The sequence below is a fragment of the Engystomops pustulosus genome, chromosome 3 (assembly GCF_040894005.1).
Source record: "Engystomops pustulosus chromosome 3, aEngPut4.maternal, whole genome shotgun sequence".
NCBI classification, from domain to species: Eukaryota; Metazoa; Chordata; class Amphibia; order Anura; family Leptodactylidae; genus Engystomops; species Engystomops pustulosus.
In genome coordinates this window covers 17,689,416-17,830,679 of record NC_092413.1, presented here as the reverse complement: position 1 = coordinate 17,830,679, position 141,264 = coordinate 17,689,416, and the positions used below count along the sequence as shown (strand labels likewise).

At 42.8% G+C, this 141,264-nt stretch overlaps 1 protein-coding gene across 4 annotated transcripts; it reads left to right on the top strand.

Annotated features, from left to right (window-relative positions):
• Positions 1–56,893: 56,893 nt before the first annotated feature.
• ATF3 (activating transcription factor 3) lies at positions 56,894–126,126 on the top strand. 4 transcript variants are annotated; one of them, XM_072140159.1, is made up of 6 exons: positions 56,894–57,058; positions 63,221–63,301; positions 109,798–109,955; positions 123,889–124,133; positions 124,410–124,517; positions 125,832–126,126. In XM_072140159.1, exons 3-6 carry the CDS (start codon positions 109,928–109,930, stop codon positions 126,048–126,050), a joined length of 600 nt encoding a protein of 199 aa, XP_071996260.1. In that variant the 5' UTR covers positions 56,894–57,058; positions 63,221–63,301; positions 109,798–109,927; the 3' UTR covers positions 126,051–126,126. The 4 variants fall into 4 exon arrangements, with proteins under 4 accessions (XP_071996260.1, XP_071996261.1, XP_071996262.1 ...); XM_072140160.1 differs by lacking the exon at positions 63,221–63,301; XM_072140161.1 differs by lacking the exons at positions 56,894–57,058; positions 63,221–63,301 and adding an exon at positions 97,745–97,943.
• The last annotated feature ends 15,138 nt before the right edge of the window (positions 126,127–141,264 follow it).

The window sequence follows — 141,264 nt, the reverse complement described above, 5'->3', positions numbered from 1 at the left end:
AGCGCAGCTGTGCCACAATTTAATCGTGTGCGACACAATCCCCAGTTAAATACCTGTCACAGCAGAGCAAATCCTGATAACTTTGAAAATCCGACGAAAATCCGATCCACAGACTCTTAGTAAATAAGCCCCATAGAGTCTAAGTGAAAGCCCTGCCGCAGGTGTGAACTGAGCTTAACACAAGAAAGATAGAAAGAGAAGGAAGCAAAATACACAGGAAATAGAGAAAAGGAACAATAGGGAAAGAAATAACTAAATTGGTAAAAAAAGAAGTAAAGGAAAAAAAGAGGCAAAAGAAAAAAAATTGTAATAAAGGTAGCAAGGAAAACAAATGAAAAGAATAAGAGGAGAAAGGAGGAAGGAAGGAGAAGGGAAGTGGCAGCGAGAGGGTTGTACTCTATGAATATCTTTCCACAATAAGACGACACTTCTGACATCACAGATTATACGAACCTCATGGAAACTTTAGTTTGTCGCGCTGCCAGGTATGTGATGGCGCTGGTGGATGTGATGACAGAGATGCCACTGTCACACTGTAACAGAAGTCGCTGCTTTGCTGAGTTTGCAGAGACTTGTGCAAGAGTTAGAAAACCACAAGTTACATCACTGGGTGACAATGACTGTGGTTGCTATATGTGACCGCTGTGTTTTACACAACCTGTTCTGCAGATTCATTAAAAAAAAAAAAAAAGTTTGCTTTGATTATAAGTTGATCACAAAGTGTTCGCCATCTGGGTCCTTCAGTGATTGGATGTGAACTGTGGGAGACCTGGCAGTAGGTGTGCAGCGCCTCCACAGGAGAAATAAAACATTACACTGTGTTCAGATTCCTGCAGCGCCTCCACAGGAGAAATAAAGCATTACACTGGGGCAGATTTACTTACCCGGTCCCATCGCGATCCCTCGGTGCGCTGTCCTACGAGGATTCGGGTCCGGCGTGATTCAGTAAGATCGTGCTCCTGAGTTCCTGTACGTGTCGCTTCTGCGCCGAGGTCCACCCGGAGTTCACCTTCTTCTTCCCGATGCATGCGAGTGCTTGATTTTGCGTCACAATTCCTTTTTTAAATTCCGCGATTTATCCGAATCCGTCGGGATTGTCTTACGGCCACGGCCCCCGATTTCTGTCGCATACAAGCCGATGCGCCACAATCTGATCACGTGCGCCAAAAACCCGGGGCAATTCGGCGCAAAATGGAAATAATCGCGGAACCCAGCTCTGAATATGTCCAAGTCACCGCCCCTTGTTAACCCCTTCAAAGGGAACCTGTCACCATAACACTGTTTTTAGGTTCTCCCACATTCCCACAGTCAATACCAAGCCTAGTCATCCCCTGGACGTGGTCATTGTTGCTCAAAGTAAGTGCCCCCCTCCACAAACAGCTCGTCTTCCTCCTTGATTTTGAATTTAAAAAAAACCCTCCCACGGCTACATTGCTTCTTGGCTCCGCCTCCCTGCGGACCGAGCAAGCGATTCTAGCACTTGCGCTGTCAGCATCAGATTGCGGTGCCGGGTTCAGCACAGGGTTGGTAGTCGCTGCAACCGTGTGCTCAACACGTTGAATGAACAGGTCCACGAGAGCATGCAGGGAGGCAAAGGCAATAAGCAATATAGCGGAGGGATGGGTTTTTAAATTCAAAATCGAGGAAGACGAGTTTTTTGTGGAGGGAGGCACTTACTTTGAGCAACGATGACCGCGCCCAGGGGACGACCAGACAGGGAGCCAGGATAAAGTTTTATAAAAGTTATTGTTTGAAAGAAACAAGCCAGAAATTTGCTGAAAACTGTTTTTGGATATTGGGGCAGATTTACTTACCCGGTCCATTCACGATCCAGCGGCGCGTTCTCTGCGGTGGATTCGGGTCCGGTCGGGATTCATTAAGGCAGTTCCTCCGACGTCCATCAGGTGGCGCTGCTGCGCTGAAGAGCATCGGAACGCACTCAAGTTCACCGGCCTATTCCTGGTGAAGGTAAGTGCAAGCTCCGCAACACTTTTTTTTTTTTAAATGCGGCGGTTTTTCCGAATCCGTCGGGTTTTCGTTCAGCCACGCCCCTCGATTTCCGTCGCGTGCATGCCAGCGCTGATGCGCCACAATCCGATTGCGTGCGCCAAAATCCCGGGGCAATTCAGGGGAAATCAGCGCAAATCGGAAATATTCGGGTAACATGTCAGGAAAACACGAATCGGGCCCTTAGTAAATGACCCCCATTGACTGTGGGTTATATGTAAATGGTTATTTTAAGAAGGACGACCCAGTTCACCCTAACCCTAAGGGGGGGGGGGGGGCGTTTGTTAGGCGCAGCTCTTCAATCCCGAAACTTTTCCTGCATTTCTCGATTCCAGACAAACATTTTGGTGCATAATTAGACCAACATAAATCAAGTCTATGTACAGACTTCTAAGCCCCTTCATGAATTTGGGTTGTCATTTCTGACGCTCATTAGTTCTTCAACATTACACAAGATGCCTGGTTCTAGGTGCTATAGATAGAGGTGTCTAAAGTGACTCTCCCCCTGCAGCCTCTAAACTTGACTCATATCTGGCAAAAGTGACTCTTCCCACATGACTTATAGGTAAACGGGTGAGATTTCACATAAAAGAGGGAATTCTAGAAAGGACATTAAATCCCCGACCTCAGGGGGCTAATAATTCAGTGGTGAAAATGCTAGGGGCGAGTTCCCTTTAATTAACCCCATTTGTCTTGACTACAATTGTACATTTTTCTCATGGCTGCATATAATAATAATAATACATCTTACAAATTACTGATCTATTGTGTTTCGCTTTCCATTTACCCGCTCTGTGACTTGTGAAAGAATGGAATTTCATATTGGCAGAAATAAAAGGAAAAGAAATGTGAATAATGATAACAATTATGATTGTGAAATCTCCCGCTGCTTTCTCATAGAACAATTTATTATAAGAGACACACACTGGGCCTCAGCAATGGAGGACAAATTAGAAGGTGCCCTAGCGACCAATCAGAGTTCAGCTTCTGTTTTGGTAACTGCAGTGCAAATATGAAACATGGATTTTGAGTGGTCAATTGGAGCCTTCTATATTCCCATACACTTTATTGGCAAATGCTTGTGAATCATTTATAGACACGATAGGAGTTTTAATTCTTAAAATGCAACAGGAATTTTAAAAGTAATTAATATTTGCATAAAATTATGCCACTTATAAAAAAAATGTATATATATTCAAAGGAATACTAATGTTGAATTCCACCATGATAAACCAGGAACACTTACTCATAGATCCAGGCACCGTGACTGTGGTAATCTTCTTATATTTGTTATCCATGGCCTCCTCCCTTCTAAAATCAACTTAAAAAATTATGCTAATGAGTCAGAAGGATTCTAGGGGGTGTTGTCAGAGCCCCTCTGTGCTGTTACAAGGTGCAGGAGAACTTCCCCCTCCCACTGTGTGCGATTACAGCAGCAAAAGCCTGTGAAGCTACAGCATGGAGGGGCTTTGGTAACAACCCCCATAGCCCTTTTGGTTCATTAGCATAATTCTAAAAGTTGATTTTAGAAGGAAGGAGGCCATGCACAATAATTATGAGAAAATTATCACAGTCATGGTGCCTGGATCTAAGAGTAATGTCTCTGGTTTATCAGGAGGGATTTTCATGGTACCTTTCCTCTAATTATAATCTACTTGTACACAAATATCATTCTAAAGAAGTTCTACAGAAACAAAGCTAAAATTAGAAAATGTAGAAATTTTTTTTTTTAAATCTTGATATAAAATATCAACGCTAATGTTGCCTCAGACCTTAAAGGGCATCTACCACCAGGATGAAAGACTGTATGCAAATGAACCTGAGGGGCTCCAGGCTCCATAGGTGTTAATGGAGGCGGGAGCCCCTCAGGCCATTATCCTGGCGGTAGATGTCCTTTAAGGTGTTAGGAAAGTCTCACTTACAGTAGGGGATACTGAGTATTTCTTGAAAACTTCATGGGATTTTCCCCCTTTGTACTTACAACTCTTTGACTCTTAGTAAATGCTGTGTTTTCCTTCTTGACTTCCTTGTGTGATACAATCCCTTCCTATGTATCAGTCTCGTTCCTTTGCCCCAGATTATGCGAGAGGTAAGGTGAGGATCATGTGTGACATTGACGAGCGGCTAAAACATTCACATTTTAAAGACAAACTTTCCGAAGAAAAAAGTTAAGCGATTCCAGACACCGCCATTCTCCCTGCAGGATGTCCCCAGGCCTATGGACTATGCTACTACTAACGGGGGATGTTCACAGCAGTTTCATGGTAGAACTGTCTGACTAAGCCATTAACAATGTGCAACTTTTTGTGGTTTTCTTCTGCTCCCTCCTTTAGAGCATTTAGAATTCTGGGTCATCTTATAACTTATGTAGAGGTGACTATAATTTTGGCATCTCACGTAGCATTAAAGGGGTTTTCCCATGAAACAAGTTAGGTGATCATTGTGGGTCTCAGTGATGAGACCTCACAGATCACAAGAACAGGGAGTCCGATGTACCCCCATCGTACGTACCCATTGTCGCTTCCCAAGAAGAGCGGAGCAGCCGTTTCCGGACTGGCAATTTTCGTAAGCTCCGTAGAGATGAACAGAGCATCCCGGCCATGCACAACCAGCTGCTCCGCTCATGTCAGGGAGCGACGAGGGGTCACAACGGAGGTACATCTGACCCCATTGGACCCCACATTCACTTCAGCTGTGGGGGTCTCATCACGAGCCCCCCACCGATCAGCAGGTTAGGCCTTATCCTGTGGAAAAACCTCTTTAACTTTCTATGAATTCTTTTTGTTTTCTACGGGTGCAAACATTGACGGAACGTAACTTACCTGCCCCTGGTACCTATATCGCTCCGGTACTTCCCATTTTCGAGCCTGTGTCTTCCCAAAAATTCCAGGGGACCACGGATCATTCAGCCAATATGCCAATATACACGAGCGGTAACTTTCGTTTTCCTTGGGACTTCACTTCTTTTTTTGTCCTCTGGTCCATGGAGGCCACTGATTGGCTGAAATGGGTCCTGTGACCCACCTGAACTTTTTGCTGGGTACAGACCTAAAAAAAACAGGAGTACCGATTTAGACCCGGGAACCAGCATTCAAGAATTTTTTTTTTTACTTACCTCACCCCACAATTTCCTGGAAAACCCCTTCAATGTTTGGACCCATAGAAAAATAATAAAATGAAGTTTCCATTGTGTTTCCGGGCAAAAAGTCTCGCTTTGCTATGTGAGATCCCAAAAATATAGTTATATAATCTGTTATGGACTGAATTGGAGCTGAATAAAACCACAAAAAGTTGCACATTTTTTTAGTAATGTGGCATAGTCTAAGATTTGTACCAGGAAACTGTTGTGAATTTTCCGTATTAGCCATGGCCTCTTAGGTTATCACTGACCGATATTTTCCCCTCCCCGGTCGCTCCACTTTTAAAACAATGGTTAGAGGGACCAGGAAGCAGCGTCTTTACACTATAGCACAATGAGGTATTGGTGGCTCCAAGTTGCATAGTCTCCCGATCCTGAGTGGGAGCATCATTGCTTCATCAACTGGCTAGATCCAAGCAACTGTACTGAAGAGATCCTGCCCCCTCAGTCACAGCAGGGCAGACACTTCTCTGTATGTGACTGAGGGGTCTCTGAATGCTTTAGTGTTACTTTACACATCATTAGATACAGTTCCATGTTTTGGCTTTTGCCCCAGAAGTAACAAGTCACAGTGAGTATTATGTATGTATACATCCTCAGTATTTGTAGCTGCTTCCTCCTTCGCATGATGTCAGCCGTCTCTGCTGTGCTTGCATTTCTCGCTCAGCGAGGAGTCCTGTTTACATACATAGTTCTCCATGGTTACCCGTATAATCCCAGTGATGTGTATGTGGCGAGCCCTGTGCACAGGAATGTCAGGCTCGCTTGGGTTTCGTCACACTTTGCCCTGTTGTTGAAAATATTGGTAAAAACAAGTAAACATTGTATCCAGCGCACAGGTAACGATATGAGAAAACCAACGAGTCTTTGGCGATTGTGGATCGCTGTTGTTTTGTAAGGGCGAGTGCCCATTAAATTATTGAAGGGGTGGTGCCGTTATCAACAATAGGAGGCAAGAGAGTGGAGGACTAAAAGTCTAATTAACTTTTCCATATGATGCAGGGTCAACCAGTGCCCCATTCACTTCTACCAAGAAGTCCCACAGAAGAGAATGGAGTGCACCTGCGTACCATTCAATGGTGAACTTAAGGGAACTTTTATCCTCCCCCCTTTCTTGTGGATTGAACCCCCATCCCAAGTGGTTAAAGGAAATCTACCATCAAAATCCATCCTGATAAACCAGGGACATTACTTCTAGATCCAGGCACCGTGACTGTGATAATCTTCTTATATTTGTTATCCATGGCCTCATGCCCTCTAAAATCAACTTCATAAAATTATATACTGCGGGGTTACCAGAGCCCCTCCGTGCTGTAGCTTCACAGGCTGTTACATTGTGCCGGAGCACTTCTCCCTTCCACTGCGCACAAAAAACTTCCTCTGCTGCAGTGAGATTAAACCAGGCAGAGGAAAGGGGGAAGTGCTGAGGGAGCAAGGGGAGGGGAGACAGTGTAACAGCCAGTGAATCTGTGGCATACAGGATTTCTGGTAACGCCCCCAGAGCCCTACACGCTCATTAGCTTAATTTTAAAGTTGATTTTAAAAGGAGGAGGCCATGGATAACATATGTACGAAGATTATCACAGTCACGGTACCTGGATCTATGAATAAGGGCTTGATATTTGATGGTAGATTTCCTTTAATACATCAGATTTTCCTTGGTAAATGTCAGGATGGAAATAATGAATAGTTCCGATAATATTTTCTAACCCGGTTCCTTTCCATGACTTATGGATATTAGAGTATCCCTTCAGTGTGGGCATAGGATTTCACTAGAGTTACCCTAATGCAAGGATCTATCTACAGGCATCTACAAGGCAAATATCAGCAATCAATCATTCCATGCGAAGCTGTTATATTATCCTGCGCGATCAATACAACCAGGAGGCTGCGGCGTCCTCATATTACTACTGCAGAGACCGTGTACAGGGATTGGCTGATGCCTCTTATCACTGTGCCCCTGGGGGTATTTATGTAATATGCACCCCTTGTGCCCATATTCTGCTCATGCCATCTGCAGGGCAGAGCCAATGTTTCATCTCTCACTGTCCATCACTTTTGGGTCACGGCTCCGGCTAAAAAGTCATTGGTGATATAAAAGTACAGTATATGAGTGCGGTATCACTTTAATTAAAAACCATGTATACATTTCTTCCACAAGAGGGCGCTAGAACACAGACGTTTGGTCGTAAAATCAAAATCGATCTATATGGAGTGTAGCTTGGTATCAGGAGGGGATTCCACTCACTGACTGCCGGCAGAGATTTTGGAATCAGTAAATAAGTGATTACATTTTAAAAAGTGAAAAAAAAAAATGTTCCAAATTCTTATTCTGGATATGTCTGTGTCGTCTTTGTTAATTAATCATCTACTATCAAAGGTGTAAGGCACAGCTGATCAAGTCTAGGTGTCAGATCCTTACTGATCCCATGGGATCGAGATGTAGAGATGAGAGGACCCGAAGTCCAGGTTCTGTTCAGTGTTTGGGTTCAGCCCCCGGATTCATTGCTGGAGTGGCTGCCGAATATCCAATCACTCAGATCAATGCCCCTAGCTTCTAGCCAATCCTAGTCATGGCTAGTTTTTAGGATTGGCTCTTCGGCTGCGTCCGGGTCGGGCAATCAAACCCAAATGTCAAACCCGAACTTTGGGTCCACTCGTAAAGTAATGAGACAAGATAAACTCCTTAAGGGGGTTGTCCCAATAGGTCATGTGATCTTTTCATCTTTAAAGGGATCAGATTCCTACTTATAATGAGAGCGGGTGCTGCTACCCCTAATAATGAAGGGGCATGTCTTTTTTTGGGGGGGAAATTTTATTTATTTACAAACTGTTAACTTACTAACATAAAACTATATCCCAGCATTACGGTTACTAAAATATGGACTTTTAAAGTGAACCTTTCACCACCTCCATCAACTCAACTTTGCCCTCTGTAATAGGTGTCGCCCCACTAATTCCGGGGTATTTGGAATTTTCTCTCTAGTCCCTACTGTTCCGGAATAAACTGTTTCATTATTTTTGAATCTTAACTGTCATATAGGCGGAGCCAGACTAACTGCAAGAGTCCAGGACCACCCATCAGACAGTAGAGCATCTAGTTAGCCTACTGGATACTGGAAATACGCTAAAACTATGTTAATTATTATATTATATTGTCAGATGGGTGGTCCTGTGCAGTGACAGTAAGCCTGGCTCCACCCATTTGACAGTAGAGATCCTAAAATATTGACATTTACTGCCCAGGAATGGTAAAGACTGTAAAAATAACTCCAAATGTGCCAGAATCAGTGAAACCATGATTTTTTTGATATAGTAAAAACTGGGTTTGGGGAAAGGTCCCCTTTAAGCGCATATTTGGACCTTCTATGAACCTGCCCCACCCCTTCAATGATTATCACTGCCCATTTTGGGTGGCCCTTGTAAGTCCCGCCCCCTTTACTGAACTATGACATTGCCAAATTGTACTGTTTCTGAAAGTGGGGGATCGTCCAGGCAAATTGAGAACCGATATGGTAATAAGTGATTGATTAAAAAAAATTATGAAAAACTGCAATTATGGTGATTATTTAGACCCAGAATTCAATTTCTCATTGATATTGTTTCCACTTTATTAAGAAACGTTATTGATGACGCAGGTGGGTCAGATGTTAAGTCCCCCTGACTGCACACATCGCGCCTGCCCTTTTTTTGGGTTTTCCCATTGTAACAATATTGTTTTTCCGGTTTGTCATTTATAAAGGCAAAAAAGTACAGGGAATTTTCTCCCACTGAAACCTGAGAAGTCGTTGATCAAAAATGATATAATTATCACATAAAAGAATGTAAATTGTTACCATAACAAATCACAATTGGTATAATCCCTTTAAATGAACCGGACCAGCTTAAAGGGGTTGTCTAAGGAATAAAAAAACACGTCTTCTTCCTTCTTTAGAAAACAATGAAAAAATAAAATGGCAAAATCGATGCCTCCATTACACCCCAACTTAAAGCCGCTGCGCTATTGTGGGGCAAATATAAGGTTCTTAAAGAAAGTCACGTCCAAAGTGCCTTTTAAAGGAAATCTACCACCAGGATAAAGAATTGTAAACCAAGCTGACATACTGGTAAGTGCCACCTCTGGCAGGTTCAACTTGTTTTTACAAGAAAAAGGTTTCACAAATTATGCAAATGAGCCTCTGGGGCTCCAGGCTCTATAGATGTCAATGGAGCTTGGAGCCCCGAAGGCTCATCTGCATAATTTTTTAAACCTCTTAAAAACAAAGGCATATGAAGTTACAAGAAGAGAAGATCCTGCCAGAGGGGTCATACACCAGTATGTCAGTGTGTTTGATTTACAATCCTTCATCCTGGTGGTTGATTTCCTTTAAAGCAAAAAATGTTGACATGCAGGGGCCGGGAAAAGTAATTGGTTTTAAGACTATATTGATGTATCGATATGCAAATCAGCTTGCAAGTGCATTAGGGGCGGAGCCTAATGCTGGCAAAGAGCACTGGTTAGTTAAGTCTAACCCCAAGTAAGTTTCTGGTGGTTAGTGCCATGGTATATGTGCTGCACCTCCCTTCCTTACAGATGTAGCAGAGCTGAGTGTATTTACATCTGAGCTTTCCTGTATTATCTCTCCTGTGATGTAGATTTGTTAATTATCTGTTTCTTCCATGTAAAGCGATGAGTCGGGAGGTTTTACCGTCAGTCCTATGGAGAACCACAGATAACACCGTACAAAGGTAAGTGCTCGCTCCAGATATAAATACACTGCAGGAAGATTGACAAATAGTTTTATGACCGGGGAAAGGTCATATACACCAAGATGATGTAAAAAAGAAGAAAATGTCACCTATTGCTCCATAAACCATGTGATATAGTGTCACCCACTGCCTGGAACATGTCCCATCAGCTCCTGGGGGGGGGAGGGGGTAAATGAAAGTGAAAATCCCCGAATATGTAAATATCATCATGACGCAGTGATATATTATTGTATTATTTTGCTTATTACCACAATAATTGACTAAGAAATAAATCAAATTCCCGCAGAATTTTTTCCCCCTAATTCTACACTCACCGGCCACTTTATTAGGTACACCATGCTAGTAACGGGTTGGACCCCCTTTTGCCTTCAGAACTGCCTCAATTCTTCGTGGCATAGATACAACAAGGTGCTGGAAGCTCCTCAGAGATTTTGGTCCATATTGACATGATGGCATCACACAGTTGCCGCAGATTTGTCGGCTGCACATCCATGATGCGAATCTCCCGTTCCACCACATCCCAAAGATGCTCTATTGGATTGAGATCTGGTGACTGTGGAGGCCATTTGTGTCCAGTGACCTCATTGTCATGTTCAAGAAACCAGTCTGAGATGATTCCAGCTTTATGACATGGCGCATTATCCTGCTGAAAGTAGCCATCAGATGTTACAGGGTACATTGTGGTCATAAAGGGATGGACATGGTCAGCAACAATACTCAGGTAGGCTGTGGCGTTGTACCAAGGGGCCCAAAGAGTGCCAAGAAAATATTCCCCACACCATGACACCAGCACCACCAGCCTGACCCGTTGATACAAGGCAGGATGGATCCATGCATTCATGTTGTTGACGCCAAATTCTGACCCTACCATCCGAATGTCGCAGCAGAAATCGAGACTCATCAGACCAGGCAACGTTTTTCCAATCTTCTACTGTCCAATTTCGATGAGCTTGTGCAAATTGTAGCCTCAGTTTCCTGTTCTTAGCTGAAAGGAGTGGCACCCGGTGTGGTCTTCTGCTGCTGTAGCCCATCTGCCTCAAAGTTGGACGTACTGTGCGTTCAGAGATGCTCTTCTGCCTACCTTGGTTGTAGCGGGTGGCGATTTGAGTCACTGTTGCCTTTCTATCAGCTCGAACCAGTCTGCCCATTCTCCTCTGACCTCTGGCATCAACAAGGCATTTCCGCCCACAGAACTGCCGCTCACTGGATGGTTTTTCTTTTTCGGACCATTCTCTGTAAACCCTAGAGATGGTTGTGCGTGAAAATCCCAGTAGATCAGCAGTTTCTGAAATACTCAGACCAGCCCTTCTGGCACCAACAACCATGCCACGTTCAAAGGCCCCAAATCACCTTTCTTCCCCATACTGATGCTCGGGAGAACTGCAGGAGATTGTCTTGACCATGTCTACATGCCTAAATGCACTGAGTTGCCGCCATGTGATTGGCTGATTAGAAATTAAGTGTTAACGAGCAGTTGGACAGGTGTACCTAATAAAGTGGCCGGTGAGTGTATGTTAGTATAGTGTTTTCTCAGCAAATGTTTTATTATTCTTTTATTATTTCATTGTTTGAGCTTGGATCAGTAATCAAAATATATATGTGTTGAGAGCTATGTCATATTCACCTAAATTTTTGTTTAAGTCCCACCATACTGAGAAAGCTCCCAAATTGGATGGGAGTTGTCTGCTCAGCTCCTCCTGCTCTATAACATGCTGCCTGCAGATAAGACACTATGTACAATCTGCTCAGCTCCTCCTGCTCTGTAACATGCTGCCTGCAGATAGGACACTATGTACAATCTGCTCAGCTTCTCCTGCTCTATAACATGCTGCCTGCAGATAGGACGCTATGTACAATCTGCTCAGCTCCTCCTGCTCTATAACATGCTGCTTGCAGATAGGACACTATGTACAATCTGCTCAGCTCCTCCTGCTCTATAACATGCTGCCTGCAGATAGGACACTATGTACAATCTGCTCAGCTCCTCCTGCTCGATAACATGCTGCCTGCAGATAGGACACTATGTACAATCTGCTCACCTCTTCTTGCTATATAACATGCTGCCGGCAGATAGGACACTATGTACAATCTGCTCACCTCTTCTTGCTATATAACATGCTGCCGGCAGATAGGACACTATCTGCTCTATACAGCACAAATGTTTGATAACATGTTTATTGCATGTTGCAATCAGATGTACAAGAAATAGCGACAAGATTGTAGAACTAGACGTTTCCCTTTAAGATTTCTGGAAAACCTGTTACTGTATCTTCCAGTTCTACGTGTCGGTAATTAACCTGCGCAAAATAAACAAACTGTAAACTCAATGACAGAAGAAAAATACCTGAGCAGGAAGTTGGACTAGAACTAGCACAGACATGTCCCAAAAAAGTTGGACTTATGCAACCTGCCTGCAATCAGCATGGTGTAACATGCAGGACATGTCACCTAATGGAGACGAGCCTTTAAGAGCCGCTAGATATGTCACATAGAAATTTCCAGGTTACCAGATTGAAGAATATCCTTTCTCTAGATTTAGATGGCTGATAACAGAGAACAATAGACTACAATCAACTGCAGGACTAATACAGACAGAATGGCTTAACTTTAAAGGGGTTTTCCCAACATGAATACTTATGGTATATCCACAGGATACCCACAAATGTCTAAAAAGTGGGACCAACATTTACCCAAGGACAGCGATCCCCAGACCCCCGTGTCACCGCTCCATTGTGTGGCGAATCGGCTGCATCATTCTATGGAATATATACATGGCCCTGCAGTAACAAAGCTCCACCACTACACAGAGAATGGAGCTGTTCTTCCGACTCCATTCTCTATGTAGATTTCGGCATTCAAGTCATCCTATTTTAGGTTATCAATAGGGGACCCCGGTGTCATAGGGAGGATTGGTTTGTGGTATTATATGTGGTATTATATGTATGTGTGTATTTGCTGTATGTAAGTGTGTGTGTGGTGTGTATATACTGTACTGTATTTGTATGTGTGTGTATACTCTGTCTATCGGTATATGGTATTATATGTATGTGTGTATTTGCTGTATGTGTGAGTGTGTGGTGAGTATATACTGTATTTGTATGTGTGTGTATACTCTGTCTATCGGTATATGGTATTATATGTATGTGTGTATTTGCTGTATGTGTGAGTGTGTGGTGAATATATACTGTATTTGTATGTGTGTGTATACTCTGTCTATCGGTATATGGTATTATATGTATGTGTGTATTTGCTGTATGTGTGAGTGTGTGGGTGTGGTGTGTATATACTGTATTTGTATCTGTCTCACTGTATATGGTATTATGTGTATGAGTGTATTTGCTGTATGTGTGTGTGTGGTGTGTATATACTGTATTTGTATGTGTGTGTGTGTACTCTTTCTATTGGTATATGGTATTATATGTAAGTGTGTATTTGCTGTATTTGCTGTATGTGTGTATATGTTATGTGTATATGCTGTATATATGATGCTTGGGTGTATATGGTACTCTATATATGTGTGTGTATGTGCTGTGTGTGTGTATATATGGTGTGTATATACTGTCTGTGATTGTAACTCATAAGTGTGAGTATACACATATGTATATTTTTTAAGATGGGAGGGAGGCCCCATTCAGAAGTCTGCTATGGGCCCCTTCCTCTCCTAGTTACCCCTGACTCCCTTCAATGTCTATGAGAGTTCCAGAAACACCCAAGCTCTCTTAGTAGACATAAATAGGTGTGGACAAATGTTCAACATGTTGTTTCATCAATTAGGGGGAATGGGATCCCGTTGTCATGATCAGACGGGGTTCCAGGGGTTGAGATCACCATAAAACAGACTGTAATCCTTTAACTCCTTAAATGCAGCAGCCAGAAGTAACCTTGGCATCTGTGAGGTACACCTTACTTTTTAAAGAAGGTACCACTAGACCGGGGGCATTGATGTTATTAGATGCAAAAGGGTTAAATTTTGGGTACTTTTGCACTAAAATAGGGTTGGTGATATGTGCCCCACCCCTGTTGCTCACCTCATGACGTCCTCCCCTCCTAAGGGTTATATGGCTGATCACTCATATATGTTGTCTTCCTCTTTGAGGCGACACTCAAGCTGTCCCTCCCTCTCTCCCTATGTTATTGAGATATTATGGGGGTTTTTTGGTAATGTTTTACCTTTGTATTTTATAGTTAATTTTAAGTCACAGCAGGCGGAATGGTGGAAGATTTGAGATGGTGGTTGCTCGGTTGGCTGACTTGCCAGCTGGGAGTCCAGCTTCCAAAGCTCAAAAATGTGTGATTCTATCCCAAGTGCCTGATTTTTGGATATTATGGGTTGATATATAAAAAAATAAAGATAAATAGATAAATGACGCCAATACTATGCCTTGTCCCACAAAAAAACAAGCCCCCACGCAGTTACATGAATTAAAAAAATAGAAAATGAGACAGAAAACCACATAAAATCACCACATTAAGGGATAAAACAGGCCGGTCATGAAGTGGTTAAGCATCAAGTATAGAATTATCTAGACATTCCGCTCCATCCGTCACTGTCTGGAATAGAAAATTCTTATCCAGGGACGTCATCTAAAAATTTTTCTAAAAAAAAATACTCTAAAGTGTTTTTACAATTATTCGTCATCACCAGTGTAAGGGGATAACATCCAGGTAAGAAATGTAATGATCAGCGCAGCCAAAACAATCAGGAAGTGGGGATTTCAGTCCGAAATACCTGAGTATTTATAGCACCGGGGCAGAACGCAGCCCCAGGAAACACCGCCATCAAGTCACAGAAATAGCAGATTTCCTTCTATCCCTATATTAGGGCTAAAAGAGGAGGATATAGAACTAAAAAACACCAAAATGTCAACTTGGAATTTCCTATAATACCGCACAGATACAGGTTATTTAATATTCTGGATTATTGGATTGTCACATAAAGTAGCTACAGTAATCAAAAAAGAGGGGGTCAGGATGAGACAACCCTTAAAGGGGTGTGGCCGGAGAGGCAAATGCACTGGGATCTGGACGGGAGGGTGCGCATGCGCAGGGAGTCTATCTCTTATATTTAGCTTCATGTAGGACATTTTATAAGATTTTTACGAGTACCCAGCTATGCGCCGTGATAGAGAAATCTCCGTTTTTATCATGATGCAGATTAGATTTAATGTAAACCAGGGGCGGGGTTATAATTGCCGCTGCAGCGATACTCCACATCTTATGTCTACAGGGGATATTAAACACTGTCCTGGGCAGCATAAAAAAAGCAAAAAACTGGTGCATCCGAAGTTGTGACCACGCCCCTTAATGCACTTGGGAGCTCATTTACATAAAGATTAAAAAGAGTAATTTTCTTGAAAATTACAGATCACTAGGAAGAATTATTCCGATGTTCAGAGCATGCGCCCGATGTTCAGAGCATGCGCCCCATGTTCAGAGGATGCGCTCCATGTTCAGAACATGCACCCTATGTTCAGAGCATGCGCCCCATGTTCAGAGCATGCTCCAGATGTTCAGAGCATGCGCCCCATGTTCAGAGAATGCACCCAATGTTCAATACATGCGCCCAATGTTCCTTGCATGCGCCCCATGTTTAGAGCATGTGCCCCATGTTCAGAGCATGCTCAAGATGTTCAGAGCATTCTCCCCATGTTCAGAGCATGCGCCCGATGTTTAGAGCATGTGCCCCATGTTCAGAGCATGCGTCCGATGTTCAGTGCCTGCTCCAGATGTTCAGAGCATGCGCCCCATGTTCAGAGGATGCTCATGATGTTCAGAGCATGCGCCCCATGTTCAGAGGATGCACCCAATGTTCAATACATGCGCCCAATGTTCCTTGCATGCGCCCCATATTCAGAGCATGCGCCCGATGTTCAGAGCATGCGCCCGATGTTCAGAGCATGCACCCCATGTTTAGAGCATGCACCCCATGTTCAGAGCATGTGCCCCATGTTCAGAGCATGCGCCCCATGATCATAGCATGGTCCCATGTTCAGAGCATGTGCCTGATGTTCAGGGTATGCGCCCAAGTTCAGAGCATGCTCCAGATGTTCAGTGCCTGCTCCAGATATTCAGAGCATGCGCCCCATGTTCAGAGGATGCACCCAATGTTCAGTACATGCGCCCAATGTTCCCTGCATGCACCCCATGTTCAGAGCATGCTCCCGATGTTCAGAGCATGCGCCCCATATTCATAGCATGGCCCCATGTTCAGAGCATGTACCTGATGTTCAGAGCATGCGCCCCATGTTCAGTGCATGTACTTCATGTTCCAGATGTGCAGGGCATGCGCATGTACTAACCGTGGCTTCACTATCCTCAGTGTGCATAAGCGAGGGTCCACTGTGGACCTCTGGTACCTTTATCACCTGAGATTCTGTGCAGCCAGCGCCACCCTTGAGACTTTAGACCCTAAACTCTTGCTGCATGAAGACATCGCTGGTATTTTAGGGGCCCTAAACCTACAGACAGGTTCCTCTTAATGTGACACCTGCCCATCTTGTGCCCATGTCAGGAGGGGGGTTTAACACCTTGTGGTCCTGTCACTATTAATGCCCCTTTAAGTGAAGGATCTCCTTGCATGTTAAATAATTGTGGAAAATCTTCATCATGTTCTTAGAGGAGAAGATGAAGACACTTGTATATGTGATGATGGATCATCTGGGAGCAATGTGCCGGTTCTCTCCTGGATGATAAGATACACAGGTGAGTAATCCACATGGATCGTATGTGATGAGCGCGTCCCAGGATGAGATCAGGTTCTGAGAAAAGATATCCATGAACCTGTGAGTCAACATCTCATATCAGCATCTGTCCTCAGCTTCTCCCGCTCTGTGCTGTCCCCGTAATCTACTGAGGCTTCAACCTGCCCATCTCTGTGCCCATGCCTCTGCCCATCTCTGTGCCCATGCCTCTGCCCATCTCTGTGCCCATGTCTCTGCCCATCTCTGTGCCCATCTCTGTTCTCATGTCTGCCAACATACCAAAAAATCCAAGAATTATTATTTCTTGTTTATCTATCTATCTATCTATCTATCTATCTATCTATCTATCTCATATCTATCTATCCATCCCATATCTATCTATCTATCTATCTATCTATCTATCTATCTATCTATCTATCTCATATCTATCTATCTATCTATCTATCTATCCATCCCATATCTATCTATCTATCTATCTATCCATCCCATATCTATCTATCTATCTATCTATCTATCTATCTATCTATCTATCTATCTATCTATCTATCCATCCCATATCTATCTATCTATCTCATATCTATCTATCTATCTATGCGTCTCATATCTATCTATTTGTCAGTCTATATATCTGTCAAGTTTCTGTTGATTGTATCTCTCTCTTTAATTTCTATTAATTACTATTAATTGTCCATTGCATCCCTCTACTATCTATCTATCTATCTTCTATCTATCTATCTATCTATCTCATATCTATCTATCTCATATCTATCTATCTATCTATCTATCTATCTATCTCCTATCTATCTTATATCTATCTCATATCTATCTATCTATCTTCTATCTATCTATCTATCTATCTATCTATCTATCTATCTATCTATCTATCTATCTCATATCTATCTATATCTATCTCCTATCTATTTGTCTATCTATCTCATATCTATCTATCTCCTATCTATTTGTCTATCTATCTATCTCATATCTATCTATCTACGTGTAGAAAGTTCAAGCGGCACTATCTTAGATAGAATATGGATGGGTGCAAGCTTCCCAGGACTGGGCTTCAGGTCCTCCCGTGTATATTTCGAAGAAATGTGCAGCACTCCAATTTCGTAAAAAAGTGGTAAAATCTTTTATTCCATAGTGAGTAACATACAGCGACGTTTCGGCTCAAGAGAGCCTTCCTCAATCTATCTATCTATCTATCTATCTATCTCATATCTATCTATCTATCTATCTATCTCATATCTATCTATCTCATATCTATCTATCTCATATCTATCTATCTCATATCTATCTATCTATCTCATATCTATCTATCTCCTATCTATCTATCTATCTATCTCATATCTATCTATCTATCTATCTATCTCATATCTATCTATCTATCTATCTATCTCATATCTATCTATCTATCTCTCTATCTATCTCTCTATCTATCTCTCTATCTATCTCATATCTATCTCATATCTATCTCATATCTATCTCATATCTATCTCATATCTATCTATCTATCTATCTATCTATCTATCTATCTATCTATCTATCTCATATCTATCTATCTATCTATCTATCCATCCATCTCCAGAACATGGAGCTCAGGTAGATGATGGTGGTGATGGTTCATGTAATCTCATGCTGTGTTATGTAATATGTCATGTGCTGGGGATTTCCCGTCAGCTCCATGTAAACAATGACAATGGGAAAACAGCACAACATAAAGATGTGATCTGAGTCCTGGAATTGATGTAAGATGGTGATATTCCTGTGTGTGATACCATGAAGAGAGAAGGCTAAAACCTCATTCACCCCAATAGTAAAAAGTACCGTCCCTTTAAATGTCTTCCTCTTCCTTGTCAGTCAGATCTGTTTCAGGGAAAGCTGGGTGGTATTTACTGGGACTACAATTATAACTTCCCTGTGATTTGTCACACCATTTTTTCATCATTAGTGAATATAATTATATCTCCCTGTGGACAAGTGTCATGGAAAAGGAGTCCAGACTGTGGCTCCTTGTTGGGCCAGGAAAATACATGTGCCGGGATTGTTTCGGCAAATTTGGGATTGTTAGGGAATATTCTTGGTATTGGTGGTACTATGGGGGCACAATTACCAATGAGGGTTGGCTAAAGAGCATCATCACTATTAAGGGAACGATAAGTGAATTATTAGTATTGGGTGAACTCTAACTATTGGGGGCTCTATTGGTAATAGGGGCATGTGGGAGAAGTATTATTACAACATGGGACCCCATTGATAATGTTGGGCACAGCCGGCACATATTCCTACTTTTTGGGGTGCTATAAGGGTACATTAGAGGAGTGTTATTATGGGTTACTGTAGGGGCACCATTGCTAATGTGGGAACAATAATTATGTATTCCTACTGTTGATGGCGCTATGGGGGAACTATAACTAATGTGGTATACTGATGTATCATTATAACAATTGAGGTAATATAGGGTAATATGGGGGGCATTCTGTAGGAGAATTGTTATAATTGGGTTGGTATAGGGGCACTATTAGTAATGGGGGCATGCTGGGGGAGAATTATTTCATATAGGATAGTACAGGGGCTCTATTAGTGGGTCATACGGGGGTAGCATGATTACTATAAGGGTACTATAGGAAGACCTATTATTAAGGGGGGCAAGCTGGGGTTGCATTATTATTACTAATGGGGGCATGGAAGGGGAAGTATAACTATAGTGTTGTACTATGGGGGGACAGTATTAAGAGCACAAAGAACAGGTACATGAGGGGGCACTATTACTAATGAGGCACATTATTATTGGGGGCACTATCACTTATAGGACAGCACTAGTACTTATGTACAACACTAGGGGGCATTATTATCATGGGGGTATGGCATTATTACTATTATGGACACTATTTGCTGAGAATTATAAGTATTGTAGTCACTGGGTACAAAATACAAAGGATTATGGAAAAGACAGAAACCCAACATGTCTGTGTAGTAGATACAGTAAATACTGGAAGAAGTGTTCATGGTGGTCTGGGCCGAATGGAGATGTTGAGGAACAAGAACATTTAATGAACAAGAATCCAAAATAGGGACTACACAGTGGGGCTTATTTACTAAGGGTCCGTGGATCGCATTTACGGCTGTGACAGGGATTTAGAAGGGGATTGTGTCGCATGCGATCAGATTTTTTCGCAGCTGGTGCTGGCTTTGATGCGACAGAAATTGGGGAAGCGGGCCGTCGGACGATCCGACTGATTCGGACTGAGCGTGGAATTTTAGATTAAAATTATGTTGCAACCAATGCACTTACATGCACCAGGAAGAAGAAGGTAATCTCCGGCGGACCTGAGTGGGGAAGTGACACATGCAGGATATCGGGCGCACGATCTTAGTGAATCGCGGCACAGTGTATTGTCGTTAGACAATGTACTTTCGGAAACTGCTCTGGACTAGTAAGTAAATGTGCCCCAGTATGTCAATACACCCTAAATTTCAGATGCTATTCAACAAAAAATAGCAATAAATCTGATATACAAAAAGCTGGAAGAAGTGTTCATGGTGCATGGTGCGATACGGGGGCACATTTACTTACCCGTCCGGAGCAGTTTCCGAAAGTGCATTGTCCGACTACAATGCACTGTGCCGCGATTCACTAAGATCGTGCGCCCGATATCCTGCATGTGTCGCTTCCCCGCTCAGGTCTGGGCTGAATGGAGAAGATGAGGGAAGAGAACAATTTCTATGAGAGGAGACTGATCCCCTATAAGCTGCAGGATGTTATTGGTAGAAATGCTTCCCTTGTACCCCAGACTAATACTGTTATCTTGGGTTCCGGAGTTGCGTGTTCTCACTTAGAAGCAACGTCTTCCTTACACAGTCTCCACGTCTCATCCTGGGAAAACATCTATTCCATACAGTAACAATCATCCTTTTACAGAACATGTTTTCCGTGCCAAAGAATTTGGTTTCTCCTCCTAGAAGAAATGAGGAAAAACAATTCCAAGGTCAAGTGATCGCCACGTTTCATCAACATTCTTGTTATTACACTTAAAGAATTTTTGTCTTGAAGTTACCCACAAATAAGAAATCCTTCTTCACCATCTGCCCGGACAGTCATGTGTTTGGTAATACCAGCATTTTTCATGTTACTTAACTCCCTTAGGTTCCCAGCATAGAATAACACTATATATATATATAGTAATTATTACTTATTAACTTATTACTGTATATATTATTTCTGTGTTTATATCTACGTGCAGTAGATAGATAGATAGATAGATAGATAGATAGATAGATAGATAGATAGATAGATAGATATGAGATAGATAGATAGATATGAGATAGATAGATAGATAGATAGATAGATATGAGATAGATAGATAGATATGAGATAGATAGATAGATAGATAGATAGATAGATAGATAGGTAGATAGATAGGAGATAGATAGATAGATGATAGATAGATAGATAGATAGATAGATAGATAGATAGATAGATATGAGATAGATAGATAGATAGATAGATAGATAGATATGAGATAGATAGATAGATAGATATGAGATAGATAGATAGATAGATAGATAGATAGATATGAGATAGATAGATAGATATGAGATAGATAGATAGATAGATAGATATGAGATAGATATGAGATAGATAGATAGATAGATAGATAGATAGATAGATAGATAGATAGATAGATAGACAGACAGACAGATAGATAGATAGATACAATTTTGGAGGAATTTATCCAGTGTTCTGCAAAAATATTTTATTGAACTATTTTACACAGTTTTTGGCAGCATTTTCGCTTTATTTTTTGCAAAAGCAAAAACGGCTGTGTTAAAGTGTAAATGTAAAGTTATAATGATTTTAGCAAATTATATGTGGTTCCCCCTTTGAAAACAAACAGATCGATGGCTACTTTGTGCTGCTCGTCCTTCCAAAGTTATGGTTATTTTCTGTTCTAAAAGTGTTTGACAAAAATATTTCTCACTAGAAGTGAAGTGGGCAGAGACTAATGTCTGTCTGTCTACGCCCTCAAGCTGAGGCCAGTTAGTTTGCCCACAGATGCCTTGTGTTCTCTCTCAAAGTATTTTAGCATTAAATTCATTTAGTTTCCCACAAGGATGTATTTGGTGAAAGCCTGGCAGATTCCATCACATGGAGGAGCCGGAGACATGTAATAAGTGGTAGAAATCATAAGTAACCTAGTTACATGCAGTCTATAGTCTGTGCTGTGTGAGCACTAAGGGTTAATAACTTATCAGCACAAAGCTAATGACAAGGTGGTGAAGGGGAGCCGTGAGAAGAGCAGAGACAAACAGATAAAGTTCTGTAGAATCACAGAGTGGGATGGAGGGACTGATAAGGAACAGGGAGATCTTGTACCTCACTATTCTGTGCAGGAGACATCTGCATTCACTGTTCTGCACATTTCCAGTGCTGCTACATTCACTGAAACATGACCTTCTCCTCTGTGAGCAGGGAGCAGCAGCTGCTCCCCTCCCATGAATCCGTAGTTTGTTTACACTTTGTTTCTCTGTCGGATTCCAGGGCTTATCAGCATATAGAGAGGAGGCAGCCATTGCAGCTATGAGGTAATCTGAGGGGGTAGCAAGGAAACTGCTGCATATAGTTAATAAATATAATAGGCAAAGTTGTTTTACATCCTAAGAGCTATTGATATGTGGAAAACAAAAATTTAGTGAAATGGTAGAGATTTATCCAGCTGCCAGCATCACAATTAAGGAGTCATTTGCACCAAAAAAAGTATCTGAAATGCCCCAGGCCACATTTATTAATAGGTTTTAGGCAGTTTTTTTGACTAGGGCAAAAACAAGGGCTGACACCTCTGAAAAGGGAATGTGGCTTCATTTATAAAAGTCAGTTTGCCAAAAAACTAAAAGAAATCTACCATCAAAATCCATCATGATAAACCAGGGACATTAATCATAGATCCAGGAATCGGGACTGTGGAATCTTCTTATATGTGTTATCCATGGCCCCCTTCCCTCTAAAATCAATGTTTATAATTATGCTAAAGAGCCCAAACGGTTCTAAGGGTGTTACCAGAGCCTCTCTGTGCTGTAGCTTCACAGGCTGTTATACTGTCTCCACCACCTCTGTTCCCTCAGCACTTCCCCCTCTCTGCCTGATGTAATCTCACACAGTGTTGCACGTTTTAATAGTCCAGTGCAGTCTCTACAAGGGTTTCATGGCTGGTAAAGAATGAAGCAAATCAGACCCTGCCGGAGACAATAGTGTTGCAGTATATTGTATCAGTGATCAGACACCTGGGTTCACACGCCATAAAGGGCTTGAAAAAATAGTAAAAAAACTTTTTGGAAAACTTTTAAATGCAAAATATGAAAACGTAAAAGTTTAATTATCCCCTAGAACAGAGATGTATAAATAAAGAAACATAATAATAAACGTGAAAATAGAAAAACGATTATTCCATGCAGTGAACACAGCAGATAATAATAATAATTCTTTATTTATATAGCACCCAGATTCCGCAGCGCTGCACAGCGCTTGTCAAATCAGTCCTCGTCCTCAATGGGGCTCACAATCTAATCAACCTACCAGTATGTTTTGGAGTGTGGGAGGAAACCGGAGGACCCGGAGAGAATATACAAACTCTTTGCAGATGTTGACCCTGGGACTTGAACCCAGGTCCCCAGCGCTGCAAGGCTGTAGTGCTAACCCTTATACGGTATGTCTCATGAAATAAACTAAGAAGTTTAGGGATAAATTAGGGAGTAAAAAACTGAAACCCGAAAACAAAAAAGCGTCCAGTCCTTAAGGGGTTAACAAGCTAATGTTGAAATCAAAATTATTAGCAGTACACAATGACAATGTATAAATTGGGCAGGTCTGGTGACCGTCATATGCCGGGTCATACTGCTGTTCTCCAGTGTAAAATGTCAGATATTCTAAGATGGGAAAATAGGCCTCATCAGTGATGACTTGTAAGGAACTACTATTATTACTATGGAGAACAAAGATCAGATGTGACAGAGGACGTCCATACATCTGCTGTCCTCTTACACGGGCAACACTGATTGGACAGTGACACACCTCCAACTGGTAACGCCCACTTGGCAATTCATGGTTGTAATAACAGAGGATTGGTACAATGTAGAGCTGTAACAAAATAGAATTATTTCAAGTACAGGCAGTACAAGATAGGTTCCATAGGTTTGTTCTTAAGTCGAATTTGTATGTAAGTCGAAACTGTATATTTTATAATTGTAGATCCAGACAAAATTTTTTTTATTTTAAGAAAGGAGGTGTGAGATCCCCTTACTGTCTACATTCTATAGATTTGCGGTAAAACTTCTCTGTAATTTCTTATTAATCTGGATGTAGATTAGTGACACAAGGGGCATTTGTAGAATTTATTTCCTGGCATCTCGGAACAGATAAGGAACTGAGGAACAATTGCACTTCAAGGGATTTCCCAGTTTCTTAGACTGTGTATCAAGATCTACTAGAACTTTCTAATATACAATGGGGGTCATTTACTAAAGGCCTGAATCGCTATTTTTCGTCGGGTTTCCAGAATTTTACCGATTTGCGCCGTTTTTCCCTGAATTGCCCCGGGTTTTTGGCGCACACGATCAGTTTGTCTCGCATCGGCGCCGGCATGCATGCGACGGAAATCGGGGGACGTGGCCGTCGGATTCGGAAAAAAACGCGGAATTTAAAAAAAAATGTGCTTGACATGCGCTTACCTGCACCAGGAAGAGGATGGTGAACTCCGGCGGACCTCGGCGCAGCAGCGACACCTGGTGGACATCGGGCGTACGACCTTAGTGAATCCCCGGAAGACCCGAATCCTCGACGGAGAACGTGCCGCTGGATCGCGACAGGACCGGGTAAGTACATGTGCCCCGTTGTATCTCACTATTTTCAGAGATCCATACAGATAGAAGATAAGTAACATGGATCAAGAAGGATTATCCAGAGTGGATACAATTGTCTCTGCTGTGAAGTTGCACTTATTTATCACAAAATGCTGACACAGCAATATAATTAGATACTTCTAGCTCTCTGCTCTGACACAGCTTTCTATCGTTTTGGCCTCTTGAGGACATCAATACGGTTAAAAGTAGGAGGGAACATTCGGGATTATCATTGTAGCTCCCCTCCAGGGAAGAAATGTGGGGCAGGAGATCCAATGATAATAAAGCCCTGTCCACACACACCACGTTTACTACAATGCTGGTGCTCCACTTTCCCCCAAATGGAAGCGGCAGGTAGAGCATGCATCCTGCCTCTCCATTCAATACCATGGAGATACCAGAGCGATGTGTTCAGCAATTTCTGCTGCTCTCTTAGTTTTGAATGGAGAATCTTTGACCTGCTGATCCATCAATTAGTGAGGACAGACCCAGGTTCTCTTGAGTGGTGGAGGTGAGTTTTCTTGATTGTTGTCCCAGGAGTTGTGGATAAGGGAAACCTGCACACTTGGTTCAAGTCATGCACCTAACTCTGCTCCCTCATCCTGCCTAATACTAACACTTGCACAGTACCTCCTTAGTGGCGCCTGTAGTATTATTTCTTAAGTGGACTCTCCGCACGAGTTACATGCCACATGAACGGTCCCTCAAGTTTAAAGCTCCCTTAGTGTCCCCCAAAAGTATAAAAGCAGCCCCCAGACATTTAGGTAGAGTTAAAATTAGAACAGGCAGATGCTCCCTGTTGCCATAGGGCCTGGCACAGATGTACCATGGTTAAAGGTGCACTTGTAAAGGAATCCTGGGAAAGCTGGGTGATCAAAGGAAATCTACCAAGAAAATCCATCCTGATAAACCAGGGATATTACTCATAGATCCAGGCACTGTGACTGTAGTAATCTTATTATATTTATTATCCATGGCCTCCTCCCTTCTGAAATCAACTTTTAATTTTATGCTAATTAGCCAGAACGCTCCCCTGGGAGTTTCCAGAGCCCCCTTGTGCTGCAGTTTCATAGGCTGCTACACTGTGCTGGAACACTTCTCCTCTCCCACTTCCACTGCTGCAATGAGATTACATCGAGCAGGGGAAGGGGAAAGTGCTGAGTTAGCAGGGGGAGGGTGAGACAGTGTAACAGCCCGTGAAGCTGCAGCAAGGAAGGGCTCTGGTAATGCTCCCAGAGCCCTTATACCTCTTTAGCATACTTTAAAAAGTTGATTTTTAGAAGGAAGGAATGTAAAAAGATAACACAGTCACGGTACCTGGATCTATGAGTAAGTGTCCCTGGTTTATCAGGATGGATTGTGATGGTAGATTTCCTTTAAGCAGAGTTCCATAGACAGGCAATAAATCATTATCCTGCAAATAGTGAATAGCCTATCACTAAGTTGCGTTAATTTTTAATATGCAACAATTTAAATCGCGCTCCTCTAATGCTGCTCTCTAAGTCATGGTCTTTTCATGGATCTGTGCCTAAGTGTGTGTGTGTGTGGGGGGGGTCACAAATCATAAGCCGGCATGACTCACGATGCAGATATAACAGAGGGCGAGGGCACGTAGTGGATGTGTACGCTGACATATTGTACTACAAGTTAAAGGTGTCACCATGACTCACGCACCCCGTGTCAATACAATTCTATCATCACCCAGCCGCTCGCTCTAAGCCTTGAGGTGCACACTGTACATCGCAGTTGTCTGCTCATTATCTCTATGCCTGTCCATGGTGTTCCTGCGCCCATGCTGCCCGGGCACCTTGGCAGGAGTGTGGTGACACGTCACATGGCTGTGCCACCTTCCTATCAGGCTAAATTATAAGAGAAGGAGAAGACGCTGGAGACTTCCTCTAGCCTTGAACTTGCTGAACTCCTCTTCTTAGTCTTCCAGTTTTACAGGCAGTCCCTGGGTTACATACAAGATAGGGTCCGTAGGTTTGTTCTTAAGTCGGATCTGTATGTAAGTCAAAACTGTATATTTTTTTAATTGTAGTTCCAGACAAAAAATTTTTTTGCCCCAGTGACAATTGGTGTTTTCATTTTTTTTGCTGTAATGGGACCAATGATTATCAATAAAGCTTCATTACAGACACCTTACAGCTGATCATTGCAGCCTGGGACTATAGTAACATCCAGAGAGGTCACCAGAGGTCACAGTGGGCAGAGGGGTGTCTTTAACTAGGGGTTGTCTGTAAGTCGGGTGTCCTTAAGTAGGGGACCGCCTGTATAGGGTTGGTTGAATATTATATATGGGGGGTAGCCTCCTACCACATACAACGAGCCATAGATATAACATAAAACTGACAGAGAAGAGGTCGTCTTATAGTACAAGACTAATGCTACATAGAAAACAGATATTTCTATGCCTAGTGCCCAGTCTGATAATGGGGGGCAGGGCTCCTATCTTTGGGTCCTGTAAGTGGCATAATATGGAATCGCATTGTGATCTTACAGAGACTATTTTAGGGATCATTCCCCCAGTGTTGAGGACCCAAATATCCTCTTTTTCTTACTGTGTATTAGTTGTCTGTGCTTTATTATTTCTCCATACTTCTCGGGTGTCAAAAGATGGACACAAATACAAGGCGGTCCCCAACTTAAGAACACCTGACTTACAGGCGACCCCTAGTTAGAAACGGACCTCTGGATGTTGGTAATTACTGTACTTTAGCCTTAGGCTACAATGATCAGCTGTAACAGTTATCACAGGCGTCTGTAAGATTTATTGTTACTCCTGGTTCTTATGACAACCCAACATTTATAACATCCAATTGTCACAGAGACTAAAAAAGTTCTGGCTGGGGTTACAATGATAAAGTATCCAGTTCCGACTTACGTACAAATTCAACTTAAGAACAAACCTACAGAACCTATCCAGTACATAACCCCAGGACTGCCTGTACTGCAGAAAATTTTGAGGCCCCTAGCCGCACCTCTAAACAAACTCACTTGTGTTCCTACAAAGTATACTAGCCCCCTTTATAAGCTCCACGCTGTATAATATGTTCCTTAGTGTCCCCCTATATATTATATTGCCTATGACTCACCAACACTATATAATATGCCTTCTTATGGCTCCCAAATAGAACAATGCTGCCTTCCTATGACCCAAGCACACTGTATAATGCCCCCTATGGTCCCCCCTATAATGTAAACCACCAGCTATTTATGTCTCCATTTCTTTAGCAGTCCCCTTACTTAAAAAGCCCCCAATAAGTGTAATACTCCCATTTCTTTCCTTTATGTTATGAAGAAATGTCATATACTCACCTTTCCACATCCCCTGCAGCGGCTCCCCTGTGCCATCACTGTATGCAGATCTAAAGTTGATGGCATCATCACGTCACATCTGTTGGCAAAGGCTCAATGGTGGAGCAGATAGCTGGCAGCCAGGGGTAGCAGCCATAGAAGCCGCTATGGGGCCCACAGTGTCAGGGGGTCCCGGCATCTGACCTGACACTAAAGAATGGAGGATGTGCACCATTATATAACATATATTTGATGTATAAATGCTGTATATGTGTGTGTATCTGTGATGTGTTTATGTACTGTATGTGTATACTGTATGTGTGTATATGTTCTGTATGTCTGTATATGGCACTGTATGTGTGTATATGTGATTTGTATATGCTTTATATGTGTACATATATGTGTAAGAGTGTATAAATGTGTGTGTATGAGTGAAGAACTGTATGTTTATGTATATAGGTATAGAAATGTATGTGTATATATGTGTGTAATATGTATATTTTTAAGCGGGAAGGGGGCCCCATTCAGATGTCTGCTATGGGGCCCTGTCTCTCCTAGTTAAGCCCCTGCTGGCAGCTCCCGGCTTCCCCATTGCACTCAACTGTATCTGAAAGTATTGTTTAAAGAGAACCTGAGAGGGCGATTTGGGACACTAAACCACCCACAGGTCCTTATGGAGCGGTGGTTTAGTGTCCCAAATCACCCTGTAGGTATTTTTATATGGTTGCCTAAAAAAAAAAAAAAGTTATACTCATCCTGTCCCTCATTCTGCTCGGCGCCTGCTTGGTTTGGCAAGTGAATCCAGTTTAGTACCCCCCAGCGTCACTGCACAAGCGCCGTAGATAAAGCGCATGTGCCTCGAAGCCAGATTAGATTATATTACCGTATATACTCGAGTATAAGCCGACCTGAGTATAAGCCGAGGCCCCTAATTTTAACACAAAATACAGGGAAAGCCTATTGACTCGAGTATAAGCCGAGGGTGGGAAATGCATTGGTCACAGCCTCCCCAGTATATAGCCAGCCAGCCCTTCCCCAGTGTATATAGCCAGCCAGCCCCTGCCCCAGTGTATATAGCCTGCCAGACCCTGCCCCCGTGTATATAGCCTGCCAGACCCTGCCCCCGTGTATATAGCCTGCCAGACCCTGCCCCAGTGTATATAGCCAGATAGCCCCTGCCCTAGTGTATATAGCCAGATAGCCCCTGCCCTAGTGTATATGGCCTGCCAGACCCTGCCCCAGTGTATATAGCCTGCTGCAGCTGGCGGACAGATCGCACAGAAGATATGCAGGGGTATTTATTTTTTTGACTCGAGTATAAGCCGAGTTTGGGTTTTTCAGCACATTTTTTGTGCTGAAAAACTAGGCTTATACTCGAGTATATAAGGTATGTCTTTGTCTATGGCTTCACTTGCTGTATCTTGAGCGGAGGTGCCGGATCTGGAGATGAGAGTCCTATGTGCCTCATTGGACTCACATCCTTAGTTCAAAAGTTTATTTTTTTAAGTTTTGAAGACCCACGGCCTTCAAACAGGTCAATTTCAGACCCTAAACCTGTACCTGTATTTGGTTTAAGGACTCAAATTGACCTGTCATGGATTACAGGAAAGATCCAAAAAATCTTGGGCAGATGAGAAGTTTGACTTTATTACCATAACGCCCTTTCACCTCTGCATGCACTGACTGCTGACAAAGAGCAGCCAATCAGAGGAGACAAAGTCACAATGGGGAGGGTAAGGGGAACCGACTCAACCAATGATGAGACAGGGGGTGTGTCACAGACTACCCTAGGCTCCCTGTAGGCACAGTAATTAAATTGTAGTCACAGATTACGGCACCACCAACAGAAGACACAAATAGTAGCTCCTTATTGGCCTTATAATAGTGACCCTAACAAGTCATAACAAGCCCATGTCTAGACATCATTTCTGAGCAAGGGAAGTGTCTCTGTTAGGGATAGAGTAGGGGGGATTCTGTAAGATGAATATAATGGGCTTTATTTTTACACAGATGGATTATATTCAATATACTGTAATGTTATTTCATTGGAAAATCCCTTTAAGCAGAACTGCAGATAGTTGTCGGTAATGTTACCCAGTTCCCAGATTTTCTGACTACTAATGTATCTACTTGCACAAACTTTCACTGAAATTCTATGGAATTCTTTCCTAAGGATTATTGCCCAATGATGGACTGTAATGCCTTCCAGCTGAACCAGTCACTGTTATCTGGGGATATGTACATTACATGTCCTGTCTCCATCGTAGCAACACAAAACCTGGTTAATAATAATAATTTCATTTAGAGAAGGCGAAGAGAAGATGTCACAACCAATTCCCAAAATTTTTATTGAAATTACGTTTTACATATTACTATACCAGTGATGTGATCAGACCCATTTTTAAGGGGTTGTCCGCTTTGCACAATCCCTATTGCTGGACGTACCCAATAATCGGGTGGTCTCCAGGTCTCCTACGGGTAAAGAATTGGGTTGGTAAGTTTGGAAGAAGTAAAGATACAAGAAATGTGAGAATTGTGGTGGATCTGTCTTATAATAAAGCAATGTTACTTCTGAGTCTGGTGTGTAAATTGTTCAATGGACCTTCAAGAATGGACAGACAAGGTCCATTGTGACCCCAGGGATTTGGGAAGACATCACCATATTAGCCCTAATGAAACCCTTTCTCCAACCTACCAATAAGTCAACCCACAACTCCAGCAAGTGACACTCAGACAAACCCTCTGGCTCTCCAGATGTCCATGTAAGGAACACACTATCCATATACCCATGTAGTCCATTACTCATGGCATCTGGGTCATTACTTTACCAGCGCTATGTTATAAGGCTTATGCCAAAAAACTCTAAAGCACCAGAACTTCTACATGGCAACTTGTGATAAGATAAGGTTCTATATATATATATAAGTTGGCCGTTATAGGCAACATTAGCAGCACCTCTAGTGGTTTCCCATATTTGTGATACTAATGACCTGGTAATAGAATAAGTAATCAATATCAGATCAGAGGGGGGCTAACACTTCGGACCCCTCCAATCAGCTGATTTCAGCTGCAGCCAGCACATGTTCTGTTTGTAGATACAACAGATCCTATCAACGGTAGGTCATCAATATCAGTAAGTATAAGTGGAAAGCCCCTTTATCACCTGAGTACTCCATATTGAAATCTCACATTGACCAACCCCTTTTAAGGGCTTAAAGCACTTAATGTCCACAATTTCAACAAACCTGGAGGGGTCACTATACATGTTACAATGTGGACCAGGGGTAGTGGACTCACTGGGCCACCCCGGATAACATGAGCCGACACATGGGAGCAGAGTCTAAGGGGTACCCGGTTTTCCCCAAAGTTTGCCGGAAAGCGGGTTGGACTTACTGCAGCGTGGTACCACCAGGTCGCTCCACAGGTGCCACTTTGTCCGTGTTGGCGGCCAAGGCAAAGTACAGAGTCGTAGAGCAGAATCGAAGTCGGGAACAGTCAGGAGGTTAGGACAGGCAGCATGGGATCAGAGTCAGGGACGTAGCGGAAGGTCTGGGCAGGCAGCAAAGAATCAAGGTCAGGAACGTGGCCAAGGGTCACAATGGAAGTCACACGGGCAGTAGGACACAGCTTTCTCAGAGGCATAGAGCACAAAGATCCGGCAGGGAATGTGGGAAGAGGCTGGATATTTAATGGATACCAGATGGCCAGCGCCAGTTAGCCGGCAGACCGGATTGCCGGAGCCATCGCTGGAACGCGACCAGGTGAGACAGTCAGCCGCGGGGGTCCTGGGGAGCGGAGAGGGGCAAGGGTGTGCCTATGACCCGGGACATGGGTAGTAGGAGCACCCGTGACACAATGTCAATTCCAATTTAATGTATGTTACGTCCTCCAGATAAGGAGCCGCTCTTTATAACTACTCTATTTGCAATGTCCCTAATGAGAGTCCCCCAAACACTCCATCCCAGCCCTCAGCAGAATGGTGATCTTGCCCAGGCACCTTCAGGAGACTTTTTAGCCCCTATTCTCCTAATGTGTACAATGTTTGGACCCCGTCATTCCTGTGGATAGAGGATAAGTGTCTTTCATGAGACAACCCCTCCTACTCTGAATATCCTAATAGGGTCCTTCACAATTGGCTAAACCCTGTATCATCAGTTTTTTTGCAGAAACCAATGAAACCAGTGTAAGAGAGAAGATCTGGGAGGCACATCCTGAAAAATTGTGAAATTAACCGTAAATGACAATGACAAAGTACAATAATCGGCACCACATAAAGGTTATAAAAAAGAGTGAAAATTTACATTTTACTAATTACAGGAAAGAGCGGCCGTGAAATGGGGAACAAGGATAGGAAGTGGGCACGGGGGGTGTGAGAGGGAAATGCTTCATAGTTTCAAGGAAAGAGATGGATTAATAGTGAGGGTCATCGGCCATATATGTCACTCTGTCTTACATAACTCGCTTAGTTGGAAGTAGAAAAATTTGGAATCCATTCACCACAAGGAGGGCTGTGCCCTGGGTTTGAAGTCATCAACTTGTGGGCGATCATATACTTCTGTATTAAAATAAATCCTTTTTTTGATCAAGAAATTATTTGCAGCCTTCCTGTCAGCAGAAATCTGCTGGCTACCAAAACGAGAGTCCTAGGAGGGAAATGGAAGAGACCTGACACTGCACAACCCAAACTTTTGGTCTACTTTAGAGAAAAGCAGACCCGATGGTCGGGATCCCATATTCCCGTATAGGCGGCTGAACAGTCAAACCAGAACACTGACACGCCAAGCAACTAGCCATGGTTATGATGGTCCAGGGGTTGTCCAATCAAAGTCATGACTAGTTCCTAGGGGGGTCAATTTTCCGTATTGGTTGTTAGGCTGTCAATCCGGCAAAATGTCCTCGTGAGGCGGCTGAATCCAAATGTTGAATCTGACCAACGACAGTGCTAATTTCTACTATATTGTACACATAAGATATCTGTTGACCCAATGGGGCAACCAGCAATTGACAAATGGGTTGTGTGAAGGTGTCCTGATCCTCTCTGGAATGTCAGTAGCAGATGTGTAGGGAAAGATGGATTGGGCATGTTGAATTTGACATGCCCAAGCCTTCAGTTCTTAGTGGAGGTTAGCCACTTAAAGTTCATATTTCGCAATTAAAGAGGCCAGAATACTTGTACAAAACAGTCCCCCCATCCCTTAGACCAGTGATGGCAAACCTTTTAGACACCAAGTGCCCAAACTACAGCCAAAGCTCACGTATTTTTCGCAAAGTACCGATGCGACAATTTAAGCAGTAACTTATTACTCCCTACTCACAGGTTTAAATCGTATAGGCACCTGAGGACACCAATACAGTAGAAAGAAGGAGTAGAAGTTTGGATCATCATTGTAGTTTCCTTCTAGGGTCCTGGGCTGCCTGGGACTGCAAGAGGCCTTGAGTCCTGACTGGCGAACCCTGCCCTGGGGTGATGGTGCGGGTGCCCATATAGAGGGCTTTGAGTGCCACCTCTGGCACCTGTGCCATACGTTCGCCACCACTGCCTTAGACGGAACAAGTAGCCTACTTAGGACACTCTACTACCAGTAATCTGGTGATAGATGTCCTTTAAGATGTCTAGTAGTTACGTTTGTTCTGCTCTACTACTGGAATCGGTTGCTTAAAGAGAACCTGTCACCAGGTTTTATCCCACTAAACTTTTTTTGTAGGTAAACTGATGAGATTTCACATAAAAGAGGGAATTATAGAAAAGACATTTCATCCCCTACCTGGGCTGGGAGTTTAGTGGAGTAAAAGCTGGTGACAGGTTCCCTATAACCTATCATTAGTCACACAAATTGGGGTCTTTACCCCATATACTTTGTAGAACAGGATGAACGTTGATCCTGTATATCATTCCAATCAAAGACTGATGGAGTTTAGTCAACATTAACGTTTTTTTTATTGGGAATTTGATATAGAAGACATATCCTTAGTCATCAGATACCCCACGATCAGTGGTCCAGTCCTGCCTGTAGACACTGAAGACCCAATCATGGAGCGTTCTGCGGGTCGCTTTGTATACATGAGACAGCCAAGGTCATCTGATAGGTGCCACAGCTGGGTGTCAGACCCCACCAATCTGATACTCAAGATAAATCATAATCACCAATATCAACCCCTTTAAATATGTTGATGCACCATGAAGGGCCACAGCTCCAACTCCAAGGTTCGGAACAGGAATATGAGTATTTCCTGCATTTGATACCCAGGTCCAGTGACCCTTAAATTTTCTTTTAGTAATATCAGTCCTCAGATACTATTGGCAGTGTCATGGGTGCTCCAGCGATCCCTGTCTTGGATCGCGGTAGCACCCGTGCCGCGATCAGGGTCTGGTGGCCGGCTTCTCTCACCTCCCCCGGCTCCAGCGGCGTCCTCCGCAGCTTCCGAGGCTCGGCGCTCGTGTCCCCGTCTCCTATGGCGCGCGCGCTGGCTCGCTAAGATTTAAATGGCCAGCGCGCCAATAATTGCCGCTGGTCAGATTTAAATTCCAGCCCCTTCCTATTGTTCTTGCCGGATCTTCAAACTTCCGTTATTCCTGCGTTCCTGTGATTCCTGCGTACCTGTGTGCCAGTCCGTTCCTGTGTGCCAGTCCGTTCCTGTGTGCCAGTCCATTCCTGCGTTCCTGTGTGCCAGTCCGTTCCTGCGGTCCTATGTTCCTATGCGCCAGCCCGTCCCTGTGGTCCTGCGTTCCTGTGTGCCAGCTCCTGCGATCCCTGACGTGAGTCTCTCTGGGTACAGACAGTCTCCTGTGTTACTACCTTGGCTGCCACTGCGGGCTAGTCGCACCTGTGGAACGACCTGGTGGTTACTCGCCGCAGCAAGTCCATCCTGCTTTGCGGCGGGCTCTGGTGAACACCGGGTTCCACTTAGGCTCCGGTCCCAGGTCGGCTAGTACCACCTCCCGCGGTGGTCCAGAGGGTCCACAGACTCCCAGTCGTGACAGGCAGGGGTGCACTTACCATGAGGCGGGTTGAGACACTCACCTCAGGTGGTGCTGTCTGCTGGATGAAGTGGGGCATTATCTTGGGAGCAGGTACTGAAACCCCCTGGGCTAGTTTTATTGTGTTTTCACAGTGATTTGTGGCAACAAAGCTGTGAGCATAGTTCATTTCACCTTGCCGAACCTTATGTGGGAGCATTTGGTAATGATTCTAGAGGGGGACCCACAGCACCTGTATCTGTCTGCAGGCAAACTGAACCCGCCCCTATTGCACTTACTGGCTGCTTTTCATATCTGTAAAAAGATGAATATCTCTGCATTGCCTGGTCAGGTAATTGTTACATAACTATGTCCTGTCTCCTATTAAAGACATCTACAGTACATATCACGGTTATTGGTTTAAGAACCATTTTGACACACTAATAAATTTCTAAATTATTTAGCAAGGGGTATAACAATCTGTCCATATACTTTCTAGGCTTGTGTAATGTTTTATCTACATTAAGCATATCTTTTAAGAAATCAGATAAAATAATCTTTAGAAGCCTTCAACCTGTATTGATGGATACATTGTTGCGGCTGCATTAATTCATTAATTAATATTTCATTGTATTATATAATGCAGTCATGTATAGAGGTGAGTCACTGCCATCCAGAAGCCTGTGCGACCTCTCATTGTCATCCCACCACCGGCTTACGCCGCGTTACATAATAGTCATCGGGATCGGATTCACGGGATCATCAATAATTCCTGGGCATGTGATGTGTGCAGCGCAGCCCCAGGACCTCGTGTCTGACTCATACAATATTATTGGATCTACCCTCATGTGCAGCTCTGAATATAAAGTGGATTCATGAGAGAAATGTCACAATCCATTAGATTTTCATGCATGAAGTGCGGCTATGTGCTACAGGGGGGGGGGGGGGGGGTTGATGGGATCACCACTGCTCCCTAGAACAGGGTCCTGTTACCTCTTTATGACCAGAGCAGTAGGTCACGAATGTGCCTTGCCGAATCGGTAATTCTCACTCCTATAGAAAATGAATGGAGCAGAAAATACATATACATAATTTTCCATTCTGTACATACGGTAGCCACAGGAATGGGATCGCACAATAATTGGGGGGTCCCAGTGTTAAGACCCTCACTGAACAACAAGTTATAACCTATACCAGTGATGGCGAACCTATGACACGCGGCCGCCCAGCGCCCGCGGTCCGCCCCCCTCCCTGTGTAATGTGCTGCCCCTGGGTAATGTCCCGCCCCCGTCCCTGTGTTTCTGACCCTTGCTTACCTGTCCGGCGCCTCGTTGGTCCGCCCACCGTCTGCAACTCCTCCGGCTCCTCCAGGCTGTAGCGCGCGCTGCTCGTCACGTGACTGATGCGACCTGACGTCAGGTCACGTGAGTCACGTGACCCGAGGTGCGCGGTGCAACCTGGAGGAGCCGAGCCGCCATTATCGTCAGACCTGCCAGTAAAGCTACAGGGAAGAAGACATCACTGGGTAAGTATATAAGTTTATTATTATATTATATTTAAAGGGAGGCGGTTAGGTGTATTTTAGTAGTAAAAGTAGGCGGCTAGGGGTATTTTAATAGTAAAGGGAGGCGGCTAGGGGTATTTTAGTAGTAAAAGTAGGCGGCTAGGGGTATTTTAATAGTAAAGGGAGGCGGCTAGGGGTATTTTAGTAGTAAAAGTAGGCGGCTAGGGGTATTTTAATAGTAAAGGGAGGCGGCTAGGGGTATTTTAGTAGTAAAGGGAGGCCGCTAGGGGTATTTTAATAGTAAAGGGAGGCGGCTAGGGGTATTTTAGTAGTAAAGGGAGGCCGCTAGGGGTATTTTATTAGTAAAGGGAGGCGGCTAGGGGTATTTTAGTAGTAAAGGGAGGCCGCTAGGGGTATTTTATTAGTAAAGGGAGGCCGCTAGGGGTATTTTAGTAGTAAAGGGAGGCGGCTAGGGGTATTTTAGTAGTAAGGGGAGGCTGCTAGGGGTATTTTAGTAGTAAAGGGAGGCCTCTAGGGTTATTTTAATAGTAAAGGGAGGCGGCTAGGGGTATTTTAGTAGTAAAGGGAGGCGGCTAGGGGTATTTTATTAGTAAAGGGAGGCGGCTAGGAGTATTTTAGTAGTAAAGGGAGGCGGCTAGGGGTATTTTATTAGTAAAGGGAGGCGGCTAGGGGTAATTTATTAGTAAAGGGAGGCGGCTAGGGGTATTTCAGTAGTAAAGGGAGGCGGCTAGGGGGGTATTTTAGTAGTAAAGGGAGGCCGCTAGGGGGGTATTTTAGTAGTAAAGGGAGGCCGCTAGGGGGGTATTTTAGTAGTAAAGGGAGGCCGCTAGGGGTATTTTATTAGGGAAGGAAGGCCGCTGCTGGACATGTTCTTAAGGGGAGGCCGCTGCTGGACATGTTCTTAATAAGGGGAGGCCACTGCTGGATTTGTTCTTAATAAGGGGAGGCCGCTGCTGGATATGTTCTTAATAAGGGGAGGCCGCTGCTGGACATGTTCTTAATAAGGGGAGGCCGCTGCTGGACATGTTCTTAATAAGGGGAGGCCGCTGCTGGACATGTTCTTAATAAGGGGAGGCCGCTGCTGGACATGTTCTTAATAAGGGGAGGCCGCTGCTGGACATGTTCTTAATAAGGGGAGGCCGCTGCTGGACATGTTCTTAATAAGGGGAGGCCGCTGCTGGACATGTTCTTAATAAGGGGAGGCCACTGCTGGACATGTTATTAATAAGGGGAGGCCGCTGCTGGACATGTTATTACAAAATTAGTTTTTTTTCTAAAGGTGACACAGCACCCGAGTTTTGCTCGGTTTTTTTGGCGAATTTTGACACACCAAGCTCAAAAGGTTGCCCATCACTGACCTATCCTGTGCATAACTGAACATCAGTTTCAGATTGTGCTTGTGCCTGTGTCTCAGTCTCCTCTCCTCTGCTCCCTCCTCCCTACTCTCTTCCTGCCTAATGAGGAGACCGAGACACAGACACACAGGCTGCAGCAGCTGCCCCCGCCCCCGCCCCCACCTGGACTCACCACATGCCACAGCAGCTAATGTAAAATATTATAAAGTAGTGGCAGTATTCAGAATGCTGACATTTTTAAAATCCGGATTGCATATAGGGCTATTGGAACCTGTCACCAGCTAAGATTGACATTTCTGGTGACAGGCTCACTTTGCACAAGTCAGTAGGTGCATTGTGTTTACAAAAAGAATAACACAGTTTCTGATCACAGTTTACTGTTCTGGCTGGAGATCCAGCTGCTTTGACTCATTGCTCCCCCTCCCCTCTCCATAGTCTTCTATGTAATCTGAAACCATCTGAAAAGCGGATTAGAAGGGAAGGAGCTGTAGGTGACCTAGGATATCAAACACACACAGATGTGCCACTGTGTTTATAATCCTGTATTTATCAGCTTGATAAATTGGGGACAGTACTTTAGAGAACACTGTGGAGTTATCTCAATACTTCTAATCGTGTTACTCTGCGTTTCTGCTGTGTGATAAAAACAACTTTTATTCTTCTTGTCGTCTGTAATTTATCCAGTCAAGGAAGCGGGAGAGCTTTCCGATTAAGTCAAGCCCTGTCCGCCTCCTCCCGGCTGCTCTGCTTTAGACCCCCAGCTTCCCCAGTTTCAAACTTTCCAGCATGCGCAGTTCGTCTGTTAGTTTGGCACCGGCGTGTGGGTCCAACCCTACAGGTGCACCGCGCATGCGCCAGTAAAGTGCATGGCGCTGGTGTCTTTGAGAGCTAGCCGGCCGTGCACTGGTTCATGTGCGGTGCACCTGTAGGGACAGACGCAGACCTGCAAGCCAACGCCAAACTAACAGGCGGACTGCGCATGCGGGGAAGTTTGAAACTGGGGAAGCAGTGACTTAGAGCTGGGAACAGTGTTTTGGTGGTTGGGTCCGAGCCAGAGTAGCCGTGAGGAGGCGGGAAGAGCTTGAGTGGATTGGAAAGCTTTCCCGCCTCTTTGACTGGTTAAATGAAAGACAACAAGAAGAATAAAAGTCGTCGGAAGTGACTGTCACATCAGGTGACATGACATCTACCACCAGGATGAAGGACTGTAAACCAAGCACACTGACATACTGGGGACTGGAGCACCTCTGGCTCATTTGCATAATGTGAAAAGGCTTTTTACTTAAAAAAAGGGCATAAGAAGCGAGGATCCTGCTAGAGGGGGCGCACACCAGTATGTCAGTGTGCTTGGAGTACAATCCTTCATCCTGTTAGTAGATGTCCTTTAAGATGAGGGTTTGCTGCCTGGTTTTAGGTCACTGGATTTGTTGCTTAGTGGTTAGCATTACAGCCTTGGGGACCGGGGTTCAAGTCCCAGGGTCAACATCTGCAAAGAGTTTGTATGTTCTCTCCGTGTTTGCATGGGTTTCCTCCGGTTTTCTCCCACACTCCAAAAACATACTGGTTGTGAGCCCCATTGGGGACAGGGACTGATTTGGGAAGCTCTGTGCAGCGCTGCGTAATCTGTGTGCGCCATATAAATAAAGGAATTATTATTGCAAAAATTATTAATTCATTTGCAACTTTTTCCCCAGGATTTGGTAAAAAGATCCCCTACCGCATGGCCAGTGCTTCATCCCTGTCTCATTGTTCTTTCCCACCCCACCCCCAAATATTTAGGTAAAGTAGCTACAAAGTGCTTTATTCTGTCAGCACTTCCGGATATAAGAATATTGGGATCATAAATCTATACAGGCAGACAGTGTCTGGGATGGGATAATATTAGATCCAGATTACATGTGGTGTCTCGCTGCTGAGCAATGGAAATCCCAAGCAAACAATGAGATAAAACTGCACATCTCACCAGAAATCAGATGTAATAAGTGATAAGACTTGGCTCCCGGCCCTACAATTGTGTCCCAGACCCACATCACCAGATGGGCCAGAATCGGGCCTCTTTGATGCCGGAATATTCTGTAATATCATAGTAATAAAAACTAATTATGGAAATAGAAAAGGAAGGAGGAGGGGAGACTTGGTGAAGGCCTGGGAATGACTGAGTTTATTAGGCAGGACTAGGACATCATGGGGTATAAGGGTTAGAGGACAATAAAACGGATTCATCTACCTCCTCCAGTACTTTGTTGCAATGACATGGTCCGTGTTCACACCACTGTGTCCCTTCTGGTCCGTCCGTCTATGTATTGACCATGTAAAGCTGCAGCCAGTGTTGGGTATTGTCCCTGGAGTGATGTGTAGGTTTATCTTTGTGTGTATTGTTAGTAGCAGCAGGACTGTGAAATAATGGATTATATTCCAGGATTGTATTGGAGGCGTGTCCTCACACTGCTGTGATTTGTGCTCTCTGCAGCCAGTATTATGTATTGTCCATGGAGATCAGTGTAGTCCTTTGTGTGTGTTGTTAGTAGCCTTAGGACTGTTAAAAATTGATTTATATTCCTAAATTGTAGCTGGACTGGAAGTCCTGGGGGTGTGCCCTTACACTGCTAAGTTCTGAGCTCTTTGCAGTCAGTGTTAGGTATTGTCCATGGAGATCAGTGTAGTTATACCTTTGTGTGTGTTGTTAGTAGCCTTAGGACTGTTAAAAATGGATATATATATATTCCTGAATTGTAGCTGGACTGGAAGTCCTAGGGGTGTGTCCTTACACTGCTAAGCTCTGAGCTCTTTGCTCTTAGGTATTGGGCCTAGAGAGATGTGTAATCAAATATTTGTGTTTGTTGTTAGCAGCAGCAGGATTGTGAAATATGGCTTTTTAACCCAGGATTGTAGCTTCTACAAATGAGAGTGTCCTAACACTGATGTGCTCTGTGCGCTTTGAAGTCATTAATGTCGGTATTGTCCCTGGAGATCTGTGTAATCATACAGCTGTTTTTGTTGTTAGTAGCAACAGAATTATGAAAAAAGGATTTACTTTTCAGGATTCTACAGAACCAAAGAGGGGCATCTAAAGTGACACTCCACCTGCAGCCTCTAAACCTGACTCTTCTCAGCTCATTTTCACATGACTTTGGAAGAGACTTTTTATAGATAAATGGGTGAGATTTCACATAAAAGAGGAAATTCTAGAAAGGGGATTTCGTCCCCTACCTGAGTGGGCTGGGAAATAGGGCAAAATCTGGTGACAGGAACCCTTTAAGACCTTGGGGAAACACTGTGATTAGAGGGAAGAAGGAGGGAAGGCTCCAGTTTCTTGGCAGTGATGAGCCGCAGGATTTGATCCGTTGTGCACGGAAATGATCAGAGAGAAGAGAAGACACATCTGCACTTCCCTGAAATCCCTGCCGCTTCCTGGTACTCGCTGCATCTCCTGCAAGGATGACACATCGAGCGGAGCGGAGTAAAACATGTCACTTCTCATCATCCGCCAGGATAGTAAATGTTATTGCCGCTATCGATCGCTTCCAATTTGAACCCATAACCCATTTTGTGGATGAAGTGTTCGCGGCAGAGCATTAATCTTGCATGGGGCTGAGCTCGGAGCGGTCACGCCATCATCTCGCCCGCTGACATCACAGGACGCGCGGCTCCCATTGGCCCGCACCACTGACAGCGCATCCCCGGGGAATGATCATCTTCCAGTCGGATGCTGCCGACTCAGTTTACAAACAATCACATGCCTGGTGCTCGGCGATGACTTAGAAATTTACTATAAAGTCCACGGCTGATATCATCGCAGTCACCTAAGATGTGCAGAAAACTCTCCGGTTACTGTACAACAGATGTTCTGCTAAAAGCCTGCATTAAATTATCTTTAATTAGTGATAATGTCTTCACTCAACCTAATCGCAAATCAATGTCACCGACCGTTAACTTCTTCAGTGCCGGCAGGCGAGGATGAGAGTTGTATTAGGACAGGCGAGGCTTGTGATAAGAAAGAGAGAGATAACATGGATCACAGTTCTGCGCTCACAATAAATTGCGCCTAAATTAACAAGTTTCTAATGATGAATGATTAGTAGGCGGATAAATGAGGAAAACATGGTTATTTTTGCTGCGCTGCTAGTTTGGTGTTTAGTCACAAAATTGGCACAAAAACAAAGGGACATTATGAAAAGTTGAGTTTCAACAGAGAAAAGAAGTGATATATCTGGCCCCATGATGGAGGGCGTGCGCTGGCACTCGCAGATTTAAAGAGCCAGTGTGGCGCTGATTGGCGCTGGCCATTTCTCGGAATCAGTTTAAACCCGGCTCTTTCCAGAATTGCCAGCTAGATCTTTCCACTATAGGGTATACCCTTTGAGAAAGCTGTTATCTAGGACCTGTGTATTGACCTCCCATTGTGACCCCGGACCTGTTCCCAACTTCGCTCCTCCCGCTGCCAGCCCTAACCTCCTGCTCTGTCTCTGACCTCAAACCTCTGCCGCCTGTCTTGACCTCCTGCATGTCCCTGACCATGAGATTGTCTGACGTCTTTGTACCTCGACCTCGGCTGCTACCGCAGAGAAGTTGCGCCTGTGGAGCGACCTGGTGGTACCACGCTGCAACAAGTCCAACTCGCTTTGCGGCGGTCTGGTGAAGACTGGGTGCCACTTAGATTCCAGTCCCAGGTGTCGGCTTGTGGTCCAGAAGCCTGAGAGCCACATTTAGCAGGGCTTGTGCACCAGTTGTACGCCATGAAATAGCGGTATTTTGTGGCATACAGCCAGGGATTTTTTCTATTTTCTCCATTACGTCACTTATAAACCAAATAGACATGCAGGGGTGTGGACAGGGACGTAACTACAGTGGTTGCAGCCATAGCAGCTGCTATTGGGCCCACAGTGTCAGGGGCCCCGGCATCCAACTTGACACACAAATGAATGGAGGATGTGCACCGTTATATACATATGCTGCACACTGTACACCATAATATGTATAAAACAGTGCACATGTTCCAGAGTATATACACAACATGAATCGGCAGTTCGGGACAGCAGAACAACAGGACTAGGGATCTCTCGTCTCAAATTCCTACCACGTACTTCCCCAATTTGGTCAGCAGCTACTAGGACTGTAGGATCTGTGTATAAATGCTTGTGTATATTTTCTGAGGGGTTAAGGGGGCCCCATTCACAATTCTACTAGATATGGCCCTGGGTGTGTGTCTGGAGGCTGATGTGGGTACATCATGTGATTAATGTGCCCCATGCCTGCAGTGAGTCCGGACAGACACTACACTACAGATGGAGCTGTCTGCTTCTTATTCCTTCCGTAGCGTCAATCAGCTGATCAGAGGAGGCACTAGGTGTCACACCCCATAGATCACTTACTGATGACCTCTCCTATGTCTCAACAATTTCTAATTACAGCCTAGAAACCCCCTCTAATTGTCAGGCACCATGACAAGTGTACGGCCGGCATGACACCGAGAAGAGGTGGAACCACATGAACTTCCACATGAACTTCCACTGACATCAGGTTGCACGCGCCCTGGACAGTTTTGGTTACATTTAACTAGAAACAGGAAAAGTTGCTGAAACCAAAAATGACCTTATTTTTCCATCACACCTCCCAGTGCTGAGGTGTAGAAGAGGTCAATGTCTGGTAGGTGCCATATTCCAGGCCGATCCTCGTAGGACAGGCCACGTGGTGCCACTCAGTGACCTCGGATCATGTAAAGTCCTAGACTTCTTACATGTGACCACCTTAACGGGGTTTACCCACCAAACAACTTAATTTGCTGATCATGGTGGCCTCGGTGGCGGCCTCACAGATCAAGAGATCGGGGGATCCGATGGAGGTACCTCGGATCCCCGTGCTTGTGATCTGTGGGATCTCATCACCGATCACTGTTTGGTGGGAAACTCCTTTAAAGTGACCATCCACCAAATACAAAATGTGACTATACATTAGATATGAATAATCAACATACCCTGTGACCTCCATTCTGCGGAAAGTTCCTCCATTTCTTTATTCACTACCTCCTTTGGGTCTATCCAAGATGCAAACAGAGTATTTCAAGGACCAATAGAACAGAAAACTAGGGTCTTCTGAAGTGACATCTGCAACCATTAAACTTGACCCATCTGAAAATGGGAAGAGAAGAGTCAAATTTGTCCGACTTTGGGAGAGATTTTTTTTTATAGGTAGACGGATGAGATTTCAAATAAAAGAGAGAATTCTAGAACCTCAGGTCTCCAGGTTGTTTGTGTTGGTACAGCTCAGCCCTATTCATTTTTATGGAGCTCAGCTGCAATACCATTCACATCCTGTGCACAGGTATGGTGCTGTTTTACTAATACTGTACAGCTCCTTTGATATTTTACAGGACACAATACATCAGTGAGATTACAGGCCTCCAGCTGCGGGGCATGTGTGTACCCACACCGATACAATCAACAATCCCATAAACATTCGGCTTCCGTCTGCGTTGCTTTAACAACATTAATATTTTCCAGAATGCGGAAAGGTCAAATAAAGGAGCTGATAACAGAGAATGTGAGCTGTAATATAACAGCCTAATAATCATCTGACTCACCAAATCCATAACCGAGCCTCGAAAACAATGACCAAGCAAAGTAACAGTATAAGGAAAATACAGAATATCACTCAATATGTGGCACTGGATATCCACTGTCCGGGGTGATTTCCCATTACAGTGACACACTAAGGAAAAATGATCAACATTCCTGGTATCTATATCCATGCACTTACATTATTGCACAAGATGAAATACATTCTACTTATCTATATGGAACATACTGTGCCCTGCCCTGATTATGAAGCTGGTGCATGTAAGTGCATTGTCTTGCAACACAAATTGAATCTTAAATCCCGAATCAGTCGGATCGTCCAATGGCCCGCCCCCCGATTTCTGTCGCATGAAAGCCAGCGCAGCTGCGCCACAATCCGATTGCGTGCGACACACCCCAATTATATACAGTCACAGCGGCGCAAAGTGCGATCTGCAGACCCTTAGTAAATAAGCCCTAATGTCCCCCATACACTGCACCATAACAATTTACTAAGGGTCCTAATCGCGTTTTATCGTCGGGTGTTCTAATTTTTCCGTTTTGCGCCGAATTGCCCCGGGTTTTTTGTGCACGTGATTGGATTCTGTCGCATCGGCGCCGGCTTGCATGCAATGAAAAATGGGGCGCATGGCCGTCGTCGGATTCAGAAAAATCATGCTATTTAAAAAAAAAAAAAAAAAGTGCCGCTTGACCCACACTTACATGCACCAGGAAGAGGATAGTGAACTCCGGCAGACCTCGGCGCAGCAGCGACACCTGGTGGATATCGGGCGCACGACCTTAGTGAATCGCCAGAAGACCCGAATCCTCGTTGGAGAACGCGCCGCTGGATCGCTACAGGACCGGGTAAGTAAATGTGCCCCAGTGTCTGTGACTGCTCTCTCAATCATTCAGAGGTATCAACCAGATCATTTAGAATATCACAAATACGTGCTGATCTGTACTGATGTAAATAAAGCACTTAGGTTGAGATAGAAACTTACTATTAGCTCCAGCAGCCTCTGGGTGAAGGCACACGTCGCGTTTACTGCAAGCGTTTAAAAACGCATTGCTACAACTGAAGGGAGATTTGCCTAATTAAACAGCTGTTAACACCTGCATTTACAAAACGCATGCGTTACCCGTGATGTTAACGCATGCGTTAACAATGTGTTAACAACTGCATGCGTTAACCGCGGTGTTAACGCATGCATTAACAATGCGTTAACGCTTGCGTTTTGTAAACGCAAACGTTAACAGCTGTTTAATCAGAGAAATATCCCTTCAGCTGTAGCAATGCGTTTTTAAACGCATGCAGTAAACATGACGTGTGACAGCACCCTCAGGGTGCTGTCACACGTCGCGTTTACCGCATGCGTTTAAAAACGCATTGCAATAGCTGGAGAGTGATTTGCCTAATTAAACAGCTGCTAACACCTGTGTTTACAAAACGCAACCGTTAACGCATTGTTAACGCATGCGTTAACACCGCGGTTAACACATGCAGTTGTTAACGCATTGTTAATGCATGCGTTAACGTCGCGGTTAACGCATGCGTTTTGTAAACACAAGTGTTAAGAGGTGTTTAATTAGGCAAATCACTCTCCAGCTATTCCAATGCGTTTTTTAACGCATGCGGTAAACGCGACGTGTGACCGCACCCTCAGTGTTCTCTCTTTTACTAAGAAGAATCAGCAGAATCATACAGGACACTTTAGGGGAATATTGGTCTATACTTGTGTAAGTAAAGCACATAGGGTGAGATAGAAACTTACTATTAGCTCCAGCAGCCTGTGTCTGTGTGTCAACTTTCAATAAGAAGGATCAGGAGACTCATATAGGACACTATAGAGAAGTACTGATCTATGCTTGTGTGTTTAAAGCACATGGTGTGAGATAGAAATGTACTATTAGCTTGAGCGTCCTCTCTTTGTTTCCTCACTAACAAGAATCAGCGGAATCATACAGGACACTTTAGGGGAATATTGGTCTTTACTTGTGTAAGTAAAACACTTAGGTTGAGATAGAAACTTAATATTAGCTCCAGTAGCTTCCGAATATGTTTCCACTTTCGCTAAGAATCATCAGCAGAATCATATAGAACACTAAATAGAAGTAATAGTCAATACTTGTGTGAGTAAAGCACATGGGGTGAGATAGAAATGTACTATTAGCTCCAGCGGCCTCTCTTTGTTTCCTGTGTCACTAACAAGAATCAGCGGAATCATACAGGATACTTTAGGGGAATGTTGGTCTTTACTTGTGTGAGTAAAGCACATAGGGTGAGATAGAAACTTACTATTAGCTTCAGCAGCCTGTGTCTGTGTGTCAATAAGAAGGATCAGCAGTCTCATATAAGACACTATAGAGAAGTACTGATCTATGCTTGTTTGAGTAAAGCACATGGGGTGAGATAGAAACTTACTATTAGCTTCAGCAGCCTCTATGTGTTTCCACTTTCAATAAGAAGGATGAAATGACTAATGTAGGACACACTAGACAATTGCCGGTATATACTGATGTGAATAAAGCATTTGGGGCCAGATAGAAATATACCAGTAGCTCAGGCAGCACCCATATAATGAGCTTAGATGCATTAGCATTAGCGGTTTTTCCAAATCCGTCGGGTTTTCGTATGGCCATGCCCCCCCATTTCCGTCACGTGCAGGCCGGCGCAAAACGGAAACATTCAGGTAAATCGCCGTAAAAATGCGATTCGGGCCCTTAGTAAATGACCCCCACTGTGATAACGCCACAGGTCTAGTACATGTTGTTCTCGGATAATCATATTCAAAGAGATTGGAGTCAGAAGAGAACGTGATAATTATGATTACTTGGCTGCCACTACATACAAATATGGGACATAGGACCCCCCCCCATTCTCCCGATTCCATAGACACTTTTACACCTTTCCCATGGGTTGATATGTCGATATCCTTAAAGGGAACCTACCACCACGAATCTACCTATACAGGTAGAACGGGTGGTAGGTGGATGTAAGAGACGTGAGGAGAGCTCTTTTTAGAGCTAATCCTCACGTCCCCGCTAACTTTTGGGAAACTTTATTAACCTAATATGTAAATTTCGTTATGCGGCTACTGGGGCGTGGAGTAGTCGGCACGAGGCTGCACAGCGCGGCTACTCCACGCCCCAGTAGCCACATTACTCCTCCTACCCTGTTGTGTGCGGCGCGCAGCTCCTCGTAGCTGCGCGCCCCCGTCTGACAAGCCGGCTACTGCGCATGCCTCTGAGCTGGGACTGCTCAGCCGGCGTTCTGCGCATGCGCAGAACGCCATCATATCGGACGAGGGCGCGCAGCTACGAGGAGCTGCGCGCCGGACACAACAGGGTAGGAGGAGTAATGTGGCTACTGGGGCGTGGAGTAGCCGCGCTGTGCAGCCTCGTGCCCGGCTACTCCACGCCCCAGTAGCCGCATAACTAAATTTACATATTAGGTTAATAAAGTTTCCCAAAAGTTAGCGGGGACGTGAGGATTAGCTCTAAAAAGAGCTCTCCTCACGTCTCTTACATCCACCTACCACCCGATCTACCTGTATAGGTAGATTCGTGGTGGTAGGTTCTCTTTAACTATTAGGAAAACCATTTAAAGGAAACTCTGGATACTCAACTCTGTGTCTCTACTTTAGAGGGGTTGTCCACTTCACTTCATGTATTTTGTAATGTGTGTATAAGTGTAGGGGGCAGGATAATAGGTAATTTACCAATACAGGCGGTCCCCTACTTAAGAACACTCGACTTACATACGACCCCTAGTTACAAAGGGACCTCTGGATGTTGGTAATTACTGTATTTATCCTTAGGCTACAATAATCAGCTATAACAGTTATCACAGGTGTCTGTAATGAAGCTTTATTATTAATCCCGGTTCTTATGACAACCCAACATTTTTAAAATCCAATTGTCACAGAGACCAAAAAAGTTCTTGCTGGGATTACAATGATAAAATATACAATTCCGACTTACATACAAACTCAACTTAAGAACAAACCTACAGTCTTGTATGTAATCCGGGGACTGCCTGTATACATATATTAATAGTTCTGCTCCTCTTTCTTGATATGTAAAGTGAAGCCTCCTGTCTTTTACCTCATCAGCCGGAAATTCCTGACAATAAAATGGCCGCAGACGGAGGGTCATGTGATGTACTGCACAGAAAAAGTAAAAAAAGAGTAAAGTTTTATTTTTGGTGTAAGGTTATGCCTTAAGACAACTCATTAATTCCGAAAAAGAAATGTGATTGCACTGTTGTTGCATTACATAGTTTATACAGTTGAAAAAAGACACTTGTCCATCAAGTTCAACCAAGGAAGGGAAGGGATTTAAGGGAAACAATTCTATATAACAAAATTGGCAATTTTATTTCGATGTAAAAATATTTCTAGACCCTTCTTGAACCTTTCTGCTGTCCCTGCTGTGACCAGCGCCTGAGGCAGGCTATTCCACAGAGTGACAGTTCTCATAGTCATTAGTCCAGCTCTTACACACATATCGGTCTTCCTAGAAAAATCTCATGCTTTATTCCGGTTAGTTCTATACAATACCCAGGACTCTTGCAGCCCGCAGTCTGTTTGTACCGCTCTGAGTCATCAGGCTTAAAAATAAGAAGATCACGTGCACCTTACCTGCCCCAGGTGATGTGTGCCGTAAGAATGTGCTCCCACACCGCCACCCCACACAGGACCTGTCATAAGATCGGCTCAAAGAGAATCAGAGGAATTTGTCAACCTAGACAGAATGGGAAATTTCTGCAACCTGTATGCAAATTATCTTGTAAGTGCACTAGGGGCGGAGCTATAGCTAACAGTGCATTCATTGACTTTTCTCTAATAAAAACTTGTTTAAGAATATGGGTGGACCAGCGGGGATAGCTCCAGCCAAAGAGCTGATTTGCACAAAGTTAATCTTCTCTAACAAGGACAATTTAGCAGGAAACATGAAAGGTTTGTAAGGCAAATTCATAAAATACCCTAAATAATGCTATTTTCATTGTGGGGTGATTTATAAGCTAATAAGCTGGGATGCCATGCAACTTTTATGGGGAAAAAAAATGGGCATACCCTGTGACCTGTGCAGGAAGGTAAGCTGTGACCATGACCTATCATGCCTGGTGTGATCCTGTGTTATCTCTATATAGGCATTAACAGGGGTGAACCTAAACTTATTGTTGCCTGAGATGGCGACCCTCCTCGCCTCATCTACTATTTCATACATGTTAGTATATTTTAGATGGTTAGTATATGTTAGCGTCTCGCACACCCTTGATAACATCAGAAGTAAAGAGAAAACATTTTAAGTGTCAGGTCTTGCTTTTTAGTAGGAGGCTTCACCCCTCATGCTGCAGGTGCTGCTACCTGAGGCGAAAGACTCAACTTGCCTCATGGATGGTGAATCCCTGGGCATTACCTTTCACTCTAATCAGACCTATTGCTGATAATGAGAGGTTGGTATAGCGCCGTCTCCCCGCATAAACTTTTTCATGGACTATGCTGCATATCAGCAAGAGAGGGAAGATTTGGCATGTTGGGGTCTCCATTGCTAATGTATACCCACCCCCCTAGTGTAATTCTGCTCTGTCTGGTGCTGTTTTCTTACTCTTCTTGGTCTACTTTCTTTCCCACGTTTCATTTCTAGTTGTAGTCAGAGAAGAGGAGGACATCGATGCCAAAATGGGTTTGGTCACATACAGGGTGGATATCAGTCTTCATCTCCCTCCTCTCTGGTTCCCCAAACCGGCTGTTATTTCAAATGAACCTGCATCCTACCACCAGGGCCGGCTTCAGCACTGGGCATACCTGGGCAAGTGCCGGGGCCCAGTGCTGCGGGGGGGGCCCACATAAGGCTGTACATAAGGAATCCATAGGGGGTGAGGCAGTCTTTATATAAAATAACCATGCGGGGGCTGTTTTGGATGATATTTTAGGGAACAGGAGACTATTTTAGTTTCTGAATTTTTAATGCTGCTACGTGAATTCACTGCAAAGGGGCCCACTGAGGCTCTGTCACCCAGTGGCCTCCTGAAACCTGGAGCTGACCCTGCCTACCACCATGTGGAGCCAAATTGTTCTCCGGGGCCCAACCTAGTTGTATGGGATGCAATGTGGGGCGCCCCTAAGTATTGCCGTCAATATTCACTCCTTGACCACCTTGTTCATAGTTGTTCCATAAGGACGCATCCCTTAAAGGCAATGTTGGCCTGCCCATCATCCATCATAGACCTTAGTAGTGATTATCTTCTCCTGGTGGGCCAGACCAACTGCTTAAAGGGGTGTTTGCGCCATGCTTATCTATTATGCCGTATCTCCTGGATTGGGGATAAAAGTTTAGTTGGTGAAGTTCTGGCCACCAGAAACCTCAGCAATCACGAGAACTAATTCTCCCCTAGTTGATGGAATTCCAGGACAAGAATTAGGCATCCTGACACTCCGGTCAACGTCTATAAGATAGTTGATTGCCGTGCAGGATGCACCGTAATTTAGGGGTAATATCCCCCCGAGTGACTCTATTGGGCTCATTGCCGCACTTTCGTTGGGTTTCCCGAATATTTTCATTTTGCGCCGAATTGCCACAGGATTTTGGGGCACACGATCGAATTGTTGCGCATCGGCGCCGGGTTGCGCGCAACAGAACTCGGGGGGCGTGGCCGTCGGACAACCCAACGGATTCGGACAAGCTGCGGAATTTAAAAAAGGAATTGTTTCGCAAGATCAGCACTGACATGCACCAGGAAGAAGCAGGTGAACTCCGGCGGACCTCGGCGCAGTAACGACACCTGCAGGAACTCGGACGCACGACCTTAGTGAATCGCGGCAGACCCGAATCCTCATTGGACAACGCGCCGCGGGATCGCGACTGGACCGGGTAAGTAAATCTGCCCCTATATCTTCTGTCCCTTCTTCTACTGTGACATGTAGCACGTCAGCTAATACCCCTGTAGGATAAGTAACTGGTTACGTCTTGTAAGAGTCAGACTGTACATTCTTTGCATTTTCTTGGTCGCTATCATCACCCTTCTGTGTTTCAGATCAGTCACTTTCGTTACATAAATGTCGTGTAACAGTCGAGAGCAAAAACTACAAAAGAGAGAAGATGTGCGAGAGTTTCAGAAGTTTTGTTGTAAACAAGTCTATGGTATCACATGATGAAGTGACCTTGGGAAAGTTCTCAGACATATTGTTTATAAAGTTATTAATGCTAATATCATGTATAACCTTTCTTGGTAATTTTGTTCATACTGTTCACCTTGTAGGGTCTGTGTTATTAATTGTACGGTCTGAGGTCAGCATTATTACTCATAGGTCCAGGCACCGTGACTGTGGTAATCTACTTATATTCTTTATCCTTGCCTTCCTTCTAAAAATCAACTTTTAAAATTATGCTAATAAGCAAGAAGGGCTCAGGGGGCGCTACCAGAGACCCTCCGTGCTGTAGCTTCACGAGCTGTTACATTGTACAGTGGCATCTCTCCTTCACTGTGCGAGATTACAACAGACAGAAGGAGGGGGAAAGTGCTGAGGGAGCAAGGGGTGAGAGTGAGACAGTGTAATAGGCTGTGAAGCTACAATATGGAGGCTCTGGCAACGGATTAGTACATTTTAGGCGCTTATATATATTTCGCAAAGATCCTTCTGATCTGAATCGTATTAGGGGCAATCATTATTTATGGTGTTCAATTTTAGCGTTGATTTGTACTATGATGTAATTGCGGTGCACGGCCTTATATTTTGCGCACTGTAAGAATTACAAATGAGCATCAGAAATGTGAAACCACATTCACGAAGAAGTTTCTAGACTTGCTTTTTGTTGGTCTAATTTTGCACAAAAAAATTACGCTAATGAGCCAGAAGGGCTCTGGCAACGCCCTCAGAGCCCTTATGGCTCATTAGCATAATTTGGCTCCATGCTGCAACTTCAAGGGTTGTTACTCTGTCTCCCCCTCAGAACAACCCCCTCGTTCTGCCTGCTGTAATCTCACACAGCGGGAGGGGGGAAGTGCTTCTGCACAGTGTACTGATCCAGATGCACCAGAACCCAGAGAAGAGTGGCACTGGGTGATCTCAGCGGTTCGATCCATAATGAACAGATTGTTATTCCCTAAACTTTGGATAAAGGATAACTATAAAACTTGGAACAACCCTGTAAGGGGGCCCATCTACTTCTCCCATATATGGTGCCTTATCCTTTGGGCATTGATTGGGCATGATATAAATCAGGAGACCCACATAAGAGGTAGGTGGCCTATCCAAGTGAAGACGCTAGTCAAGTGATAGTATCCATCCCACGGAATGAGGCGACATGTTTGACATGTTTTTTTCCCCTGTCATGTGTGTTGGGTAATTACCATGCCATAATTAAGCCGATTACCAAATCTAGGTTTGCGGTAAATCCATCTATATATATCCCGCCTGGCGGCACGCTTGCTGGTTACAGTCCATCAATGGGGTCTGTCCATCGCGCTCTGCTGTCCCCATGTATCAGAGCAGCTATTCATACATACACAATGCTCGTATTAAGGAGCCGCTCCATGACATGAGAGACAAAGGAGGAAGCCGCAGGAGAAAACAGCTTAGTCACTCCAGGGCCGAGCACGTGGTGTACAACTACTGAGCCCCGAGAACCCTGGCTGTCAACAAATGACGTCACATTGTATAATACACTCATCACACAATCACCCCTCATTGTGTGTTTTCTCTCTACTGATACTTAAAGGAATTGTACCAGGTTAATTTGCTTTACCCTATCTGCAGGATATCTCTGTACTGTGACATCACTGTGTGTATTATCCCTGTACTGTGACATCACTGTGTGTATTATCCCTGTACTGTGACATCACTGTGTGTATTATCCCAGTACTGTGACATCACTGTGTGTATTATCCCTGTACTGTGACATCACTGTGTGTATTATCCCTGTACTGTGACATCACTGTGTGTATTATCCCTGTACTGTGACATCACTGTGTGTATTATTCCTGTACTGTGACATCGCTGTGTGTATTATCCCTGTACTGTGAAATCACTGTGTCTATTATCCCTGTACTGTGACATCACTGTGTGTATTATCCCTGCACTGTGACATCACTGTGTGTATTATCCCTGTACTGTGACATCACTGTGTATATTATCCCTGCACTGTGACATCACTGTGTGTATTATCCCTGTACTGTGACATCACTGCGTGTATTATCTCTGTACTGTGACATCACTGTGTGTATTATCCCTGCACTGTGACATCACTGTGTGTATTATTCCTGTACTGTGACATCACTGTGTGTATTATTCTTGTACTGTGACATCACTGTGTGTAGTATCCCTGTACCGTGACATCACTGTGTGTATTATCTCTGTACCGTGACATCACTGTGTATATTATCCCTGTACTGTGACATCACTGTGTATATTATCCCTGTACTGTGACATCACTGTGTGTATTATCTCTGTACTGTGACATCACTGTGTGTATTATCCCTGTACTGTGACATCACTGTGTGTATTATCCCTGTACTGTGACATCACTGTGTGTATTATCTCTGTACTGTGACATCACTGTGTGTATTATCCCTGTACTGAGACATCACTGTGTGTATTATCCCTGTACTGTAGCATCACTGTTTGTATTATCCCTGTACTGTGACATCACTGTGTGTATTATCTCTGTACTGTGACATCACTGTGTGTATTATGCTGTACTGTGACACTGTCAGTGTGTGCACTAAACCAATTGGGTCTATTTAGAACTCATTTCATTTATCTTATGTCAAGAGATATTTTTTTTCTATGAAATAATTCATAAAAAGCTTGTGCTGTTATTCAGCCAGAATAACTACACAGTCCCTTACACTGCAGAGCCCATACATTCCATGGACTGTAGTGCGAGAACTGTGTAATGCTTCGTCTCACCTGTAGGGGCACTGCAGGAAACTTGCTTCCTACATGTAGCAGCTTATCCACGGGTGTCACAGCAGCTACCGAGTCATCTCCTTCAATTAATAAATGAATTGTTACGGGAAGACAAAAGTTTCTGATACACTTCAGCATGAAAAATGGGAAATGAATATTAATAACTGATCATCAAAGACAAAAATCACAATCAACTTCCTTATTGTATCATTTTGTCCCCGTCACAACCCAGTAAGAAAACGGAAGGTAAAGTTAGATGCTTATGTCAACACTTCACGTAGAACACTCCCAAAAATATAGTTGATTTCACTTTCTAGTTGACTGGACGCACTTGTCTCTAATCGTGTCCCTTTACAGGAATCACCACGCACATTCCTGCCCGGTTATGACGTGTTATGGTTGTATTCTCCTTCCCTGTGGCCTCTCCTGATCCGTCACACGCATACGGTGGCCGAGAATGGTTACTGCATCTCAGCTCTCATTCACGTCAATTGAAGCTGAGCCGCAGTAACTCTACTTGGCCACTATGAGGAGGGAGGAGCAGTTCCATTATCTGGCGTCATAGATGTCCTTTTATATTTTGGAAGACTTAGCATTATGCAAAAGCATTCGATGCGAGAGTTTGTATGTTCTCTCCGTGTTTGCGTGGGTTTCCTCTGGGTCCTCCGGTTTCCTCCCACACTCGAAAAAAACATACTGTTAGGTTGTTTAGATTGTGAGCCCCATTGGGAACAGGGACCAATTTGCCATGCTTTGTGCAGCGCCGTGTAATCTGTAGGCGCTATATAAATAAAGAATTGTTACTATTATTAACTCTTTGTTGCAGCAACTTTGGTGCGAAGTTCCTCTTCCTTTATAAACATGTTACACACAGATGCACGGACTTCCTTCACAGTGAAGGGCTGTAATATCTCCCCAGTCTCCCTATACCGGGGGACGAGACAGGGATGCCCCTTTATCCCTGTTAACCTATTGGGTTACTGTATAACCTATTCATTGACCCCCTTATTAGATTCCTACCCATGGACCCCGCAGTACAAGGCCTGAAAATAGGGACGAGGGAGATTCGTGTTTTAGCATTTGCCAACAATCTTTTACACACTGGAGCCGACATTAGCAATGATACAAAAATATGGAGCTTTATCAGGCGTAGTGCTAACTCTCTGATGCGGAGAGGACCCCACAAACCGTCTTGGGTTGCAGACATACCTATTAAAGGGCAAAGGTCAATATCACATATATGGGAGTCCAGATCCCTAAATATGGGAGACTAAACATGTACAAATTCCATATCGCCCCACGTATAATGATGCTAACAGACACATTACAACACTGGAAAGGTCTTATCCTACTCAGGTAGATCAAATCTACTGGAAATGGTGCTTTTTCCAAAATTACTGTACTCCAGACTCAACTCATTTACATTGCACCTAAAGACAAGAGGAAGACAACCTCTCTTCTGTACCTATTACATGCGAACCATACGTCCCTTAACAAGGAGATGGGAACTAATCCCCTGCTAGTCACCACGATTAAAGGGAACTTACCACCACAAATCTACCGATAAAGGTAGATCGGGTGGTAGGTGGATCAATGGGACGTGAGGATAGCCCTTTTAAGGGCTAATCCTCACGTCCCACACTCCTTTATTTTACTTTTATGGTAATTTTATTATGCGGCTACTGGGGCGTGGAGTAGCCGCATCTGAGATTACACGAGGCAGCTGCTCCACGCCCCGGTAGCCACTTTACCCCTCCTACTCACCATCTTCGGCACGCAGCTGCTCGTAGCTGCGTGCCCTCGTCCGACGATCCTGCCATCTGCGCATGCGCAGAACAGCAGGCCCGCGCCTGTGCAGCCCCGGCTTCGGAGCAGTGCCCGCGCGGTGTCCGTCAGCTTCATACAGATGAACAAACCGACTGGCTGCTCTGGTCATCTCCAGCTCAACAGGGGTACATGAAGATCCATGGAGGTCCGATCACTGAGACCTCCACAGATCACCCTTTCCTGCGGATACACCCTAACTTGCTAAGATTGGAGAACCCCTTTAAGTCTGCAGGAGGAAGTTCCTCTCCCTTCCGCGGTCCAGGACCGGGACATTCATTTTGTTGCTCAATCCTCAATATTTGCTGCAGACCACATCCTACAGACACAAAGGATTTTGGGACAGCAACCGGATAGATCCACTGTAAGGGCACCAACAGTAACAAAATCCGGTAAATGTTGCCCAAACATATTGATTAGGTGCAAATTAATAGAGAAATAATTGAAAAAATTGAATCTGCAGATTTCCTGTACGTATAGCGCTACCTGGTGCTATTTACAAATTGACGCAACCGTGACACAAAAAATGCCCCAAATCCATATTTTTGGGGCAAAAACTATCTTGAAGCGTGCAATTTGCATTATTTATCCTTATTTCTGCAGGTCTGTATAGTCCTATATAGTAATATGACGTCATCTCCCCTGATACACGGATGCGCTCATGCACGGTGCATTTCCATCCCTAATCCTCCTGATTTCCGGGAAAATACAATAGAATCACATGGATATTTCCAGGATCCCTTCCCCAGACCCGGAATCTCCGCGCTTCCAGTAATCTGCAGCCTCCTCATTATCCCGCTCCATCACCAGGGAGAAGCTTCCCCCAAAGCAAAACAGTAACCAAGGATGACGTCACATTGGGCACCGCCCCTCTCGCTTTCTCTCGGCCCCGCTCTGTGACGTCACTCGGTTTCAGGCCGCGGCTTCCCGTCGCCGCACCGCGCATGCGCGGCAACGGCTTCTCTCTCATTGTACCTGGAGGCTGTGACGTGTCTGCTTTCCGGAAAGTGACGTGTCAGTCCGAAGAGGGAGGCGAGGGCGTGGCTTGTCAGAGGCCGAGAAAGTTCCGCGAGCTCCGCCCACTTTTTGTTAACCCTTCACAGCACTCATAGTGGTTGTATGAGTCAGAGCTAGAAGTAAGGAACACACAGTAATTATCACATTTACCAGTAATAATATAATAAATAGACTATTATTTTAATGTTATTGTGAATAATTATGATCTCATCACAGTCAGTTATGGATAATGGATGACATCACAGCAGTCACACAATGTGATGTCACATGATGCGGTGATGACGTCACGGTGGTTTCATAGCACCCTATAGACCCTAGAATATAGAAAGTCTATATTTACACCTTTTGGATGATTATCACTGCTTTCTCATTCATTTTATTCACAGTCCCATTGAAACTTTCACACAATTCTAACCCATTAAACTACTAGCCCTATACGGATGAAATTTACTTTATAGAATTCCCTTTTTTACGTGATAGCTCACCGTTTACCTATGAAAAAAAATCTTTAAAACCATATGCAGAGAAGAGTCACTTATTGTCTGAGATGAGTCACTTTTAGAGGCTGCAGAGGATGTCACTTTAGACCCCACCTATCCTCTGTTCTATAGTATCATAAAACGTGGTATCATATTAGAGTTAAGAATCTCGTCTTTCAGGTCACATCTGTCTTGTGGTTGCACAGCATATCCCTGTCACAATTTCACACAATGGGGCGATTCACTAAGAGCGTGTGTCCAAGTTCCTTCCTGTGTCGCTTCTGCGCTGAGGTCCGCTGGAGTTCACCTGCTTCTTCCTGGTGTATGTAAGTGCTGATCTTGCGACACAAATCCATTTTTAAATTCCGCGGTTTGTCCGAATCTGTCGGGTTGTCAGACGGTCACGCCACCCGATTTGTGTCGCATGAAACCCGGCGCCGATGCATCACAATCCGGTAGCGTGCGCCAAAAACCCGGGGCAATTCGGTGGAAAAATTGAAATCGTCTGGAAACCCGACGAAAGTGCGGCGGTCGGACCCTTAGTAAATGAGCCCCAATATGGTTGCTATACTGCAGGTTGAAATCCTAGCGAAATCCTGTCAAAGAAGTCACAAGGCCGCGTCATTACAATGTGCGTGCAAAGCACGGATGTCACTTTTCCTGAGGTAATTTACCTTTGCAAGCAGGTACATAAGACAATATTGGTTTTATAAACCGCCCTCAAGAGCACAGTACTGAAGAAATTCGGAGAACGCTGAGGACTCTTGCACTGAAAAACACATGGAATAATACGTTAAAGGGGTTTTCCCACAAAACAAGTCCGGCCCTATCCACAGGATAAGATAGGGCCTAACTTGCTGATCGGTGGGGGTCAGAGATCATGAGAATGGGGGGTCCAATGGGTTCCAAGGTATCTCTGTTCTGCTCCATTCATCTCTATGGAGCCGATGGAAAACCCCTTTAAGAACCATGAAGTTCTCTAAATAGCGTCAATGACGATGTATATTTCCATGGCAGAAATCTTATTAGGCAGTTAGGTTTTTGCCTCATATTTTCAGATTCACACAAGGATTAGCCCTTATACCCAGCAGTAGAGATGAGCGGACTCAGAGATTCAGACTGGGTTTGGCGGAACTGTAACTACAGGTCCGCTCCTCTTTATTCAGCAGACATTTTAGTCATATCTGAGGCAGAATTTACCTCAGAATCTGTGCCAAAATCTGTGTTGAAATGGAAACTGTGAAAAGGGCTTAACGGTAGTATTTGAAGCAGAATCACTACTACGGCTGCGTTCACACATTTTGAAATGCAGTTGAATAAGAACGGGGAGAGGCTTTTGCCGATCTTATATACACTCACCGGCCACTTTATTAGGTACACCTGTCCAACTGCTCGTTAACACTTAATTTCTAATCAGCCAATCACATGGCAGCAACTCAGTGCATTTAGGCATGTAGACATGGTCAAGACAATCTCCTGCAGTTCAAACCGAGCATCAGTATGGGGAAGAAAGGTGATTTGAGGCCTTTGAACGTGGCATGGTTGTTGGTGCCAGAAGGGCTGGTCAGAGTATTTCAGAAACTGCTGATCTACTGGGATTTTCACGCACAACCATCTCTAGGGTTTACAGAGAATGGTCCAAAAAAAGAAAAAACATCCAGTGAGCGGCAGTTCTGTGGGCGGAATTGCCTTGTTGATGCCAGAGGTCAGAGGAGAATGGGCAGACTGGTTCGAGCTGATAGAAAGGCAACAGTGACTCAAATCGCCACCCGTTACAACCAAGGTAGGCAGAAGAGCATCTCTGAACGCACAGTACGTCGAACTTTGAGGCAGATGGGCTACAGCAGCAGAAGACCACACCGGGTGCCACTCCTTTCAGCTAAGAACAGGAAACTGAGGCTACAATTTGCACAAGCTCATCGAAATTGGACAGTAGAAGATTGGAAAAACGTTGCCTGGTCTGATGAGTCTCGATTTCTGCTGCGACATTCAGATGGTAGGGTCAGAATTTGGCGTCAACAACATGAAAGCATGGATCCATCCTGCCTTGTATCAACGGTTCAGGCTGGTGGTGGTTGTGTCATGGTGTGGGGAATATTTTCTTGGCACTCTTTGGGCCCCTTGGTACAACGCCACAGCCTACCTGAGTATTGTTGCTGACCATGTCCATCCCTTTATGACCACAATGTACCCTGTAACATCTGATGGCTACTTTCAGCAGGATAATGCTCCATGTCATAAAGCTGGAATCATCTCAGACTGGTTTCTTGAACATGACAACGAGGTCACTGGACTCAAATGGCCTCCACAGTCACCAGATCTCAATCCAATAGAGCAGTGATGGTGAACCTTTTAGGGACCGAGTGCCGAAACTACAAGCAAATGCCATATATTTTTCACAAAGGCCAATTTAAAGTAACAGGTTTCAAATGTGTTGGCGCCCCGAGGACACCAATACAGGAGAAAGGAGGAAAAATTTGTATTATTATTGTAGTTTCCCTCTAAAGTCCTCCTTAATAGGATGAATCATAGGTCTAGAGAAGGGGCTACAATGATAATCAAGCTCTGTCCACACCTCCTTGATTCAGGTCTTGAGTCCTGAATGGTGACCCTTGTGCTGGGTGAGTGCCCACTGAGAGGACTCTGAGTGCCACCTCTGGCACCCGTGCCATAGGTTCGCCACCACTGCAATAGAGCATCTTTGGGATGTGGTGGAACGGGAGATTCGCATTAAGGATGTGCAGCCGACAAATCTGCGGCAACTGTGTGATGCCATCATGTCAATATGGACCAAAATCTCTGAGGAGCTTCCAGCACCTTGTTGTATCTATGCCACGAAGAATTGAGGCAGTTCTGAAGGCAAAAGGGGGTCCAACCCGTTACTAGCATGGTGTACCTAATAAAGTGGCCAGTGAGTGTATGTTCCAAGTAAAACACATTCAGTCAGTAATGAGCACAGGGCCGGCGCCAGCACTGGGCATACCTGGGCCCAGAGCTGCTGGGGGGGCCAACATAAAGCCGTCAGTGAGGAATACATGGGGTTGAGGGGGGCTATATCTAATGAATCTGTTTTACCGATGTGACAAAACAGTACGTCACATGCAGGGTGCGGGTAGCCGGTAAGTCTTTGCTGCATATTGCAGCAAAGGCTTACCGGTAACAACTGCATTTGGTGCTAGCACCGATTGCGTGTGCTAACCCGCTGATCACCGCCGGCAAAGCTGCCGCCGGCTTAAAAAAAATGGTGAGGCATGGACGCCGTCATCTTGCAGAGGATCGTCGCGCCCCATGATGTCATCAGGTAGCGGTGATCCGTCGCCATGACAGCCGGGGGTCTTCCAAAGACTCGAGGCTGATTTGTGTCAACCTTTTCATTACAATGTGCTATCAGCACATTGTAATGAATTAGGAGGAAAATCCCCATATACTGCCATACTGTAGTCTTAAAAATAGTAAAAATTAAAAAATAAAAAAGTAAAAAAAAAAATTATAATAAAAAAAACTAAAAATTCAAATCACCCCCCTTTCCCTAGAACTGATATAAATATAAATAAAGTGTAAAAATCCTAAACTCATTAGGTATCGCCGAGTCCAAAAATGCCTGATCTATCAAAAAATAATAACCGTTTTTCGGAAAATAGCGGCCAAAGTCGAAAATGCCACTTTTTTGCATTTTAAAAAATATAAAAAATACTATAAAAAGTGATCAAAAGGTTGCACAGTCCTAAAAATGGCGGCATTGGAAACGTCATCAAAAGTCGCCAAAAATGACACCACCCACGGCTCCATGCACCAAAGTATGAAAAAGTTATTAGCACCAGAAGATGGCAAAATCTTTTTGTACAGGAGGTTTTAATTTTTGTAAATGTATGAAAACATTATAAAACCTATACAAATTTGGTATCCCCGCAATCGTACCAACCCAAAGAGTAAAGTAGACCTGTCATTTGGGGTGCAGAGTGAAATCCGTAATATCCAAGCCCACAAGAAAACGCTGCAAATGCGTTTTTTTTCACCAATTTCACTGCATTTAGAATTTTTTTCCCGCTTTCCAGTACATGGCAGGGAATATTAAATACCACTATTTTGAAGTGTAATTTGATCGCAGAAAACAAGCCGTCACACAGCTCTATACATGGAAAAATAAAAAAGTTATAGATTGAAGGTGGGGAGTGAAAAATGAAAACGCAAAAAATGAACAAGGGCTGCGGCGGGATAGATAGGAACCTGAGAACCCAACTTGAAAAGGGGGCAGGTTCCCACATGTGAGTTAAGCCCCATCGTATGAGGCTAATTGTCTAGTTATACCTGCGTCAGTAAACTGAGATTTACCTTCCACTTTTTGCCATAGATTCCGCTGGGGCATCTTTAGAGAAGATTGTGAGATAGAAAAACACCTCAACATCCGGTACAAATACCTCTACGGTACTACAGGAAGTCCTCTACTTAAGAACACTCGACTTACATACGACCCCTAGTTACAAACGGACCACTGGATATTGTAATGAAACTTTATTGTTATCCTGATTTTTATGACAACCCAACATTTTTCAAATCCAATTGTCAGAGACCAAAAAAGTTCTGGCTGGGATTACAATGATAAAATATACATTTCCGACTTACATACAAATTCAACTTAAGAACAAATCTACAGACCCTATCTTGTATGTAACCCGGGGACTGCCTGTATAGTCAAAGGTCCATAATAACACTTAGATTTTCTGTGTGGGTTTACAAGCTGGGACCCGTAAAATTTAGTACTCAATTAGGCCCTTATCAACCTCATAACCAGATTACTGCTTGTGAAATGAAGTCAGTATTTATCCCACGGCTGCCATTGTGCCACATTTAGCCCATGACTCTCTACAAATCTCCACATGTGCGTGAATTACACAACTCATCGATCCCTATTTATAACATTTTTAGACTTCGCTTTCTATAAAGGATTTTAGCTTTTTCTTTTTTTTTTCATGGGGGTTGTAATTGTTTGCGGTGAGACTCAGGAACAATGCAGCTTCTTCAGTCGAGGTCCCATTAGTATTACTCATCCCATACACACAACAAAGGCGGCTTTTTCCCTCTCTTCTATGTGTGAAAAAGCTCTAAAAAAAAAGTCCTACTAGGGTTTTTTTTAAATTCTTTTTTTAAGTTTTTACTACTATTGTATGGGGTTGTTTTTGTTATATTCCGTAATTGGCCCTTTGGGCTCTGAGTCACCGTGGCTTACTCATGTTTGTTATTGAAAAAAAAAAAATTGAAAAAAATCCATCTCTATATATTCCAAAAGTGATGCTCCACCCGTTAGCTATGGATAGAATTGTTTTGTCTTAATCCCCCCCCCCCCCTATCGCCCCCTCCCTCCTTCCTTCCTCGCTCGCTCCAGGTCTCGCCGTACAGTAAAGGACAAGCAGTTCTCACTTCTCCGACTCATGAATTTTTCCATAAGGCGCAACTCCTGTGAAATTATGTCACCTTCAGTGGACCGAAAAGAAAGAAAAAAAATCGAAACGGTTAAGACATATGGAAGGAATGAGACGTAATAAAATATTAATTACAAGCGCAGCTGTACACGGCTCTAATCCACACCAGTTATGCCGAAAATTTGGGAGCGTTAAAATAAAAACCTCTCCAAATCACATGTTATTATGGGCCGGATGATGTGTGTGGCTCTTACTCAAAGGTCTATGGAGTCATGTTTTGTCTTACATCATGATCTTTCTTGATTTTAGTGACTACGACCAGGGTGTAATGTCATGTACAAAGCACTTTATACTCACATAAGTTGTTCTCTGCTCCATGTAGAAGCCAGATGTGTGTGCAGGTGGAGATAGGAGCAGAACAGGGACCTTATTAAGGATTCAGGGGACTGCCGCCCCGTGTAATGTAAGTAGATATCAGCTTGTGCTTTATACGTCACATATACATTATATTCAGGTCTATGGTAAAGTTTATGTCCAGATTTTGCTAATTCCACGCATTGCGATTAATAACGCATCTACATTAACCTCACTATATGATTGAGGGGGGGATCGCAATGAAGCCCAAATATTAACTTGGGTCACTATGTCATTGGGGAATTGCTACTTTTGGCTGCTCCAACTAGTGAGTAAAGACGATTATGAAATTTTTGCAAAATACAAAGATTTTCATTGATGTTGCAAATTTCGTGAAATTTGGTGGGAGTCGCCCATGAAGAACTTTAAAAAGTTATAGTGTCTTCATATAATATAATCATAATGTGTTCTGGTTGATAAAGGTGGATTCTACATAGATCATATGTATTACAGGCAAGATAGGTTCCGTAGGTTTGTTCTTAAGTTGAATTTGTGTTTAAATCGGAACTGTATACTTTATTATTGTAACCCCAGCCAGAACTTTTTTGGTCTCTGTGACAATTGGATTTAAAAAATGTTGGGTCGTCATAAGAACCAGGAGTAACAATAAAGCTTCATTACAGACGCCTGTGATAACTGTTATAGCTGATAATTGTTGCCTAGGACTAAAGTACAATAAATTACCAACATCCAGAGGTCCGTTTGTAACTAGGGGTCGTCTGTAAGTAAGGTGTTCTTAAGTAGGGGACGTCTGTATTCTTCTTGATAAGTTATCTGTACGCCAGAAGCTGTTGTTAGGCCAATTGGCTGTCATTGAAATCTCCCAAAATTACTGTGAACCGTGTAGACAGAGGGTTTATTGGAGTGTCGCGTGCTGGAGTTGTGGGTTGACCCATTGGTAGGTTTGGGGTGAGTGAGAAGTTAGCATCCCCAAACCACTTAAATGTTGTGGTATGTATTTTAGCATAAAATTTCTGGTGTTGTGAAAAAGCACCATGGATGACTATATACCCTCGGCTATAAGAATGTGTGGAGGGATACAGTCCATAGTTGGATTTCTGTTATAACAATTTCCATTTAACATCAATTCTTGTGCAAATGGCGCCCTCTCTATTTACACTGGCCATGTTAAGAGGTGGGACCAGGGAGCCCCCATTTGTACATGTGGGTGTGGTTCGCATAAATGGGATCCATATCTATCCAACACTATACTATGAATTTCTAATGCTGGGGGAAGGGGGGGAGACACAGGGGCAATGTAGGCTAAAAGTGGAAATCTGCACTAAAATAATGCAGAATAAATAGACAGGTTGTGGATTTGATATTCATGGTACAAGTTACTTTTCAGTGCAGATTTTTATACATTGTGTGGACAGAATTTGCAGTGGCTAACCCCCTGCCCCATGTCCGGAGGGAATTTACTGGTTCCCGATTCTTTATAATATATTTAAACTGAGAGATCGCAAGTCCAAAGTGGTGTAACTATAAACCAACTGCCGGGACCCCTGGCACTCAACAGAATTGGGATCAGAAGTTATACAAGTTTCCAGAATCAGGTCGTTCTTTACCGGGTCCCGGTACATGGAGAGGGCTCACGAGCCGAGCCTTCTCCATAGCTGGTAAGTCTTTGCTGCATATGGCCGACGGCAACGTCATCGGGGAGCGGCGAACCGTCGCCATGACAGCCTCGGGTCTTCCGAAGACTCAAGGCTGTCTCCTTTTAACCCATTCATTACAATGTGCTATCAGCACATTGTAATGAATGAGGAGGGAAATCCCCATATACTGCCATACTGTAGTATGGCAGTATTTGATAGGATCGATCAGACAACCTAGGGTTAAAGTACCCTAGGGAGTCTGAAAAATAGTAAAAGTAAAAATAAAAAAAAGTTAAAAAAAAAAATTCTAATAAAAAAATCTAAAAATTAAAATCACCCTCCCTTTCCCTAGAACTGATATAATTATTAATTAACAGTAAAAATCATAAACACATTAGGTATCCCCGCGTCCGAAAATGCCCGATCTATCAAAATATAATAATGGTTTTTCACCGCGTTTTACCTCGTAACGTTAATAGCGCACAAAGTTGAAAATTGCACTTTTTTGCCATTTTGAAAAATATAAAAAATTAATAAAAAGTGATCAAAAGGCCGTACAGTCCTAAATATTCTAGCAATGAAAATGCCATCAAAAGTCGCAAAAAATGACACCACCCACAGCTCCGTACACCAAAGTATGAAAAAAGTTATTGGCGCCAGAAGATGGCAAAATTAAAAAAAAAATTTAGTACAGGAGGTTTTCATTTTTGTAAATGTATGAAAACATTATAAAACCTATACAAATTTTGGATCCCCGCGATCGCACCGACCCAAAGAATAAAGTAGACATGTCATTTGGGGCTCACAGTGAAAGCTGTAATATCCAAGCCCACAAAAAAACGTCACAAATGAGGTTTTTCACCATTTTCACTGCATTTGGAATTTTTTTCCCGCTTCCCAGTACACGCCATAGAATATTAAATACCGTCACTATGAAGTGCAATTTGTTACACAAAAAATAAGCCGTCACACAGCTCTTTAGGTGGAAAAATAAAAAAAGTTATAGATTTTGAAGGTGGGGAGTTAAAAATGGAAGTGAAAAAAACTAAAAAGGGCCAGGTCGTTAAGGGGTTAAGCCATGCTGGTTGTCCCATAGACATCAATGGAGGACAGGAGGAGTTTTTGTCTTGTACTCCATTCACTTCTCCGAGACATCTGCCATTTTATATTAGCTATAAAATATCTTATTAATATAAGCTTATCTTAAGAGTTTGGTAAAAAGAAAAGGAACTTTAAAAAGTAAAAAATGGAGGATAGAGGGAATAATTCTTGAGGATAGCAACTGGAAAATAATTTATGGTAATGTTAGGATGGGGGCAAGGAATGATAACCATTGTGTGATACAGTTTAACGTGATACATAGATTACCGTATATACTCGAGTATAAGCCGACCCAAATATAAGCCGAGGCCCCTAATTTTACCACAAAAACCTGGTAAAACCTATTTTTCTTTTCCTCGAGTATAAGCCGAGTTTGGGGTTTCAGCAAATTTTTTCGTGCTGAAAAACTAGGCTTATACTCGAGTATATATGATTCAACCAAGATAGAAGAAATAATGACATATGTCCTAGATGTCATGTACAAGGGGCAAAATTCATACATATTTTGTGGAGTTGTCCAGATTTATCAAATTATTGGGGGGAACTCTTGTAAGTTAGTATTTTCACACTCAATAGAGTTTTGGAAACTTGGGGATGATCCAGGATTATCAGTTGGCAAAAATTCTAGAAAAAGAATGTTGAGGATATTGTCCATTGCAGATTGTTCATTACAGGCAGTCCCCGGGTTACATACAAGATAGGGTCTGTAGGTTTGTTCTTAAGTTGAATTTGTATGTAAGTCGGAACTGTATATTTTAGAATTGTAGCCCCAGCAAGAATTTTTTTGGTCTCTGTGACAATTGGATTTTAAAAATTTCGGATTGTTATAAGAACCAGGAGTAACAATAAATCTTCATTACAGACACCTGTGATAACTGTTACAGCTGATTATTGTAGCCTAAGGCTAAAGTACAGAAAATTACCAACATCCAGAGGTCCGTTTGTAAGTAGGGGTCGTCTGTAAGTCGGGTGTTCTTAAGTAGGGGACCACCTGTATTGGGAGATGGTTGAGTCAGGAGGTGCCTCCATATTGGAGTAGAGAAGGGTAAAATAGAAGAGAGATCAATTTGAAAATGTATTAAAAAATAATGGTTGATTACTGGAGTTGTGTATATTAAAGGGGTTGTCTCAGACTGTAAAACAAAAACCATTAGTGGCCGAGAGGGGGCTGCTTAAAAAAATAACGACTTCTTAAAATGGTGAATTTGATTCCACGAGCTCGATGGGAGGTTGGTTTGATATGGTGGGAAAAATGTAACAGTGATATTATATTTTCTATTGTAATTTTGGAGAATATAATTAAAATTTAAAAATAAAAAAAAAATTAACATAAAATAAATCTCATCCAATTACCTATAAAAAAAAAATCACATCATAGTCACTGGCAAATATGACTCTTCTCACCTAATTTTCCCATGAGATAAGTCAAGTTTGTGGATGCAGGGGGAGTATCTTTTCAGAAGGCCCATGTCTTTGGTTCTGTAGTACCTAGAAACATGCTTTTTGTGTCGTTTAAAAGATTAGAATCTCATCTTTCAGATGGGAATATGCTTATGGTTCTTTGAGATACAAAACCAGAGATTTAGCCAGCTAATAACATAGAAATTAGAAATTCAAGCTGCAGGAAAAGATCCAGTTCCCATCTAATGTGTAACTGTCTGTATGTGCAGTTCTGTAGCTCACAGATCCATAGACTTGATGGGATATGAAAGATTCTTATCCTTAATATGAAACTAGCAGCATGTTTCTAGTTACTACAAAACCAAAGATACATACACTGCCCCCTGCAGCTCCTAAACCTGACTCATCTCGTGTGAATATGATGCAAGAAGAGTCATATTTGCCTGACTTTGGGGGAGTTTCTTTATAGGTAAACGGGTGAGATTTTACATAGAAGAGGGAATTCTAGAAATGACATTTAATACTCTACCAGAGGAGGCTGATAGTTTAGTGGAATAAAACCTGGTGGTAGGTTTCCTTTAAGAGTCTTATAGTTAAAGGGGTTGTCCACTTCCAGCACATAATTGATATTGATTGTGTAATGAAAGTTATACAAGTTTCCAAAATACTACCTCTATTAATTCTTTGCGGTTTTCTAGATCTCTGCTTGCTGTCCTTCTATAGAACGCTGGGATCAAACTTTTTTTTGTCTTGGGCCCAGGGTTACCACCCAAACTTCCTATATTATAGTCCACTACTGCCCCAGACAAAGTATATTTTTTTTTCTTGTGGGAATTTGATTTTAAAAATTTTGGGCTGGAGTAACTATCATAGGATGCAGACTCCTATGATAACTCCTATGTTGACCATTGGGGTCTAAGGCTAAAGTTCAGTAAATTACCAGTACAGGCGGTCCCCTACTTAAGGACACCCGACTTACAGACGACTCATAGTTACAGACGGACCTCTCTGCCCATCGTGACCTCTGGTGACCTCTCTGGATGTTACTATAGTCCCAGACTGCAATGTCCAGCTGTAAGGTGTCTGTAATGAAGCTTTATTGATAATCCTTGGTCCAAATACATCAAAAAAATTTTAACTCCAATTGTCACTTGGGCAAAAAAAAAATTTGTCTGGAGCTACAATGATAAAATATACAATTCCGACTTACATACAAATTCAACTTAAGAACAAACCTCCAGACCCTATCTTGTATGTAACCCGGGGACTGCCTGTATCCAGAGAGCTTCACCGGAGGCCACAGTGGACAGGTCCGTCTGTAACTAGGGGACATCTGTAAGTCTATTGTCCTTAAGTGAGGGACCACCTGTATTAAGCTTTTACATTTTTGGGGGGACTAAATTCATGAAAATAAACTGCCATTTGTTCTGTATGTTTTTTTTAATAATGATCACTCTAGGGTAAAAAATTACAATACAATTTATTCCAGATAATCATTAATTTATACCAAATTAATATTTATTTTCAAAAATAAAACCCATGTGCGAAAAAATAATAATTTACTGAGCCCCGGAACTTTTTTTGGGGGATTGTTTGGTGTGGATCAGGCTATAGTGTTTTTTGTTAGCAGTTTGTGGAGATTTTTTCTTTCTTTTTTTATTCCCTTTTGTGGGGGAGACAAGGTGACCAAAAAAAACTATCTGGATATTTTATGGTGTTCCCATTACAGTAATAATAACATTATATTAGACTTTTAATTTTGTGGTGATACAAGTTGTGTATTGTTATTTATTTATTTCTTTTTTTTACATTTGTTATTGTTTTTAATTTTTTAGACAGGTTTTTTTTTTACTTACTATATTGCAGTGCAAAAACAACTAAACAATGCCTATTACTCTTCTTTATAAGTTATCTGTACGCCAGAAGCTGTTGTTAGGCCATTTGGCTGTCAAGGAAATCTCTCAAAATTACTGTGAAGAGTCTAGACAGAGGGTTTATTGGAGTGTCGCGTGCTGGAGTTGTGGGTTGACCCATTGGTAGGTTTGGGGGGAGTGAGAAGTTGGGCTCCCCCAATCACTTAAATGTTGTGGTATGTATTGATCATGGCATCTAAGGGGTTCATTTGATGGAAGTGGGGTTATCTCCAAGCCGTGGCTGTGAGGGCCGGGTGGCAAATTTATTACCCCCAAACAGTCTGCAGTAAGATCCTAAACTTCTGTTTTTTAAGTAATTGGAAATTGCAACTCTCACTACAAAAAACAAGCCCTCATCTGCCCATGTCACATAAAAAAAAAAGAAAAAACTGGCGTTTGATTAATAATAATAATAATTGGTAGGGAGGGGGTGGGGGAGGGGTTTGGGGTGTTTTTGGTTTACTGTCTATGCTGTTTAAATGTAAAAAATGGAAAACTATTGTTTGGTTTCAATAAAAACTTTATTTGATCCAAAAAAAAAAAAAAAAAGATAGTTCCTTTATTTATATAGCTCACACAGATTACGCAGCGTTGCACAATGCTTGCCAAATCAGTCCCTGTCCGATCACAATCTAATCATCCTACCAGTATGTTTTGGAGTGTGGGAGGAAACCGGAGGACCCGGAGGAAACCTGCGCAAACATGGAGAAAACATGCAAACTCTTTGCAGATATTGACCCTGGAACTTGAAGTCAGGTCCCCAGCGCTGCAAGGCTGTAGTGCTAACCACTGAGCCACCGTGTTAAGTTTAAAATTTAAATTTTTAAATCAATCATCACAGAATTCTGGATCCATTAATCCATAATAATAACAAAAAAGTAAAAAAAAAAAATTCTGCAATATATTGTTAGTAGTCGTCTCATCACACAGCTATGTTTTAAAGAGCGGTGATTGACAGGGAATAGATACGAGCGATCCGCAGGAGACAACGTTTGTGTTTCTAGAAACCACGGGCAGAACTATTTGGAACGGTCTGCGGACGATGTTCCCGAAATTAATCACACACGTCTTAAACGGATCTGCGAACGCCGACGCTTATCATTAAGTTTTATTTTTAAGTGAGCGCCCATCGGAGTGACATTCGCCGACCCCTTCTAATCTGGTGATAATACCCCCTTGGCTTTTCTAGGAAAGCTTTTGCCATGCATTAGAGCGAATGCTAAGTTCTGAAACTGACACCAGGGAGGAGCTCCTGCGGGACAGCCGCGCTCTCTCGCTGCACTGTGACTCATTTGACATTAGGAAAACATCATTCTGTGACAGCAGTCAAACTGAAACCCTCTCTATGACTAATAAAGAATACGAGAGAAAGTATTTTACAAGGCAGAGGCACATATCAGCCGGCTGAAGTAAGACGCTGCTGTTAACAGCTGAAGTAAACACAGGGGAATATACTGGGCAGTTATGTGACCCGCCAAATCAGATTTCATTGAATAGGCTTAATAACACACAGCGCGCTAAAAATAATGTAACAGACTAATAACACTGGAATAGAATCTGTAATAATATTCGGATATAACTCACTGTAACAGCGCAAAAATAATAACCACCACATCTTACGTAACATATTCCTCAAACTTTATTCAATATCGACCCTCAAAGCCTTTCGGAGCCCAAATTTTATTTATTTTTTCAACATTCTAGTTTTTGTATGACCTTGTTTTTTGTGGGATGGGTAGTACTTTGTTAAGCCAATACATGTATGTTGTCTTGTATGATATAAAAAAAATAAAAAAGTATAAATAATCAAAAATCTAAACAATAAAATATAGGACACATCTATTAATTGTTTTTCACCTGATTTCGGTCTTTTTATTTGCAACTTTTTGTGGCACATATAGACAGAATGGGGTTCATTTACTAAGGGCCCGATTCGTGTTTTCACGACGTGTTACCCAAATATTTCCGATTTGCGCCGATTTTCCCTGTATTGCCCCGGGATTTGGGCGCACGCGATCGGATTTTGGCGCATCGGCGCTGGCATGCACGCGACGGAAATCAGGGGGCGTGGCCGAGCGAAAACCCGACGGATTCAGAAAAACCGCCGCATTTAAAACAAAAAAAGTGTCGCTTGGGACGCGCTTACCTTCACTTGGTCCGGGTCGGTGAATTTGAGGGAAACCGGATGCTTTTCAGCGCAGCAACACCACCTGGTGGACAGCGGAGGAACTACTTAGTGAATCCCGGCCGGACCCGAATCCACCGCAGAGAACGCGCCGCTGGATCGCGAACGGACCGGGTAAGTAAATCTGCCCCAATGTTGTCGCCACAAAAACCTCAGATCTTTCCGATACTCATGCCCTTTTATTTTTGTCGCTCAATTTTGGCGCAGATTTTGATTTTCAACACTTTTATTGCACTTCTAGTTTGCCGACGCCTTTTTTGTTACATAAATAGGCCAACAAAAAACGAGTCTACCAACTTCGGAACCGCTTCATGAATACGAGTTGCGATTTCTGACGCTCATTTCTTCTTTCTGTGGTGTGCCAAATACATTAAGGCTGTGCCCCACAATATGACATCACATTGCAAAACAGTGCTAAAATCGGGTGCCAGGAAATAGACTTTAAAGGAAACCTACCACCACGGATCTACCTATTAAGGTAGATCCGGCGGCAGGTTCCTCTAATGTAGGGTAGTAGAGCCCATTTTAGGGCTAATTCTTTCGTGACCTATAACTTTTATAAATTTTAATTCCCCCAATATTCAAATTTCCTAAAGAGGCTACTGGGGCGTGGAGTAGTGGGAGCTGAGGCTACACGGCGGGGCTACTCCACCACCCAGTAACCTCTTGCATTTCGCCAACCAATGCATCTTCAGTCTGCGAAGCTGCAAACTCGTCTGCGAAGCTGGGTTCTGCGCATGTGCAGGACGCAGGCCAACGGCTACGCAGTCTCGACTCTGAAGCCGGAGCTACTGCGCATGTACACAACTCCGCAGACAAGTGCGCGCAACTCCTTGTAGCTGCAGGCTGAAGATGCATTGGTAGGCGGAACCAAGAGGCTACTGGGGCGTGGAGTAGCAGCGCCGCATAGCTTCAGCTCCAGCTACTCCCCGCCCCAGTAGTCTCTTTAGAAAAATGTGAATATTGGGGGAATTAAAATTTATAAAAGTTATGGGCCATGAAAGAATTAGCCCTAAAAGAATTAGCTCTACTACTCTACATTAGAGGAACCTGTCACCGGATCTACCTTAAGAGGTAGATCTGCGGTGGTAGGATTCCTTTAATAAATTTGCTTTAAATTTTTTACCTTAGTTTTGTACTTGTTTTTCACAATTCACTAATAATAAAAATAATTTTTTTATTTACGTAGCGCACAAACGGTCTAAACTTTGACCAATGTAGCCCTTCTTGTTTATGGGTTTCAGTGGTAAAACGGGAAAAGGATATGATGAAATACAAATTACTATTGGGATACAGGAATGGGGCCATAATGAGAGAGGGGGAGGGGAATTGGAATTTAGTCTGATTGTAGAGGGTCAGCTAGGCATGGGCAAGTCCAGATTTGACATGTCTATTATTTTGTCCTTTCTAATGGAACAATACTCAAATACAAAATTTAGGCATCACACTCACTCCCTCCTTCGCTGGAATCAAACTTCCATGCTCCGGATACTACAAAAATAACTTGTCTAAAAAGTTGCTGGAAAAATTGAATATAAAAAGTTGATGTTACTATAACTATTGCATTTTAACCGATTCATCGCTCTCAACATATCTAAATTTAGACAAATTTCATGCCCAAGTGTCTAAATTTGGATGGGCCTTTAAACACCCAGGACTCGCTCTGAAAGTGATGACTAGACATAAATCAGCGGAAGATTTAGGTCTTCCTAAACTACTGTGCAGGAGGGTAGAAATATTTTACATTATACCGTAAACCCCTCCAAATAACTGATTGGTAATTTTATTACTTATGCTCTTGAGCTTTAATTTTTGTAGATATTTTACAATCATTTTTAATAGGAAAAAAATAACTTGAAAAAAGTTATGAAAAAATGCTTTGCACAAATAGCAAATAAAATAGTAAATAAAAACAGCCAAAAGATACATTCCAAAATTAAATCTATCACCAGATCGAGGACTGTAAACCAAACATGCTGACATACTGGTGTGTGCCCCCTCTGGTAGGATCTGCTCTTCTTTTAGTTTCTAATGCCCTGGTTTTTACAAAAAAAAGTTTTTTAAAATTATGCAAATTAGTCTGAGGGGCTCCACGCTCTATAGGAGTAAATGCCCCTTTAAAAGCCCTTTTTTTCTTAAAAACAAGGTAATAAGAAACTAAATGAAGAGCAGATCCTACCGGAGGAGGCGCACACCAGTATGTCAGTATGTTTGGTTTACAGTCCTCGATCTGGTAATAGATGTCCTTTAAGCAATGCAAGTGGTTTTTAGGGATTTTTTTTTTAAATAAGTCGAGACTGGCTATTGGCCTATAGACTTTATCTGAGATTCAGCTAAAGGTCATGTAAAGAAGTGCTGGGTCCATTCAGATGGGGAAAAAGAGAATTTTCATTTACACTAACCAGGCATGTGTGAGCCATAATGGCCATGTATTTTTTTTCTCTTTTTTTAGTCATTCTTTTGAAAAAAAAAAACCACGTTATTTATTTATTTATTTTTAATGAGGAACAGGTTGGAATTTTGCAACCATTCAAATTTTTGGTTCTTTTTGCATTTTGTGCTGATTACCATAAGGTATAATAAACAAGAGGCATCAGAGCATCTAAAGCAAGAAGAGGACCTGCAGGGGGCATGGGAAAGGTGAGTACAGTGTTCATTTTTTATAGACTCGAGTATAAGCCGATTTAGGTTTTTTCGGCACAATTTCTCAGCACAGATTCCTAAAAAATTATGGATGAAAAAAGACGCAGCACAATGAAAGAGAGAGAGCTCTGGTGTGAACATAGCCTAATATGGTCCTGCAGATAAGGCCTCGGGTTACATAAGAAATTCTCTCATCAGAGGAAGGATTTCCTATGCAGATATTTAGGGCCTGCTTGTACCTAGGAGCAGGACTTCCAGAAATAAGAGTACACCACGTACCGCATGCAGAGCCTCTGTGTGTGCAACACTTTACCCAATCACAAAATCTTTCTTTTTTGCAATCCTGCAGCAATGATGCAATGTGATGTTCGTTTCACTTTATGGGAAGAGGAACTGTAGTAACCCCCGAATCAGTTCTCATTTATTTGGGCTTGTGAGAGACGGCTACAATGGTATCAGTGTTTTCAGCCCGTAGAGATGACTGCTGTCACTTAGAGATTTATAAATAATACCGTCAGCTGTAACAAGTTTGACGGTGACACAAAGATCTTTATTGTTTGCTGCAGTCGTGGATGATCGACTGTTTATATGAGTTATACGACTCGGATTGTGACAGCTCAGCTCCATACAAGAGAGGGATAAAATCAGGAGGGAGGACCCTGCTCACAAGAGTTTACAACTATGAGAACATGGGGAGACACAAGAAGTGAAATTAGTGGCACAATGATCCAGATATTTTTTATAAGGTGTCAAAAATATCGAAATAAATAATGCTGCACGGGGCATCCGTCTACGCAGAATTCAAGGCCCATTGGCATGAGGACATCAGGTCCTGGATGATAGACTAAAGGAGAGGAAGAAACTGTAGGTTTAGTTCAAAGAGAGCAATAGTAAAAGGAGGTTTGGGTGTTTGATAGACCTGCCTCGAGAGATTAGTGTCACGGGTGCTCCCATGACCCATATCGCAGGTCGCGGGCTCACCCCTGCCCACCGGTGCCACACTTGTGCCACTTACTTGTCTGTGCTCAGGCCCCAGTCCCAGCATCCCGGCACACCCGTCCCCGCCTCCTAGGGCGTGCGTGCTCCGGCATTCAAAGATTTGAAGGGCCAGCGCACCGCTGATTAGTGTTGGCCGGCCCATGGAAATTGTAAAAAAGCCAGTCTCTCCCATCATTCCCCGTCGGATCTTTGTACTTTATGCCATCGAGAAAGCTTGTTTCCTTGCCTTGCACCAGTGTATTGACTTCGGACCTGTTCCCATTTAAGCTCCTCCGCTACCAGCCCTGACCTTCTGCTCCGCCTCTGACGTTGACCCTGTGCCACCTGCCTTTCCCCGACCACGAACCTGCCTTCAGTTTCTGTACCTCGCCTTGGCTGCCACCGTGGACAAAGTCACACCTGTGGAACGACCTGGTGGTACCATGCCGGTGGTCCAACCTGCTCTGGTGGAAACCAGGTGTCACTTAGACTCCAGTCCCAGGTGTCAGCTTATGTCATCGTCCACGGTGGTCCAGTGGGTTCACTACCCCTGGAGCCTGACAATTAGTTTTTAGGACATGTTTAAAACTGTGGAAGTTGGATATTAGTCCGTTAGTTCGGGGCAAAGCATTCCAGAGAATTGGTGCAGCTTGGGAGAAGTCCTGGAGACATACGTGATGGGTTTGAATTGTAAAAGATATTAATCTTCGATCACTGAAAGACTGAGGATTATGGTAGACAAAGATGAGGGTAGAGTGGTAGGGAGGTGCAGAAGAGTGGACGAGTCTGATTGGTTTAAATTGTATTTAGTAGGAGATGGGCAATCAGTGCAGTGACTAGAGGCCCCTGTATAATGTCTGGAAAGATAATCCTGGTGTAACATATGTTCCCATTTCAGCGCCATGCTCTCTGTCCTTACTAGTCTGAACACTGATTTATTCTTTCACTACCCTTCTTCATTGATTTCCATTATCCTTCTCTTACAAATTTTTACAGTTTATCTGCCCTGTCTGACAGTCAGATAACTGGTCCAATCATCTGGGGCTCTGATGTCTCATAAAAGGTTTAAATTCTATTTCCTCCTTGGTTGCTATAATTTTTATTTTGAGCTTGTTGGTGTTTATATTGATTTCTGTATTTCGGATCCACTGACCCTTTTCCTGTTTTCTGACTATCCTTTTACGTATTTATTCTGTACTGTCCTCTTGGTTCAGACACATATTTTGTTGACTACTCTTTACTGTTTGTAAAGACTCTGGGGCTTATTTACTAAGGGTCGCGGATCGCACTTTAGTCGGACTGTTCGCCGGTTTCAGGATTTGCACAGCTTTGACAGGTATTTAACTGGGGTTTGCGCTGGGATTGTGTCGCACATGATCGGATTGTGGCGCAGCTGCTCTGGCTTTCATGCGACGATCCGGGGGGGAACGTGCCGTCGGACGATCCGACTGATTCGGACTGAGCGCAGGATTTAAGTTTCAGATTGTGTCAAAAGACAATGCACTTACATGCACCAGGAAGAAGAAGTTGAACTCCGGCGGAACTGAGCGGGGAAGCGACACATGCAGGATATCGGTCGCACGATCTTAGCAGCACAGTGCATTATCGTCGGACAATATACTTTCTGTGAACTCCAGCGGACGGGTAAGTAAATGTGCCCCTCTGTGTTTGCACTTTGTCACAGGAAGGGAACGTCAACCAGTTGTTACCGACCACTTAGAGTTGGCTGGGCAATAAGGTAGGGAAAGCTGAGAAGGAGGTTTTAGCCTTAGGAATCATTGTCCTTGTACAGTATGTCCCCACCTTTGGTAGCCCCATCATACCCTATTCCACCACTGGGTCCATATCAGGATTTTTTTTAGCCCAACTCAAAGATGATGTAGTTATAAAGACAAACACAGCAAATAACTGGAAAACTCTTTACAGAGAGGCAATAGATTATTTTGGTACAGTTTCACATCTTCATGGAGCCACGTTCTTCACTTATCAGTCTATTGTAATTAACATCAGCCACTAGTTCCAGCACATCTTCTCATGATGCCACCTACATGGTGTACCAATGTCCTATGTATTATCACTATAGCCTATGACTTTCTTCGTATCTCAGTTCACCAGTTCAGCCTCCCGTATTGTTCTCAATTAATGGTGTTGGGACTATTCTTGAGTTATCCTCTATGCTGCAGTTGTGCACCAATTACCAACTTTCCAAATAATGCCAGGACTGCCCAAAAATTGTGCGTTTTCAGTTGACTTAGAGCAGGGGTCCCCAAACTTTTTACATAGGGGGCCATTCACTGTCCCCCTCAGACCGTTGGAGGGCCGGACTAAAGTTTAAAAATAAATATCAGTAAATGTGACTGCATCCATAATACACTGGCACCCCCTCAATTAAATATTTAATATACTGCACCCCCTTGTGAACTATTTTAAATATTGGCCCAATTAATGAATTAATTGGGACAATTAATTATTAAATATACTGGGACCCCTCTCCATTAATTATTGAATATGCCTCCCCCCCATTAATTACTAGACTGCCCCTCATAATTAATTATTTCCTATACCCCCACCATTAATTATTTCCTTTGCTGCCCCCACCATTAATTATTTCCTATGCTGCCCCCACCATTATTTCCTATGCTCCCCCTCACCATTAATTATTTCCTATGCTGCCCCCCACCATTAATTATTTCCTATGCTGCCCTCCACCATTAATTATTTCCTATGCTGCCCCCACCATTATTTCCTATGCTGCCCTCCACCATTAATTATTTCCTATGCTGCCCCCCACCATTAATTATTTCCTATGCTGCCCTCCACCATTAATTATTTCCTATGTTGCCCCCCCCCCCCATTAATTATTTCCTATGCTGGCCCTCATAATTAATTATTTCCTATACTGCCCCTCATAATTATTTCCTATACTGTCCCTCATAATTAATTATTTCCTATGATGCCCCTCATAATTATTTCCTATGCTGTCCCCCACCATTAATTATTTCCTATACTGCCCCTCACCATTAGTTATTTCCTATACTGCCCCTCATAATTAATTATTTCCTTTACTGCCCCTCATAACTGACTATTGGCCCCCGGTCACCACAATCTTTTTACTACCGTTTTTAATTAAAAAAATAACCTGTACTCACCTAAGTCTCCCACGACGCGTCTTCCATCTTCTTGCCGTGTCCGGGCAGGAAGGGGTGCGCGGCCGCGTGATGACGTCATCGCGCGACCGCGCATCCAAATTCAAAGAGCGATGTGCGCCGGGGTTGTATTCCGGCCACATCACTCCAGCAATAGTGCTCGAGCGGCCGTTTCAGGCCGCACCAAGCACTACACAGTGACGGGCAGGAGCTTCCTGTCCGGACGGACGGAGGCTCCTGCCCGACTGTCGAAGGCCTTGGGGGCCGGATCAAAACGGTCCGCGGGCCGTAGTTTGGGGAACCCTGACTTGGAGGCTGTTCAGGGAACTAGGCCTAGATTGGGGCCACATAACCTCCACTTTATCATGCCACCCATATTAACCCAACCTGGAGGTGCAGCATGGTCCAATGTATTTCTATACAGATATTTGGGGTATGTGTGACATGTCCTTGTTCATCATGGGCCCTAATTGCATTACTGCAGCCTCTCAGACCCATGAAACCATCATTGCACGTTGCCATCTTTAGCCTTTGTCCCTTCTCTGACACCTTGTGGTCACCGTCAGGGGACTTTGGGGTTTCACTTTCACGATGAAATCTTCTGAGCGTTCAGTTTCATTTCACTGTAATTGTACAGTTATAGATTCTTCTTCTTATGCAATGCACAGTAATACGATCGGGAAGATAGTTTTTCTCTCAGGTTTATTTTCTAGCTGATGTTTGACCTTTTACATGCTAAGACGATGGACTGTATTTATGGTTTTTACAACTTGGTTAAGTAAAAGCGAGAAAAGGCAACTCGAAAAATTACCAACCAATGTGGTTATAACAACAGTCCCACAAGGGTTTTTATTGCTGGGGAGGCAAGTTATAGCTAAAATCTACACCAAAAAAATCTGGTATACATTATAATTCTGGGGCTAATTAATCATTTTTCCACATTTCACACCAATGGGTTTGTCCAGGATGGAATTAATGGACTATTTTAGGATTGTCAGTGGGAGTCCTGCAACATGCCCCATCCCAATCAATGCATAACCGCATCCAATTGCTTCCGGCTCCGTACACTAATATCAGATGATCATTATGGAGTCCAAGATTTTGATAATTTTTAATCTTTAACCCCTTCATGATTTGTGACGTAGATCTATGTCACAAGTCTGTTACAGAAGTAAGAAGAAGGCTTACGGGCTGGACCCTCTTCATACAAGCTGAGTGTTTACTGCATGATGCAGCAAACACCCATGATCGGGAGTGTTAAACTTTGACTGCTGCCAGTATTGATTGTCGCTCCTGATAATGTCTTTGGGGAGGGATAATCAGTTGCCATGACAGCCTGGACTGTTTATAAGACTCTAGGACCTATTATTTCTGAAGATCTGTAGCAGTCTGCCAGTGGCACACTGTAGGTCTACAGCATTTTCTCCATGAACTTAAATACATAGGGCATCTAAAAAATAGAAAAAAAAAGGGAAAAAATAATGGGGCTTATTTACTAAGGGTCGTGCGCTGCACTTTCATCTGACTGGGGATTGCACGGCTTGGATAGGTATTTAACAGGGGTTTGCGCTGGGATTGTGTCGCATGTGATTGGTTTTGCGCGCAGCTGCGCTGGCTTCCGTGCATCAGAAATGGGGGGCGGGCCGTCGCACAATCCGACTGATTCACAGGATTTAACTTTCAAATTGTGTCACAAGACAATGCACTTACATGCACCAGAAAGAAGAAGGTGAACTCCGGCGGACCTGAGCGGGGAAGCGACACATGCAGGATATCTGGCGCACCATCTTAATGAATCGCGGCACAGGGCATTATACATGGACAATGCACTTTCTGTGAACTTCAATTACCCCCCTTGCCCTGGAACTTATAAACTCATAAACATGTTTGGTATCGCCACATCCCAAAAGTTCCAATCTATGAAAATATAAAAAAAACTGTTATTCCTGGTATTAAATCCCATCATGTAAAAAAGCGCCCAAATGTCCAAAATGCCACTTTATCAGCATTTCACAACACAAAAAAAGTGGAATAAAAAGTGATCACAATGTCATACAATCCCCAAAATTATAGAAATGAAAAGGTCATTATGTCCCATATAAAATGACTTTTTACACAGTTCTGTACCCCAAAGTATGAAAATGTGATTAGTGTCAGAAGATGGCAAAATGAAGATTTTTTTTAATTCTATAGAAGGTTTTCATTTTTTTTTTAAATGTGTTAAAACACAATAAAACATTATGGGGCAGATTTACTTACCCGGTCCGTTCACGATCCAGCGGCGCATTCTCTGAGGTGGATTCGGGTCCGGCCGGGATTCACTAAGGTAGTTCCTCCGCCGTCCACCAGGTGGCGCTTCTGCGCTGAAGTTCCCCTGAGGCGCGCTGGAATGCCCTGAAATTCACCGGCCAATACCTAGTGAAGGTAAGTGCAATTTTCGCGACACATTTTTTGTTTTAAAAGCGGCGTTTTTTCCAAATCCATCGGGTTTTCGTTCAGCCACGCCCCCCGATTTCCGTTGCGTGCATGCCAGCGTCAATGCGCCAAAATCCGATCGCGTGCGCCAAAATCCCGGGGCAATACAGGGAAAATCGGCGCAAATCGGAAATATTCGGGTAACATGTCGGGAAAATGCGAATCAGGCCCTTAGTAAATGACCCCCCTATATGTTTGATATCTCCATGATCGCACTGAATAAAGGACAAAGTGAGAAAAAGCCCATAAGATAATAAAAAAATTATAGATTTTTGAAGATGGGGAGTGAAAAATGGAAACACAAAAAAGGGCAAAGTCGTTAAGGGGTGAAGATTAAGATTTCGACACAAAACCTGCATTTTTGTCAAATCTTTATGCCACATGGTTGAATATAATGGAATTGACCGATATTGATCTTTCAATTATGGGTAAGGTTTTATTTATTTTTTCACATTTTTGGGAGAGGATCAGATTTTGATCTTGTAATAGTAAACTAAGAAGACTCATCATGCGGTTCTCATATCTTAGAGCGCAGTTTGTAACCCACTACCGGGGGTCTTTCGGAGGAGACTCCACATTGTGACCTTTGTGGTGTGTGGCTTTGGTTGATTCCCCCCCCCCCCATGTGTCTCTTCTAACATTCAGAAATTCTGGTGTGGGTCACCACACCTTCTATTAGGTTTTGATGTAATAGTACAGTGTCACCACCGCAGAGCAATGCACAAGGTCTTTTGTGTCACGTCGTAACCTTCTCACTTGTGTCATCTCTACACCTTCTCGGGTAACCTCAAATATCAATGTGGGCGGCAATGACTCCTATTGCTAACTACCAGCTGACCAGAAATCAGGGTTTGCCTATTACATGTGCTTTGTGCACACGTCTATCGGATTTCACAGCCATTACTGTAAGACCTATTGTAGTACAAGCATTTTCAGGAATAGGATTGGGAAAATTAGTAAAAGTACGTCGAAATTACAGTCTTGTTCTTAAAGGGATTTTCCTGTATAACAGATATGGCGTGTCAATGAGGGGTTTTACCAATGTTTGATCGGTAGGGTTGCAGCAATTTCAACCCACATGAACAAACGGCCACACCCACTTGACATAATTTTGTGATAAGTAGTATTTTTGAGATTCCCTGTGTGCCCCATATTGTGGACATTAATTTTACATCCCACCCCTGTTGTGGTTGGAATTTTTTGGTTGTCACAGAGAGACCATCATGTTCTGGCCATATGAAGCCATGGTTTGATAAGACCAGCCCTGCCACCTCAACATAAACCCAGAATCTGGAAACCTCCCACCTTTATGCATCCAATTTTGGGCACTGTGCTCATCCAAAAGTCCTATAGGGGGGCCACACAACCCAATTCTACCATTGAGCATCTTCCTCGGGCTTGGGGACAACAAAGGAAGTTACCTCCGATGGTCAATGGATGTGACATCCTGTGGTCCTAGGAAGCCCCTCCAAGAGTCATGTGACCTCTTGGAAATCCTGGCTGGATGCAGTGCCAAAAACGGTAAGTGGGAACTGGATGCCAGAGCAAGATAAGTGTGCTCTCTTTCTTTCCCACCCCAGGAATCTTAAAGGAAATCTACCACATGAAAGCAGTGCTTCTTAAGGAGGTACCCTTACATGCTGGTGTGTGCCTCCTGGCACGTTTGTAGAAAAACGTCTTTTTTTTCCCCTTCAACATTGTGCAAATGAGCCTCAGGGGCTCCAGGCAAGGTCATAGGTTTATAGAAACCCCTTTACCTTTGTTGTCTGCTAATTATTCACTCCTCCAGTTGGCTCTCTGGCTGGGGAGGGAGGAGACAGACATAAAGGCATAAATAATTGGCAGACTGCATAGCCAGCATGGGCTTCTATGATGTAGGGAGCCCCTGAGGCTCATTTTCATAATCTTAAAAAAAAATTCTCAAAAACTGAGATACAAGAAGCAAAAAGAAGAACAGATCCTGTTTCAAGAGACACACGCCAGCATGTAAGTGCGCTTGTTTTAGACTGCATCCATGTGGTGGATTTCCTTTAAGGGGCTTTTAAGCCATCCCCTAACATGGTGAGTATTTTTGAGTTGCTTAAGTGGAGACCCTTAATCCTCCTCTAACGGAAGTTGGAAAGGTAGTATTGGACATGCCGAATTTCAACAATCTGTTTGTTTTAAGGGGAGATAATATGCAACCAAAGGGGCTGGGCAGAGGATTGTAGACAAAACACATGCATCCTCGGCCTTAATGTTTGCGTATAGAGAGATGAATATCTGAGAATATCTGCAACAGACTGAATTTTGTGTAATGTCCTCTTGCACCTGTGTAATATCAGTAATATCAAATAATGGGTCAGTCTATTTCTAGGGCCACACGTTACAGCTATCGTGTCCTTGACTTGGACCTTCATACAGAGATGCTGACGTGTTGGGTTATGTAATACATTCGATTTCTTTTTTCATACACCAAGTATAGAAGTCCAGATATTATAAGCCAGTCTCTACATAACAAGAAGATTCCTTTTGCCAAATATAAGAAAGTGAAACTCCTGGCAGAAAACACATTTACAGAAGTAGCAGGTTTTATTATCCAGGTGAATGGACAATGTTTTGGTTTCCATTTTAAGGATGTTTTATCTGCTGTTTGCTGTTTGCTATGGTTATTATCAAGAAGATACTCCCCGCGTCCGTCCAAAGGTGAGAGCAGCCCTGGTTATTGTAAAACATATGTTCCTGCAGCCGTAGATCACGTCTGGATGTTGTTGTTAGTGTTTGCACCTGTAAAGAGAAACTACTTGTATAACACATAGAGCATTGATGGCGAACCTTTTAGCAGCCGAGTGCCCAAACTGCAACCCAAAACCCTGCTTATTTATCGCGAGGTGCCAACCAAAAATTAAAGCAGTAACCTATTGCTCCCTGTTCAACAACTTTCAATCATTTCAGATGGAAAATTTTCATCATTTTAGCTTCTTTCTAGTTTCCCTCTGTACACAGAGAATTGTGGGCCCAGCAGGAGGTCCTCCAAAAATAATTCGACCCTGTCTAATTCTCACTCTTCCTACAGTCCCAAGTAGCATAGTAAGTATCAAAATATGACTGAAAGCAACATCTTTTAAGTTGCTTGGAACTGCAGGAAGATTCTTTGAGTCCTGCCTGGTGTGCTGGGGCGATGGCCCGGGTGCCCACAAAAAGGACTCTGAGTGCCACAGGTTCGCCACCACTGACATAGAGGGAAGCACAAACCAGGATATATGTAAGGCAAATAAAAAAAGATTGTAAAGAGCATTAAAGGAACCATAATAAACTAACTGCCCCCTCTAATAGGGTAATAAATGTCTTTTCTAAAATTTCCCCTAACCTTTTACCTAAAAGAAAATCACCTCTACAGTCCTTCCCCCTTCGTGTCAAAATGAGTCAGATTTCACTGGGATGAGTCAAGGCTGCAGGGGGAGCGTCACTTCTTTGGTTCTATAGCACCTAGAAATATGCTTGTGTCTTTGTAAGCTACAAAACTGGAGATAAAGGGGGGGGGGGGGGGGTCCTGCCACTATATTCTAAAACCCCCAAACAAAACACTTGGCAACATTCTTTATCTAGGCCAGTGATGGCAAACCTTTTATAGGCCGAGTGCCCAAACTACAACAAAAGACCCGCTTATTTATCGCAAAGTGCCAACACAGAAATTTAATTTGTGATTTATACTCCCTTCTCTGTCACAGTTTTCATTGATATCAGCACCCTGAGGACACCAATAAAGCAGAAAATAGTCCCAGGTAGAGCTGTCACTTTAAAATAGCTCTGTGCACAGCAAGTCCTGGGCTGTCTGGGACTGCAGGAAGATACCTGGAGTCATCTCTGGTGATGGCCTGAGTGCCCACAGAAAGGTCTCTGAGTGCCACCTCTGGCACCAGTGCCATAGGTTAGCCATCACTGATCTAGGCCAATGAATAAATAAAAGTATGTACAGGCAGAACCCACAATTTATTATATTATACAACCTAATTAATATATAGACACTATATAAGGCCAAACAACCTTATATAGATGCCATATACAGACTGGACACCCATATCTAGTATATACAAGCAGGACCACCTATAGGTAGTGTATATAACGGCAGGGCTCCCTATAGATAGTATATACAGGTAGAATCCCCACCCCATAGGTAGTATATAAAGGCAGGACCCCGATAGATAGTATTTACATGCATGACCCCCCCCCCCAATAGTATATAGTATATAAAGGTAGGACCCCCCCCATAAGTAGTATATAAAGGCAGAACCCCCATATATCGTATATACAGGCAGGATCCCCCCATAGATAGTATATACAGGCAGGATCCCCCCATAGATAGTATATACAGGCAAGACTCCCTCCCCCCATAGATAGTATATACAGGCAGGACTCCCTCCCCCCATAGATGGCACCTGCCAACACATATAAAACATAATTTATCTAGTTCACTAAATAAATTCAAGTATGTACAGCACCCACAACTTATTATATTATACAACCTAATATATATATATATACTGTACTATATAAATCCAGACAACCTCATATAGATAGTATATACAGGCAGGACCCTCAAAGATAATATATACAGGCAGTATCGCCACCATATAGAGTATATACAGGCAGGACACCCCCATAGATAGTATTTACAGGTAGGACCGCCCCCTCTGTAGATAGTATATACAGGCAGGTTCCCCAGCATATAGAAAGTATATACACGCAGGACCCCCCCATAGATAGCAAATACAGGCAGTATCCCCACCATGTAGAAAGTATATGCAGGCAGGAACCCCTTAGATCAGCGGTTCTCAACCTGTGGGTCGCGACCCCAGCGGGGGTCGAACAACCAAAACACAGGGGTCACCTAAAGCCTTCAAAGGCCACAATTTTATTGCGTTTTTGTAGAGAATCACATGGTTTGGGGTCACTGCAACATGAGGAACTGTATTGCGGGGTCACAGTATCACAAAGGTTGAGAACCACTGCCTTAGATAGTATATACAGGCAGTATCCCCACCATGTAAAAGGTATATGCAGGCAGGAACCCCTTAGATAGTATATACAGGCAGTATCCCCACCATATACAAAGTATATGCAGGCAGGCCCCCCCCCCCATAGACAGAGGTGGCCCTGCATAAAGCAACCAAGGAGGAAAGGTAAACCTACAATGTCTCGCCTGTTATAAGAATGTAGCAACACATGAGATTCTATAATGTTTGTGGTGAACCAGTGTGACCCCAGCTGTGCGATATCAGCCCATCCAGGAATGTAAGTAACATAGCATTCATATATCATGACATAAGGGGACGGCAGCATTCATATATCATGACATAAGGGGACGGCAGCATTCATATATCATGACATAAGGGGACGGCAGCATTCATATATCATGACATAAGGGGACGGCAGCATTCATATATCATGACATAAGTGGACGGCAGCATTCATATATCATGACATAAGTGGACGGCACCGGTCCCTGCGCTGCTGTTCTTGGCGTGGACTGGTTTCCTGCGGATTGTAGCGAGCACATAGCACTGTCTGACATGTCCGTATTCACCAGGGACTGATCGTAGCGTCTTCTCAGACAGGCAGCTCCGGGGTTAACCCCTTTAATGCTTAAAATCTGAGCAAAACTATAAAATGGGGGTGAATAATATAAAGGAATTATTTTAGCTTGAGTATTGGCTGCGGCAGACACAAGGATTTCTTCCCATCCTGTATCGCTCTCTAGATACTCGTCTGTATTTTTAGGCGTTGGTGAGTTCTATGAAATGTCTGCTATTTCCTCCAATGGGAAATACTAATAACTTTAATGATATAATGCTTTTCGCAAGGAGGAACAAGAACATTGTAGAGGGAGGTTAGAAATCTTTAAGTTTCAGTGCAAAACTTAAAGGAATCTACCATCAAAATCCATCACGATAAACCAGGGACATTACTCCTAGATCCAGGCACCGGGACTGTGATAATCTTCTTATATTTGTTATCCATGGCCATCTTCCTTCTAAAATCAACTTTTATAATTATGCTAATGAGCCGAAACTGGAGCCCCTCATTGTTGTAGCTTTAAAGTGCTGCCTGCACAATGCAGTTTTTACTTGTGTGTGGTCATTTGCGAGCTGATGGACCCTCTTTGACCCATTGCAGCTGCAAAGATAGCATGAGGGGGGATGATGGAGGAGGTGAGTACAGGTTTTTTTTTTATTTTTTTTAAATCCCTCACCAGCCCGCCCCCAAATTTTACAAACAATTGGACCAACCCTTTAATCGCTGTATTGGTGCTATGCTTACAGATCAACAAATTGTCATAGGACTTACTCCTGGTGATCACTGCAGGCTGAGTAACTATAGAAGAGGCCTTCCCTTGTGGGATAAATACCGGTTTAGTACAAGACAGTAGTCATGAGGAATGCAGGGACTCCCATCTTAACGGATAACTATGATGCAGGGACTCATATCATTATGAATGTGATGCAGGGATTACTATTATTATGGCTGGCTATGATGCAGGGACTCCTATCATTATGGATCCCTATGATGCAGGGACTCCTATCATTATGGATGACAATGATGCAGGGACTCCTACCATTATGGATGACAATGATGCAGGGACTCCTATTATTATGACTATGATGCAGGGACTCCTATTATTATGGATAACTATGATACAGGGACTCCTGTGATTATAACAATGATGCAGTGGCTCCTATCTTAACAGATACCTATGATGCAGGGACTCCTACCATTATGGATGACAATAATGCAGGGATTACTATTATTATGGATCCCTATGATGCAGGGACTCCTATCATTATGGATGACAATGACGCAGAGACTCCTACCTTTATGAATTACAATGATGCAGGGACTCCTATCATTATGACTATGATGCAGGGACTCCTATTATTATGGATAACTATGATACAGGGACTCCTATCATTATAACAATGATGCAGGGGCTCCTATCTTAACAGATACCTATGATGCAGGGACTCCTACCATTATGGATGACACTGATGCAGGGATTACTATTATTATGGCTGGCTATAATGCAGGGACTCCTTTCATTATGGATCCCTATGATGCAGGGACTCCTATCATTATGGATCCCTATGATGCAGGGATTAATATTATGGATGACAATGATGCAGGGACTCCTATCATTATGGATTACTTTGATGCAAGGACTCCTTAATTATGGCAGGCTATGATGTGGGGACTCCTCCTATTATGGCTGACTATGATGCAAAGACCCCTTCCATTAAGGATGACAATGATGCTGGGAGTCCAAGTACTGTGCAGCATTCATCCCGTGAAATATAACCATCATAGTCTGTATTTTCCCAGAAATTTTACTAAATGCAGACGCGTGAATGGGGCATTTTTTTTTAATCAAATCCCATTATGGTATATTTTAATGGATCCTTTTGACTTATTATGGTCATCATTAGGGAATCTGATATTTAATCATTGCAGATTTATCTTTTCATTATTAAGTTTATAGAGTGGGGTAATAAGGTACATAGAGTGAACATATGAGCCACAAATTCCTCAGTGATGTGGTACCATGCATGGACGGCACCTATCAGGACTTCTGACTGCTCCTTGAGTTAGTTTCTTGTGTGTTGTAACGAGATAATAGTTGAAAATGAATTTGAAGAATTTGAACTGATTTAATCTTTTTGTCCTTTGCCGGCAGAATGTGACCACAATGCTGTCATTGGCTTTTATGCAGCATAACATTACATCAGGGACATTGCCGGCATATTTCTTACCTTTGATGGTCACAACACCTGTATGTAGAGTAGTGTTATTCAACTCAGCTGAACCCTACTGGGAAGGAAGTAATAGTGGGGCGACAGCTCATATAGTTTTGGTTGTCTATCATTTTGCTTATACTATTAATAAAGAATCGGGATGAGAGAGGGTATATGATCTGCGATCTATGCCATGCAACCTCTGTGAAAAGGCCACGCATGCACATTGCTCCTTCTCTAAGGGGGTGTCTCTGACTTAGCTAACCCCAAAATCGGAAAATGGAAAATACCCTAATAAGGATTTTCCATTCTTCTCTATGGTGGTCGGTGGAAACCTAGGTGCTGGGACTCACTGTTTCACTCCCTTCATCATCTACTTCTATGTACTATGTAATCTGGCACCTAAATGAGCTTCTGTCTGTCTTGCTAGCAAGACTGAGTTCAGCTGCAATTTTAGAAGGGATGTCTTTGACTTGACTAACAATGTAAAATACCTAATATGGATTTTGCATTCCGCTCTATGCCCGTCGGTGGAAACCTAGGTGCTGGGACTCACCACTTCCCTCCCATCATCATCTACTTCTATGTAATCTAACATCTAAATGAGCTTCTGTCTGTCTTGCTAGCAAGACTGAGTTCAGCCCCAATTTCAGAAGGGATGTCTCTGACTTGAAAAAAAACGTAGAATCCCTAATATGGATTTTGCATTCCTCTCTATGCTGGTCGGTGGAAACCTAGGTGCTGGGACTCACTACTTCCCACCCATCATCATCTAATATAACACCTAAATGAGCTTCTGTCTGTCTTGCTAGCAAGACTGAGTTCATCTGCAATTTCAGAAGGGATGTCTCTGAATTGACTAACAACATAGAATCCCTAATATGGATTTTGCATTCCTCTCTATGCTGGTCAGTGGAAACCTAGGTGCTGGGACTCACTACTTCCCTCCCATTATCATCTACTATGTAATCTAAGAGCTAAACAACCTTCTGTCTGCATTGGTAGCAAGGCTGAGTTCAGCAGCAATGGATGATGATAAGAGCTAAACAAAAAAGGAAGCACCTTGCTCTGATACCATGGTTCACATGTGTCTTGAAGTCACTTGTACTTTTTTATTCAATCAAAGTTTGATGAAGAGTTTGAAAACATTTAACATAAGCTTTTTTTCACTATATTTGTTCATAGTTTATCCAGTAATAATTGTTCTTGGATAATAATTAATTATAATAATTCTTTATTTTATATAGCGCACACAGATTACGCAGTGCTGCACAAAGCATGTCAAATTGGTCCCTGTCCCCATGGGGCTCACAATCTAAACAACCTAACAGTATGTTTTGAAGTGTGGGAGGAAACCGGAGTACCCGGAGGAAACCCACGCAAACACGGAGAGAACATACAAACTCTTTGCAGATGTTGACCTGGGTGGGATTCGAACCGAGGACCCCAGTGCTGCAAGGCAAAAGTGCTACTCACTCAGCCACCGTGCCGCCCTTATGGATGAGTCTCCTCGATGCCATTGAGATCAGTTATATTACTATAGGATACAACAGTGGTCAATCTACCCCTCTCCATCTGTAATGCAACAAGTTATTGTCACAGGTGACCCCACGATCCATGTCTCAGATTGTGGGGGCACCCGGGCTCCGCTGTGTAGCGCCGTGCCCCTGCTCCCCCCCGCCGGTGCTCACCTCTCTGGGTTCCTGGCTCTGCATCAGTCCCGAGTAGGCCGCGACCCTCCCGTCTGACAAGCTTGTGCGCTCCCGCTGCTAGGGCGGTCCTATACTCCTGTGGCGGTCCTGTATGCCGGTGGCCATCCTGAGGTCCTGCCAACCTGAGGTCCTGCCTACCAGAGATCCTGCCATCCCAAGGTCCTGCCATCCCGAGGCCCTGCCTTCCTGAGGTCCTGCCTTCCCTGTGTCCGGTTTCCTGCTTCCCTACCTTGGCTGCCACCACGGGCCTAGTCGCACCTGTGGTGCGACCTGGTGGTACCCCGCCGCAGCAAGACCATTCCACTTTGCGGCGGGCTCTGGCTAAGACTAGGGGCCACTTAGATTCCAGTCCCAGGTTGCGGCTAGTACCATCATCTCCCGTGGTGGTCCAGGGAGTTCACACTTTAGCCCCAAGAGACTCACCCACACCCCCGTGTGTGACTCTTATATTATGTCCTTAGGATAAAGCTACAGCAAATCTTGTATCTGTGTTTTGCTGGCTAATGATCCTCTTAGGTCTGACCCACTGAATTAAGAGAGATAATCCCTCATTAATACTGTCAGCTCCTGAATAATGTACGTTGATGGTAACTAGCAGTGAGAGGAGGCCGTGCTCATAGGATTGCATTGACGCTCAGACTTCTTGCATCAGCATTCACAGGGAAAGAACTCGGCGTCTGTTGCATCATGTAAATCAAAGCGAAAGAATGTAATGAGCCAAGTGCAACTTTTCTGCTGAGAACATGGTCCCCTCTAGGTGTCACCTCCTGGGAGACTTCAGATTATATAGGAATTTCAGGACCATCCCTGTAACACATGGGTGTGCAGGGTCCTCCAGAGCAAGAGAGACCCTAACGGGCACTTTTACACGGCCCGACCCTGAAGGGAATGATTAGGAACAGATGTAATCTAGAATTTCTTATATTCCTTGCCCATGTATCAAGGGATCATTTGCACTTTAATTAGGGACAAATAGATCTAGAATCCATGCTGCAAGACCTTTCAAGAAGGGTCCTAAACATTAGAATCCGGGGGAAGATTATTACTGCCATTGGGCCCCGGGGAGTATGTAATTGGTCGGCCTTCCACTAGTCTATTTTTTAATGCATATGATACCAGAACCAGGCTTCATTGGAGGGGTCTCTTCCGTTGGTTTAAGGTTCTTCAGTTTAAGGACCTACAAAGGTCCTGGAAGGTCTCTTGTCAGGAGCCAGCACACATGTATGAAGATTTTATATGTCTTTCTGTATTTTACAAAGCAGTATCAAACTGGAGTAGAGATATATTCTGCAGTATTCCTATAGAGTAATCTCATTCTTCTCCCCCCGGAGAGAAACCATAGATGGCTTGTGATTACTCGTCTCGATGGATGTTCCTAGTCCCCATAGAAAGATATTCCAATCAGAAATGCAGGCCGCCAACACCAGGGTTCTGACTCACTCCAGTGTTTTAGATTATTTTACCCCTCTGTATAGGGATAAAGCTTAAAACAATGGACCAAATGTATCACTTTTTTTATTTGTTGCTTTAGCAACTTTTCACTTTTGCACCAGTTTTGCGCCTAAACACCAAACTAGCCGCACATCAAAAATAACCATGTTTTCCTCATGTATCCTATCAATCTAGATGTTTTGCTCCACCTACTTATAATTCATCATTAGCAACTACAGGTGGTCCCCTACTTAGGGACAGCCGACTTACAGACGACCCCTAGTTACAGACGGACCCCTCTTCCCACTGTGACCTCTGGTGACCTCTCTGGATGTTACTATAGTCCCAGATTGCAATGATCAGCTGTAAGGTGTCTGTAATGAAGCTTTATTGATAATCCTTGGTCCCATTACAGCAAAAAAGGTTTAAACTCCGATTGTCACTGGGGCAAAAAACTATTTTGCTTGGAACTACAATTATAAAATATACAGTTTCGACTTACATACAAATTCAACTTAAGAACAAACCTATGGAACCTATCCTGTACGTAACCCGGGGACTGCCTGTATTTGGTTTAGGCACAATTTTGGTGCAAAAACACTCCAGCCTGAATATACAGCACCTGTATATTACAGCAGTAGAGCTCAGCCAGTGTTTACACTACATGCTGACACTGTTTATAGTCATGTTTACAAATATTTCTCTCCGAGGGAAGAAGAATGAGATTACAGGCAGTTCCCAGGTTAAGTACAAGATCGGTTCTGTAGGTTGGTTCTTAAGTTGAATTTGTATGTAAATTGGAACTGTATATTTTAGCATTGTAACCCCAGCCAGAATTTTTTTGGTCTCTGTGACAATTGGATTTAAAAAATGTTGGTTTGTCATTAAAACCAGGATTAATAATGAAGCTTACTTTCAGCCTTTGCTAACTGTTACAGCTGATCATTGTAGCCTAAGGCTTAAAGGAAACCTACCACTTAGAATGGCCGGGGTAAGCTGTAAGTACCAGCACCAGCTCACGGTGAGCTGGTGCCGTTACTTACTTTCGTTAGTGTTATAAACCGCGGTATCGCGGTTTTAACACTTTTTAAACTTTAGAGCAGAAGGGGCTTCGGCGCTGCGCGCGACCGTGCATCTCCGCTATTTCCTATGTAGGCGCGCACATGATCGTGCGCACGCAGCGCCGAAGCCCCTTCTGCTCTAAAGTTTAAAAAGTGTTAAAACCGCGATACTGCGGTTTATAACACTAACGAAAGTAAGTACCAGCACCAGGTCACCCTGAGCTGGTGCTCGGTACTTACAGCTTACCCCTACCATTCTAAGTGGTAGGTTTCCTTTAAGAACAGTAAATTATCAATATCCAGAGGTCCGTTTGTAACTAGGGGTCGTCTGTAAGTTGGGTGTTCATAAGTATGAGACTGCCTGTAAAGGAACTAGCTCTACTCCAGAATCTGGACCAAGGGTCCGGTTTCTGCTCATCTCTAATTTTTGGTTCTAGGATAATGTTGATGCAGAGAACCAATTTGTGTATTTCTGGAAGCTGAGAATCGTCTCAACTGCGTCCCTACAACATCTGGCACGCCTCAATGGTCCATGAAACAATGTATACCACGCTTGTGACCGCCGATGACAACTTCTGTTTTCGGATGTCTTAATATCTGGAGAAGTGCCAATTGTTCTATCTTCATTTCGGAGAGAACTTAAACATTACAAAACACTAAAAACATGACTTTCAGTTCCAAAGCGAATGTAAACATCTCAGCAGATCATGTGTCATGTTACAGGGACAATACACTAATGGCTGACAGCTCATAGAGAGGCCAAATACCATCGGGCAAGAATACAGAGGCTGCCCGCCAAGGATTTACTGACACCAGCCAAATTTCATGTTTCATTTCTTATTGTCAGGAGGATTTTAGCAAATAAACAGAAATCGAAATTGACAGAAATAAGTCATATGTAAATGTGCTTCCTGCAGAGGCTGTGACTATGGTGGAAAAATCTAGAGAATAGCTACAGGGGCTGCAGGGGTGGCATTGCCTTAGGGGGTTTAAGTCACCCTGTGCCATAAGGCGCCACCCGTGGTATGAATGGCACAGGATAGGTGGCAGGACATACTACAGGTTTTGCTATGGGGTTTCAGGTTTTTCTAAAGTTCAATAAATGGACATAAATCAGGATTTACATATAAGCTGAGAGTATTTCTCGTAATCAACACCCACCCGATGTTTAAGGAAAAGCAAGTTTCTTCAAAGTGGAGAATTCTGAGAATTTTCTTCCGGTAGAGAGAAAATGTGAGGAGCGATGACAACAGGGAAAGTGTATGACAGCTACAAATAATCAGTATAGAGGATGATCTATCTATTATTTATCTACTTATTCCATATATATCAATGTATCTATACATCTCACTGTCTATCTATTTCTAATATGTATTATCTATCTATCTATCTATCTATCTATCTATCTATCTCATATCTATCTCATATCTATCTATCTATCTATCTATCTATCTATCTATCTATCTATCTATCTATCTCATATCTATCTATCTATCTCATATCTATCTATCTATCTATCTATCTATCTATCTATCTATCTCATATCTATCTATCTATCTATCTATCTCATATCTATCTATCTATCTATCTATCTATCTATCTATCTATCTCATATCTATCTATCTATCTCATATCTATCTATCTATCTATCTATCTATCTATCTATCTCATATCTATCTATCTATCTATCTATCTCATCTATCTATCTCATGTCTATCTATCTATCTATCTATCTATCTCATATCTATCTATCTATCTCATATCTATCTATCTATCTATCTATCTATCTATCTATCTATCTATCTCATATCTATCTATCTATCTATCTCATATCTATCTATCTCATGTCTATCTATCTATCTATCTATCTCATATCTATCTATCTATCTATCTATCTCATATCTATCTATCTCATATCTATCTATCTATCTATCTCATATCTATCTATCTATCTATCTCATATCTATCTATCTCATGTCTATCTATCTATCTATCTCTCAAATCCATCTATATATCCTCTGTCTATGTATATCATATCATATCTATCTATCTATCTATCTATCTATCTATCTATCTATCTCATATCTATCTATCTATCTCATATCTATCTATCTATCTATCTATCTATCTCATGTCTATCTATCTATCTATCTATCTATCTCATATCTATCTATCTATCTATCTATCTCATATCTATCTATCTATCTATCTATCTCATGTCTATCTATCTATCTATCTATCTCATATCTATCTATCTATCTCATATCTATCTATCTATCTCATATATATCTATCTATCTATCTCATATCTATCTATCTCATGTCTATCTATCTATCTATCTATCTCATATCTATCTATCTATCTATCTCATATCTATCTATCTATCTATCTATCTATCTATCTATCTATCTATCTATCTCTCAAATCCATCTATATATCCTCTGTCTATGTATATCATATCATATCTATCTATACACCTCACTGTATGTATGTAGATATCTATGTATCCCAAAAAATAAAATCAGGTGGTTTTATTCTATGGCTACGTTTCAGCTTCCCAACACTGAAGCCTTTGTCTAGCCTACTGGAGTGCTGCTTTTTCTTCGTTTTTTTGTATGTAAATGGAGTTTACCACACTTCCCTGGCTGCCACCCATATCCAACAAAGGATTATATTTAGTTGCAGTGCTGCTGCAGACTCTTTTTTTCTATCTATAAAATGCAAAATTGAGGCAGCACTCCAGATCCAAGCAGGTAAAAGTGAAGAAGAGTTTATTCCAAAATTGGCGTTGTTTCGGTGTGTTACCACCTTTTTCATGCTAGTTTTGAAATAAACTCTTCACTTTTACCTGCTTGGATCTGGTGCTACTTTATTTTTGATACTTACATTGGTTCTCACCCCAAACTCTGAGGCCTCTGCACCCTGCCCTGTAGGGGTACTCTGGACATTGTGCTGCTGTGGACTTTTCTTTTATCTATCTATCTATCTATCTATCTATCTATCTATCTATCTATCTATCTATCTATCTATCTATCTATCTATCTATCCCATATCTATCTCATATCTATCTCATATCTATCTCATATCTATCTATCTATCTATCTATCTATCTATCTATCTATCTATCTATCTATCTATCTCATATCTTTCTATCTCATATCTATCTATCTCATATCTATCTATCTATCTATCTATCTATCTATCTATCTATCTATCTACAAATAGAAAGTCCGGGCAGCACGTGCAAACAATCGTGGGTGCAAGCTTGTTAGGATTGGGTAAACGATCCTCCATACATAGAAAATAGAAAAAAGCAGCACTCCAAATGGTCACTTCAAAAAATTGTGGTCTTTTATTTCATGTGCGACAGCGACGTTTCGGCTCACCTTGAGCCTTCCTCAAGCCAAACAATTAATGTGTTACAAGGATATATATACACGAGATACAATAATCATGTGACTTCATAAGCCCCGCCCCTTTCGTGTTACCGCCAATTACACAGTGACATACATATATCCAGTAATATAAATACATATGTATACAAATAATTCATACAAACATCAGTGCACATAATCTATTAATAGTATGAAGGTGTACAAGACATTTTCAGTTATAAACACAGTAATAAATCGTTACCCTATGTACAAGTGTTAGAGTGCACATAATTAAAATAACCACCTCAAACGGTGGTTAGACGTACCGCCGCATGTTCAAACCCACTCCGATTTTCACTCCGGGTGTTCGCTGGGTGTGCACAGACTCCAGCACATCGCTGGAACGCATCCTTGGCCCGCAAGCCTTGTGAGCCCGGGTCTGCTTCCGCCCGGGGCACCGGAAGTGCCTCCCCGTTGCTATGGGGACGTATACATGATCGTCTCACGACCTCAGGCCGTTGCCTGCACTATTAATCAGGTAAATGTCCATAGACATGGATAAGTATGAATCCACGGATCAATATGAATTGGCACACAGCTTCCATACAGTTATAGAAATTCACGACGTCACCGCTCTGTGGAGGGTTTGAATAAATATAATCAAAATACGGGGTCTGGGTGGTCACTCACTCAGTGACCCCAACTCTGTGACCCCTAAGGTGCAACCAACACCTCTCCTGGTAGACAGATGTCGTGACTTTAAATTATTAGGTACGCTGTGGCCCGTGCATAGTAGCGATAACAGAGAAACATATAAAATATCAGCGCGTGCACACACATCCAGCATATGACGTGAGTGATTCATCAGAGGGTAGAACACACGGTGGTCGTCGTTATAAGCTCAAGATCTTTTTGGGAATTCATGATCTAAAAAGATAAGAAGAAATAATTTCTGTTAGTATACATATGAAATATTCACCAGTTGTTATCATTTGCGTATACTGCCAGGACTGCCAAAGAATACAGGACTTCCGGGGGACTCCCCATATCTTATACTACATTCAGTTTGTAATCTACATTTAATCCGTTGGGTTTCAAAGTATTGAGCGTAAAAATCCATTGTAGCTCCCGTTTTTTCAATAGACGCTCCCTATCTCCACCTCGTCTTAGTATGGGAATATGATCAATCAGTCTAAAACGTAAGTGTTTTTCTGTGTGACCAACTTCACAGAAATGTTTGGAAACTGGTAGGTCTTTTCGACCCGATCTTATCGTATATCGATGTTGGTTAAAACGTACTTTAAATGCCAGGGTGGTTTCGCCTACATATAACAGCCCACATGGGCAATACAGAATATATATGACGTAAGTACTATCACACGTTAGGAAATGTTTAATGCTATACTGGACACCATTATGTGAAAACTTAGCTCCCTTTTCCATTACTTTGCAGTTGATACAGTTACAGCAGGGGTAACAACCCCGTCTGCTGTTTCCTGTTAGTGTCAGCTGTCTGCCAGTTCTAGCAGAACCCACATCAGATCTAACCAGTCTATCTTTAATATTTTGTGACCTACGGTTATTCAAACCCTCCACAGAGCGGTGACGTCGTGAATTTCTATAACTGTATGGAAGCTGTGTGCCAATTCATATTGATCCGTGGATTCATACTTATCCATGTCTATGGACATTTACCTGATTAATAGTGCAGGCAACGGCCTGAGGTCGTGAGACGATCATGTATACGTCCCCATAGCAACGGGGAGGCACTTCCGGTGCCCCGGGCGGAAGCAGACCCGGGCTCACAAGGCTTGCGGGCCAAGGATGCGTTCCAGCGATGTGCTGGAGTCTGTGCACACCCAGCGAACACCCGGAGTGAAAATCGGAGTGGGTTTGAACATGCGGCGGTACGTCTAACCACCGTTTGAGGTGGTTATTTTAATTATGTGCACTCTAACACTTGTACATAGGGTAACGATTTATTACTGTGTTTATAACTGAAAATGTCTTGTACACCTTCATACTATTAATAGATTATGTGCACTGATGTTTGTATGAATTATTTGTATACATATGTATTTATATTACTGGATATATGTATGTCACTGTGTAATTGGCGGTAACACGAAAGGGGCGGGGCTTATGAAGTCACATGATTATTGTATCTCGTGTATATATATCCTTGTAACACATTAATTGTTTGGCTTGAGGAAGGCTCAAGGTGAGCCGAAACGTCGCTGTCGCACATGAAATAAAAGACCACAATTTTTTGAAGTGACCATTTGGAGTGCTGCTTTTTTCTATTTTCTATCTATCTATCTATCTATCTATCTCATATCTATCTATCTCATATCTATCTATCTATCTATCTCATGTCTATCTATCTATCTATCTATCTATCTATCTATCTATCTATCTATCTATCTCATATCTATCTATCTATCTATCTATCTATCTCATGTCTATCTATCTATCTATCTCCTATCTATCTATCTACCTCATTTCTATCTATCTATCTATCTCATATCTATCTATCTCATATCTATCTATCTCATATCTATCTCATATCTATCTATCTATCTATCTATCTATCTATCTATCTACCTCATATCTATCTATCTACCTCATTTCTATCTACCTCATTTCTATCTATCTATCTATCTATCTCATATCTATCTCATATCTATCTATCTCTCTGTTTATCTATGTATCTATCGGTCATTCTATCCTCTGTCTATGTATGTCATAGCTATCCATACACCTCATTATTCTATGTAACATATCTATGGATAAGTATAAATCTATAGATATAACCATCAATCAGTCACTTTCCTGCATACAGTTAATGTCTGAGTCCACACTCACAGATCTGCTGTTTATTTAATGGCGTCATATGTTCTCTCTGAGCATATTGAAGCGATACACTGTTCTGCTAGGTATAGGGTCAAATCAGGACTGTGTTTTTGTTATGTTTAGGCTGTAGTATATGTTAGATCCATGGACCACCACCAGAACTCCTAGGACCTTCCTCCTCCTATGTCTCTCATTTTCCATTTCCCATGGTTTTTACCTCTTGCAAACAGAGAAATGATTATTACAAGCGTTGGCTTTGTTTCTCAGAATAATGTTCCATGTATACCGAGTTTTCTTTTTATGGATATTTATTAACCCTCTCTGCATACATTTAGTTGGGGATTCCAGGTATAACAGCAAATCCTCTAAAAAGTGCATAAACATATCATGTTTCATAAAAATCACCAAGAAAACGGATGGTGTAATAGTCATGTATTGTAATTTGGATCCTCTGAGTTGCGGATCCGTTTGCTGTAGTGATGGGTCATTCACGTACGAGCCGGCAAAAAGAGCCGGCTCATTTGCGTGAACGACCTGAGCTGGCTCAACTCACTGAGCCGATGGCTCACTAAACCCGCCCCTAAACGGCTCACCACGCCCCCTTTAATCCGATAATATCGGGTTAAAAATGGAGTGGTGCTGGGGCACCTGATTAGCCTTTGGCTCCCTAATATATATATATATATATAATAAGGAGCCGTTCAGAAGCCAGAAGAGCCGGCTCTTCTTAGTGAGCGGAGCCTAATGAGCCGGCTCACTAAGAAGAGCCAGACTTCCCATCACTAGCTTGCTGTGACTCGCTTCGGCTTAGGGACTCCCTGGTTTATACCCATAAGATTTGCAAGGAGGTAAGAACTTTTCTGTAGGAGATTCCACAGGTCAGTAACTTTTCAACAACCTATACATAAATCAAGAAATGTCATAAAATATATTTTATTATACTTTTTCTACATTTACTTTTGCTTTTCTCATCCTTCCTCCTTCCTTTCCATTGAAATCTCAACTGCATTCTGTCTTGCTAGATGGACAAAAAAGGAAATCTAATACCAGGATGAAGAATTGTAAAACAAGCACACTGACATACTGGTGTGTTCCCCCTCTGGCAGGATCTGCTCTTCTTTTAGCTTCTTATGCAGAAAACAACTGCTTTAAAAATTATGCAAATGAGCCTGATGGGCTCTGGGCTCCATAGGTGTTAAAGGGGTTATCAGGGTTTTAAAAATTACCTAGGGCCGGGCTGGGGGGGGCTAGTTAAACATAATAAACATGTACTTACCTCGTCCGGCGCCGCTGATGTCCCGCGCCGCGGTCCCTTCGATCCGTGCCCCTGTTTGTTTACAGGGGCACGGAAGCCGCGCACAAGGAGCTTCCGGTCCGCGATGTGGCCGGCTCCTCCCATCCGTCCCTATTTCTCAGCGTTGTAAGCGCTGGGAGATGGTTGTCGCATGGGAGCATCCGGCCGGCCGGAAGCTCTCTGTGCGCCCTTGTAATGAAACCGGCGCACAGAGAAGACCGGCCGCGGCGCGGAGGAGGTAAGTACATGTTTATTGTGTTTAAATAGCCCTCCCCGGCCATAAGAAATTTTTTAAACCCGGATAACCCCTTTAATAGCTGTGTCCATAGTATTTTTTTTGAAAACCCATGACATTTTAGGCCTGGTGAAGACAGGTCCTGTATAAAAGTGAACTGTGTAAAATTTTATCCTGGGCCCGGTTTAAGGTCTGAGGAAATTATGCAGGAATTTCAAGATTGGAAACATGAGTCATTAAAACAGGTGTTTTACGGCTTCGGTAGATGTACGGAAAGGGATCATCATTCATAGTTTGTTAGTGGAAGTATCGGACTGAATAGGAAACATTGAAATTGCATCATGGGTAACGGTTATGCAATATTATCAAGTAGCTGTATTATACTTTATTATATTCAAAGCAAATCACCAACCTTATAACAAATAAAGCAGAAATAAATCAGTGATGCAGGTGTGTACTTAAAGGGGTTTGTCCATGGAAAAAAGTTCTCAAAATTGGAGAACCCCTAGTGATGTTTACACAATAAAGATCATTTTAACCCCTTACTTACTTATTGCGGTTTCAGTTCCTATCACTCAGTGATGGTCAGTGTGGGCGGGGCCTCTCTAAGCAGACACATCATGATCCCTCTGTGCTATGAGATGTCGTGTGCTTAAATTATCAGGGTACAGGGTTTATCTACACATAGAAAAAGAGAGATGAGACAGATCATAGATGAGAGATGATGAGATCCATGAGATGCATATTACACACAATGACACTCTCAGATCTGCTACATCTGAGCTATAATAAACACTGTCAGCTCTGCTACATCTGAGCTACACACAGAGAGTCCCTCCCACCTACATAAAGACCTTATCTTATCTGTATCTTGTAGAGTAGGTCTCTGCATACTGCCTTGTCTGACCTGCGCAACCATAATAACCAGAAGATTTACAGTCGGATCCTGTGGCAACACAAATTGTGTACAGCAGGAGGGATAGAGACAGGTTGGAATTATATCTGTGAAATGCTGTATATTTGTTAATAATAGTGAATTAGAGAATGTGTTATTTTGTTATCCTGAGTAATTAAGAATCATCTCTTCATGGGAATAGCCCTTTAAGAGGTTTACATTGTTTATGGTCATTTTGTGACTAGTTGTCTTCATTTTCCATCAGACTCTATCTGTAATTTATAGTTGTCCCAGAGCTGGTGGATGGAGACTTACTGTACCTGGTATGACTCACCAGTTCCCCTATTCTCCATAGACTTTTGTGTAGGGTGACAGCTTCTATCTGTCTTGCTAGCAAGATTTAGTCCAGCATTGACTTCAGATTGAGAACCAGATTAGCCATTATGCCATTTTTGACCATGCATGAAGTATACCAGCCAAAGTTGTTGTGTAAATCTGTCTTCAGTTTGCTCCCCCTAGTGGTAGGCTTGTGTGGCAGAAATGTATCTACTGCACAGTAGTAGAGCTGAGAACCCTGTTAGAATACTAGACTATTGAATGGAATTAGTTGTACATTCTAATCAGGAAACCCACCATGTAACATCACAAGAAGAATTCCATAAGGGATTCCATAACTAATTAACATTGTATTGTATGATATAACATTACATCGTCTGGGATGTCATCGTATTCCATTATATCATCTTGACAATTCATCATACTTTCCATATGTTAGTCTACCGAATATAGACTGGTCCGACAAGTTTTCTACATTATATTAGCATTATTTTTGGAGTGCTAATTTCAGCTTCCTGAGACTGCAGGGGCCTTGGATGAAACAAGGTAGCACCTAATCCATAATAAGACCAAGGGGGTGTCTGGTTTGTGGTGCATTAATCCAGAAGTCCTCCTTCAGTTTCATCTTTTAGTGTTTTATTACCATATAACATACATCTGGCTCTCACAGTAGCACTCAATACTGTATCTTTGGAGATCCCAATGCTATCCCATATTACTAGAGGGCAGATACAGGTATAAAGAAATTCACCTCGCTGAGATGGTCCTCTAACATCAGAAACTTGCCCGATGCCGTGCTGTCATAATTGTTTTGTAATCTTGGAGAACTTGAGTATTTTTTGGTAAAATTATACAAACTTTACATCTTATTATTCAATTCAAAGTGATTCTTTAAGTCAGAAGGGAACGTGCAGATGGTTGATCAGATGTCTTCAGATGGAAGACGAAACCCCAGATGGTTTTGATTAATGAATTGGATGCGTTACGATGTTAGTTGGTTTGTGGACTGATAATCTAGACTTGTGAATAGTATATAAATCTTGATTTCAGGATTAATTCCCATTGGTATAACCTGCTTGATAATATCCTTAAAGGGGTTTTCCAGGCTCCTTTACTAGATCGGATATGTCAAGTGTCAGACTGGCCCTCTATAGGACCAGAGGATGGACCCAGCCTCTAACCTAATATAGGACCCCAAAGATACAGAAGAAGACACCCTAATTTGGAGGCTGATAGGGTCTATTTAGTAGAATTGATAAAGGGTGGGCTCCCAGAAAAATTTTGTCTAGTAGGCCCAAGGAACCCTATTCCAACACTACATAGGCCATTAGTAATAGATGGGTGGGGGTATGACAATTGCAGCCGGAAGAGAACAGCCACATCATAAGTATTAGTACCTATTGGTTGGCCATTAGTAGTAGTGGTACCTATGGATAGGCCATTAGTAGTAGTACCTACTACTAATGGAACGGTCATAAGTCATTATTAGTAGGTATTAGTAGTAATACCTATGAATAAGTCATTAGAAGTAGTACCTATGGATAGGTCATTAGTAGTAGTAGTACCTACCGATTACTCATTAGTACTAGTACCTATGGATAGGTCATTAGTAATAGATGGGTGGGAGTATGACACTTGTAGCCGGAAGAACACAGCCCCATCATAAGTAGTAGTACCTATGGATGGGCCATTAGTAGTAGTACCTACTACTGATGGAAAGGTCATAAGTCATTATTAGTAGGTATTAGTAGTAATACCTATGGATAAGTCATTAGAAGTAGTTCCTATGGATAGGTAATTAGTAGTAGTAGTAGTACCTACAGATTACTCATTAGTACTAGTACCTATGGAAAGGTCATTAGTAGTAGTAGTACCTACCGATTACTCAGTACTAGTACCTATGGATAGGTCAATAGTAGTAGTAGTAGTACCTACAGATTACTCATTAGTACTAGTACCTATGGAAAGGTCATTAGTAGTAGTACCTACCGATTACTCATTAGTACTGGTACCTATGGATAGGTCATTAGTAGTAGTACCTACAGATTACTCATTAGTACTAGTACCTATGGATAGGTCATTAGTAGTAGTACCTACAGATTACTCATTAGTACTAGTACCTACAGATTACTCATTAGTACTAGTAGCTATGGAAAGGTCATTAGTAGTAGTACCTACCGATTACTCATTAGTACTGGTACCTATGGATAGGTCATTAGTAGTAGTACCTACAGATTACTCATTAGTACTAGTACCTATGGATAGGTCATTAGTAGTAGTACCTACAGATTACTCATTAGTACTAGTACCTACAGATTACTCATTAGTACTAGTACCTATGGATAGGTCATTAGTAGTAGTACCTACCGATTACTCATTAGTACTAGTACCTATGGATAGGTCATTAGTAGTAGTAGTAGTAGTACCTACCGATTACTCATTAGTACTAGTACCTATGGATAGGTCATTAGTAGTAGTAGTAGTAGTACCTACCGATTACTCATTAGTACTAGTACCTATGGATAGGTCTTTTGTGTTCCTACTTTTGGATAATCATTAGTAGCAGTATTTCTGGATAGGTCATAAATAGTAGTACCTACATATAGGTCATTAGTTGTTGTACTAATGACCTAGTATAGAATTGTTTCCCCTGATCCCTTCCTCAACCAATCCCTTCCTTGGTTGAACTTGATGGACAAGTGTCTTTTTTCAACCATATAAACTATGATACTATAAATTTGTAGGTCTGCAACAAGCTACATAACAATTGATGGTTATTCCAAACACAAGATAATACTTCATGGCCTACTTTCAGATATTTGCGCCCGGCTTAGACGCTCAGTATTGTGGCCACTGGGTTTATATTATGAGGTTTAGCAGGAATCCTGTGGGAAGGATCATCACTACACCAGATTAGTAGGTCACCAACCAAGACAACTGATACGCTTGTGGTTTTGGCTGGATGACATCTCGTATCTGATACACGGATAGGACGAAGGTGATTCACCACATACCTCAGGTAGATAACACTGTTATTAATAATGGCACCAGATGGAAGACCTCCATGTAACACAAGGCTAATGTCTTACCTATGACTAAGCCTCCTCACAGATGGGCTCCGGGATTCAAGACTGGGAACCACAGATATATACAAAATATATCATTATATATATTCATTCCATGGAAATGGACCTAATATATACCTAACTGCAGGTAGCATGTTATAGAGCAGAGGGAGCTAAAAGGAAATCTTCCATCAGAATCCATCATGTTAAACCGGGGACACTTACTCATAGATCCAGGCACCGGTACTGTGCTAATCTTCTTATATGTGTTATCAATGGCCTCATTCCTTCTAAAATCAATTATAAAAATAATGCTAACAAGCCAAAAGGGCTCTAATGTGTGATACCAGAGCCCCTCCATGGTGCAGCTTCACAGGCTGTTAGACTGTCTCAGAATGGAGAAGTGCTCCTTGCACAGTATAACAGCCTGTGAAGCTACAGCATGGAGGGGCTCTGGTAACATCTCCAGGAACCCGTTTGACTCCAGCATCATTTTGAAAGTTGATTTTAGAAGGAAGGACACCATTTATAACAAATAGAAGATGATTAGCACAGTCTCGGTGCTTGGATCTATGAATAAGTGTCCCTGGTTTATCATGATCATGATTTTGGTGGCAGATTTCCGTTCTTGCAAGGTGGGCTAAACATGATTGCATCCTTGAAGTGGCCCCAACCTGAGTATTGTGTTGTATACACATGGTGGCACATACCATAAAGTGCAGATGCTATTCAAAGATACTAGTTATCAGTCCTTTTAGCGATATCCACCCAAAGCCCCTGTGAAGTTGGAGATTGCACATTGCACCACTATGCAGTTGTTGATGTTGACATTGAGCTCCGTCTCATCCACACTTATTGTATATAATTGTCTTTTTGTTACATGGCGGCCCTGATCATTTCACTATTCAGCGCAGTCTTACACATCAGCGGTGGCCTCGATGGCAGAGAAACTTGTATTGTCCCCTGAGCTCAACATACAAAGGAGCAGCTGTCACATCACCTGGATAGACAATGTCCCAGGCATGAACACGGATTATATAACATGAGGACAACCTTGAGCGCAGAGCGGAAGTGGAGGCGAAGTGCTTTCATGTAGCTCCTCACTTGTCCTATTGGCTGTCAAGTCTACATCTACTAGTAAAGCATCGGGCAATGGAGGATCCCTATACAGAGCAGCGATGAGTCTGACATGTCAGTAACATCCTGTTCTAGACTGTATCATACAAATGTTAAAAGGGTTTTCCCGGAGCGGAGTAGGTGTGAGATCCCGTTTTAAGTATAATAATAATAATTCTTTATTTATATAGCGCACACAGATTACGCAGCGCTGTACAGAGTTTCCAAATCAGTCCCTGTCCCCAATGGGGCTCACAATCTAATCAACCTACCAGTATGTTTTGGAGTGTGGGCGGAAACCGGAGGACCCGGAGGAAACCCACTCATACAAACATACAAACTCTTTGCAGATGTCGTCCTGGATGGGACTTAAACCCAGGACCCCAGCGCTGCAAGGCTGTAGTGCTACCCACTGAGCTACCAAGCATGTTTTCAATAACTCGGGCTTAAAGGAAACCTACCACTTTATATTGGTAGTTGTAACACTCAAATACCACGTGCAAAGCCGGCCATGCGAAGTTGCGCAGGCGCGAGTGTGCCCGAGAGCTCGGTGATGTCACCGGCTCTCCGGCACTACCTCATCAGGCGCACGAACGGTCGTGCCCATGGTGCGCCAAGCCGTATCATGGTGCGCCGAAGCGTGCTTAGAATATAAAGTATAAAACTGTTTAATAAAGGAATCAGCGTTTCCAGAATTAATGAAGATATGCTCCGGCACCAGCGCACCCTGCACCAACGCACCCTGAGCTGGTGCGAGTTATTTGAGTGGTTACAACTACCAATATAAAGTGGTAGGTTTCCTTTAAAGTGATGGGTGGTGATGAGGTTCTGGGGTTCGGGAGCATACCATGCAACCCAGACATATTGCTGGATTGGTGGCCAAACAGCCAATTGATGACCCCAGCTACCAGCATGGCTGTCATTGGTCAAGGGGACAATATGTCTGGGTCACAGGGGATGCACCCGAACTCCAAGCCCAAACACAAACTTTGGTACCACTTATCTCTAGTGGTCATGTGACCTGGTGACATCACTTGTCTATGATCCTTTGACCACTGGCACCTCCAGGTAATCCAGCAGTGGGTAACAGGTTTAGAAAATTTATTTTTTTGCTTTCCCGGCCCACGTGGGATCTTGCAAGTACAGTGATCAGCCTACTGCTCCATGAATTAGGGGGAGCGGGTCACTTGTTCATTCCCAGTCGACATCACCATTAGTGTTCATTGGTTTTGTACCATATTAAATTTTTTTTTTAGTGCCCGGTAAATTAGTGTTTTATATGTTTCCTAGGTAGTAACTTCCACAGTCTACCCGTTACTACATCTTATCCCAGACCTCAAATCTGGGAATGTAAGATTATATGAGAGTGCACTCATAAACCACTATCTATCATTTGTCATAAGGAAGTATCAAAGATCACAACAACAAAACAAAAGAGTGATAAGTTGTATAATATTATACACAGACACATAAACAATCCTTAAAGGAAAACAACCACATGGGTTTAGTGATTGTAACCCAAGCATACATACAAGCTAGCATGTACTCCCTGAAACAGGATCCTGTCTTCATCTAGCTGTTAATATCTCATGAAAAGGGGCTTTTTGAAATATGCAAATGACCCTCAGAGGCTCCTGTGTAAGCCCTGAGGCTTATTTGCATATCTTTTCACAAAAATAAGCCCTTAACAGCTAAATGAAGAAGTGATCCCGTATCAGGGGGGACACATCAGCGTGTAAGTATGCTTGGGCTAATAGGACAGGGAGGGCGGGTAATTCCAAAAAAGTTGGGTGGAAAAATGATGAGAAACATAGAATTACTTACTAAATTTACTACTAGTGGCTAGAGGGATGAACAATGGGGCAACCAGAAACCCGCCTCAGTAAGAAGGACAGCTCTCACAGCCGAACAATGGAGCATGAACTTATCAAGTGTGTAGTAATCCAGACCAGGGTTTTATATGCCGGTCTTAATATCCCCCTGTACATCATTTAGGGGGAGAATGGCGTATGATAGTCCCCCCCCCCCCCTCTTGTGGCACTGTATACATGAAGAGGCCTAGGTCTTTTGATGTATCTGGCGGGCGGCACAGCCGGTGAGCGGAACTACCCCAGGTCAGACCTAAAGTTTGCTGGTTTTGCTAAAGAACGCATATACGTGATGGGAACGCCCCATACCCGCCCCCTTCTCTGGTGGCCGCGCCCCACTATAGCCCCCTCAACGCCCAAATGCTGTGGAGGTCACGATTTTAATCGCAAATTCTTGCACTGCACAAGAAATAGCAATTATTCCAGTTTTCTGACATAGAAGCAGTGATAATTCTCCTCCAAAATCTCTATGGAGAGGGGAGGGGGAACAGTGAGTCACAGCAGCTAGGTCTCATTCACAGGCTTAGAGAAGACCTCAACTTCACTGACAAAGACTGCAGAAAGGAGAGTTGCTAGAAATGGAGATTACAAGTCACATAATGACCCGGACCGGATCATGTGCACACAAAGGACTAATGAAAGTTAAAGTCGAAATTGAAAATCAGTTTGAAGGCAGAAGTTATTACACAACCGTATATAGGACAGGATATTCTCAGGATTAATTTAGCTTCTCAGCCTCAGATTAGGCTGTTTGATAAGGGCAGGGCTGAGTTACCCATAAAATCTTGGCAGCTTCTAAAGGCCTGTGGGTATAGGAAAGCCCAAACACAGCCACCTACTATCCTGACGAGCCAATCTTAACAACAATTACATGAGTCATACGTGAATAACCCGGGGACCTTCTTTACTTAATTACAAGAATATTCTCATGGGACCAGACAGGCCTGGATTATGGGATTTCCATAGTTCTCTGACTCGAAACCAGGAGCAAAACTTTGCCTTATAGGTACAGATCCTTTGTCAAGGCACAAGGCTGGGGTTAAAGGGGTTAATCAAATATTGTATAAGTATCTTGGGAGTCCCATCTTTATTCTTTTTCCCCTGCCTCCTTCTTTTGACTAATTGGATAATCAACTAGGATTATATTATCCATTTTCTCTATGATACAGATTATGGAGGGGATTAGTATAATTTTACTGTATTAAAAGTAAGATCATAGTGCACAAAGTTAAAAGAATGTGAAAAATTAGCCAATCAGCCGCTGCCCCATTTAATTGAATTAAGTGCAGTTCCCTGCATCACCAGATGGCTAGGGTGGCAGCGTAGATTCGCAAAGAGAGTAACCCATGTCAGAATCAGAGTGGAAAATAACTAAGTCAAAAAAGAAGCAATACTGTTCCATGCGGAACCTAAAAATTCAGAATTTATAGTCTATCACCTGAGCAAAATACCTTTGGGTGCGTCGGAGAGGCATGTCTAGCAGTCAACAATCTCTCAAGAGGTACACTACCCAAAAGTAGCCTCTGAGAGCCTCTATATAGGGTGCTGCAAAGGAGTCACTATGTTATTGTTATAGGATTTCCTTATGAGTCCCGTTGACTATATTTGGGTCCATAGGGTTTCCCATATGGTGCCTGGCAGGAACCTTAACAGAACCTTCGACGCAGGGGAACAGATTATCACTGTCATGGGCTCTGGGCTGTATGAATATTACAGCACCTACAAGTCTGGAATCACTTCCTACATCTGGTACTAGAATCAGCTTTTTAGGGAAATGGAGGATGTGTCCCTTCTGCTGCTTTCAATCTGTGGTTTCAGGACCTTAGGAGGACCTTCGAAGGTCCTGAAATGGCTCATGTTTACATGTGTATTGAGAGCAGGAACAGGTGTATGAGGATTTAATTTGTGAAGGTCCTTCTCAGTATAAAATTTGGTGGGTGGTTTGGGTGGCCCCCTAGAAGGCATAGACCCCGGGCTACCACCCAAACTGCCTATATTATAATCCACTACTGCAGATGTGAGCATAGCCTTGAAGATGACATTACAAAACGCAAATCTAATAGAAAGTAAATTGATTTTCTGTATAAATTGTGTTCCAGCGCTTCCAGGCAGATAATTCAGTGCAGGATGAAGAGGTTATTAAGGTGAATCAGATCTGGGATTAGGACAGGTGAGACTGAATGCCAACCACAGGGCGTCTACCAGGAATTTGTGAAATCAGCAAAGCGCATGCAGGAAGGAGACTTGTCTTATCCAGGTAAAAACCTAGTCGGACGCCTAGTCAAAAATCAGGTGTCAAAAATGTAGCTGTAGGGGGGAAGGAAGTAGAAATCACAACCAGATACTTAAAGGGGTTGTCCACTTTCAGCAAATAACTGATATGGCTTGTGTAAGGAAAAGTTATACAATTTTCCAATATAGTTCATGTATCAATTCCTGGCAGTTTCTAGATCTCTGCTTGCTGTCATTCTATAGAAGCTGTTATATTTACCTTATATACTCGAGTATAAGCCTAGTTTTTCAGCACAAAAAAATGTGCTGAAAACCCAAACTCGGCTTATACTCGAGTAAAAAATATATAGGTTTTACCAGGTTTTTGTGGTAAAATTAGGGGCCTCGGCTTATACTTGGGTCGGCTTATACTCGAGTATATACGGTACTTCCAGGGTATAGAAATCTGTCCATGGTCACACAGGTGCCCGGCTCATTATATTACACAGCTCTGATTACTCTCTGTGATACTATGTGTAGACCCTGGGAGCAGAGCGGATGATGCACACAATGCGATCTCCCTCCGAGAGGACAGGAGAGAGACAGAACAGGGAAGAAAAGACAGGAGCGCTCTCCTAGTGTATTACCAGAGGCAATCAAATATAAACAGAAGGTTTGTCCATATGGACTCTCACCTATTCGGTGATCAATGACAGCATGTAATCCTTGTGGTCCTGTGTGTCCTGGCAGCTCGATTTTGGATTGAAGCCCGTCCTCCGTGTTCCAGGGTCACCGGGGATGGTATTTCACATGTAGATAGCAACCTGATGTTTCCACAATCACGCGGATTCGAGCGCTCAAGGATATTCTGGACACCCGATATTTTACTATCAGCGGATATTTATTGTTAAAATTAATAAACATAAAATGCTCTGTTGCAACGCGTTTCGGTCCGGTACCCGGACCTTCTTCAGGCAGTATATAAGATATTACATGATCTTCTGTTACATATATAGCAAGATACCGATAACCTCCGTAACCTGTCCGTCAGCTCAATATTATAGCGTCATCTCGTACGCCGCGAGTGGCTTTTTGGTCTCTCTCGGCTTCCGTAGCCGACGCGAACTCGCTGACAACCTCCGTAGCCTGTCCGTCAGCTCAATATTATAGCGTCATCTCGTACGCCGCGAGTGGCTTTTTGGTCTCTCTCGGCTTCCGTAGCCGACGCGAACTCACTGACGGACACAGAGCGTTGTCTATCACCATGGCTACAGGCTAAGGTATAGCCCAGACTCCCGGAGCCGGAATCAACTCGAATAAAACCTTTGTTTGGGGTCACCTCTCTACCAATATTAGGCTTTTAAGGTAAAATTAGACTATTCCTTAATACCCATTTTGAACAATCAGCCCATCACCCGTCACACATTGAATAAATAAATTTTTTTTTTATCTGAATTAATTTATTCTATTAATACATGGAGATTTAATGTTTTTAATGCTTATTATATATATAAGATAATATGAGTTTTTATTGTAAAGTAGTTATTTATGTCTTTTACCGGCCCCGGTTAAACTTTGAACCGGAAGCATATGCAGTTACCGACAGTCCCTAGTTCCGGTATCTTGCTATATATGTAACAGAAGATCATGTAATATCTTATATACTGCCTGAAGAAGGTCCGGGTACCGGACCGAAACGCGTTGCAACAGAGCATTTTATGTTTATTATTTTTAACAATAAATATCCGCTGATAGTAAAATATCGGGTGTCCAGAATATCCTTGAGTGCTCGAATCCGCGTGATTGTGGAAACATCAGGTTGCTATCTACATTCTCTGTGATACTAAGGAGCCGAGAACCTGTGTGACCATGGACAGATTTCTATACCCTGGAAGTAAATATAACAGCTTCTATAGAATGACAGCAAGCAGAGATCTAGAAAACTGCCAGGAATTGATACATGAACTATATTGGAAAATTGTATAACTTTTCCTTACACAAACCATATCAATTATTTGCTGAAAGTGGACAACCCCTTTCAGTCCCCCTGGCCTCATAACAAGATTCTATTATCAATTATTATAATTATTATCAGCACAAAGAGCTTTCTGCTCCCTGTGCTGTGCTGCTCCACAGCGACTCCCCTCTGCTAAGCGTAGAAGATGGATCAGGATTTTGGTTGGATACTTGTTGCAGTCACTCAGCAGGGGAGAGGGGCTGTGGAACAGTTCATTGCAAGTAGCAGAAAGCTCTTCAGGCTGAAAGACCCACCAATTACACAAAAGTATGACTGCATAAAACTCAAGGGTTTATACCTAGCACTGTCTGCACTTTATTAACAGCAGAACTGATGTGGATTCCTTTTAAATGGAACCATTTTTGAGCTTCCTCCATGTCTCCACAGACAATAAAATAGTAATATAAACTGTTTATATAAAAATTCTGGTATTAACGGTTAAAATAATAACTTATATTAAAATTTACCTGTCTCCTTGCCAGCTTGTGTTCTGTGTCCCTGGGGAGTGTTGGGCATGGAGCAGAGTTCCCCTCCCTCTCCTCTCTCAGATACAGTGGAGATGTGCTGGCATGAGACTGCCAGAGGAGGAAGCAAAGGTGGGTGCAAGGAGTGACTGGGTCCCTGCTCTCTGCTGAACACTCCCCAGGGACACAGGAAACAAGCTGGCAGGGAGTCAGGTAAACTCTAATATAAGTTATTGTTTTTACCACTAATGACAGAAGTTGTATAGAAACAATTTGGGGATCAGCTACTTATTGTCTGTGGGGACATGGAGGAGTCTCAAAAAAGGGTGCATGGTAACAGGATAATTAGACCCCTCATTAAAGGGGAATAGCGATGAAGAAACTGAGGAGGAACAATACTAGAACTATGGAACAGAGCACTTTAAGTACAGTTAGATGAATCCTTACCCCCTGTGTAGTTCTTAGAAACCCCCTTTAAGTTGCTACAATAAACCATCAGAGCAGAGTTGAATAGAGAAAACTATTTTCACGATTAAGGGGTGAATATACTCGTTTGATAAACTGCTCACTGATTACCTTTAGCCCAGTAAGGACGATGTGGTAATCTAAAATATTTATGGCCATGTTTTTTTTAGAGGTTCCTGATGTTAGAATGTGGTGAGACCTGGTGGTTACCTCCATACAAATATATAGCGCCTTTAAGTGTGTATCATCTGCGCCCTACAAAATCTTCTGCCTGATCCCGTGTTTATGACTGAAACACAATACCCCTTATTCAGTGATATGGTTCCGTGTAATATAGAGAAGTATAGATAGGAATATGATAGTACAGGCGGTCCCCTACTTAAGGACACCCGACTTACAGACAACTCATAGTTACAGACAGTCCCTCTGACCTCTGGTGAAGCTCTCTGGATGCTTTACTATAGTCCCAGACTGCAATGATCAGCTGTAAGGTGTCTGTAATGAAGCTTTATTGATAATCCTTGGTCCCATTACAGCAAAAAATGTTTAAACTCCAATTGTCACTGGGGCCAAATTTTTTTTTGTCTGGATCTACAATTATAAAATATACAGTTTCGACTTACATACAAATTCAACTTAAGAACAAACCTCCGGACCCTATCTTGTATGTAACCCGGGGACTGCCTGTATTACATCACAATACTATCCAAATATCAACAATATTAGGGATCCAAACACTTTTAAACCCTGTATAGAAAATGTAAGAAATTGGCCCCAAACTGTATCATATATTTAATGTCACGATTTGTAATATTCATGTGAATCTCATGACTTTGTAGCTGGTAATGGAGATTGTGAAATTTGTACTTTTGTAATTTGTTCTTTTAGTCCATTGTACACAAGTGGTGGTCATTATTCTGGTGCATGCCAAAATTCTACCATCCAAAAAGCAATTTAGCCTTTTTTTTTTTTGGGGGGGGGGGGCAATTTCAACAACATTTTGCAAACGTGGATAGAATGATGGAAGAATGGATTGGGAAGATAATGTCCCTGTATGCTAAGCTGCAGGAAGGAACCCAGTGGGATGCTTAATCAATCAAGACGGCACAGCATGTTATAGAGAACCTGCCATTAAAATTAACTCTAATTAAAAATTATTATTAACAGCATTGCCCTTATCCCTGAATGGTTCCTTTCCATAATTGCAATGTTAAAAAAATCAGTTTGTAAACTTATAGGCAACTTGCCTGGTGTGAGTCTAATGACACTTAGTGAGTCCAATACGGCCCTGCATATTCAGTGGTTACTGCATTGCCCCGCCTCCCTGTTCCTGATTGACAGGTATCACTACTAGGACATGCTGCTGTATGGAACATTGAGAGAGAGAGCCCTGTTACGTCATGTGGCCAGGGTGATGTCATCTAAGGTCCTGTTACATCTACAACATCTACCCCATGTATGTATATGATCACAGCATGCCAATATGGATTTCTACTCCTCCCCATCTTGGAGGAATGTTGTTATTTCATGTGATCAGATACATACATAAGGGGACATGTATACAATGGCGTCCAACCTCGTATAGTAGAAACTAATGTTTGTTTAGTGCCCGTGCCCACCTACTCCACCGGTGGAGGGTTATGTGCTATGTCATGGACAAATATTTGACCAGTATTATTATTAAATTCTCCATGAGATTAGGATGATAATAAGAACATAATCAAACTAAAGCAATCAACCAGTCCAAACGTATAGTAATACATAAATATATGACTCCCCAGACATCCGGAGCGTCACAGATTGACTGGACAGTCACTTACTTTCCCCATATAAGATTACTCTAGTGCTCCATAAAGTATAATGTTCCAGACGGTTATAATTATAGTAACCAGCGCTCCGAAAGAGGCGTTATTCTACTGTCTGAGTATAAAATAAAAAAAAAGTAATATAATGGGATGTTATTGTTATACATATAATCAGGGGGTTTGTCTAGGGATCCTATTTTGCTTATTTAATATTAAAATTTTTGTTCTTTTAAATTATCATTAAATAATGACCAAAATGTATAACAAATAAACAGACACCGGTCTTGTACTTCATAGTAACAGTATGTATTATTCCATTCCATGTACTGGGAAGCAGGAAAAAATTCAGATTGCTGTGAAATTGGTGAAAAAATGCGTTTGCTCCATTTTCTTGTGGACACGATTTTACGTCTTTATTCGATGAGTCAGTATGATTACAGTGATACCAAATGCATACAGGTTTTAATGTGTTTTTATACATTTTGAAAAATAAAAACCTTCCGTATAAAAAAACCCTAAATTCTTAACTTCATCTTCTGACGCTAATATCTGTTTTAGGTACAGAGCTGTGTACGCTGACATATTTTGGGTAAGATGAGCTGAAGTGTTCATTGCTACCATTTCGAGGGCTCTATGACCTATTGATCACTTTTTATAAAATATTTTTTTTGTGTTGCAAAATAGTGAGAAAGCAGCGTTTCTGACTTTTTGGGTATTTTTTTTTTTCTATTACGGGGTTCAATGATGGAAACCGGTTTTTATATTTTTATATCAGTTCTCGGAAAATGGAGTGAATTAAACTTTAATGTTTCTTTTAATTTTTTTTTTTTTTAATAAACAAAAAAATACTGTATTGCAGAATATGGAGAATTTGCTATAGATCTGTAAAAGTGTGCCACTAGCACAATCCGATCACACCACAATCGCGTGCGCCAAAAACCCAGGGCAATTCGGCGCAAAGCGGTAATATTTGGGAAACCCGACGAAAGTGCGGCATTTGGACCCTTAGCAAATGAGCCCCATTATGATAATTATAATGACTTCTACTACATATACATTCACACTTCCCAGTATTGGCCACGGCAGTGAGAGACTACAAACGCTGAATGTGCAAATATATTGGGGCAGATTTACTTACCCGGCCCATTCGCGATCCAGCGGCGCGTTCTCTGAACAGGATTCGGGTCCGGACGGGATTTATGAAAGTAGTTCCTCCGCCGTCCACCAGGTGGCCACTGCTGCGCTGAAAATCAACTGAACGCACCGGAATACACCGAGCTGGACCAGGTGAAGGTAAGCGCGTCCCAAGCGACACAATTTCAGTTTTTCCGAATACGTCGGGTTTTCGTTCGGCCACGCCCCCCGATTTCCGTCGCGTGCATGCCAGCGCCGATGCGCCACAATCCGATCGCATGCGCCAAAATCCCGGGGCAATTCAGGTACAATAGGCGCAAATCGGAAATATTCGGGTAACACGTCGGGAAAACGCGAATCGGGCCCTTAGTAAATGACCCCCATTGAGTGGGACCTTTAAAAGAAAAGTGAATGTTGTGCACCTGAAGTCCAACGTTTTAAAACTTTTAAAAAGCGTGGTGCTAATTGCCATTTCTCCATATATTTTACTTTTTTTTACCTGTTTAGTTGATTTTTTGTCGCATATGTTTTATTGCAGTGTGAAGGTCTGATAAATCTTCGCCAATAAATATTATATGCAGGCAGTGCCCGGGTTACGTACAAGAAGGTTCCGTAGGTTTGTTCTTAAGTTGAATTTCTGTGTAAGTGGGAACTGTATATTTTATCATTGTAGCTCCAGACAAATTTTTTTTGGTCCTTAAGACTATTGGATTTTAAAAATGTTGGATTGTCATAAGAACCAGGATTAACAATAAAGCTTAATTGCTGAAGCCTTTAATGGCTGTTTATTGCAGCCTGGAGCTAAAGTACAGTAAATTACCAGAGGTCTGTTTGTAACTAGGGGTCGTCTGTAAGTCGGGTGTTCTTAAATTTTTTTTTTTTACTGTTTTACAACATTCATGCTATGTTGTTGTAGTGCTGCTCTGTGTTTTGTGTTAGGTAGCTGTGGGACCACTCTGTGTATTGTGTGAAGTACTTGTGGTTCAGCTATGTGTTGTGTTATGTACTTGTGGTGTGTGTTGGGTTCTCTCTCAAATGGATGCAGTACCAGAACTTCTCTTAGGTTATTGCAGTACCGCTATCTCCGGTAACTACCTCTCTGAAGTAATTGCGGTACCTCTCTCTCTCTGAGGTAATTGCGGTACCTCTCTCTCTCTGAGGTAATTGCGGTACCGCTCTCTCTGAGGTAATTGCGGTACCTCTCTCTCTCTCTCTGAGGTAATTGCGGTACCGCTCACTCTGAGGTAATTGCAGTACCGCTCTCTCTGAGGTAATTGCGGTACCTCTCTCTCTCTCTCTGAGGTAATTGCAGTACTGCTCTCTCTGAGGTAATTGCGGTACCGCTCACTCTGAGGTAGTTGCGGTACCTCTCTCTCTCTGAGGTAATTGCGGTACCGCTCTCTCTGAGGTAATTGCGGTACCTCTCTCTCTCTCTGAGGTAATTGCGGTACCTCTCTCTCTCTCTCTGAGGTAATTGCGGTGCCGCTCTCTCTGAGGTAATTGCAGTACCACTCTCTCTCTGAGGTAATTGCGGTACCACTCACTCTGAGGTAATTGCAGTACCACTCACTCTGAGGTAATTGCAGTACCACTCACTCTGAGGTAATTGCGGTACCACTCACTCTGAGGTAATTGCGGTACCACTCACTCTGAGGTAATTGCGGTACCGCTCTCTCTGAGGTAATTGCGGTACCTCTCTCTCTGAGGTAATTGCAGTACCCCTCTCTCTGAAGTAATTGCGGTACCTCTCTCTCTGAGGTAATTGCGGTACCGCTCTCTCTGAGGTAATTGCGGTACCTCTCTCTCTCTCTGAGGTCACTGCAGTACCGCTCTCTCTGAGGTAATTGCGGTACCGCTCTCTCTGAGGTAATTGCGGTACCTCTCTCTCCCTCTAAGGTAATTGCAGTACCGCTCTCTCTGAGGTAAATGCAGTACCGCTCTCTCTCTGAGGTAATTGCAGTACCGCTCTCTCTGAGGTAAATGCAGTACCGCTCTCTCTGAGGTAATTGCGGTCACTCTGAGGTATTTGCAGAATTTTGTGGCACTTTATACATACATGTGCAAGCAGTTTGCATATCCTTTTCAGTACAAAGTCAGACAGAAAACCAGTGCAAACACTATAATAAATGTGGCCCAATGTGTATAGACCACACAGAGGAACTATACACCACACAGAGGAGTACTGCCACTATACACCACACAGAGGAACTATACACAAATCAGAGCTGTACTGCAACTATACAACACACACAGCGGTACCACAACTACCTAAGGTAGAGCAGTAGTGCCACTACACAACACACAGAGGGGTATTACAACTACACTACACACAGAGGGGTATCACAACTACACAACACACAGAGGGGTATTACAACTACACAGCACACAGAGGGGTATTACAACTGCACAGCACACAGAGGGGTATTACAACTACACAACGCACAAGGGGTATTACAACTACACAGCACACAGAGGGGTATTACAACTACACCACACACAGAGGGGTATTACAACTACACAGCACACAGAGGGGTATTACAACTACACAGCACACAGAGGGGTATTACAACTACACAGCACACAGAGGGGTATTACAACTACACAACACACAGGGGGTATCACAACTACACAACACACAGAGGGTGTCACAACTACACAGCACACAGAGGGTGTCACAACTACACAACAGACAGAGGGGTATCACAACTACACAACACACAGGGGGTATCACAACTACACAACACACAGAGGGGTATTACAACTACACAACACACAGAGGGGTATTACAACTACACAACACACAGGGGGTATCACAACTACACAACACACAGGGGGTATCACAACTACACAACACACAGAGGGTGTCACAATTACACAACAGACAGAGGGGTATCACAACTACACAACACACAGGGGGTATCACAACTACACAACACACAGGGGGTATCACAACTACACAGCACACAGAGGGGTATCACAACTACACAACACACAGAGGGTGTCACAACTACACAACACACAGAGGGTATCACAACTACACAACACACAGAGGGTGTCACAACTACACAACACACAGAGGGTGTCACAACTACACAACACACAGGGGGTATCACAACTACACAGCACACAGAGGGGTATCACAACTACACAACACACAGGGGGTATCACAACTACACAACACACAGGGGGTATCACAACTACACAACACACAGGGGGTATCACAACTACACAACACACAGAGGGGTATTACAAGTATAAAACACACAAACAAAGCAACTATACAACACACAGTTGTATATTTGTAATGTTCCTCTGTGTTGTGTAGTTGTAGTACTTGTGTTATATAGTTTCTCTGTGTGTTGTATAGTTGTTGATATTGTGTATTGTATAGTTGCGGTAGCGCTCCCTGTGCTGTGTAGTTGCGGTACCGCTCCCTGTGCTGTGTAGTTGCGGTAGCGCTCCCTGTGCTGTGTAGTTGCGGTAGCGCTCCCTGTGCTGTGTAGTTGCGGTACCGCTCCCTGTGCTGTGTAGTTGCGGTACCGCTCCCTGTGCTGTGTAGTTGCGGTACCGCTCCCTGTGCTGTGTAGTTGCGGTACCGCTCCCTGTTTTGTGTAGTTGCGGTACCGCTCCCTGTGCTGTGTAGTTGCGGTACCGCTCCCTGTGTTGTGTTGTGCCGGGCGCTAGGCAGCGGCCGCTTATTGCCGGGTAACAGCGGAGATAAACAAGACAACACAGGAGCAGCAGCGCCCTCTAGCCGCAGTACCCGCGCACTGCCGGCCGCCAGTGTAATAACACGCTGTAAGGGCAGGAGCAGCAGCGCCCTCTGTGTGCCGCAGCGCGCAGTGCAGGAGTCACCTCCCCGCCGGAGAGGCTTCCCCCTGCGCCCTCCTCCCGGGCTCCCTCCCTCTGCTCCTGGCTTGCATCACCAGCTCCGGGCTCACTGGTTTGGCTTTGCTATTATTACGCATGACGTCAGGCCAGCATTCCTTCGCTGGGGCTTTATAAAGAGGTGATGCAACCCTCACACAGTGAGCACACAGCCGCGGCACTCACACACACACACACGGCTCTGCTGCGCTGCCTGGACACTGCTGCATCCTCACTAGTAACAGGGACCCTGAGTGACACATCACAGCAGGTAAGGGGGCGCCCAGGACCACTGCCTGCTGCCCAGCACTCATACTCTCACCGCTGCTCCGGCTCCTGATGTTGTTTTCCCTCTTCTGGATCCTTTGTGTTTCTCAACTTTACTTCTTCACTTGTGACTTTCTCATCATGAGTCACTCCTGGACTCCCCGAATAATACTGCCCCCCTCTACTTATACAAAGTATCTATCTATAATGTATCGTATCTATTGATCTCATATATATCTTTATTCTATATATCTAACACCTGTAATCTATCTCATATGTATCAATGGATCTATCTATCTATCTATCTATCTATCTATCTATCTCATATCTATCTATCTATCTATCTATCTATCTCATATCTATCTATCTTTATCTCTTATATATTCTATCGATATTTCTCTATATCCCAACTTATTTTTTCCCCACATAAGTATCTATTTATCCCTCTAATATCTGTTTATCTTTATATTTGTTTATTTATATATATCTAGTAATCTATACCCAATGAAGTATCTATCTATAAAATATATCTATCTTTTTATTATCTATATATCAATATCATATCCCTGTAATATTTACTTATCTATATAACATCTGTTTATCTATCTATCTATCTATCTATCTATCTATCTATCTATCTATCTATCTATCATCTATCTATTCTCTAAATATAGTTACAATGTTACCTTCAGATAATTCCATGGAATGTTCTGTATTTCTATGTATGGGATATGATGTGTTATTGTATATAGTTCGTATTATATAAAGATACATAGTCAGCACATTCTAGTCAGATGAATGGGCAGATATCACCACCACAACATAAGTCCCTCTCAAAGTTATGCAGCAGCAAGAAAGTTTGTAGAAACTTTGTTTCCCCTGCTCACGGGATCAGTCCATTGCCGGTTGTTGATAGACGTGTAGTAATAATGTAACAAAGCCGATTATTAATTCAGCTGTTTCCTTTTTGTGTATGGAGGATGATAAGTTGTTATGTCACGATGAGTTGTGCCACACGCTCAGCGCTCATGATTACTATTGTATTGACCCTAGCACTATAGGATCAATATAAGTCTGTATATGATGCTCAGCACTGCTACATCCGTGTATAGTCATGATTACTATTGTATTGACCCTAACACTATAGGATCAATATACGTCTGTATATGATGCTCAGCTCTGCTACATCCGTGTATAGTCATGATTACTATTGTATTGACCCTAACACTATAGGATCAATATAAGTCTGTATATGATGCTCAGCACTACTACATCCGTGTATAGTCATGATTACTATTGTATTGACCCTAGCACTATAGGATCAATATAAGTCTGTATATGATGCTCAGCACTGCTACATCCGTGTATAGTCATGATTACTATTGTATTGACCCTAACACTATAGGATCAATATAAGTCTGTATATGATGCTCAGCTCTGCTACATCGGTGTATAGATATTATTACTGATATATTGAACCTAATACTGTAGGATCAATAGAAATCAACTTTAGTTGCTACATCTATATCATCAATACTCGGATATTTGGGATTGGTCTGAACTTGTATAACGTCTTCAGTGTTTTCTGATTCTTTATGACCCTATATGACCCCGTCACGAGTGTATCCCCAACCACCCTCTTACTATAATAATCCACTATAATCCCCTTTTACTATAATGGAGAAGTTTCGGTCGGGTTTTGTTGTGATGATGAGAGTCTTTGTGTGTGTATATGACTTACAGATGTAGCAGAGCTGAGTTTTTCATTGGGCATGACTCATCCTTATGTCACTATATTGTGCGGCAGCTTTCGTATCTCAGGTCCCTATAGATTTAGAGTGATATTATATAGAGGATTCAGTGATGGCCGGTGTGGTGCCCGTCCGCCCGCTAGTAGTCTGCGTGTGGCGGGGAATGTGCGTGTAATTGAGCACAACAGGAGCACGAGGATCTCTTCCTTCTGATGAAACTGCCTGGTAATACTTTCAGTTCACTCTCCTGCGGTGTCTGCTTCTTGCCTATAGGTGGCAGTAAAGGGACCTACACCTAATGTAAAGTACAATGGCTGACATCAGGTGACCTGCGCCTTATTAACCCCCACTGTGACTCATAGGATTGACGAATTTTGCAATATTATTTTGCAAACCTGTTTAAAACAATAGACTTGCTATTGATCCCTGTTATCTGCCCCACGCCTTGGGCCCTATTTACATGACTGTAACCGTTTTACGTCTATGTATTTCAGAGCCGATATGTAAAATGATTTCTGGGAAAAATAAAGCGTGTCCTAATTTTTCCCTGATCATGGATAGCACATGACTGTAAAACCTGTCCTCCCCATAATCTGAGCATCCAGGGGTCTACTTTAGGAAGTTTTCGTAAGGTAACAATGAGGTTATTCCATATCATAGACTAACAGTGGGGTTGCCACTATACTATACACTTACAGACCTGTAGTGACAGCACAACTCCCCTTTATTAGAGGGTCATTAGTCTTGCCCAGTTGGGTTCATCTTTAGGAAATTGTCACTAGTTTACAATACAGGAGAAGCCCATGGGTGCCATATAGACCAGTCACAAGCCACCTGTGGTCCTCCTATTGGAAGATAGCCACAACTCAATATAGTCCCTCTGATACATTCTAAAGTCGGGGACCCTGTTTAGAAAAATTATAATACTAGAGTTCTGCCCTAGGGATGGCAGTGCCATAGAGACCAGCTGATTGCAACTTCTGGTTCTCTGCCCCTGCCAAAGTGATAACCATGAGTTACACAAAACAAACACGGCTCTGCTACATCTGCACATTGTAAAGGTCACCGCTTGCCCGAGTTGTATCTCAAATTTACTTTTACCCTATAAGGTGCAATGTGACACCCATCATATGACCGCTCTTGCACTTGTCACCTTCCTCACGGATGACCTCGGACACAAGTTACACAACCATGACGGTGACACCACGCAGGAGGGTGCATTTCCTGGGAGACGTCACCTGTTTCCTGGTTTCATCAGAGGAAGGAGAAGAAGGCTTCCTCCTGTGTAGAAATAGTGGTGCCATGTCAGAACGCCGCAGGTCACTGAGAGGGTACGGGGTTAATGAACCGGCTGACTATTTAATATTAACCCGATGTCTTCATATGAGGAACCATATGATGCCTTGCGCCTCAATGTCATGGACTGGCAGAGAGGTAGTAGTAATAAATTCTAACTGCTTAATCAGTAATCCAAAAGTAAAAATAGCGCCACTCTCTGGTGTAATAATAAACCACGAGAGGCTATTTATACATCTGGTGAACTTTGTACTTTGTATCATCAGCTCAGAGACGTGTGATAATGTCTGCCTAACTATTGGGAGCAGGAGGTCTGAGTTATAGAAGAAAATGCTGACCGGACTCCTAGGAGAGACAGGGAGAGTCCTGATTGCCCCACCCACACACAGTGATTGGTGGTGAGAGTCCTGATAGCCCCACCCACACACAGTGATTGGTGGTGAGAGTCCTGATAGCCCCACCCACACACAGTGATTGGTGGTGAGAGTCCTGATAGCCCCACCCACACACAGTGATTGGTGGTGAGAGTCCTGATAGCCCCATCCACACACAATGATTGGTGGTGAGAGTCCTGATAGCCCCACCCACACACAATGATTGACAGGGAGAGTCCTGATTACTCCGCCCACATGGAATGAGTGGTTTACAGGAAAACTCCAGTCAAAGCTAATTCATTGCTGCAGGTCCTGAAGGGAGGAGCAGGACTCATTTTCATTGTATTTCTAGAACCTGGAGTCCTGCTCCTCCCCTCAGGTCCTGCAAAGATATAATTCAATGAATCCGCTGTGCCTGGAGTGTTCCTTTAATGACTTTTTAGGCGGAATGCTCTGCAGACAATGCTCTCTCTTGTATAAAGCTGAACTTCCCAGAAACAAATGTTTACGTTAATAACATCCTTATCTTTCACTTTCAGAAATAAAAATGATGCTTCAGCACCCAGGACAAGGCTCTGCAGCCGAGGTCAGCGCCACAGCTATCGTCCCATGTCTGTCACCGACTATGGCCTTCGCCTTTGAAGACTTCACCAATTTGACGCCTTTTGTTAAAGAAGAACTCCGGTTCGCCATCCAGAGCAAGCGCCTTTCTACGCGGCCACCCTGCCTGGACTCCGTGGTGGTAGCTGATAGGCCGATAGAAATGACCATCGCTAAGTCAGAGGTAGGTTATAGCCATGGTCAGACTGACAGATGTGTATTTTAAACGTATATACAGCGCCACACATAGGTTGTGTTTGCCGCATAACTTAATTGAAGGGATTAGGACTGAGCTGCAATACCAAAGACAACCTGTATACAGATGTGGCGCTGTTTTTAGAAGAATGCAGTGATTACTTGCCCTTTGCACCAGTGCAAATAAATTTGCTCTTTGAATTCAACTTTATAGAAATCTAAATATCACCTCTTAACAATCCATATCTTTTTTTTTCCCCCCTAGTTTGTACCCGAAGAAGATGAACGAAAGAAGAGGCGAAGAGAACGGAACAAAGTTGCAGCTGCCAAATGTCGAAACAAGAAGAAAGAGAAAACTGAATGTTTGCAGAAGGTGAGAGGCGACTCTGATAGAAAATTTATTGAAAATTTTTAGTTTTAGGAGAAGTGAATGGAGCTGCAGCACACATGTGCAAGCTGCTGCTCCATTTATTTCGGGTACAACAGGCCCCCGTATTCTTGATTCGTGAAGGTCCCACTACAGAGACCCCTTCCGTTTAGCAAGTTATAAAAATTTGATGTGGCTGGACAATCGCTTAAAGGCAGACTTCCCCTTTAAAAGTCTATCTGGTAAAGCCTATAGTCAAAAATATCCACCTTGACTACAGGTGAGCCCTATAAATGATATTAATTGTTGGGTTTCCTGCTCTGTTATTATTACATACATATACCGTAACTACAACCTAACGCAATGAGAGCCTGATTATTTGTAGAGGTTATTTAAGGCCGGCACCCAGATCTCTTACATCTCGCTTATTCCTCCTAAACACGAAAATTACAATACAGATTGTATCCATTCGTCACAGTCCCATTTAATACTAATTCCAGAGTATATGATCCCATCGCAAATAATATAATCCAGTGCTTATAATGCGTTTCACATGGGCCAGCCTAGCCCTGTATGACACAATGGGGCTCATATAACATATCTGTATGCACCATATTTATCTGTTTATGGACATATGGCTCCTATTTATCCATTCTAAGACCTAAATATACAAATAATGCATCAGAGCCACCACCAATAAGTGCTTCTGGCACCAGAACCTATACACTAGAGCAAGTAGCGCCAGCCCAGTTCTGGGTGTCAGACCCCCACTATTCTGGTCATCTATCCTGGGTATAAAGAAAGGCACAAAGGGCCATAAAACCCCTTTAAAAACTAAAATTATATACAGGCAGTATATATTGTTCTTATGTTCTTATATGTATTTGTTCTTAAGTTGAATTTGTATGTAAGTCAGAACTGTATATTTTATCATTGTAGCCCCGGCCAAATCTCTTTTGGTCTCTGTGACAATTGGATTTTAAAAATGTTGGATTGTCATAAGAACCAGGAGTAACAATAAATCTTCTATGCAGACACCAGTGATAACTGTTATAGCTGATTATTGTAGCCTAAGGCTAAAGTACAGTAATTACCAACATCCAGAGGTCCGTTTGTAACTAGGGGTCGTCTGTAAGTCGGGTGTTCTTAAGTAGGGGACTGCCTGTACTCCTCTATTTGTGACTTAGAAAATTGCAGGCTAATTATTGAACCTTGTTCAGAGGGGGTTTTTCAAACACTGCACTTTTATTGATCACCTGTGCCCCATCAGTACCAGCTATGTTCTAAAATTGTTCCCCCTCTTCATTGTTTCACAAAAAGGAATCAGAAAAACTGGAATCCATCAATGCAGAACTGAAAGCCCAAATTGAGGAACTGAAGAACGAGAAGCAGCATTTAATCTACATGCTGAACCTCCACCGACCCACCTGCATAGTCCGAGCCCAGAATGGCAGGACGCCAGAGGATGAACGGAACCTCTTCATCCAGCAAATCAAAGAGGGAACCCTGCAGAACTTAGTGCCCGAGGGTGTGAATTGAGCAACTCGATTCTACATGGACCTGGAACTTTACAAATTTGAAAAAAAAAACTCACTGACGCCCCCTGGGGGCTCGACGTGTATCAGAGACTCCTTAGTGGAATCCTGGCGAGGAAATTGATCTTAGCTCCACGAAGTGGATCGAGTGGAAGGATTCAGCTTTATCGTGTTTTGGGAGCCACCGATGACTTTTTGTCGCTGGGATCCATTCACATGCTACTAGTATTCTCCTATAGCAGCACGATAGGATTTTTTTTGTTCACACTTTGTGCGATTACTTTTTTTTTATGTTACCGATCGAAAAAAAATGAAGAAAGTTAACAAAAATCAGTGTTCTGGGGGCAGTAAGGAGCGGAAGCCCACACAATGCACCACGGACTGCCTTAACGTTCAGCCTCGGAGGACCCTTCACCTTTATTTGTTGGGCGTCTTGTCTTTTTTTTTGTTGTTAGGTCACTAAACAAAATTATATCTGTGTACCCACGAAGGATGCAGACATTTTCTGAGGTCCACCTTTAAATTCAGGAGGATATGATGAGGTGCGAGGCACTCAGTACCTTATATTCAGCCATGTTGGGTCTATGTGTATGATAAGGTTGTATTTAATATTGGCTTAAAGGGGTTTTCCAGGAATTGTAGGTATAAGCGGCTGTTTAGGGGGTCTGCTACCCGCACCCCTGCCACACCAGTTGTGCCAATACTGGTTCTTGCTGCGTTTCTGAGATGTCTCCTAAATCCTGCAGTAACCCACCTCATATTGGTTCATGTGGTCTTTAGAGACACCCATGAGGTGAAGCACAGAGGGGAACACTAAATACCATTTTATTATGTTACACGTCCTCTAGAAAGAACATTTTTTATTACTGGAAAACCCTTTAACTTGTAAGATGGTATAAGGTAGTAAACTGGTAATGTGTGCAGTGAAGTAAAGGAATATTCTAGAGAAAACACATTGGGCATGTTCACATAAAGAATTGCTGTTTGTTTGGTGCCAAACGAGTGGAATCGTGTTGATAAATTAACAAATCTGCGGCCCTGTCAAGTCAATGGGACACAGAGTTATTGTTGTTTCATAGGAGCCAATCACAGCACAGCTTTCATTTCCCACAGGGCTTTTGAAACTCAAAAGCTGGGTAGTGATTGGTTGCTATGAACAACAAGTCCAGTTTCTCTTTCGGCCTAGTTTATACCTAGTTTATTTGTCTAGATTGTTCCCTTAAATGAATAGTCACCCAAATCTTCTTTAGTAATATATGATTGGTGCGATTTGGATAGACATGGACAAGTTGGTTTAAAATAATTTAACTTGTTTATATGACAAACTCAGCCCTACTATATATGTGTGTGTATGTGTATATGTATATATATATATATATATATATATATATATAATCTGAGTAATTTTCGGACACATTACACTCAACCGTACTTTAAGATGGACTCTACATGGTATAGAGGATACATACACATATATATATATATATATATATATATATATATGTGTATGTATCCTCTATACCATGTAGAGTCCATCTTAAAGTACGGTTGAGTGTAATGTGTCCGAAAATTACTCAGTTTCAGTCAGACACAGAATCCGAATTTTTCAGGCACTAAAGCCGGACACACATAAGATAACACTGACCATGTATGGAGTCTCCCTTCCAGGATTGGGCTGTTGCCTTCAACATGCCTGATCATTTAGTTCTCAGGGAGATCTAATAAATATAAAAAAATTTGTAGAACTAAAGTACGAAATTTTAAAACAAATTATTGGTTTCAACTCCTAACACGTCCAACGTGCCTTGTGCTCGGAGTTCCTCCTTAGTCCGTCATATTTAAAGGGATGATCCAGATTTAATTTCTTAGCACCACGTTGGTATTAAGACCCTCACCGATTCCTGGTAACATTTCATGTATTTTTTTCATTGTCTTTCGTTTCACGTGTAAGAACGATGAATCCACAATTACCTCAGAGTAGCGACCTCCACACGCGAGCGCCATGTGCCGCTCTGACATGTATGACCTCTTTATATTCTGTAACAGAACTGTCGTATTAGTACATGTTAGGTGGAAGTTTGTCGTTCATTTTCAATATATTTTTAGCCTGTCTGGGCATAGGGGAGGAATGACAGAATTAAACTGGAACTAAACATTAAAATTTCACAAAGAAAGTGAGTAGTTGTATGTTTGAAGTTGATACAGGAGGCAATGTATACTCTGCTTTATGTTATGGGGGTGTGTATTATCACCCCTTAAAGGTATACTGTAAACTAAAGTGACTTATTCTACAAAACAGCGCCACTCCTATCCTCAGTTTTTGTGTGGTATTGCAATCAAACCTTATTTACTATGGTGGAGCTGAGCTACAATATCAGACATGGCCTGTAGGCACTGTTGTGGCGCTGTTTCCGAAATTAAGCAGCCATGTTTCCCATTTAAAGGGGAAATTACCAGGGTGGCTTGGCTGCTGTTGAGTTATACCGTATATATAGCTGCTTATATACTGTCACTAGAGAACATGAATAATTTCAGAGATCAGAGACTTGGCATGTGATGTTGATGGTATTTGCATAACAATTTGTAAGGTCAGGACATGAAAAATTAGTAGATCTTAAAGGGGTTGTCTAAAATTAAAAACAATTTTTTTGCTTTTCTGGCAGAACAGTGCCTCTAAAGGCTTAGTCTGGTACTGCGGTTTATAATTTTATACAGCCTTTTTATCTTTTACAAATCCTCTGTATAATCCTGGCTTTTAGAGGTTGTTCAGGTAGTCGGTGAAGAGGGACTATCCTCTTGTATAGGATAACTATGTCTAGTTCTTGGTTTACCCTTTGGAACGACACAGTTTTTTGATAAAAAATTTAGCTTCTATTGTAACCTATACTGAAAAAAAAAAATTAAGAAGCTGAAATCTGATTGGTTGCCTCTGTGTATTGGTTTTAATACATGAGACTCCCCGTATTTCTTGTCTTAAACTTTTTGGGCGCCATAGGCACATGAGCTCAGCCAATCCCCTCAGAGATAGGAAAATTGGATGGGATTGTACGTCCTATGCAATCTGCTTGTTCTGTATCCCAATCAATGGATAGTTATAGTGAATGGGACGTGACCTTCATTTACTATTGTGGCTCCCACTATACAATGATGTATTACATGTGACGCAGGCGTCATGTTGTGTTATTTTTTTATTTTTTGGCTTTTTTGTTATTTTTCCATGCGTTTACTGGCATGTATGTTAATCATGTTAGCACTATATATGTATAAATATATTATTATAATTATTATTATTGTTTTGTTTTCACTTTTTTTGTGTAACATCTGCAGGTTCAATTATCGTTGTGGTACAGCGCTCACGATATTACAGATGTGAGAAGAATTGCATGTTTTAATGTATGTTCTGATTATAAGGTACTTTATTACCATTGTTTTCTATTATGAGGATTTTGCGTTTTGATACTTTAATAAATACTTGATTTAAAAAAAAGGAGTTTGGCTTCCCTGGTTTTTCAATTATCGATGTGGGGGCCCTGGTACCATCCCTTACCAGCCATGTAGAATCTGCCCGCTACATCTTGCCTATTATGACTTGTGCCACTCCAATGTTAGCTATGCCAGGGCCCAGGGTTGCTGGGGGGCCCACATAAGGCTGTACATAAGGAATCCATAGGAGGTAAGGGGGGAGGGGGCTTTATATAAAACAACCATGAGGGGGCTGTTTGCTATGATAAACTAGGGAATATTTTAGGGAACAAGAGACAGGAGGAGTCTTAGATTTAGAATTTTTTATGTCACATGAGTTCACTGCAAAGGGGCCTACAGAGGCTATGTCACCCAGGGGGCTACTGAAACCTGGAGCTGACCCTGCTCCTGTGCCACCTATCACTTTTTTATCACCATGAGGACCTGGCCTTGTCTATGACCACTTGTTATCCCAGCCTCTCCATGTTGACTGTGCCAACCATCCCTTGTCAACTATGCCTTGCCTATTATGCCTTGAGAGCCCTGCCATTCCTATGCCATCTTTCTTGCCGACTGTGCCTCGCTTATGCTGCCCTGTGAGTCTTCTATCTGTGCCAACTATCTGTTGCCCACTATGTCAACCATCCCTTGTTGAACATTCAAAACTGTGCCCTGCCCATGCCCTCTATTATGCCTTCTATGCCATCTCCCTTGCCGACTCTGCCTTGTGATCCCTGACACTCCTTTGCATCCTCTCTTGCCGACTATGCCTTGTCTACGATTCCTTGTGAGCCCTGCCACTCCCTTGCCTCCTCTCTTGCCGACTATGCCATGTCTATGATGCCTTGTGAACCCTGGCACTCTTATGCCACCTCTCTTGACAAGTATACCTAGTAAGGCCTGCCACCCTTTTGCCATGTCTTTTGATGACTATACCTTGCCTATGATTCCTTGTTAGCACTGCCACTCCTATGCCATCTCTTTTGCTGACTGTGCCTTGATGCCTATGATGCCTTGTGAGTCTTCTCCTATGTCAAGTATCTGTTACCCACTATGCCCTTGTTGAACATGCTCCAATTATGTCCTGCATCTCCTATGCCGCCTCTCTTGCCAACTATGCCTTGCCAAGTATACCCTGTGAGCCCTGTCACTCCTGTGCCACCTCTTATGCCCTGTCAAGTATACCTTGTATGCCTTGCCACCCCTATTTTTCCTCTTGCCAACTATGCCTTGCCTATGATGCCTTGTGAGCACTGCCACTCCTATGCCAGCATCTCTCTTGCCAACTGTGATCTACTTATGATTCCTTGTGAGTCTTCTCCTATGCCAACCATCCGTTGTTGAACATGCTCCGACTATGCCCTGCCACTCCTAGGCCACCACTCTTGCAGACTACACCAACTCTTCCCTACCTACGGTAAATCTTCCTATTCCAATGCTGACAATGACTATGTATTGCCAACTGTGCCAACCTTCCCTCGTTGAGCATCCCAACTATGATTTGATAACCCTGCCTTGTAAGCAGCTACTATGTATGACCAGGGATCATGGTCCCTGTTGCTCTATGTTTCACATGGGCAACATTTTTAAAACAGGCCCCGACTCAAAATTAAGTGACATTATTTGCAACATTAAACAAATGAATGAAATGTGAAGCGATTTGATAGACGTGTCGTTCAGCCTCCACATTATTCATGTATCATTACACTACACATATATTCAATCAATGTCTACTAGAAAGAAAAGACATAAAAACAATAAATGTTCCCATAATTCACTGCTTCCTTTCAAATAGTAACTATAAAGTCACCACCAGGGGGCGCTCAGTGCATAGCAATTGATATAACTCTTCTAGGTCAAAGCACAAAAATCTCTGTGTAGTGACTGCCCACTAGTGGTGACTGCAGGGAAAACATTGCTTATAATGGAAACACCAGCATGAATTTGGAGGTCTGGATAAATAAAATGAATCTTTATTTATATAGCGTTATAATATCCTGAAGGATTTTACAAAGTCTTCCCCTACATCCACTCCACAATGACCAGCATCAACTTCAGAACATAAAAACATTGTAATTATTGTGATCTTTATAATGTACAGGGCACTTAATAATACACACAGTGATGTCACAGTACAGGGATAATACACACAGTGATGTCACAGTACAGGGATAATACACACAGTGATGTCACAGTACAGGGATGATACGCAAGGTGATGTCACAGTACAGGGATAATACACACAGTGATGTCACAGTACAGGGATGATACGCAAGGTGATGTCACAGTACAGAGATAATACACACAGTGATGTCACAGTACAGAGATAATACACACAGTGATGTCACAGCACAGGGATAATACACACAGTTATGTCACAGTACAGGGATAATACACACAGTGATGTTACAGTACAGGGATAATACACACAGTGATGTCACAGTACAGGGATTATACACACAGTGATGTCACAGTACAGGGATAATACACACAGTGATGTCACAGTACAGGGATAATACACACAGTGATGTCACAGTACAGGGATATTACACACAGTGATGTCACAGTACAGGGATAATACACACAGTGATGTTACAGTATAGGGATAATACAAGCAGTGATGTCACAGTACAGGGATAATACAAGCAGTGATGTCACAGTACAGGGATAATAGACACAGTGATGTCACAGTACAGGGATAATACAAGCAGTGATGTCACAGTACAGGGATAATAGACACAGTGATGTCACAGTACAGGGATAATAGACACAGTGATGTCACAGTACAGGATATTACACACAGTGATGTCAAAGTACAGGGATAATAGACACAGTGATGTCACAGTACAGGGATAATACACACAGTGATGTCAAAGTACAGGGATAATACACACAGTGATGTCAAAGTACAGGGATAATACACACAGTGATGTCACAGTACAGGGATAATACAAGCAGTGATGTCACAGTACAGGGATAATAGACACAGTGATGTCACAGTACAGGGATAATACACACAGTGATGTCACAGTACAGGGATAATACACACAGTGATGTCACAGTACAGGGATGATACGCAAGGTGATGTCACAGTACAGGGATAATACACACAGTGATGTCACAGTACAGGGATGATACGCAAGGTGATGTCACAGTACAGGATATTACACACAGTGATGTCAAAGTACAGGGATAATAGACACAGTGATGTCACAGTACAGGGATAATAGACACAGTGATGTCACAGTACAGGATATTACACACAGTGATGTCAAAGTACAGGGATAATACACACAGTGATGTCACAGTACAGGGATAATACACACAGTGATGTCAAAGTACAGGGATAATACACACAGTGATGTCAAAGTACAGGGATAATACACACAGTGATGTCACAGTACAGGGATAATAGACACAGTGATGTCACAGTACAGGGATAATAGACACAGTGATGTCACAGTACAGGATATTACACACAGTGATGTCAAAGTACAGGGATAATACACACAGTGATGTCACAGTACAGGGATATTACACACAGTGATGTCACAGTACAGAGATAATACACACAGTGATGTCACAGTACAGTGATAATACACACAGTGATGTCACAGCACAGGGATAATACACACAGTGATGTCACAGTACAGTGATAATACACACAGTGATGTCACAGTACAGTGATAATACACACAGCAATGTCACAGCACAGGGATAATACACACAGTGATGTCACAGTACAGGGATAATACACACAGCGATGTCACAGCACAGGGATAATACACACAGTGATGTCACAGTACAGGGATAATACACACAGCGATGTCACAGTACAGGGATAATACACACAGTGATGTCACAGTACAGGGATAATACACACAGTGATGTCACAGTACAGGGATGATACGCAAGGTGATGTCACAGTACAGGGATAATACACACAGTGATGTCACAGTACAGGGATAATACACACAGTGATGTCACAGTACAGGGATAAAACACACAGTGATGTCACAGTACAGAGATAATACACACAGTGATGTCACAGTACAGGGATAATACACACAGTGATGTCACAGTACAGGGATAATACACACAGTGATGTCACAGTACAGGGATATTACACACAGTGATGTCACAGTACAGGGATAATACACACAGTGATGTCACAGTACAGGGATATTACACACAGTGATGTCACAGTACAGGGATAATACACACAGTGATGTCACAGTATAGGGATAATACAAGCAGTGATGTCACAGTACAGGGATAATACAAGCAGTGATGTCACAGTACAGGGATAATAGACACAGTGATGTCACAGTACAGGGATAATACAAGCAGTGATGTCACAGTACAGGGATAATAGACACAGTGATGTCACAGTACAGGATATTACACACAGTGATGTCACAGTACAGGGATAATACACACAGTGATGTCACAGTACAGTGATAATACACACAGTGATGTCACAGCACAGGGATAATACACACAGTGATGTCACAGTACAGTGATAATACACACAGTGATGTCACAGTACAGTGATAATACACACAGCAATGTCACAGCACAGGGATAATACACACAGTGATGTCACAGTACAGGGATAATACACACAGCGATGTCACAGCACAGGGATAATACACACAGTGATGTCACAGTACAGGGATAATATACACAGTGATGTCACAGTACAGGGATAATACACACAGTGATGTCACAGTACAGGGATAATACACACAGCGATGTCACAGTACAGGGATAATACACACAGTGATGTCACAGTACAGGGATAATACACACAGCGATGTCACAGCACAGGGATAATACACACAGTGATGTCACAGTACAGGGATAATACAGTGATGTCACAGTACAGAGATAATGCACACAGTGATGTCACAGTACAGGGATAATACACACAGTGATGTCACAGTACAGGGATAACACACAGTGATGTCACAGTACAGAGATAATACACATAGTGATGTCACAGTACAGAGATAATACACACAGTGATGTCACAGTACAGGGATAATGCACACAGTGATGTCACAGTACAGGGATAATACACACAGTGATGTCACAGTACAGGGATAATACACACAGCGATGTCACAGCATACATTGGCGCTCTGTGATAAATTCCCCCCAAATTCTCTCTTGTTGTAGGCAATAGTCTGATGTGACATTTTGGTCTCATTCCAGTTAGCAGCTACAGTACCAGGCAGTGGACATTGGTGGGGGTCATCCAGGAAAACATCTGATTGCAACCTAATGTGTATGAGGGATCTGCACAGTCCCCTGATGTCTCCTGTTTGGTATCACACTAATACTAGGAATTTCTTGCCATTTACTTGATCCACCCCGTGATGTAGAGATGACCTCTATGGCCAGATGACTTCCAGTAGGAGATCTACTCGTCAGGCGCCGTGATTCAGCAGTCCAGAGTTCCCCCACAATAAGACTGAAGGAACAGATGATTTGTCACCTTATTTTCCCCCACGTCCTACATTCAGTTCAGAAGTTAATGTGGTCCATGGTCAGTCTAGACGAGTCAAGTGGTCCTCAGATGATTCTCTTTCTGTTCCTCTAAAGAGGTTTTGGCTTAAATTGTGTAATTGAAAATCATGTAACATTTCTGGGATTCTCTTCAATGTAAACTGGGTTAGGATAAATCTATCAGATCATGGGGGCACGGAATCTTTCTCACGCCATGAAAAGCAACATCAGCTTTACCGGAAGACAAAACATAGACCCCCATTTATCAAACGTAGTGCAAACTGCAGAGATTTAGGATTTATGGTGCACGTTCTTCATGAACCTGACACCCCTGCACTGTTCACACAGAGTGCACCAACCTTTTTAGGCGCACCTTTAACATGGGGTGTGCGTCGCAAACTCCAACTAACCATCGGAACGCCCTTTTATGTGCAGAAATTTGTGGCACGTCGTTGGCAAAGTCCAACAAATAGCTAGCACAGAGGCTTTAAAGGGGTTTGCCCATGAAAGAAAATTCTCCAATTTTAATCCCCTAATGATGTTTGCTCATTAAACATAATGGGGGTCATTTACTAAGGGCCCGATTCGCGTTTTCCCGACGTGTTACCCGAATATTTACGATTTGTGCCGATTTTCCCTGTATTGCCCTGGGATTTTGGCGCACGCGATCGGATTGTGGCGCATCGGCGCCGGCATGCACGCGACGGAAACCGGGGGGGCGTGGCTGAACGAAAACCTGACAGATTCGGAAAAACCGCCGCATTTAGAAAAAAAAAAAGTGTCGCGAAACTTGCACTAGGCTGGTGAACTTGAGTGCATTCCGGCGGGCCCCGGGGAACTTCAGCGCAGCAGCGCCACTTGGTAGACGTCGGATGAACTACCTTAGTGAATCCCCGCCGGACCCGAATCCACAGCAGAGAAAGCGCCGCTGGATCGCGAATGGACCGGGTAAGTAAATCTGCCCCAGTGTTTAACGCTTTACTTTACAATTTTACTCAGTTCTATTGCTGTTTTAGCTCCTATCACTCAGTGATGGTCAGTGTAAGATTTCAGTGTAAGTGTGAGCGGGGCCTCTCTAAGCAGACACTTCATGATTCCTCTAGTTCTGTGAGCTGAAAAAGTGGATAGATTATCAGACTGCAGGTTTATATACACTTTTATTTAGCTTCTGAACATTGTGTCTGACACATAGAAAAAGAGATGAAACAGATCAGAGATGAGGAGATCCATGAGATTTTTATAACACAAAATGACAGTCTCAGCTCTGCAAACTCACTATAACACACACAGTTCTGCTATATACCTCCCTCCCCCTCCCCTGGATAAAGATCTTATCTGTCTGTAGCTTTACTCTCTTCACGTTGTTGTTTGCCGTCAGGGGGTCTCTGTGTCAGCTCATCCTGGAATGTAAGGGGTGGAAGCTCAGTGCAGCGTCAGACAGGAAATCAATATATCCTTCCGACCCTAAACTTCGAAAATCCAGGGTCAGTTCCAGGGGCAATCAAAATTGTGTACAGCAGGACTGATAGAGACAGGTTGGAATTATATCTGTGAATTATATCTGTGAATTAGAGAATGTGTTATTTTGTTATCCTGACTATATGTAAGAATCTTGGCTTTCTGGGAATACCCCTTTTATAAATGTGGGCCAATATGTCTAGAAATCAAAACATTCATCTACTAATACAGTAAATAGAAGATGGAAGGAGAGGAACGGAAAGAAGAAGAGAAGAGGGGATGAACTAAATCAGAGAGTATGCAAGTGGAGGAGAGAAGATGAGAGGAGAGGGGAAAGGAGATGAAAACGGAAATGAGAGAAGAGATGAAGGAAATTGAGAAGAGAAGGAAGAAAGGAGAAGGGGAGAGGAGAAGGGAATGAAAGGCAGATGAAAGGAGGGAAGTGGAGCTGATGGGAGAAGAGAAGAAGGGAAGGAAGAGTTGAGGGTGGAAATGGAAAGGAGTAGGATAGAAAAGGAATATGCAATTGAGAGGAGGGGATATGGGAGAGGTGAGTAGAGGAAAATGTAGGTGCACATTCTTATTCAGTGTCTATGTAACAGGGTGACTGGGATGGACACTGGTCACGTGTATCAGTAGAATGAGGGAAACTCTTCTTCTTGGGGATGTGACTCTTACTGATTAGACATTGGTGCCATTTCCCTAAATAGAGTGATAAGTAGAATATCTTGGTAATACATGATAGGGGGAAAGGGTGGCTAAGCTTAAAACATGCCGCCCTAGCAGTCAGCCGCCTGCAATACACGGTTGGGTCCGGTCTGCCAGGGTTGGAGCCACAGCAATAGTTGCCTGTGTTTTATGATGGAGAACACCATATATGTCACATGAAAGAGTGAGGTATCGCACTTGCTATGTCACAAAATGAATTTCGGGGCTGAGCCTCATTACCTCCATGGAAATGTGCACTGTAGTAGCCTAAGAGGTGTGGGGTCTGGCTGCTGGACCCCAATAACCTATGCCGAGAATACTCATAAGTATCAGAAATTACCCCCAGGACCAGAAACAGGTTCTGTATATAAGAAAATCCCCAAATACCTATTAGATCTTATTGATAATAACAACACATATTGCCATGTTATCTGTAGATGTGACTTGTTCTCTACAGATAGTGGGTGGTCTTCAGAATAATCTCTGGAGGGTCCAAAAAATCCAAGTCCATCAGTCCTTCTAAAACAATTACTAACCCGTAACTAAATAGTGATAGCAATAGTTAGTAATAGTGTTCAGCCATTAGATGGCGCTCTTATCCAGTTTTTAGTGTTTTCTCATTTTTTTTTAAAGATAGGCTCTGATTCTCTCTGTGTTCAACACAGAAGGTCACCTAAAAATACTGGACCCCTCTGTAGACTTCTGAATTGGGTCACCTTTCCCTTAAACAGGATTGTGCCATGACAGCTCAGAGCCAGGCTGTAACAGTTGTATTGTAGTATATTGTATGAGCGGTCAGTCATTCTAGAGTTCAAATACCGTAGGGGGTGGGGGAGGGGGGACCCTTAAAAATTGAAAAAAAAAGAATTGAAAATGTTTTAAAAAATCAAAAATCAAAATGTGTTAGTTTACATCCTGAACCCTTCTTTAGTGATAAATCAAATATGTGTGTGTCTTGACCTCTGTGGCGGAGGCTCCACCTAACCCCTAAAACCAACCCGAACTGCTAGGTTGCACAGTCCTTAAAATTGTATCAATGAAAATGTCATCCCCTCCCACAAAAATGACTCCTTCCACAGCTCTGTGTGGTAAAATAAGAAAAAGCTACAGATGTCAGAATAAGATGTTTGAATGTTTACAAGTATTACAATATAACGGACTGTAGTGACCCAAATATGGGAAGGTGTCATTGGACTGTGCAGTCAAAGCTGTAAAAACCAAGGCTGTAAGAAAATCGCACAAATGCTTATAATTCGGTCCCTGCACATTTAACTTGTCTCGGACCGCCCATTGGGGCAGATTTACTTACCCGGTCCATTTGCGATCCAGCGGCGCGTGCTCTGCGGTGGATTCGGGTCTTCTGGCTATTCACTAAGGCAGTTCCTCCAACGTCCACCAGGTGGCGCTGCTGCGCTGAAGTCCGCCGAGGCCCTCTGGAATGCACTGAAGTTCACCGGCCTATACTTAGTGAAGGTAAGCGCGAGTCCCGCAACACTTTTTTTTTAAAAATGCGGCGGTTTTTCCGAATCCGTCGGGTTTTCGTTCGGACACGGCCCCCCCCCCCGATTTCCATCGCGTGCATGCCAGCGCCGATGCGCCACAATTCGATCGCATGCGCCAAAATCTCGGGGCAATACAGGGAAAATCGTCGCAAAACGGAAATATTCGGCTAACACGCCGGGAAAACGCGAATCGGGCCCTTAGTAAATGACCCCCATTGACTTTATAAAGGCGCAGCAGGCGCAGGTCCAGAGTTTTCGTCTCGGAGATATCCGGAGACCATAGGGAGAAGGCAGGAGCAGTTTTCCCCCCTTCTCCCCTCCTCTCTGCATCGCACTACTTCAGGAGCAGAGCCGGCACTGCCAGGTCTAAAGGGGTTAATCAGAACTGCTGGGTCTGATCGGACCCAGTACAGCTATGATCACAGGGGGTACTGTAGTTTTCCATATTCTTTTTTAACATCCACAAAAACTTATCAGGCTTCTTTTTTGTGAGACATGCTGTAATTTTTTTTAAAAGCTCCATATATATTTAAATATATATAGATATACACATTTGTGTAATAAATGATAACATAACTATATTCTACCGGTCTGATTATGGCAACATCAAATCTATATATTATATAGGGTTTTTTTACGTTTTTACTTCTATTTCACTATCATTTACTTCATAAATGGCTCTATTTTTTCATAATGTGAGGGCTTGTTTTTGCAGGTTAGGTTAACAATTTCAATCTGCATTGTTTTTATTATTATGTCTATGGAATTCTAAATTATATAGAAATATCATTTTTTAAATTTTGAGTCTTTAGAGAAGCAAATCGTCCCATCCTTAATTTTATACAACCAGAAAAGATCCGCCCTATGCCACAAGGAGTATCAAACATTTATCCATAACCACTCTAGACTGCCGGGGATATTGAATATCAATCCATAACCTCCCCCTCCCTAGTGTTCACATATCGCAACCTCATTACCTTGGTGCAACAGAGATATTAGGGGGGGGGATTAATTAAGATTTGGGTTTTTAATGTAAGTCTTAAAATTCTAGCTGCTGGTGGTCCTCCGCCTGTATTCACCAATGTGGGGCAAATGTGGGGCAAACTCCAGATCAGAACTGGCAGATATTTTTGCTATAGTTTCAAACGGTTTTCCGGTAAATTCGGTACATCCCATAGAATCCGCCTGCCCCGCCCAACACACCCAAAAACTAGCGGGGAGGTGGAGATTCATGTGTCAGTTCTCTGGCGGAAAAGCCATGATGAATAACCCCCATTGTGTATTAACCCCTGAACCTCTCTAGCCCACAAGGGATATTTAATAGCCTACAGGTATGAGCAGGGCCGGTTCTAGACAAAGTGGGGCCCTGGGCAAAACTAAAAGTGGGGCCCCAAAATAAAACAGTCAGGAAGAGGCTCCTTTAGTATGGTAAAACAAACTGTAATATGGGAGAATTTTATAGGCGATAGATAAATGATAGGGAGATTTATGAGCAGCATGGTGGCTCCGTGATTAGCACTACAGCCTTGCAGCGCTGGTCAACATCTGCAAAGATTTTGTATGTTCTCTTTGTGTCTGCGTGGGTTTCCTCCGGGTCCTCCGGTTTCCTCCCACACTCCAAAAAATTACTGGTAGGTTGATTAGACTGTGAGGCCCATTGGGGAGAGGGACCGATATTTTCTGAAAGCAGACACTTGCCCCATTTTCAAAATTGCATCAAAGATTTTATAGACATAGGCGCCTTCATGCAATTTTGATTCAAATTGAAACATTTTATTAAAAATACTTAAAATTTGACTTTGATGGCAAAAAATTTGATCCAAACAGAAAATGTTTACCTTCACATCTCCTAAATGTAATGCATGGACATGTGTATAGTTCACAAATGTGCCCTATTGATATGTTCACATAAATAAATCCACATAATATCACTAAAACTACTATAACTAGATATCTGCTTTTCAGCTAGAAATTTAAAGACAGTCACAACCTGCAAAATATATCAATAAAACAGAATAAAAAGTTAAGGCGCCATAAACCTTTATAATTTTGAAAGCAGACGACCAGGCGATGCATTTGGCAATTAACATTCAAAATTTCCTCTAAAATATGTACAAATCCAGATACTTATATAAAGAAAATCTACTTTCCTAAAACAGTAAGATGTGAGGAGAGCATACAGACCACACACCTATATATTCACCAAAAACCTGAGTGAAGTTGGCCCCCCCACCTTGTTCAAATCAAACAAAATTGGTGTCAAACGTTTGTGCTACGTTTGTGCTGGTTTGTGCAGCAGAAATTTTTGTTTGTGCCGCCATCGTTTTCGAGATTTTAATGAAAGTTTCCAGAGGTCATCAGAGGTCAACCAGCCCCCCCACATTGCCCAAATCAAACAAAACTGGTGCCGAACAATTCTGCTACGTTTGTGCTGGTTTGTGCTGCGCAATTTTTTGTTTGTGCTGCTTTTTTTTTGAATATATGAACAAAAAATTAAAGTTCAAAAGTTCAAGCAGCCCCCCCACATTAACCAAATCAAACAAAACTGGTGTCAAACGTTAGTGCTACGTTTGTGCTG

Bases quoted from the DNA above. Each gene is read 5' to 3' on its own strand.
- ATF3 (XM_072140160.1), top strand. From the start codon at position 109,928: ATGCAGGAAGGAGACTTGTCTTATCCAG. The intron at 124,134-124,409 runs GTAGGTTATAGC...TTTCCCCCCTAG, and splicing joins TGACCATCGCTAAGTCAGAG to TTTGTACCCGAAGAAGATGA. The intron at 124,518-125,831 runs GTGAGAGGCGAC...TTTCACAAAAAG, and splicing joins AAACTGAATGTTTGCAGAAG to GAATCAGAAAAACTGGAATC.